Genomic DNA, 144,179 nt, shown 5'->3' with positions numbered 1-144,179 from the left:
GGAGGACACTGAGGCCCAGAGAGGTGAAGCAGTTTGCTCAAGACTGCACAGCTGGTAGGCGGCGGGGTGGGGGGGGTGGGGGGGCCTAAGGGAGGGCGGACCACGACAGGACTGGAACCCAAGCTCCTGACCTGCAGCCCCAGACTCCCTGTCACCACCTCCCTAATTACCCAGAATTTCAAAATCATTAGGGCACAGAATTAGTTCAGCACTAAGCTTTCTAAATCCCCGCAGGTCCTCCCACAATTCCTCCTGAGGACAAAATTACTCAGGGAGAAAACTGAATTAAGAAGCTGTTTGAAACAGCAGGGGAGGGTGTTCCCTGGGATGGGAGCGCCTAAGAGAACCAGAGTGTAGACACTGATTTGATCAGTGCATCATCGCGGCTCCACGTCCTGAACAATTTTTCTCTTTCTGGGCATTCAGGTGGTGAAGGGTCAGGTCGATGAGCCCACATGCTCTGATAAGCACGTTCCCACTGTCCCTGCAGGGATGATGCCAAAGGAGTGGCGGGCCCCATTCAGCCCTCAGCGGGCTTGGAGGAACAGGTTGCTCCAATCCCCAGTCAAGTTTATTAGGAGGTGCCCCGCCCGCCCCACCCATGAATTCCAAACAAGGGCTCTGCTCTCACTGTCCTCTGCATCTAGGTCATGGGCCCAGCTGGGGAACGGATTCTGGAACTCCAGGATAGCAGAGCTGGTGACAGCTCAGGAACGCTCTGGTGAAACTGCTTACCTCTCAGCTGGGGTTCCGAAGGTAGGCCCAGAGAGAAAAGGGGCTTGTCCAAGGTCACTGTGTGGGCTCAAAGTGGGAGTGTGGGCCATTTGGCCCACAATCTCCTTCTGTTTTTCACGGTGGCTCAAGCAGTTCAGACAACAAAGCATCTGCCAGAGAAGCCAGAGCTCTGGGGCAGCAGGGAACAGGCAGAAGCCCCCAGAAGACCGGCATGTGGCAGCCCAGGAGACCTGTCACCTGACGGGACCCGGCAGGTTATCCGGTGCTGCAGCCAGGGGCTTGCCTAACCTGGAGCCACGCCTCCTTCAGATGCTTACGCAGATGAGAAGTGAGCCTTTCTCCTTCAAGTCTGCCTGCGTCCCTGAAGCTGGATTTCCTGACCAAATATGTCGCCTGGAGAAGGGACCCGTTAGTCTGCAACAGGAGCTGTGAGAGTTCGTTGCAAAGAGAGAACCCTAAGTTTTGGAGCTGAGTGACATTGCTAAGGCATTTCCTCCCTGTGAGGCAATTTTATTAAAATGGCAGGCATGGTTCTCTGAGAACATATACTTCTGGAATTGAATAATCCATCTATAGATTATGTCTGGGAAGCTTACCTATACTGAGTCATTCGCTCTTTTTTTTTTTTTTTAAAGATTTTATTTACTTATTTTACAGAGAGAGACACAGCAAGAGAGGGAACACAAGCAAGGGAAGTGGGTGAGGGAGAAGCAGCCTTCCCACTGAGCGGGGAGCCCGACCCGGGGCTTGATCCCAGGACCTGGGATCATGACCTGAGCTGAAGGCAGACAGTTAATGTCTGAGCCACCCAGGCACACCCTGAGTCATTCGCTCTTGCTGGGATTTGAGTTAAGGATCGGGGGACTTGGCTGTTTCAGATTTGGTTGCCAGGGGTGGGGTCCCTTCCAAATATAGTCTTTGGAAAGACCCAGTTACCCACAAACAAACAACTCCCTAAACAAAGTAATACATGACCCCTGAAACAAATAATACATTATATGTTAATTTTAAAAATAATTTAAAAAATTAAAATTCAGAAAAAAAGTAATAACGTGGATGTGTGTAGGAACCACACACAGAATTGCAAAATAAATGCTGGTTCTTAAAGTCACCTTCAGAGCAGCCGATGGAGGAAAGATTTTTGTCTCAAAGGACACAGAGGTAACCCTATGAATCACTCTTGAAACTGTGTATTCCTTCATGCATCAAGGTACAAAACCTTCAGACATCCATGATAAAATGTTTTAAAACAAATTCTTGAAGTTTGAAAGGAAAAGAAGATGTATGTTTTCTAGAGCATCGAGGAATGTTCTCGACAGCAAAAAACAGGAAACTTTACCCTCCTGAGACGGCTAGCCTGGGCAAATGCTTATCCTCCCTATTGTCAACTTTCCCTATCGGGTGAGGTTCTGACCATAAAGGGGTCTGGTAAACAGAAGGCACTCAATGTATGTTTGTTCTATAAATAAGGATAAGAAAGATAATAATCTTTGTGGAAATTGGAAGAAAAAAGATTATCCTGGTCGAAGCTTTGGAGAGTGGTAAGGGAAATGGAAAAGGCTGGATCTGTGTCACTTTGAAAAAGGCCGAGAGAGGCTAACGATGAGACTAACACACACTGAGTGCCTTCTGTGTGCCAGGCACCGCGCTAACGGCCTCACATCACCCGCTTCATCCCCTCCTCCCCGTAACCTCACCCGCAGGAATGGTCAGTCATCCCACTTTACTAGTGGGCTAACGGAGCATTCTGCAAAATGAGAAAGCAGCCTAACAAATGGCAGAGCTGAGACCAAAACGTCTTATTTCGGAGCCTATTTCTTAAATCATTGTGTTCTAGCACCTGCCAGTCTAACGAGTTTTGGTCATTTGGTTAATGAGGCCCTCATTAACCTCATTAATGGGGGGCATTTTATTTTCTTGAATGAGCAGAAAACAGCCTTCCAGGTGACCGTGTATCCCTCAGTGCTGGAGTTTGGCTCTTGACCTGGTTCGAGGAGACCTGGGGTTCTTCATTCCGCCAACACAGGTTCCTTCATTCAAATCCGTACCAGTGGCTCTGACCCGGCAGCTTCCGTACTTAATACGGGTGATGCAGAAAGAAGGGACACGGGATCCGCCCTCAGGAAGTCCCCAGCCCAGGGACTGGAGCAGACTCGCGGCTGTATTACCACAACTCAACACGGTAGGTGCTATGGCAGATGCAGGTGCAGGGTCCTGTGGGCACCGGAGCCAAAGCGCCAGTGGAGTGTGGTGGTTAGGTGACTTTGGGGATTGTAGAGCAGGGGAGACCTGAGATCGAATCCTGCCTCCTCCACTTACCAGGTGGGTGACCTGGACAAATTCCTCAACGTTCTGAGCTTCCGTTTTTATCACTTTTAAATGTTGACAGCAGTGCTGTCACTGCTGGGACAACAGAATGCCTCCTCTGGCGCATGGCCTCACACATAGGAAGTGCTTCTATTAAGGAGGGCTGGTCTATGGCGGGGGGGTGGGAGGTTGGGGTACCAGGTGGTGGGTATTATAGAGGGCACAGCTTGCATGGAGCACTGGGTGTGGTGAAAAAATAATGAATACTGTTTTTCTGAAAATAAATAAAGTGGAAAAAAAAAAGGAGGGCTGGTCTGGGGAATCAGGGGTGCTTCTACGCAAGACTTGGCCAAGAAGGTTGAGTAGAACGTGGTGGTCATTTCAGGAGGAGATACTTTGGACAGAAGCAAGAAGAGGTAAACTCATTGTGTGCTCAGAAAAAAAAGAGGGGTTTCCAGAAGAGAGCCAAGACGGCAGCTGGAGATGACAAGAAGTATCAAAAAAGGCAGTGATTGGCAGTGTTCAGCACTCTGAGCACGTGTATGCAAAGATATAGAAAAGCAATTCATCACAGAATTGTTCATGACAAAAATCAGTGCGTGCATGAATGGATGAATATACAAACACATACATATACAGAAACAATCTCAGCATCCGTAAAAAGAAGACTGGTTAAATACATTATGATAGAGCCTTATAACGGAACACTGGACATTTTTTAATACCTTGTATCTATATGCACTTACAATGGAGAAGAGAAGAGAAGAAGAGAAGAAATGGGGCGGCGGGGGAGGGGGGTGGCGCAGAAGCCGTGAAGGAAGGTCCAGGGAAGAGTAAGATCAATCCAGGGAAAGGGAGACATTTAGGGAGAGGGAAGGAAGGAAGGAAGGAAGGAAATAAGGAAGGAAGGAAGGAAAAGGAAAGGAGGGAGGGAGGGTGGAGGGAGGGTGGGTGGAAAGGAAGAAGGGAGGGAGGGAGGGAGGGAGGAAAGACAAGGAAAGACAGGCAGGTGGCAAAGGGATAGAGGGAGGCAGGCAGGAGGGGACCAGCGAGAGAAGGAGATGGTGGTCGGCAGTCCTGAGTTCTGAGAAAATGTCAGTGGCTCAAATTATCAGCAAAGAGGGCAGGAGGTGGTTTCCTGATCAGAAGAGAGGGAGCAGGCGAGGCGTGAGCTCAGGTTGTGGGCTGGAAGTTAGGGGCCCTGATTTCTGACTACACCCACTACACCCGGGAGAGATGGGAGACAATGGCTCCTCATTGCCCCCAGCGAAGGCATCCCAGCTGCCAGAGCCGAGCCTCCCATTCCTGGACTCCGCATCCCAGGTTTCCAAGCTTCCTTGTGCCAACACCCTGCGCTCTCTGCAGTCACAACTCTTTGTTTTCTGTTGTGTCCCTGGGGGCCTGAAGGTGAGGAAGGGCAGAGGGTGGGTGGCCTGTGGCTACAGCTACTAACAATGCTGCTTCCGGGTATTTTGTCCCTGGTGGAATAGGAATTTTTTTTTTGCTAAGGGAAGGAGAAGGGCCATAGCTCTCTAGAGTGTACTAGTCAGAGCTGAAGGTTCTCAGAGCAAAGTCTGTCCTCACACCCTGGATCTACCGGGGTTTGTCAGAGTGTGGGTCTTAATTTTTCTGTCTGAAGCTCTAACCAGCAACTCATTAGTATTGATGATTTCATGATTGCTGAAATCAGCCACAGCAGGTGGTACATGGAATGAGGAAAGAGAGAAGAGAGAGAAAAAAGAGAAGGTAGTGGAGAAATGAGAACAGAGGGAAGGTGATTCTTTAAATATCAGAAGGTGAGGAAGGGTAGCTGATAAAGCGGGACCCGTACCTGCAGCCAGACAGGAAGGCCTAAGATGCTGGACAAAGACTTGGGGCTATTTCCTTTAGGCCACTGAGAAGCCCAAGGAGCTAGAGGTTTGCATGCAGGGACACATCCAAGTCCTCTCATTCTTGGAGGCTGGCTCAAGAGAGGGAATGCCAAGCACATGGTTTAAACTTCACTCTAGCCAAAAATCAGGAGGAGCACCCACTCTGCCACGCTAGGCTATGCCAAGGTCTATGCCGGACATGTAGTCAAGAAGAGATCAACAGACAGTCCCCTAGTTCCCAGTGACCGCCATGCTGGACCTTCTCTGCTGGCTGGAGATTCAGAAGGCCAACTATGACAAGAAGGCCAGACCCTAAAGGTGCAGTTACTAAAAATACCAGAGCTCAGAGGAGTCTTCAAGATCCTCCAAAAAGAATTTATGACTTCCTCCTCTCTGTCTCTGTAGCTCCTTTCACAGACATCATGCTGTGCTGTCATTTATGGTCACGCATCTATCAAAAACCTCTATTTTATCCACTGTTGCATGGCCAAAGTATGACGTCTCACTCAGGGTCCCTTCAGCGAATGCCTGTGTTTGCCGAGCCTATGTCTTTCCCCCCTCATTTTAACAATGAGAAAAAAGATGAATCCAAGCAACTGGAGAGACATTCCAAGCTTTTAGCTTGTTCAGGCTGTTGACATGCTGGATGAAGGCTTAGCTCCAGCCTCTAGCAATCAGGCCAAAACAATCAGCAATCAGGCTTTCCATAGTGTGTGATGAAATGGAGAGGAATCAGTCCCAGCACACGGCGTGTCTTGTCTAGGCACAGTCTGGCAGCTACATTTTGAAAACTGCCTTGTAAAGCAAAAGGGATTTACAAGAGTATCTGGCTAAGGAAGTCAATCCCCCAAAAGATGTTCTAACCCTAAAGCTAAAGAAAATGAGATCCATTTTTCATTAAGAAGGGGTTCCATCTCTTGCCCATTGAAACTTCTCAGATGTGTTGAGAAATCACCTTAAGTGGATGAGTTGTGTATTGGGGACCATGAAGAGTCAATCTTCGGATTCATTCTTTGTATACAGCCTTTGCCTATAGATAGAAAGAGAGAGAATGAGACGCTCCTGACATAGGACTGCTGAAGTATTTTGTCAGAACACTAGTCCCCATGTGTTCTTGGAAAGAAAAACTTGGCTTTGTGTGACCAAGAAAGATGGATAAGTGCTGCGTGTGTCTAAACCTGCCCTGGAGGAGTGATCACATACATTAGTGCATTAAAGGCACTGAGAAATCCTGCAATGAGGAATTAGGCTGAACTCTGTTCAACCCAGTATTGCACAAAATTATGTCACCAGGGAACACTTTCTCCAGGTGATCCTAGCTGGGAAGCTCAGTTGGTTGGGCGTCCCACTCTTAGTTTTAGCTCAGGTCATGATCTCAGGGTCATGAGACTGAGCCGGGTGTCAGGCTCCACACTGGGTGTGGAGTCAGCTTAGGATTTTCTCTCTCCCTCTCCCTCCACCTCTGCCCCCTTCCGACCCCCTTCTTTTTAAAAAATCTGTAATTTGGGGCATCATCCTTGAAATCACTAATATGGGCAATATGTCTGGGCACATCTAATGTTTAATAACAAGGTCTCTCTATGGGACAGTCACATTGCCTAGTTCACTCTGCCCCTCCATCCCGAGATGAAGGTTGAGTTGAACTTGGCTCTGCCCTGATCAAGCTTTCTTATAAATTCTCCAAACCAAGTTGCCACATCTTCCAGAAAAGTCTTCCTTGGAATGCCTTGGCATCACACCACACCTCTCCGCAGCCAGCTAACGCCACTCTGCAGATACCACATCATCCGCTTAGCTCAGAGTCCTCCCCAGCAGGCATCATTGCAATGGTGTGATGTGCAGCTGAAGCAAAATAAAATTTTACACACATCCAAGTTTGGCAGCACATTTGTAAATGCTTTAAACCACACAAGGCAAGAGCACTGGCCCTGAAACTGGTATTCCAAGAAGAAGGGGTGTGGAGAGGAGGCACTCACATGAGGTTATCTCAGGCCAGCTCTTGCCCCTCCAGAGGCCTGCAGGGGTGCATGGTGGAGAGGGGCAGGGCTGCTGGACTCCTAGAAGCCAGTGTCCAAAGTCCCTGAAAAACAGCGATGGGAAGTAGCATGTAAATCCCATTTTCCTGTTTCCAATGATTTAAACAACAAATTCATTGGAAAGGTTTCAGTGTTCATTTATTTAATTACACGCTTGTGATCTGTTATTTTTTAAAGCAACCTATAAGAAAAATATAGAAACCCTTAATTTATTTTTATTAGGAATATCATGATGTATAAAAGAGCATCAGACAAAAGCAAAAACGGCTGCATTCTCTTCCTGGTTCTGCTACTGGATGACCAAGTAGCTGCCCCTTTCCAAGGTTCAATGTCCTTAGCAGCCAAAAGATGGGTTAGATTTGGAAACTTCAAGAGCACTCTCCAGACTAACACTATTCTGATTTCTGATATGTGCAAAAATTCTATTCTGGTTTCTAAAAAGCACACAAATTGCTTTTAAAATTAACACATTAATGAAATTATTAACTTTAAATATTTTATTTATTTATTTGACAGACAGAGATAACAAGTAGGCAGAGAGGCAGGCAGAGAGAGAGGAGGAAGCAGGCTCCCCACGGAGCAGAAAGCCCAATGTGGGGCTCGATCCCAAGACCCTGGGATTATGACCCAAGCCGAAGGCAGAGGCCTTAACCCACTGAGCCACCCAGGCACCCCTGAAATTATTAACTTTAAATAATAAGTTTATTGCTAAATTGATAAAATTAGCTTAAGAAGAAATGAAGTGTCATGACCCAAATAACTATTTATTTACTATTGATATTTTACTATATTTTACTATTTACTATTTATACTATATTTTACTATAACTATTTATTTATTAATTATTATTTACCGTTACCATTTATTTAAAACAATATACCAGGCATTGTTCTAAGTTCTCTGCATGTTATTATCCATTTAGTCTTACAGCATTCCTCCCCATGAGCTGATGTTATTATCATCTTGCTTAACAAATATTAAAATATTAATCTGTTGTTAATATTAATCTGTTACAGAGATTAGGTGGCTTGGCCAGAACAACGCTGATAATAAGTAGAAGGGCTGGAGTTTGAATCCAGTAACCTGACTGTAATCAGTCACGATGTTGTTGATTTCTCAAAGCATCAGGCTTAGAAGTATGGTAATGGAAGCAGGTGTGTGTATCTTTTTATCAAATGAAATGTGTGTGAAATGTAAAGGTAGGAAAGGATGCACAGACTCCTAAAGGGGAAAGAATTCTAAAAGGGGCTGGGGTGGTAACAAAATGAACACTCTGGCCGGAGCACAGACTAGAATCTCTCTCACGCATGCCCAGAGACCTGACATGTGGACCCAGGATTGCTAAATTGCCGCAGCAAGATTCCGGAGCCGGGTTCAGGAGGGAGCGAGGCGTGCAGGGCGAGCCCCAGAGGGAGGAAGCTGGCAAGGGTCCAGGGGAAGGTGGTGGGAGCCTGACAGTGGAAACTTCGAATGCTTGTATCTTGCAGCTACTTGGAAGCCGAGAGGTCATCTCATCAAATCTCCCACCCCAAATAGGCATTCCGGTTCCAACCCTCTGTGAGTGTTTACCCAGCCTTGCCCTAGTCTTCCCAGAGAAGCCCGCTCTGCTCACCGGAAAGCCTTTTCTATTGCTGGACACACGAAGATATCAGAAAGCTCTGCTCCTTTTAATGAGACAGAGATGTCTCGTGGTGATTTCTACCCTAGGCCCTGGAGCTATTTGTGGGACACCCAAAAGTGACATGGGACCTCTCCTTTTCTATGATATGACTCAGAAATTAGAACACTTGCTGAGTCTTTGACCACCAAGCTAAAGAGCCGGGTTCCTGCAGACATGCCTCACAGGGCCAGCCTCGCCCATCACTCCCTCACCACCATCCTGTGGGCCTTGTTGGACTGACTACAGCTTCCTCACCTCTATGGTGCCCTCTGTGAACCCAGCCCAGGACCTGCCACACAGGAGTAGGCACAATGTGACGGGTTATTTGAGTTGAACTGAACAAGGAAGCCGCAAGAGGAAAATAGGGCAAAAAAAAAAAAAAAAAAAAGTGAGTCTGGGGCCTCAACAGCATCACATAGACAGCACCCAGGTCTGTCTCTAGATCTGGGGCCATTTTCCAGAGCCTCCCTGGGAGGAGCCATCTTCCCCTCCCACTGTGGCTGGGGTAGAAAGACACTGATCTCTGCCCAAGACTTGAAAGGGGCATTTTGGGGATCAGCGTTAGGACCCCAGTGCCTCAGCCCAGGGTCAGTGCCCTGGCCCGCAGTAGCGACTAGAAAAACACCAAATAAACCAACGAGCAACAGTAGCTTATTCTGCTCCTTCTGTCTGCCGAGTTCTTCTGTGCATGACACACATCATCTCGTTCACACCCTCCAGAGCTGTGATGATGTTATGAACATACCCATTTTACAGACAAGGGAACCACAAATCTGAGAGGTCGGGAAACATGCCCAGAGTAACTCAACCAGTAAGTGGAAGAGCCACAGTTCAAACCCAGATGTGCCGACCTCCAAAGCCCGCCTGTAACTGTACCCTACCGCCTCCTCCAGGTGAAAAGGAAAGAGAGCAAGGAGGCAGGTTGAAAGACCACAGCCAGGAAAAAGAAAGCATGGGGAACTGCTCCTTCCACCTCTCTGTAGAAGAAGCTTCAGGACCAACGTGAGAGAAGGGCCCTTCCAGACCAGTCACATTCAGGTTTTCTAACCTAGACATCAGGGCTGGAACATTCCAGATTCTGCTGTCCCTGCTTGGCACACAGACAGTTTTGGGGTTGAGTTTTCAGAGCTCCCTGCATTCCCAGGCACGTGAAGTCATGCATCTTTTTCTCTAACTACAGTTGGCAAGCACAGTTTGCCCCCAACCACGTAGAGAGACCTAGTCACAAACCGTGAGGCCAGGCCAGCCTCCAAAGAGCACCAGGATGTACCCTGGCCCCCTGGTATTTCCCTCTCTACCCCAGACATTCTTCCAGGCCCCGCCAGCTTCCACTGCATCCCTCAAACACAAACATAGTCTGGCTTTTGCCCCAATTCAGGCCACAAGGGTTTTACAAGGTGTGTGTGCCCAGCTTGGTGTTTGACACCTGCCCTAAAAGAAACCACGGCTGAAACCCCCTCTCCCAGCTGTGCATACACTGATGAATGACGCTGGACCATGCACAGACAAAGGCCACTTTGCTCAGAGCAAGGAGCCGAGACACCTGTGTTCCCCGGCCTGTCCCCTTCCATCCGTCCAGACAGATCTTATATATGCAGCAGGCCAAACCTCATCCCTTTCTTTATTCTTCTGCATGAAGCTTCCATGGCTCTCCACTGTGCTTAGAATATGGACACAAATCCCATGAAGCCCAAAAGATCTCCTACCTGTACCCTACCCCAGCTTCCCCTGCATCCCCGCTCTTACATGGGTGAAATTTTCAGAACCTCAGGGTACATGCTGCTCTGTCTGCCCAGCTCTCTCCTGCTTCTTCTGAATCTCATGCCCTCAAGGCAGGCATCACTCAATGCCAGCTTATGTCCCTCACAGAAGGCCTCAAAAGCACCTCTGTTCTCTCACTGCACGCCTTTAACTGTTTGTTTAAAGTCTATTCCCCTGATAGTGTCCAAACTCCATGAAGCCACAGCCCAGTCTACTGTGCCCACCAGAGCTCTAACAGTCATGGAGGCAACATCTGGTTGTACGCAGGCCTTCTCGCCCAGCTGCAGGCTCTCGTTGGCGTCCACCTCGGGCAACTCCCTCCGAGCACAAGGCCTCAGTTTCACCAGCTGAAAGGCAGACAGATGGCTGAGGTACCCCCGGGCCTTTCAGCACGCTATCCGGGTTCCATTTGACAGCATTTACTTGTAGCCTCAGTCCGAAGCACTATCCTTCTAGAGCACCAGGGAGGAAGACTCTGGGAATGTAACTGCCTCCTGTGGTGTGGGCTGTGTTTACAAAACAAACCCAAGAAATCATCATAAATCATTCCAAGTGGAGCTGCCTGGGTTGAAGCAACAAGACAAAAATACTTCTGGGCACCGGTCCTCCGGGCCCCCACCCAGCTGAAGAGAAGCAGGGCCAGATGGGCTGTGCCCGCTGAAGAGTCTGTGGCTGGCTTTGTCTCTCCACACCGGGCCCCTCCGTGGGGGCTTCTCTCCTGCCCTTCAGACTTTTAATCCCTGCCGCTACCTGCAGTGTCCTAGTGCCTTGTGAAGGGGCAATGACCCCAGAAGACCAGGGACTGGGTTCTAGGTCAGCCCCTCCTGAGATGTGGGTAACCCTCTGTAACTTTTTCTTTTCATTCTTACCTGTCAAAGAGGGGATATGACATCTGCTCTAAGGATCTTGGAAAAACATAGAGGAAGAATATGTTTGAAATCTTCAGGGGCCACACAAAGGCAGGCTTACTTTTGGCCACTGTTTCTGGCTGCCTCTCTGACTAAAACGTGGCTACCGAGAAGCCCAGCATTTTCTCTCTCACTGGGGAATGGAAGCCCTGGTCCTCAGGTCAAAGAAGCTCAGGCATCCTAGTAGCAGGTGGTTCGGTCTCCCTGGACCGGCACAGCTTGCCCTAAAGGTAAACCTAATTCAAGCCTTACACAGTGTCCCCGAGTTGGGGTCAGGGGCCTGAGCTCGACGCCAGATCTGGTCCCAGGAGGTCTTGCTAGATGCAAGAACACTCCGGGCCCTGTGGCCCCAGGGGCTTGGAAACCGTGACGTAGCTGAGGGGTTCGAGCGAGTGCCTTTCCAGACAGGCCTTGGTTGAGTTTCTCTCTCCTGCTTCTGGTTACCCACGCTTTAGTTCACTCTTCAAGGAGTTGGCTGACCGGCATATTGAAGGTCATGAGGCATGTAACGTATTTAGTTTTGTGAATGTGTCACAGGGTAGACATTTAAAAAAATATATTATTGTTATTGTTGTTGTTGTCATTTATATTCCAGGGCACGCACAAACACACACACATGCACACACTGGTCTTCTCTGAATTCCCTGAGTGCTTTTTCCACTTCCTGCCCTGTCTACCCTTGCCTTGTCCTTCCTGTTTTTCCCTAACAACACTGCTAGACAAAGATTTCTAAATTTACCTTATATTTTACCTAATTTTATTCAGTATTGCTCAGTAAATACCCCTGGAAACAAAAGTTCTGGACAAACAAGTCTCTTGGTCAACAAGAGTACCAACTTCAAGCGCCATTATTGAGCTCCCTGGGCATCGGGGCAAGATGGCGCAGGAAATAGAGTCTCAGACTGCTTGGAGTTGAGATTTCTAGACTTGGCTTGGCCATGGGTGAGAATTGCCAAAGGATTTAACATTCCTGACATCTTCGTCTTTCTACCAATAAAACTAAACCACCTGTTTTTTTGTTTGTTGATAAACCTTTTCTTCCAGTTAGATAAAACTCTGTTTCTGTAAGAAAACTTCTGCAGAAAGTCAACATATACAATATGTAACAGAATAACAGCTCCAGATATAGGAGGGGGCCAGATAGCCCTTCTTGCCTTCCCAGTCTTGCCCATGCCCTCTTCTCCCCCATCGGGCACCCAGAAATCTTCATAGAGTCCGGTTCCCATAACTCTGCTCCTCTGTCTCCTCAGCGGTTGAATGGAGATATTACCTACACACCCACCCCCCAACAAACACACAGGGGTGGTTTTAACAACTAAATGAGTTAACACAGATAAAGCCCTCAGCATAATGCCTGGACTAAAAGTACTCAGTAACTGCTACACATCACTATTATCACGACCACCACTTGATGGCTAAGGGGTCCCCTATGCAGAAGCATTAGGAATTTGTGATTGCACAGACAACATCATAAAAATGTGCCCATGTATACAAATTATAAATCACCCCCCCATTATGCCTCTCCATTATGCCCCTTCCACTGTCTTGATGGACATAGGAGGAGATACGATATTATTTCACAAGATAGGTAAATTCCGTTTCTGTGGAAAGCATGTTCTATAAAACAATACTTCAATATTTTTTTCACTCCTTGATTTTTCGGATGCACAGAGCACCCATTCTGTATGCCGGGGTTGGTGCTAGGAATAAAAATAGAAGGGATAAGTAAAGAAGAAGAGAACTCAAACTAACAACGCGGCCCGTCTGTGTTGAATGCCTAGTGGCCCATGCCGGCATTGGTCCAACAAATATTTATTTTGCGATTACTATGAGCCAGGCAGCGTGCTGAGGACATGGCGACAATGAGGAAAAGCTGGGACCCGGTCCTGCGGACCTGCATTCTAAGGGAATCAATAGGGATTTCGTGGAAAGGGGGATCCCCCCGAGGGGAGGGTGCGGGAGGTGGAGAGGGGGAGGAAGGGCCACCAGCGTGCAGAGAGGAAGAGAAGACTGACTTCGGCAGGGTTCGATTCCTGAGCAGAACAAGGGTGTAATCCCAGGTGAGGTGGAGCTAAGGGAACAACATGTACAGAATTATTTATCCAAGGGCTTTCCAAGAACACTACTGTTTGCTTCTATTAATTCGCTTCTAGGAGGACACACACTGCTTTTTTTGGGAACCAACTTCTTATGTTCTAAATAAGCCCTTTTATAAACAGTTGCTGAAGGGACATTTGACATAAGCAACATGATTTTAAATGATCCTAGCATTAATCTTTTCTTCCTGAGTAATAGGCCAGAGTCTTGTTTCACAGAACTTTTCATTCTGGGAAGTCAGCTTGAAAAAAATCTTAATTTCCTATAAGGGCCACTGAGCATGACTTTCAACGCAGTGCCCAGGAAAGAGCTGAAGATATGGGGAAGACCCGGGTTTGGACCCTAGAGTCTTACTGATAGAACTTCCTCCCTCTCCCCCCATTTCCTCTTTGGTAAAATATGGAGCCCGATACTCACCACAAAATGGGACAGTCAGGTGAGACAACAGATGGGAAACTGACCTGGAGACCTTAAAGCATATAGAAGCCATTTGTATTTATTTTAATAACTTCCTTTCTTTCTTTCTTTGTTTGCCTTGCTCCAGAGCGTAATGAAAGTGGATCATTTTTATGGCCCCTGTTTGTTTTGTTTAAGAAGGAAGGATCAATATCTAACAATGGCATTGCAGTTCTCTGGGGCTCACGTGTCACCAAAGAATCTCCAATCCAATCTGTCAGAGAATCCCGTTCAAGCAAAAAGAGCCTCCTTGGGCTGATCTTAACAGCCTAAGGTCCAAGGTGAGAAGGCCTTACCCCAGTCCCCACTTGCTTAAAGACAGCCACATTTCTTTGGAAAAAAAAAAAAGGAGGGGGGGAGGGTGCTTGGGTGGCTCAGTTGTTAAGTGTCTGCCTTTGGTTCAGGTCATAATCCCGGGGTCCTGGGATTGAGCCCCACTTTGGGCTCCCTGCTTGGTGGGAAGCCTGCTTCCTCCTCTCCCACTCCCAGGCTGGTGTTCCCTCTCTTGCTGTGTCTTTTTCTGTCAAATAAATAAAATCTTAAAAAAAAAAAAAAAAAAAGGACAGCTACGCTGAGCCAGAATCCACTTTCCAGGACCCTACTGTCTGCCCCAAATGTCTTGGAACTTTAAAGCCTAGAAAAGCCTCTGTCCTCCTTCTCATTGTCCTTTCCTCCATCCCACCGGAATCCATCCAAATCCATCTGAATCCAACACTTACCACCAGTGTGTCCTCAGATCGGTTAAGAGCTCTGTAACTCATGGGTTTTTTAATCCACAAAAAGGACACGACGAAACGATCTGCCCCATAGGACTCTTTTAGAGTGATTATGCTCCCTAGAGGCGTCACACAATTCAAGGCAATTCTCGACACTCAGAAAGGGTCCATTATGGTAGTTATTACTCATATTTCCTTTCTTCCCTCCTTCCTCCGTTTTTTCTCTCACCCTTCATCCCTCCTTCCCTCTCTTGCTTCCCTCTTCTCTGCTCTCTCACTAACCCTGATCCCCTCGCTCCTTCCACGGCCCCTTCCTACTGTCTTCCCCTCATTCCCTGCCCTTGCCCTCATGTGCCCCCAGCTCCCCTCACCCTGACGCTGTCCCAGCCATGAGTCATGGGAGTTCACTCCCGCACTGGCTGCCGAGAGCCTGCCGAGAGCTTCTGGCCAGCAGGCTGGCAGGCAGGGAGAGGCAGACCGACTCCAGAGCAGAAGGCGCCGCTGCCAGGGCCAGGGTGTGCCAGAGGGAACCGGCCTGGTTCTCGACTTCTGGCTACTTCTAGGACTTGAACATGCAATTATGGAGCCAGTGGTCATTATTTTGGGGGACCATAAGAGACCCAGTCTCTGAGGACGAGGAGAGGATAAATGTGATATGACCCATCTTTGCTTAAAAGGGAGAAAGTTTGATTCTGGTCATGTTAAGGTTTTTTTTTAATATCTAGGAAACTCTCCACCGATTCCTCACTCCATCTCGAGTGTGAGGGCCATGGGCTGAACCCTCAAGTTCTTCCTGTCTCCTCTTACCTCTTATTTCTTTCCCAGTTTGAATTTGGACTCCAACCCTGACCTGACACCCACTGTCCTTTTCTCTCTCCTCTGCTGGACTGCCAGGTCCTGGAGGACAGTCCTCTGTCCCATCACACCCAATTGTCTTGGCCCTTTGCCCTGGGGGTTAGGGCCATGCCATTTGGATTCAGACACACCTGGGACTCAATACCATCTTTGCCACTTCCTTCTTGCGACCTTGCACAGACTGGTCAATTTCTCTACGCTCATTTGCCCTGGTGCTCATCCAACAAATACTCATTGAGCCCCTGTGTCCCAGGCATGGTTGCCAGGTGTTGGATGTAGAGCAGGGAAAGAGGCAGGCAGCCTTTGCCCTCCCGTGGCTGTGAGGGGGGTAGGAAGAGAACAAGTGAAATCACAAAGGAACAGTAACAAAATAATACACTGCAATGAGGACCATAAACGAGACACTGAGGAACGGAGTTAAACAATGTTGGAGGGGTACCTGGGTGGCTCAGTGGGTTAAAGACTCTGCCTTCGGCTCAGGTCCTGATCCCAGGGTCCTGGGATCCAGCCCCGCATTGGGCTCTCTGCTTCCTCCTCTCTCTCTGCCTGCTTCTCTGCCTACATGTGATCTCTGTCTGTAAAATAAATAAATAAAATCTTTAAAAAAAAAAAAAAAGAAAGAAAGAATGTTGGAGGCGGGGAGCAGAGACTAGGTCTAGGGTACGATGGACACAACGGCCTGGAGCGGCATTTCTCAACCTCAGCGCCTTGACTTTTGAGGTTCAACACCTGGGTTGCGTGCGCACTGCGTAATGTTTAATAGCACTCCCCTCCTCTACCAAATGGATGCTAGCAGCCACCCCCTCCTGCACTGTGGCAAGCACGAACCCCTCCAAGACATGGCAGGTGTGCTCTGGAGAGGCCAGCGGGGCTCAAGACACCTTCAGTTGCATTGGGTTACACAGATTTGTGTTTGAGTCCCCTGCAGCCACTGACTTGCCCTGGTGACTCCAAATCGGTCATCACACCCTGGGAGCTTCTTCCCTCCTATGTGAGATGGGGGGAGTTCCTGGAAGGAATCCCATCCAGCAGCCTTGTCACAGGGATAAAGGAGATAACCACCACTAGTAAGCCTTCAGCAAGGCAGTGAGAACTGCTGAGGCCATCATCATTACACAGAGGTCTGCCCAACCGGCCTCTGGCTCCTTGGGGACAGAACTGGCTTTGGGATCTTGTCTAGGTCCCCAGCTCACAGCCCAGAAGCCAGGACTCCTCACCAACCTGGTGCTCTCCTGTGGCATAAATGGGAGCAGTTCCCGCCCCTGCACCCCAGACAGGACAGAGGAGACCCTCAGGGCCCAGTCAATGACTGTGGTTTTGATCCCAGGGAAGGCCAGTGCTCACCGACTTGCTATCTGCTCAGACTGAGGTTCTTTTCGTGAGGGAGGGACGCTCCTCCCTGCCCGACTCAGCAAAGTCTGTGCTCTCTGGAAAGCTCGTTCCCTCACGGGGAGGGGCCAATGAAAGATAATATTGCCTTTGGTCTTCCTCTTCTCCCTTAAACAATTGAAGGGGCCTTTCCTTTTCCCGTTTGGCTGGTTTGAAGCCCCTAATTTGCTTTTGCGTGTCAGCTCTCACCTCCGTGCTGGCTTTACGGCTCAGCCTGCGGAACAAGGCGCACTTGTTTTCAGCTTTCCCTGCCAATCTGGGGCGGGGGGGGGGTGCGGGGGGGGCGGGAGGGCATCTCACTGTCTCCCCAGCTCTTCCAGAGCACTTCATGGGACGAGGTTTGCATTCCCTCCCAGAACTGGATTTGAGGGAGTAAGAGCATCAGACTCCCTCCAGCTCCCTATTTGGTTTTCTCGGGGCAAGTGTGATCTTGGACACTGGGTGCAGATTCCACTCCTGTCCCCTTCTCTCCGCCCCAACACCATTTACAGATCTGTGAGTCTGGGATTCATTTATCTTTACGGAACCCCGAGTAATTCCTCCCCGGGACAGATGGAAAACAAATCAAGAAGGGCATCTGCCTAGCAGTTTCCGCTCCTTCGGGATTATGTCAAATACTGTCCAGAGATCTCGCTCATGCAGGTGGTGGGGGTGGTCTGGTAAACCCTGCTCAAGCCCCCCACTGCTTCTAGATCCTGCATTGAAGCCATTTTGGCAAGAGCAATAGGGTCTGATTTTTAAAATGATATTTCCCCCAACACTCCAATGTTCAAGATTCTCTGCTGGGGCCATGGCGGTTACAGGAACGAGGACGGTGCGCCCCTCCCTGAGTGCCGTGGAACATTGGCACAAAAATGCTCGGTGAATATTTGTTGAATGATGACATGGCCTTGATGGGGACATGAGAGGACAAACGTCTGTGGGACACCGATCATGTAACCGGAACGTACTGACCGTCCAGGTGCAAAAGTGAACATGACCCAATTCCTCAGACCAACCCAGTCTTGGTGGAGACAGGTCTGTCCGCAGGAAACGTGGAATCATTCGGGCAATGCGCAGAGAATTCTAGGGGCCCACAGAGGGGTGGTGCTTAGCCCAGCCTGGTGGTCTGGAGGCCTTCTGAAAAGAGATGAGGCCCATGCTGAACCTTGAGAAGCAAGACTAAGTTAGCAGAAAGGATATTCAAGACAAGGACCAGAGGCATGAAAGGCATGAGATCTGGGGGCACTTCAGCCCCAAGGCATGACTAGAATGTGAAGGAAAAGGCAGGAAGTGGCAGAGGATGAGACAATGGGGAGAGGGCCAGGAAAGGAACGGCCTTTGTGGCAGACACGCGGAGCAACGGCCCAGACCCTACTGCCAGCCGCCTAGGGTCTGCTTCAGCTGCCCAGCTGCCTGAACCCCAACCCCACCCAGCAGTGGTGTGGGGGGATCCCCAAGTCCTGGGCATTGGGCCCCCCTGTGGGGGAGACGCTGCAGGGCGATGCTCACTCCCAGCTCCCTATCACACTCTCTGGGATTTTGACTTCTGCCTCTGCCCAGCCCTGAGTCTGCCCTTTTCCTTACCTAGGTGTTGATCCCGTGTAAACATCTCACACCCCAAACTCCGTCCGCGTGTCTGCTTCCGGTGACCTCAGCTTGCTCCAAAAGAAGGAGTTTACCTGACTGGTCAATGCAGCAGACTTAGGGTTCTGGGCTCCCTCTCTTTTCTCGGGACGGGCTCCACCAGAGGACCACTGTCTAGTCTGAGCTGGAGGTCATGCAGGAAGCTCGGTGTGGCCAATTCTGGGCCTGCTAGGAAGACTTTGATGGCCCCGTCCTACAGGTATGGGAGAACAGCCACAAACACATTACTCCCCATGCAAGCAGCACGGCTTACCAGTTGTAATCAGTAATGCTAGTATTTTGATCTTTGTCTATTTGCCCCTCAGTTCTGAACTTGGGCTGGAAAGAAGGGTATTATTTTCCAAGGCCTCTCAAATACCCCAACACTCACAAGCCAACCCTTGGAATCGTCTTAATGTATCAATTTCTCAGAACTCAAAGAATACCAGTGATTGCTGTGGGAGAAATAAAGGTCAGAGAAACGTGTGTTGCTCTATCAGAAAGATACAATCTCACCATAGGAATTATGGCTGTATAATTCAGTGGGGGTTCTACCTGAGCTCAGCGGGGATGATGGACAGAAGCCTCAATTTAATTACGGCTTCAACATTCAATAATGTTGCCTTAGTGGTGAGCCACAGCATGTTTACCCAAGGGAGAAGCCGGTGCACTTAACCTTGGAGGATTTTGCACTAGGAATTCAGCGGAATATTTTGAGCCTGAAAACTACAGGACATTCCAATAAAAGATGAAAGCCTCTTTTCCTCTATTGTAAGAAAAAAAAATCAGATTAATATCTTTCTTGGATCACCTGCTAGAGGTTAAATAAAACGGTAAGGTGTCCACTTAATGAGCATGAGGTTAGAAGTCCATAAATCTTGTTCCTAACTCACTACAATTAGGGAATTGCTGAATGATCTGACTCCAGATATTTTAACTCTCTTGGCTCATTTCCATATCTACAAAATGGCTGTGATAGCTGACATGCAGTCCTCATGAGGGGCTTATGATTGAGTATGGTGTTTAATTATAAATCATACTAAGAGATATAATTTATTGGATGCTGTGTGCAAAAACAGCGCTAAGCACCTTTCATGGATTTTCACATGAAGTTGTTGCTGTTGTTCCCATTTAACAGATGAGGAAACTGAGGTCCAGAGAGCTGAAATAATTTTCCCAGGTACTCACAGCTCATAAAAACAGAGCTAGACCTTGCACCCAGATCACAGAACCCAGATCTGAGGCCAAAGCCCATGCTTTTACCACCCTGCTGTCTGCCTTCTGTGCTGAAAACAGCATGAGGGAATAGAAATATATTGAGTATCAGATCTGTCCCTAGCCCTGCCTCAGGTGAATCATTAATCCTCTCTGGGAAGATAGAATAATGGTCCCCAAAAACGTCCACATCCTAATTCCTGGAACTTGTGAATGCATTCTGATACATGACAAAGAGAAATTCAGGTGGCAGATGGAATTCAGGCTGCTGATCAGCTGAGTTTAACATGGGGAGAGTATCCTGGATTATCTAGCAGGGCCAAAGGTAATCACAAGGGTCCCTGAGAGCGGAAGGCACAGGTGCAGGAGGTCAGGTGCTGTGATGGGAGAAGAGTTCATCCCATGCTGCTGACTTTGAAGCTGGAAAGGGGCCACGAGCCAAGGAATGCAGGCAGCCCTTGGAAAGGAATGTAGCCCTGCTGGCATCTTGAGTGTCGTCCAGTGAGGCCCGTGTTGGACTTCTAACCTACAGAGCTGTAAGATAATAAATCTGTGTTGTTTCAAGCCAGTAAGTCTGTAGCAATGTGTTACCGCAGCAGCAGAAACCAATGCACCCTGCACCTGCTTGTAAATGGGAGGGCTAGACTTGAAGCTGCTGGCTCAGGCTTTTCTACCTCTGACATCCTTGAGTCTGGTTCTGTCCAGTTCTTTCTAAAGCATGGAGAGATGCATGGGAATAGGTGACAAGAAGTGATTTGCCTCTGGAACTTAACAGGCAACCAGCCCAGGGCCAAAGTCTCAGCTCATGCCCATCCTCCCCATTGTCCTCTGTCCCCCTCCCTTCTCTCTCCCCGCACCAGCAGAGGCCCTCCTCCAGGCTCCTCAGGCTGACAGGCAGCTCAGTGGGTCTGGAGCCAACAGTGGAATAGAACAGCAACCCTTCCATCCGCAGATCCTTTAGTTCCTGCAAAGCTGCCTCCTTCGTGCTGCCTAATGGACATAGGCCCAAAGTGGCTATTTATTTTAGAATATAATGGGTGGGGGACACCTGGGTAGCTCAGTCCTTAAGTGTCTGCCTTTGGCTCAGGTCATGATCCCAGGGTCCTGGGAATAAGCCCAGCATTGGGCTCCCTGCTCAGTGAGGAGACTGCTTCTCCCTCTCCTTCTGCCCCTCCACAAGCACTCATGTGCTCATTCTCTCTCTCTCTCAATAAATAAACTCTTTAAAAAATAAAATATAGGGAGTGGGAAGAAACATGAAGAGCAGAGCGTGAGCAGCCAGGATTTTCTCTCACCTCCCTTTCTGCCCCTGCAGCTGTTCCACGTTCTGGACACATTCCAAGGCTTCTTGAAACAGCACCCTGCCAAACAACATGTGAGCCTCTTGGTGGTCCCCTGTCACATTTTCAGGAGCCATTAAAGACTTAAGTGGGAAGGAGTCAGCCAGGTGCTGGGGCTGCTGGTGATAGGCGAGAGGCCATTACCTAGGGCCAAGGTCTCCAGGCATTTTGGGGAAGGAGGAGTCTTAAGATGGACAGCTGGAGGAGGACTGGGAGGGGCTAGGTAACCGAAGGCTCTGAGCGGAGAAGGGAGGTGGCTTGAGGCCCGTGTCCCTCCAGTCTGGGTCTCCTACAGAGAGCCTGCCTGGGGGCACCTGCAGGGTCTTGGATGTCTCTGCACGAAGAGACCTATGGCCTTTGTCACCAAATCTGACAATTCATAGGAGCGTAGAATGACAGATTTGCAGGCTGGAGAGTCTGCCTTAGACCACCTTCTCTATTTTTGTCAGAAGCATAGGCCCTCCATGCCACTCCTTACAGTCATGGTTTCTTTAAATGGCTCCACTTTTCCTTCAAGAAGTGGATTAAGCCTCTGCCTTCAGCTCAGGTCGTGATCTCAGGGTCCTGGGATCTAGCCCAGAGTCGGACTCTCTGCTCAGCGGGGAACCTGCTTCCTCCTCTCTCTCTGTCTGCCTCTCTGCCTACTTGTGATCTCTCTCTGTCAAATATATAAATAAAATCTTAAAAAAAAAAAGAAAGAAATTTATTTTTAAAGGACATTTTTTAAAATTGCCATCTATGGTAGAAACTGCTAGTGTCCACCCTGGTCTCCCTCCCTTTCCAGGCACCTGGGAAGAGGATAGTGCTGATGTCTCCTGTCCCCTCCATGCACAGCTCCTTCATTCAAACGGAGGAGCCTCGTGATGGTCTTAGCCAAGGATTTTGGAGGTAGTGGTGTGTGCTTATTAAAGAAACACAAAACCATTTGATTTCTTTTGTACAGTTTTGTATACTCTTTCGATGTATCCATAAATATATCGATTTTAGAAATATCTAGAACTATCTGGAAACATCTGTAGTATTACCTCTGGGGAGGCACCGTGGAGAGAGGGAAAAGAGGGGGCAGCAATTAAAAAAAAACTTTAAATTTACCTTTATTAAGTTTTTACAATGAAAACAAAATTGGGTATGACTTATGTAAGTAAAAGTTAATTTTAAGATGCAGCGAAATTTAAAAAGGAAATACAACAGGGAAGTTCTGTTGGAACTCCATCTCAAAGCATCTGAAATGCCAAGCTAAAGGTTTGTGATAGATGCTGCAGTCAACGAAAAGCTGAAGAAGGCGTGTGCATCATTGTGACCAGCGGATCTGGGCCACAGGGATGACTCCTCCTAGGGGGAAGTGGCGTAAAGACTGCATGACTGAGCCTACACAGAGTTTGCCCCCAAGAGCGCCTGACCCAGTGAGGGCTTTCAGCTCACTGATCCCTGCTGCAAGGTGGTAAATCAAGCTTCATGGGACAGGGAAGAAGGCAGAACTGCATACATAGGGCACGGTGGGCTGGCCGTGAAGTGGAAAGCACCCACCATGCCCCCCGGCTCCAGACCCCATTAGTTGGTACTTGGGAGAAGGATCCCAGCCAAGCCCTCCCTGCCAGTCAGATCCAGAGCTCTGGGAAGGGAGTTTGGGAGCAGGGGAAACCTGGCCGTCCCAAGGACGATGCCAAGGAAGTAAGAGAAAGTGGCCTCTGAGTTAGGGAGGAAGCTGTCCATTCTGTCCTTCCTGAAAGCCACCCCTTGTCGAGCCCCGTGAGGGCAATCCCAGTAGCAGTCAGCCGTGACTCCGTTGGCAGATGTCCAGAGGAAAGGTAAGTTCAGTAGAAGGCATGGCTAAGTTCACGCCTTGGCGGCACGTGCCAGGTGCCGTGGGAGGGGCTGGGCTTCGGAACCACTGTTCCCGTTCTTTCTCAAACCCCCGGAGGTTCCTGCCATGGTCATTTAGCCAAGAAATATTTATCAAGCTTCCGCTATGTTGATGAGTTAAGTACTATTCTGAATTCTGTTTGACAGATGAGAAAAAAGAGACTTGGAAAGATTAAGTAATTGGCCCAAGTTAGATACTGGAAACATTAGAACTTGAACTCAGGTCTGCCTGATGCCAAACCCTCCTTCTTTGCTTCTACTCTGAGCAGCATTTGAATCTGAAACTACCGTTTATTTCTAGCTATCAGGTACTATGCTGTCATCTTTATTGGGAATTAATGATGTAATGTTGGCTGGCCCATAGTAAATGGTCAGCAGATATTAGTGCATCATTTTCCCCAGTATCTTAGAATGGGGGAGAAGTGAAGTTCATTTTCTTACAACCAAACTCGTCACCCCCTCACTGTGTGCCACTGAGCAAGCCATTTAGCACCCGAGCCTCAGTTTTTCCCTTCCAGAGAGAAACAATGCGGAACAAAATCAGTCTGCCAAACTCCAGGGACTCCCGTGATCATGGTTTTTGCCAGACATAAGCACCACCGTGACTAGTTTTGACTCAATGTCGCTCTTTATACATTTAAAAAGGAAATTCTCTATCACTCCATAGATGTCAAAACAGAGCCTCTTGTGTTAAAATGCATAAGAAACGCAGAATTATTACAATTTTTATCATTCTCGCATGCCAGACCCCTGAAAGCACGCCCAGCCCAGCTTCAGGAATCACCGGCTTCCAGCTCTGGCATCCTGCCAGTGAAAGACCTTGATCCCTTGCAGCATTGCTAACGCCCAGGGAAACCTCCCTGATCCCCTACCTTAGGCTAGTTTGCTCTGCACAACCCCAGCGAGGCGTTTATTGTGCTTTCCCTGCTAACACACAGTGGCCGAGTTCTGCAGTGCCAGACAGCCTGGGACCCAGGGGCTGTGCCCGCAAACCTTACTTAGTGTTAGCGCCCTTCGCCAAGATCAGTTTCTTTAGCTACAAAATGAGGGTAATCTTTTCTTCAGTGAATGGAATCTGAAAAAAAAAATGATAAAAGTAATTTGGGTGAGAAAGGGAGAGGCGACTCCGGTGGTAGTCCGGAAGGGTGGAAATCAGGGGAAAGAATTTGTTAATCAGAGGAGATAGGAGCATGATTACATTATGCAATAATTCGCATTACTCAGTGTAAGTCACGTTATTCAGTATAATTATGATGGCCGTAGCTGAACCTTATTGAGCGGTTACTATTGTGTTAAGAGCTTTTGAAGCATGATTTCAATTCATCTTCACCAGCACTATTATTCCCACTCCACAGACGAAGAAATTAAGGTTCAGTGAGCTGAAGTGTCTGGTCCAAAGAACCAACGAGAACGTGACAGAGCAGGGACTGAGCTCAAGTCTGTCTGACTCCAGGGCCCCTGCTCTCAACCCCAATGGCAGGGGGTTTCTGAACTGGGCATTGTGGGCACGAGTCTTCCAGGCTTGGAGCTGACCACCCACTCCCTTCTACAGGCTCTCTTGCTCGTCCTACGACAATCGAATATGATTCCGGATAAGACATTGCAACCCGTGCCTTATCTCTTGCAACGGTCAACTTCCTTTTGAGCCAACCCCTTCCTGTCTTTTCCTTTCCGATTTTTCTGGGCATGTTTCACCAGGTTAAAGTGCCTATGCTCGGCCTTCATCATGGAAGCCAGCACCCTGCCCGCTGCCAAGGAGTGCCAGTGGCTCGGGGTGACCGATGGTGCAAAGCGCCAGTGAATGTGGTGACTTCTAAAGGGGGTTCCACTGTGGGGCCTCAGGAAGAGAGGGGAGGCACACAGCTTCTCCGAGGCAAATCAGCAGAGAAGAATCAGGAAGGGGCGATCGTCTCAGGGCATTTGGAATGAAGAGACCATTGGACTCAACGGGGACATAACACCAAGACGGCAGGTTTTTGCTGGTTAGTTTGAGAAGGGAGATATTAGAATATGTTCCAACCCAAATGAAGATAATCCAGGAGCTAGTGAACAGTGCACCTAATAATGCAGAAGGGGAAGGCCAGACACGGACAAACAACACTTTCAGTACAAGCATGTGTACATGCATGAAGGCAGCATCTGGCTTCTGCGTGGGGACCCTTCCTCCCCGTCACAGGACAGGCAGAGCAGGAGGTCTCCAGGCCCTGCATTAGGAGGCTGAGGGGGCTCTTGTTGGACTCAGGCCAGCAGTGGGAGTGGAGGTGCTGGGCTGCAGGACAGAGAAGTGTGCAGGTGTACGGTCATGAGAGAACACAACCACAGGCACAGACAACAGGCTCTCTACTGCCAAGAGGGCAGGCCCACTTTGTCTTTACGATACAAGTATTCCTTGCATAAATTGTCAAACTTGGGACACTTTCTGACAGAACATCTTTGGACACAGATTCTGAGACCCTGGCTTGCTCCTGGTCACGCCACTAAGTAGCATCTCCGGCCTCAGTCTCCCCATTGGGACTGAGGAAATGAGCAGCCTGTCTTATGGCACTGGTGGGGGATCTGAGCAGAGACAGCTGACAAGACTGGTGTACACAGGCAAAGGACACATAAAGTGTACATGTCAACAAACACGAAGAATTAAAATTAAAAGCATCACATCTCCCTAGCATTGAAACAATCTCTTTTCCCTTCTTTCCTTCCACACATCCTGGGTTCCATCAATGCTGATCCCCTGTTCATGTCTGCTTTGTCTTCCTTGCCCCTCTGGATGCCATCTTCTCCCTCCCCATCTATGCCAATTACAGATGGTTGGGTTCTAAATTGTCCTCTCGGATCCAACAGCCTGGCTGCTGATTCGGCATGACCCAGAGTAACCACCAGCATAGATGCACCTGCCACTTCTTGGCTTGTCTATGCGGTCAGGGTCCTCATCATCTCCCCATCTCTTCTCCAGAGATCTCTGGTCCTCCACAACAGACAAAAGAGGAATGGGTCAACATCTCCATTGCTAGACCTCTCTTCTCACAACCTGCCAGAGGCAGCCACGTGAGGGTGACTACAGCTCTGAGGATCGCTGTCCTGCCCTCGGCCAGCCTAGCTGCCCGCTGCCATGGTCTCATGAAAGAGAAAGGATAGATGGGCCAGCGACCGGAGGGACAGGTCAAGGGGATAAGGTTTCTCATGGAAATATTCCTTGTCAAAAGCCAAGACATTGGCATGATGGAGACCCCCCCCCTTTCTTTTAGTCCAGAATGAAGGGAACCAGACCATTCCCTAACTCCACAGATGGTTGTCCTGGGCAGGAACCATGGGCAACCTCAAGGGCATCAGGTTTTTAGCTTCATCCAGGGGACGCTGGGCCAGGGCTCACCTGTCCCAGCTGGTTACTGGTTATGAATAAATAAATACCTTAACCTGGAGGAGCTTAACTGTAGGCTTTGAGATTTAATTTCTTGTGCCTTCCGCCACGAATGATCCCCATCTCCCCTTGCTGGAAACTATGACTGCCAATCTTCCGCAAAGCTAAATTCTAGGTATTTAAAATTAATTAACTAATTAGTTCATGAAGCATAAAGCTAAATTCTAGGTATTTAAAATTAATTAATTAATTAGTTCATGAAGCATAAATAAATGTGATCCTCATTTAGGAAAATTAACACACATGAAAGAACAGTACTGGGGCGAAAATTCACATCACAAGTGGTTAACTCTTTACAGGGAGATCCCTATTCCTGTTGCAAATATAATTTGAGTGACAAAAATTCAGTTTAGCTACAGCTTTTCTGGAATACACATAATAGGACATAAACCAAGGGCAGCTGAAAGGCTGAGTGTCATAAACCCTCTCTACAGGAAGATGGCAGGCACGGTAGCAATCCCCAGACCTTTACGTGCATCCGAATCTCCCGGAGATTTCATTAGTGTGCAGGTTTGGGGGATTTCCTCTAGATCTAGATCTACCTGATCTTTATTTGGAGGGATGAGGCCCAAGAGTGTGCATACTTAGCCACATCCCCAGTGATGGGAAGCAGGCAATCCGAGCCACACAGTCAGAGACCTGGGCTAGGTCATAAGGGGGCTGTCCTCCTATGCCTGAACCAAGTTTCCCCAGAGCTTATAAGTTTGGAGGTTCAGCCCCTCATACACGCTCAGTCAGAGGCCATCAATTCTGATGCCCTTTATCACCCAAGAGTTGGACCCCAAGCTCCTGTGACTGAGAACCTCATACACGAGCAGCACAGGTATCTAAGGTACAAGTTCCTACAGGCAAAAGCTCAGGATTGAAATGCTCTGCAATTATACAAATGGGGGAGAAGAAGAGAAAAAGGGGAAAGAACTTGCTCAAAAGCACGGACAGCCCAGAAGGGCAGGTGGGCAGAGGCCCTGTCTTCTGATCCCTCCGCCAGGGACTGCTCAGTCTCTGGGTCTCCACTAAATGGCCCTCCTTTGAGAGGGAGCACAAGAAACAATCAGGGGCACGTGTTACCTCCTGACTTTAGGCTCCACCTTTCTTCTCTGAGTGAACCACAGTTGGTATCTATGCATCATTTCTCCACGTTCTCCACAACTAGACACTGGACTCCATGAGACAGGGACCTATTTTACACACTGGACTTCCTAGCGCCTTGCATAGTGCTTAGCACAGACTACAAAATCAATAAATATTAATTGGATAGATAGACAAAATGTACAATTGTCTCTCCTACATAGTGGAAAATAGCAATATTGAAAAGGAGAGGGGTTTACCCAGAGCTAGGAACCAGTCTATGCCATGGGGCCAATGAAGGCAGAGGAGACGCTCTCTCCCTCAGGCTTCAGTATCCAGGAATGGACCAAACAGGCTCTGGTGGGCCTTCCAAGTCCTAACAGCCTATATATTTTTAAATTTTATTTGATGAGTCTAGGGTATGGTCAGAAGAGAAAATGAGTGAATATCACCCTTCCCCTTCTCCAAAGGGGTCGGGGTCCCGGAGGCCACCCAGCTTTATGGTTTCACATCACCCTCTAGTGGCCAGGATATGTCCCCGTAGTGTGTGTGTGATGGTCCTCGAAAAACAGCTTAAATAAATTTATAGGTAGGCCTGGCCTGAGCATAGTTAATTATATATATATATATATATATATATATATATATATATATATATATATATATATATATATTTGCACACACACACACAAAATATATTAAATCCATGAGATCGTCATGGTTCCATTCAAGAACTAATCACCTTGCCTAATATGTGTCTGAGGCAGCGTCAGGTAAAAGGGAGCACGTGGGATGTATCCCCTGAACGCTTCTGTCTTAGGGGGATGGGGGCATTCAGTAATCTTTGGGCCCTCTTCGGGAAGGCTTCTCTGAAGCTTAGATGGGAAAAGGGGAGAAAGAATTAGCAAGGCAAAAGTGAAGAGCGGGTGGGAGGGGAGGAAAAGGCAAAGAATCCTAGGCAAGGAGTTCTGTGAACTTAAGGTGGAGGTCAGATGGTCTGGGGTAGAGAGGGCCACAGGATGAGGCTGAAGAAGTAGGTTGGCATTATTACTCCCACGACTGGGACATTCATGTGGGAACTGAGACCCAGAGATGTGACACGAGTTGCTTGTGGTGACACAGCTTCTGAGTAGTGACGGAGACAACGAGGGTGGCCAGGGCAGATGCCACAGGGTACTAGGAACTGTGAGGTCTGTAGTGAACTGAGAATGAGAGAGGGGAGCCCACAGCTTCTCCAGCCCGACAGGGACTTGGGCGACAGCTGCTGGAAGGTACTTTTATGGTCATCTAGGCCTCCTGTCCATCTGACAGGTGAGAAAACTCCCAGAGACTGGCGGCTCATGTAGAGGGAACTGCAAAGCACTGGCCCCCACATCCTGCATACTGAGGCCTGGAGAACTCACTGTTGTGGAGATGCTCCAGCCTGGAGGCCCAGCCTCGAACGAAACTCCGGTTCTTTGGAAGGACTCCACGTCTCCTCAGCAAACTCCCCTCTCAACCTCTGAGTATATCAGTGCTAGGACCTATCTGCTACCACCTTAGGGGCTGGGGGCTTCAGAGTCCACATGGACAAGCTACCATTGCCCACCCCTGCCCTCCAACTGCCCTGGCCCAGACCCACCAGCTGAGGCCACACTCATGTCCCTTGCCAGGCTGTACCCTCTGTTCCTTTGGGGCCTGCCTGCAGACCCCTCTCAGACCACTCTCCTTCCCTCTCACCACCTGGCTGACGGTTATGCATTCTCTGGGTCTTAGCCTGGACGCCATCTTCTCCAGGAGGCCCTCAGCCAGACTCCCCCATCAGAGCCCTGATCACACAGCACTCCCCGGCAGACCTGAGCACCCAGAGGTCAGGTACATCACCTTTTCTTCCGTGTCCCCAGCAGCTAGCTCAGTGCCTGGCACTTAAAAGGTGCCCAGAACCATTCCATAAATAAATAAAATATAAAGGCAGGTAGGTTACTCTAACCCGAGTCCCCTGTGGGTCACCGCCCAGTGTTGCCTTTCTCATTCCCATCAGTCCATCAGCCTCTGTGCTCTGATGTCTAAAGGCGCCTGCTTTCTGCTACCATCTGGTGTGAGAGAGAGAAAACCACTCCGTCCCAACCCAGGTAACAACTCATCAACATTATTACCAGTGGCAGCCGCTGGCGTCCCCTCGTCTCCCCGGGGAAAGCAGAGCCAGAAGCAGTAAGGAGCTGTGTGCGTGCCAGACTTCTCAGGCTTTCCATCTGCCACCAACACTTGTTATCCCGGGGAAGCACTTGCAAGTTGGATTTTCTTTCTTACCACTTCCAAGCATTCTGAGGTTTGCCCTCTCTCTGGGTGAACCTGTGAACCAGAACAGACTGCAGGGCCAAACAACCTGTCCAAGGTGGCCCCGCAACGCAGCCGCTTCTCCCCCCACTTGCATGCAAAAGGGATCCTGGTGGCTCTGTTCAGTCAAGGGCACCTGTCCATCAAAGGTCTCCTTCGATGTGGCACATGCTTCAGTGAAAAATAGGCTTCTGCAGAGCTACCACTTAAGCAGGAAGGGCAGAATTAAGCAGCTTATTACATTATTCCAGGACAGAGGAGAGTCAGACTAGGGAGGAAATGGGCAAAGTGCCAGAAGAACACAACCTGAGTGGTCCCGGCTCCCCTGGGAGGTCAGGCAGCCGCCCCGAGACTGGGACCTCCCGGATGAGAGCTAAAGGATGAGTAGCTATTCATTAGACAAAAAAAGGCGAGTGTGTGCATGTGTGATGTTTGCGCGTGCACAACCTACATGGGTGCACATAAACAAGTGTGAGCAATAGTCATCGGTGTAGTGTGTGCGTGTGCGTATGGGCACATGGACGTGAACACACACACCACATACGCTGTGCGCCCTTGGTGGTCGTTCCCATCATACTAGGTTGTCTTGATGAAGCAGATTTCAGGGCCGCTCTGCATGGGAACTGTGGGTCTTGGAGAGATTTGGCTGGCAGATCACGCCGGTAACAGTAACAACAGCTGGCCCACGTTAACGGCGTGGTGGCCTTTGTACCAGACACTTCCTGTGTGTTCTCTCATCTGCTCCAGCTACGCCAGGAGGCGGGCACGGCTGCTGTCCCATTTTGCAGAAGAGGAAACCGAGGCTCAGGAAGATGAAGGGTTTTTCCCAAGGTAACCAGCAAGTTAGTTCTGAAGCTGTGATCTGAACACAGGTCTGTCTGACTTCAAAGTGTGCACTCCAATTCACTGGACTCTCTTTCCTGTCACAAAGGCAAAGGCAACAGTGGAGGCCCCTACACAGGTCTCCCCGCCCTCCACTGCTGCGGCAATGACACCCTCCCAGCAGTGAATCGAAAAAGTTTTCTGTGAAGCCCTGCCTCAGTTCAATCGTAGAGTCACCTGTGACCTTGGTCAAGTCCTTCCACCCTCCTAGCTCCCGAGGGCTTCCCGAGCTCTGCCATTCCGTGGTGATGGCTTGGCTCCACCGCCCACATGAGGCAGGCAGGTTACATATGCTCTCAAAAGCTGTTTCCTTGTGGCACCTGGGTGGCTCAGTGGGTTAAAGCCTCTGCCTTCGACTCAGGTCATGATCCCAGGGTTCTGGGATCGAGCCCCGCATCGGGCTCTCTGTTCAGCTGGGAGCCTGCTTCCTCCTCTCTCTCTGCCTGCCTCTCTGCCTGGTTGTGGTCTCTCTCTGTCAAATAAATAAATAAAATAAAATCTTAAAAAAAAAAAAAAAAGCTGTTTCCTCATCTCTTAAGTGGAGCTTGCAGCGGTGCTGTCCAGACAGCACTGCCCTCGGAATGAACGGCTCACGCACACGGAATTGTCAACCCACTGACGGCCTCTTCATGCCTGCTCAGCAAACAGCCGCTGTGCCTGATGCCAAGAATCCAACGGACCAGGGTTCAAATGTCCGCTTCTGCCTTCTCATGGCCATGTGACCTTGGCAAGAGCTGCTTTACTGTCCAACTTTCCTTGCTTGTAAAACAGGAATAAAAATAGTACCTACTTCATAGGTTTGTTTGAGGAGTAAATGAGCTGATGCCCTGAGCACAAAGGGGTCGCCCTGCAATGCTAGCTCATCGTATTATCTGCCTATGTTGCGCAATATGAGAAATAAGGATTATTCAGGGTCTAATTACATTCCGGTTCAGTGTTTTAGAAGAAAATGCAAGACAGCATCTGGTTTGACCAGGTTGGCTAACAGTTGGTTTGTAAAAAAAAATTTTTTTCTAAAACCAGACCTGACTCATGGGTCAATGGAAAGTTCGTTTTCCTTTCCTTGGCCCTGAAGCCAAGAGGCTCAGTGAAGTATATTCTGGTGCTAGCTCACAGTGCTGTTAGGTTCAAGGCCATGAGCGTGACTAAGTAATTCACTCTTGCCAGAAACTGTAATCATGGTCATATTCTAAATATTGGTCCTGCAAGAAACCAAACCTGCCCAACGTTCCGGGGCCACAGGTGCCACTCACCAGCTCAATGGGGTTCATTCATTCATCCAGCTCAGAGCAGATGACCATGCACTCACAGCCTGTCACCGGGCGCTCGGCACGCTGGTGGCTGAGGGGACAGGAACCCGTGGGAGTCTTGGCTGATTGGAGAGAAGACCGAATCAGAGCCCTTGGGAAGGGTAGCTGTTCCTGGGCTGTGCCGAGTCTGGAGAGAAAGCCTGCGTGGGCCGGGTTGGCTTGTCTGAGCTGGAACAGGACCTGGGGGGCCATCTCAGACAACTCAGGCACTCACAGGTGGGGAGGCAGAAGGAAGGGGGAACGAAGCCACTGAGATCGCAAAGCTGCAATAGACCCCTGGTCTCTGGACGCCTAGCGCACCTCCTCCCCCTTCGTGCGGCTCCCTCATTCCCAAAGAAGCCGCATGCTGTCAGTTCCTCCTCACACAGAACGGTGAGAGTTCTTGAGACAATTTAGCCCAGAAAGCACCCCAAACATCGACAGTGAGAAGGAAAAAGCAATCTCACTAACAACAGTATGTACCATTTCCTGGGGGACCATTCAGTGCCGGACAGTTTGTAAAGAATTGAGGTGCCTGTCCTTTACTACTCAAAACCACCTCACTGGGATGGTCCTTATTATGCCACTTTATGGAGGAGAACACTGAGGCTCAGAGAGAATTTTCCTTGGTCACCCAGATAGAAGTCACAAAACCATAATTGAGTTTAACTCTGCCTGACTCCAAACCCAGGCCCTAGGACCGCCATGCCATGTCCCTCGGTAGGATACAGGGTGCAGGGGACAAGTCCTGTCCGATCCCCTTCTGAGCTCATCTAGGCTGTTGATGGTGTGGTGTCTGCTTCTGAGAGGGACGAAGGAAGAGGAGTGGGTGAGCAGTAGGGAGGCTTGAAATCTGGCCTGAGGACTGAGCACCCACTAAGATCCAGGACAAGCTCAGGGTGATAAAGATGGAGTGAGGGAGTGCTCACTGTCTGCTGAGGAGCTGGACGGACAGCCAGACTGTTCCGGCGCCTGTCCCAGGCTCAGTGCGGCGCCAGATGCTATGAGGTAACTTGTGTCGTGTGACATGGAGCAAACCATTTCCTATCCTCTACAAGGGGGACACCAGAGAGCAATTAGACTCTGGAGCCAGACTGCCCGGAGTTAAATCCTAGCTCTGCTCTGACTCCATGCATGATCCCTTTTGGGATTAGCATTTACTGGGTGTCACTTGCCTATTCTGTAAAATCGAGATAATAATACCTATTTTATAGTGTCATTATGAGGACGAAATGGGTCACTACTTGGAAAGCACCCAGATACCTGACACAGGGTAAGAACTATATACATTTTGCTAGACTTTTTAAAAAATTATTCAAACTTGAATTAATAGTACCTGATTGTTTAAATGAAGATACTTGCTATAAAATAATAGAATGCCTGACAAATGGCTTTAACAAGGCTTTATTAGTGACTTCTATAGTGAGAACCTTTTGAAGGGCAAGATGTCTCCAGGAACTCAAAATCTTCTCATCCTTCCTCCCAATATCCTCTGCATATCAATGATGCTTCCCCTCATGTCCCAAGATGGCTGCAGCAGCTCCAAGCATCACATCCTCACAAGCTCACACCCAGAAACAGAAAGGAAGGAACATGGGGATCTCTCTTGAACCTATTGCTTTCTTATGAAGAAAGGAAACATTTCTTAGAAACCTCCCAGAAGACTTCCCTTAGCTGACACTAGCCAGAATAAGATTATGTGATTGTCCTTGTCACTGTAGAAGGCTGGAAAAGCATGGTTCTACTATCTTCAGTCACTACCTACAACTGGGTTCCATGGCAGAGAGGATGGGAGGAAGAAGAGATCTGTTGGATGAGCAACCAACGTGCCTTGCAGAATATCTTGGGAAGGAAACTAAAGAAAAGGTACACAAATGGTACGAAACATACCTACGCACACTGAAGATACTGTTCTCATAAATAATAATAAGAGCAGTGCTAACCCCTGTGGCTTGGAGGCAGAGTCTCCAGAAAAGCAGGATGCCAATAATTCTAGGTAGTCCTGTTCCTTCCCTATGGACGTGGCAGGCAAGGGAAAAATGAAAGGAAGCCAACTGCCTCATGACCCTGACCACTAACACTGACATTATATGACCTCACCGTAACCCAGACCCAGGGAACAATCGGTCACCAACTTCCCCTCTTAGTTTGTAGGTTATAAATAAAGCCTGGAGGGGAAAAAAAATAATAAAGTTAGTTCAAGAAACAGTGGTAGAATCCCTCTGAGAGGAGAAAACTTTTGTTTAGAAAACACTTTGATGGGCCATTTTGTAATGAAAAGTCAGCCCTCCAGCCATGGTCTGGATCAGGGATCCAGCTAACTTTTTCTATAAATCTCCTGAAAGTAAATAGTTAGGCTTTGTAGGCAATATAATAACATTTTTGCCATGTTATACTCTGAGTAGTGTGAAGGCAGCCGTGGGCAATATGTCAACAAATATGTGCGACTGTGTTCCAATAAAACTTTATTTATACAAATAGGTGGAGGGCCAGATTTGGCCCACAGGTCACAGTTTGCCAACACCTGCGCTACATGGCAAGTTACATAAGACAACAACCTTGGCTAAAGGTCTTAAGCTCCAGTGCAGACGAATCTACACAAGTAGAGAAGTGAAGCAGGCTGGGTGGGGTCTGGGCCAGTGTGGACAACAGCTGACTCATTCCAAGGGGGCAGTTGCGAAAACCTATTGTCAGATCCTCCCACTTTTCAAGTGAAGCAGAAATGCAGCTATTTTTATCTTCTCATTTTTAAGTGTCAGCTATCAATTCAAATTTTAAATCTGACACAGACCAAACCCAACCCATCTGGAGACCAGCACAGCTTGGGGGCAAGGAGTTTGTGACCTCTGGCCTAGAAGAGCAACGTGCTCTGACAACCAAGTACACATGACACCTGTGAGTGACACAATCCAGGAAACTTAGCACAAAGCCAGTGTGACCTATCACAAATGGAATGCACCGCAGCTACCATCCTGCCTGGGTGGCCGGGCGTATGTCAGAGGCCTCACAGAGAAAAGACAGCAATCCGCGGGCCTGTGCTGTATTTCCCTTCCTACCTCGCTAATATTTTCCTTCCCATGCACAGAGAGGGCATCACCAGTGCTCTGTGTCATCAGGTGTTCTGGAACATTCTTTATCCAGACCTCTGTTAAGTTCCTCAGAGAAGCAACGAGGTCATGTGTAGAAAGGTACTGTGCAAACCATAAAACTACATATATGTCATCTTGACCGGTTTCTGGGCTCCATAGCCCCAAATACTAACTCAAAAGTTCTCATAAGGAGTGTGTTTTTTTAGAGAGACGTCAAGGTAGCCCTGCCCCAGGACAGACGCAAAGCAGAAGGGCTCAACAAGATTCCTTGCTGGGACGAAGGCCCTTTTAATCTTTGTCTGACCCGCCTCTGAGGAAGCCCAGGCACCACCCAAACGCCCCAGGCTGCAGACAATTCGCGTGTGACACCCTGTCCTTGGCCATTTCTGAGCTTCTGTCCTCACCTAGTCACTGACTTCTTTGTTCTTCCCACCAGTTCCTGTAAATCTGAGGCGCCTTGAGTTCCTCTCCTGCCCAGCTCACCTCTCCCATCATCTGGGCTTCCGCCCTTGGCCTCCCGGAGCCTCAGATTTAAAAGATACACTGACCTGCCTTTGCTGGCAAACCCTATCTAGGGGCAGAGAGGGGAGGGTGAGACAGAAATGCAAGAAAATAAGATGCAAACATCTTCGCTCAGGCATCATTCAGACCGATGACCACTGAATCCAATTCAGTTCAAATCAGGCACGTGCTGGGCCAGCAAGTGTCCAGGGCTTCCCTGTCCAATGCTTTCCCCACAGCTGTGACTCTTCGGAGACACCCCCGGGACCCAGAGAGGAGAATTAATTCTAGGAGATGCCGCAGGTCAGGAGTGACTTCAACAAAGCGACTCCGTCTGAGGTCTTTTGTATATTATAGTCCCTCACTCAACTATGATCCAAAAACTGATCCTGTTGCTAAAAAAAAAAAAAAAAAAAAGTTTGGAAACTTCTATGCCAGCCACTGTGCCTAAAACAGAAGGAAGAAGGCAAGTCCTTATGCCGAAGAAGCCAAGAGGCTAGCTTATGGTAAGCAACCTCTTCTGGCAAAGGGAAATTCAGGAAAACCTGGGCCAAATTTTTGTTCAGAGTAAAAATAGCTTTGTTGTATCTCATGTGGGAAAAAGGTTCACACAATTCAAACCATCTACTTCGTTGATAATGAAGAATAACAGTGAGGAAATGAGTATTACTTTGTGGCCACTTAGCTGTGAGGATCTGTTTATATTCGCCTAGTGGCCATGCGGGGGACCATTTCTCATGGTGCAGCTGCAAGTAGACTGTCGAGTGTTTCTTGAAGCCTCCACGAGGGCCAGCTCGTCCCTGCAGAGTGGCTGACCATCCTGGGGCCAGGCCGGGGACGGGCATGGGGCAAAAACTCTTGGTGTGTCCCAGCTCCTGGGATCTTCATCTTGGTTCTCAGGTTCAGATTTCTTCTGTGTAGTCTGCAGATTTCTCCCAGGGAACTGGAACAAGCCAGGGGCCTCCACTGGTGGGGCCGTGTGACGTGGAGCCCCGGGGTGAGGCTGGTATGAGTAAAGGGATGTGTTCTGTCTGCCGAGCTCAAGTCCACCAGCCTCCCCGCCTGGCTGCTGACTCAGTTGTCAGCTCAACTGAGTTGTCGATGGCTAATTTGGGAGGGGGTTTGCAGGTGTGCACAATGACCAGCTCTGAAAGAACAGAAAAAGGAATTAATCATCTATTAGAATCCTATATCCTCAGATTCTCAGGAGCTTCGAACCTCACGCCTAGGAGCAAACAAGAGAGGCAGCAATATTGTGTAATGCTTAGTTAGGTTCGTGGGTTCTGGGGGCAGACAAACCTGAACTCAGGATCCCTCCCAAGACTTTGGCTAAAAAGAAATCTGCTGGAGGGCATGGGGCAGCTCATAGAGGGAAGACAAGAGAAGGTTCAGGACAAACTCAGAGTGAGCCGCAGAAATTATCTGACAATCTGGTGAGAAAATGAGCTACAATCAACATGTCCTGAGGATTTCTTCTGCTCCCAGATGATAAACCCCGGATTCCAAGCCCTGGAAGAAATACCCATTGGTATCCCCAGTGTGACTTGAAGAAAACCCCAGGTGCAAGAGGGACAGGGGAAGACATCTGATTTACCCCCAGCAAGACCATAAACACTGAACAGGACAGAACTCCGAAAGGGAAACCGGGGGCTCTAGGCATGTGGGAAAGCTGCCTGGTACCATAAACAACGCCATCTACAACTGCGCACCTGCCACAGGGAGCTCAGAGGGCTGGCAGAGACATCTACATCTTGCCTGGCTCGGAGCAAGCCTTTTATTAACCCTTAGTGCCTTCCATTGTCACTTGTGCTCCTGTGTGGCACTAGAACCCCTCTATGGCATGCCTGACCGCTGAGACCCCCTCCCCTTGGGAATTGTGATTTGAGGTTCCTTGAGTGTACAGGCCATTTGGTTGGGGAACTTACAGAGATTTTAGGACCATGATTCATATAGCCCAGTCTGCTGAGTGCCCAGCAGTATCTGGGATGGGACAGACCATGGCTCAGAAAGAGCACTTGACTCAGACTTCTTTCTCTCTGTCTTTCGAGACTCTGGCTTCCGAAGACACAGTGGCCTCACCTGAAGACATATTCTGCCTTCAAAATCAATTTTTCAGAAAAGAGAGGGTACATGGAAAGTCCTTCTCCGATTATCTGGCCTGTAGAAGCCACCCTGCCCTGAAGGACATCAGCAGAGCTGACGGGCAACAGATCTCCAGTTTGTCTGGGAGCTCACTTCATTCCCGCTCTGCTGTTTGATGGGAGGACCAAGACCGTAACTCAGTGATACACATCTTGGGTTTGGACACCTCTGGCTTCCTCCCTCGAAGGCAACCAGCTCATCATTTTCTCACTCCACAATCGTATACTGAGACCCAGTGGGAGCCATTTACTACGTGAAGAGGGGAAAAAATCCCAGTTATTATTTATGGAGTGCCTCTGATGGGCACAAAGCTTTATCCACATTGTCTCAGTTCATCACCGTGACAGCCCTGGGGAGCACAGCACTCTATTCTTTTTGTAATAACGATCTGTGCTGCTTGAGCAGCTGGACCACTTTTCAGTGTGTTGCAATAATTCTGCTTCCATCCTCCATGCCCTTGATGTTCCTTTGCCCTCAGAAAAGGCTATTAAAGGAAACCGAATGGCTAGAGCTGGGCAGAGGGGGCAGGATGCTCCTATCTGAGATAGTCCAGTCTCTAGCTCTCGGTTCCACCAACTCTGGCTCCAGAGGCAGCCATTCCCAATGACGACCGGAAGTCAGAGTCGATGACGGCTCCAGGGGAAGAAGGAAAGGGAAAACAGAGGTGGGGAGGGGTCCGCAAGGCTCCCCTGAATCCAGTGTTCTCCATCGGAACTGAAGAGATCATCTGGCCCCTTAGATGTACCCTGCAGGGGCAGGGATGCCCAGGCCAGGACACTGTTTCTGGGGACTCCTCCCATCGATGACTGTCCCTGCTAGACCAGCTGTGTGGCTGTGTTTACGCTGTCACCCAGCCAAAGCAACTTGGTGACACGCCCAAACTCCAACTCAGCAAACACACCAGGTCTGTAGCCCGCGCCAAAACTTTCAAATGTAATTTGGACCAAACAGCCAGTCAGTTTAAAAGTGCTCCAAGCAGAGAACCAATGAAAACTTGAAAACAAAGAAAACTGAAAAGAAAGGTAAATGCATGTATTTATTTGTTCATTCATTCATTATTTAAACTTTGCCTTTTTCTGGAGAGGATCCTTAAGATGTCAAGAGACAAATTATATGTATTTTTTAAAAACAGGATTACATGTGTTCTACAAATTCTAATGATATCACAAAAATTCAACTTAGGTTGACGTCCAAAATGTAACGTGTTTTTGCACGTGTGGGCACAATTTCCCACCTGTGCCTATCACTGCTCAGCAGAGTGTGAAATGCATGCATCTCTTTCTCTTTTGTTCCCGACCATATTAAGATGTCACAACCCCATATTTGCCACCTGAATCATGCATTCATTCTTTCAAAATCACTTGTTGAAATACAACTACGTGCCACCTGCTGAACCCGGTGTTTCAGACACAGTCTCTGTGTCTCTGCACACACAAGGCTTACATTTAAGACAGTTGGAGCCCAGCAGTGTGTGCTCCATGCAGAAACTGGGGCGTTCACATCCACAGACCCTCAGAGCTGGAAAGGCACTGAGAGGTCATCTCAACGAGAGTTTTCCACGGGGCAGCCTTCTATCTACCAACCTCATGGGTTTTGCCATGATGCCAATACTGCTTTGATCTATTTCTCTAAATGCTCTCGTCTACGTCAACCCTTTTATTCTAAGGGAAAACTCCACATCACTGCCATAAATGGAAAACCCAGATCCCTTGTCATTAACAAAAAATAAGAAAATAAATAAAAGGTAACCATAAAAACAAATAAGAGGGAAACAACACAGTACGATTAAACTCTCATCCAGATAGTTCTGTGCAGTCCAAGGAAGACTCTAAGCCCGAAGTCTGCTCTCAGTTTATAAAAAAAAAACAAAATCAGGAGGTGTTGAAAGGTGTTAAAAACATATGAACACTCTTGAGACATTCTCCTTTCCCTAATCAGAAAGATGAAAGGATTAGATTATGCACAGGTTTCTACTATGTGACTTAATGGTTTATAATGTTGTGATAATTAGTCACAGTGTTTAGGGAATCGTGATCTAATTCAGGTTTCTCATTTTCCAAAGGAAGGTGGGGCCAGAGACAGGTGGCAACTTGACCAAGGGCAAACAGCAACTGAGTGGTAGAGTGGATACCCAACCCCAAGTCCCTGTCTTCTGTCCAGACCAGCATGCTCCACCAAAAGGGGCTGCAGACCACCAAACCAACATTAAACAAATCCCTCTGGTTGCAATTCGTGACCAGAAACCAGGCTTGATCCACCTTACTTTGCGACTGGAAGAAACCAGAGTTCATTCGTCTAAAACTGGCCACTGTGGCGATCCCTCTCATTAGCAAAACTGGAAAGTTTTCTTTTTTTTCTTTTTTTCTGTTTTGTGCCTCCCCTCATTTTCCATGTGTTCTGGAGGTCCTTGTAGTAGAAATATCCACTAAGATCCTAAGTAAAACCTAGAAAGTGTGTAGAGACTTCTGAACATACCAGTGTTCACACAGTGTCCCTAGTTAACCTGCTTTGAAAAAGAATTAAATGGGGAGAGAATAGTCAGCCCCACCCCCTATGGACTCTTTGTCTTGTACAACCCTCCACAGCCCATCCTGTCCTCAGGCCCTCAACCACATGTCGACTATAACATTTTAAATCAGGCATAGGAGATAAAGGGAGAAAAAATCCTCTCTGCCCCACCGAGAAGGCCACCTACAATTTGCCCGCCCTCGGTCCACCTCCAAGAACAGCTTTCGGCAACATTCCCCGGGAAATAATTGGACATCGAAGTACACAGAAGCCATCAGCCTCTCAAGGAGGGTGCATTCCAGCATCCTTGCTCATGTGGCTTCTCTGGGAAGGTGAACAGGGCTTCAAAGCTCCTCTTGCAGGGCAGGAGGGATGGAAAGGGAGAAATGACGGTTCATGAAATCTGGCCACTTTTTCCTCTTTCCTTTGAAGCAGGTGTAGGAACATGTTAAGCCTCCTTGGGTGAACTGAAATCCATGTTTTATGGTGATAGCTCTTAAGCTCAGCTTTTTCCTGCCTTCCCTGAGGGCAGGATTCCTGCTTTACCCCACCCCCACCCTCCCCAGGACAGGCTGGAGCCATCTATAGTGTCAGAGCAGCATAACCCTGGGGCCTCGGGGCTGGTGCCGGGAGAGCACCCAAAAGCAAAGAGAAGTGACCCTCATTCCTAATGTGGAAAGAGCTGAACTTCCTACGATGCAGCTGGCGTTTCCTGAAATAGAACAGGATTTGAGCAAACGGTTTTCACTAGGCGGGCAGGAAAAGCTGAGTGTGGTTCCATGTTTCATTAGTGGTGACTCAGACTCTCGCTCCTGGGCACGCACTCATCCTGCTTGGGTCTGACATTTTTCCAGTTGTCCTGCTCAGCCGTTGGATTCCCTCTTTGCCAATGCTCAACGTCCTGCCAGGGCATTTGATTTCGTGGGGAGGCCACGCCTCTGTCCTTACTCTTACGTCATTTACACTCCGCACTCAGTTCCGGTCTCTCTTTCGAAATTGATTAGGTCTTGATCAGTCACTAGTGTTCATTTCCAGAACCCCTCCCGTCTGGCTCTGCCTGCCTCTGGGAGAGACAGTGATTTATGTTTATCTCAACCAGAAGCGGGACTTCTTCTGGAACCGTTTTTTCAAATTTGGGGCCTATGCCCAGTGACTACCGGAATTAATTGGAGAAAAGTGGATGGAAGGTGCCGATTCAGCAAAGATGACCTCAGGCATGCTGCACCACCTAGAATCCATACCAGACTCTCCATCCCCATCTCTAATGACACCTCATTCAGGCAACATTTAATGAGTCCTGACTGCCAACCAGATGCTGTGCTGGGGCTCCAGGCTTGGGAGGGCCCAGTCCTCAGTGCCACGGTTGCACGCCAACATGGAAAGGACTTCACAGAGTTCTTATCAAAGCAAGCCAGGGGTGACAGAGAGAGGCCGCAGGATCTGGCAACCCCTGCTTCTCCAGTTCAGGTCACAGTGCTCTTGTCCTCACTCTGCATTGTCATCCCTGTCCCTCCTTCTGTGACGCTGTCCTTCTCTTGCCTTGCCTGGAATGATTTTTCCCCATCTCTTCACTTGGCCAGCTCCTTACCATCAATCAGCCTCGATTATACACCCTCCTCAAAGCCCTATCACATTACATTTTACCCCCGGGTGCGTTTTTCACCATCTGACATGACCTTGTTTATTGAACGGTACACTGCATATTGTCTGTTTCCCCCCAAATAAAATGCATTCTCCACCAGAGCACGAACTATAGCCTCAATGTCTAGAACAGACTTGGCAAGGGTTAGATATGCCAACAGTAAATGTTGGGTCACTGAATGAGTGAGTGTTCTACGCAGAGAAATCAGGAAAGGCTTTGGGAGGATGTGACTTTGGGAGGTCGCCAGGCAAACAGTTATGCAGGTGAACAGTTCCCACAGAGCTGGGATATGAACCCAGGAATCTGCCAAGCCCATGCCTGACCTTCCATGAAAGGATGGGCAAGACAGGGTGTTCCAGAGTCTTTGGTCTTCCCATTTTCAAGCATATCATCCATTCTGCTCTCTGTGGAGAAGGTTGGCTTTTGCCACCCGCATTCTGAGGTCTTCCCTGAGGATGCCATGCCTGGCCATGGCCTTGAGTGAGTCACCCCACTCCAGTGTAACCCCACTGGGTCTCATGCTGCTGAAGACCTGATCTCTATCTTCAAACATGTCTCAAGGAAGCAGGAGAATAAGCCAAGTTCGAAAAAGGTGCTGTAAGGTTGGTGCTAAGGAGTTTCTATGAAAAACACATGCCTGACCTATCACGGCTGCTCAGCCCCACCAGCAGCATCACAGGACTGTGGGGGTAAAGTCCCAGGTCCTTGTCAGTACCCACCGTCTGCTCATCTTCAAGCGTCAGCTCAGCAGCCACATCAGCCTTCTGTTTTATGTCAGATCTCCCTCTGTTAGGTGCTCACAGGGACATGTGTCTCTCCTTCACAGCTCATCACAGCTCGCTAGAATGTGAGCTCCACAAGGGCAAGGACCTGTCTATTTTTCTCCATATCGAAGTCTCATGTTCTAGCACGATCTGCACACCCTGACTGCTCAGCAAGTATCGGCTGAACTAATGAACTCGGCATCGGAAGGCAGATACCGCACGGGTGCGAGTGGGTGAATTATTTCTCTCTCATTTTCTTCTTACGGAATGGATTATATCAGTTCTATGTCCTTTTCAAAGCACTGAAATAAGACGAAGAGCTTTGTAAGTCACTGAGGGCCCTATCGACCATTTTTATTAAGGCTCTACTGACAGAGCACGTCCCCAGGATTTGGAACACTTCCAGAAATGTCAAGATCGAAAGCAGGAGCCCAGTCGCTTGTGAATGGAGCCGTGACCTTGTCTCAGAGGTGGCCTCCTTGTTGAAACAGAGGTGGCCACGGAGACATGCTTGAAGCCAGCCAGGAATCAGGGCATCTCTTCAAGATGCCATGTCCAGAACAAGACAGATCTCTGTGATTCAACTAAGGGCTTGGTTGTTAGAACAGACAAGCTGTGAGCATGTGGGTCAAAAGGGAAAAAAGAGAATAAAGAACATGTGGTCCGTGTATCTCCCATCTAGGCAGGGGAAGGGGAGGTCCTGATAGGCAACCAGCTCCAAGGACACAAATATCTCAAGTGGAAAAGGGAACTTGACCTACTTCCCTGGGAAAGGTACCCGACCAGCTCCAACCATCTTCAATTCTTGCTAAAGTTTTTCAGCCTTAACTTCATCTTCTAGCTGAGCCAAACCCAGTCTTCTAGTAACCTGGGGGAGAGGACCCCCAGTTTTAGACTCAGAAAACCCAGACTCAAGTCCCAGGAAACAAAAGCGCTGCCAAATATTGAAGTCTTGCTGTGTGTCAAGCCCTGAGCTAAACACACGGCTCTTTCATATACTCTTGCCAGAGACCCTCTTAAAGCAATAGTTTTACAGATCATTTTAATCAGCCTCATTTTACAGATGAGAAAAGCAAGCCTGCCTTCCTGTTCAAGGTCACGCAGCTTCATTTTAAGCTCTGTGAGGGTGTTTCCCAATCCACATCATGCGAACAAACATCACACAATAGGACAGGGTCTTGAAAATCAAGTGGGCTCATGCAAGGGTCCTGCAAGGTTCCCTTGGGCTTAAAACAAACACAGCCCCTTCAAGCTGGTTGGGAATGCAGAAGTTGGGGTCCCCTTCCAGACCTATGGAGTCAGAATCTGAGTCTTAAGATTCCAGGCGATATGTCCACACTTTAGAGTTTTGGGAAGCACTAATGTATAAGGTCACTAGCCACCGCTCTGAAGTGTTGAGCTCCCAGTAGACTCGTTACTGTCCTCTCAGCGTGGTTAGTGAGAGGTTATTCCTCCATGCTGAGATGACTTCTAGGTCAGTCCTTCTCGATCTTGAGAGCTAAACACAAATCAAAGGGGGATGTGGATTCTGAGTCCAACCATCTGGGGTGGGCCCCAGAGTCTGCATTTCTCGCATGCTCTCAGGTGAGACAGCAGGGCTCAGGGACCACACTCCCAATAACACGGAACCTGACAAATCAAACATCTGAATCAGCCAAGCAGAAAGCCACACGTTGCCAGGTCCTGTCCACCTCCCCAAACCCTTCTTCCTTCTCCCCAACTCATTTCCACAACACTAGCCTTTTCTTGTTTCTCACACACACCAAGCCTTTTCCTGCCTCAGGGTCTTGGCACCTGCTCTCCCCTTTACCTGGAATGCCCTTCCTCCAGCTCTTTCCCTGGCTGGCTGCTTCTCCTCATTCATACCTCACCTCAAATTTCACCTCCTCAGCAAGGCCATCCCTGACTGACCTGTCTAACCTGGTATACATACTCCACCCCAAAACTATCTATCATAATTTTTTTTTTCTTAGCCCTTATCAACAGAAAATATTTTCTTTTTTTAATTTGCTTTTTTCCCCCCTGAATCTCCTATCAAAAAGGAAATTTTATGAAAGCTGGGACATTGTTGACAACCCCCAGCCAATAATAGGTACTTGATACATGGCTCTGGAATGAATAGATGAATGATCTAACACACCCCAAGGACCCCATAATTTGCCCCTGTGGCTGCAACAGGAAAAGGAGAGATTAAGCCCTGTGTGAGGCCAGAAGAAGAACAATCACATCCCTCTACATGGAGTAATCAGGGCAGCCTTCCTGTAGGAGGTGGTGTTTAACTTCACCTCGAAGCACGGGAAGAACTTTTTCAGGTGATGAGAAGTGGAGCGGCCTCACCAGGCGGAAAGAACAACTGGGCAGAGGCTGACCGAGTGGGAGGCCTTAGGGAACACAACACAGAGCTGCGGGTGGAGACTCAGTCCCTGCCCTGTCCCTGCCCAGCCCAGGGCTTCAGGCAGAGGCAGCCCTCACTGTAGGTGTGACAGAGTCTGGCAGGGCTCCCACATCTGAATAGCTGAGGTCACCGCCTTCTCCCAAGCCAGTCTAGCCACACCCTTGGCCAAGATGACTCGACCCAGCTCTCCAAAGCAAGACAAAGTTTTAGTAATGGGCGGGTGGATCTGAGGGTCAGGCTTCACCCCCCCTACTGCCCTCTCCTCCTTTCTGCACCCCGTGGGCACCCAGAGGCCTGCCTGGCTCCGAGAGTCAGAGTTAGAGAGTTGTGATTATTGCACGAACCTCTGTGGTAATCTGTTTCAGGTCCAAGTTCTGGTTTATCCCTAAACTCGGTACAAGAAGGAGCCACAGTTTTATTGGTCAGCCTCATCCATGGTTCTGGCCCCAGAGCCAAGGGCAGGGAGCCTGGCCCATGAAAGCTCCTCAACAAGACTTGTTCTTCATTCACCACGACTGATCAAGTTTCTACAGGAAGCCAGGTGTTGCAGGGTACATCGAGGCCGCAGGAGTGACACGTGGCAGTGAAGGACTCTACGCTCCCAGAGGCGGGATTTTATTTGAAAGTAACGTATCCTAGAGACTGGATCTGGCCAGTCTCACTGTGTGATCTGGGTGAGGGCCTTAAATTTCGGGGCAGCCTACAAAGTAGAAAGGAATAGACTAGATCACCTGGTTCAGAGTTTTAAACTGAATTTCGAGGGTTCTAAGGGTCTGTGGTGACTCTTAGCTCAGTAAAATCATGATGTGTTTCTCTTAAGGAAGATTTAGTTAGCCTAAGTTTTTTTCCTTCCTTTTTTATTGTCTTCTGTTTGGGGTTCCATTTAAAAGTTCATGTGTGAAGGATAAAGATGGTTGGAAGACACTGCCCTTGGCCACGGTGTGGGCCAGAGTGGAAGAAGGCAGAAACTAGACATGCCTCTGAGTTGGGGACAGAAGAAGCTGGCCAGCTATAGGCAGTGGAAAGCCCCTCTGGGAAAGAGAAGCCATGTCTGAGGAAGGACAGTTCGGGCGCTAGCCAGAGAGAGGGGGCAGCCTAATGGAGATCCAGCAAAATGAGGCAGAGACAGGCACTCTCAGGGTCCCAGGCACACAGAACTGTCTGCCTGGGAGCTGGCGGTGACCAGCAAATTTTCCGGCAGTTCTGAGAGACCAGACTTAGACCAGAACTGAAGTCCAAGGTAGAGATCCGGCTGGTTTCTGAAAAGGGAACCACGACCCACGCAAAAGCCAAAGTCAAACTGCAACTGACTTTTCAAGCTCCGTGTCCAGAAGTCTTCAAGTCTCCCACAAAGGCTTGTCCATGGTCACGTGGGCAGCAAGGGTGGCCTCAGAAACACAGGCCCCATTTCCAGATTCTCTGTGCAATGCTCTTAGCACCTCCTAATCCGTATGTGGCAAAATGAACCAGATTCCAAATCCAGACAGGATTTTCTAAACCTACAAGAAGAGACAATGCGTTGTTTCTGGAGTGCTTGGTGAAAGGGAGGAAGCAATTTTTTTTTCTTGTTTCTCACTCGTGATCTCTGTCTGGAATTAGCACCAGCCCGCTTGGAGGGACCAGAATGGCTTTTTCTTTCGCTCACTCAGTGCCCCCGGGGCAGCCTTAATGGCAATCTGAAAGTTCTGTTTATGTAACACCAAAGCAACAGGTCAGTTCAGGCCAAAACTAATAAATAAAAAAATTACTATTATTAACAGTAGGCTTGTGAGAGCACTTTAATCACTTTACATACTCACCATTTTGATCCTAATGATATCCGGGGAGGGGGGGCACGTGGTTCTGCCCCCACCTCCACTCCCTCTACCACATGTCCCGGTGTTCTTCTTCGGAGCACTTGACTTTCTCCTGGATGACAGTCTTGTTGTTCATCCATTCTGTAATGTCTTCACTACTAGAGTATAAGCTCCACAAGACAGGGAATGTGTCTTATTTGGGGTTTTATCTCCAGGATCTAAAACCGGATAGTTGCTCCGGAAACAGCTATCAGATGACTGATGGAAGCAGATCTGTATGTCCTGGGTAATGACAATGATGTCTTTTGAGTTGGAAAAAAAAAAAAAAAAGCTGCAGACACCTGAGAGCCCTATCACCAGCGTGATAATAGAAATTTATCTCAGAGGGCGCCTGGGTGGCTCAGTGGGTTAAGCCACTGCCTTCGGCTCAGGTCATGATCTCAGGGTCCTGGGATGGAGTCCCGCATTGGCCTCTCTGCTCAGCAGGGAGCCTGCTTCCCTTCCTCTCTCTCTGCCTGCCTCTCTGCCTACTTGTGATCTCTCTCTGTCAAATAAATAAATAAAATCTTTAAAAAAAAAAAAAAGAAATTTATCTCAGAAATGGGATCCGGAAGAAATGGGAAATGGGCATTCAGTGATTGCTTATATTTCTATAGTTTGAATTGAGAAGCAGTGAGGTAACATCTCACCATGATAAATATACAAAGATAGGGGCTTCTGGATGGCTCAGTCATTAAGTGCCTGCCTTTGGCTCAGGTCATGATCCCAAGGTCCTGGGGTCTAGCCCTGTATCCGGCTCCCTGTTCAGCAGGAAGCCTGCTTCTCCCTCTCCTATTTTCACTGCTTGTGTTCCCTCTCACTGTCTTTCTCTGTAAATAAATAAATAAAATCTTTAAAAATATATATATATATATACACAAAGATATAAAATTTGGTAACAAATTGTTACCTGAAGAAAGAGGCAGAACTATCATGGAGGGCAAGTTCAACCACATCTGCAAAAACAACAAATGGATGTACCCTTAGGATGTTGCTATTTTGTTTTGGGAGAAATTATCTTACAAGTGCAATCACAGACAGGTGAAATGATGTGTTTATAAAGTTATTTGTAGCAGCATTGTTGAGAATAGCAAAATGTTGAATGTCATCAAAATTGCCACCATTACAGGACCAGTTTCATAAACTATGACCCCCATCTCACGATGGAAAACTTGGCAGCTGTAAAATTGAATGAGGTTGTGCTTCAGATACTCATATGGAAAGTTTTCTAAGATAAGCACCTGAGTGGAAAAAGCAAAATACAAAGGAGAGCATATAGTGTGTTACAACATTTTTTTAAATAGGGAGTAAGTATGTCATGGGATGGTTCACAGATGCACAAAATATTCCTAGAAGAATACACAAGAAGCAATAAAATGCATTGCCTGTGGGTAAGGGAAACGGAGGCAGGGAGGGAGAGAAGTTTATATGCCTATCATTCCCTATTAATTTTTGATTTGGGAACCATGACAATGCATTATCTGTTCATATAAGTTGCCAAAAGATATTTTTTAAATAAAAATGAGCTCTTTCCACATGTGTGGACCCTATGGAAGATCATTTCAGGTGGAAGGAGCAGCAGAAGTGTTGTGTCTGAAAAAAGAACTGTGCCAGGAAAAGATGTTGGTCCTAGGTCAACCTGACACTCACATTGACATCGACATTGATGCTGATGTGAGCTTTAGGGAAGTCACTCCTTCCCAGAACCTCAGTACCCCCATTTGTAGGATAATGAGAGTGGACTAGGGGAATTTTTCTTTTCATATTTTTTTAAAAAGATTTTATTTATCCATTTGAGAGAGAAAGAGTGGGTGAGAGAGAGCACAAGTTGTGGAGGGGCTAGGGATTGACAAAGGGAGAGGGAGCAACAGTCTCCCCACTGAACAGGGAGCCCATGTCCCAGGACCCTGAGATCATGACCTGAGCTGAAGGCAGATGCTTAACTGACTGAGCCTAGGTGCCATTCAGGTGCCCCTGCTAGGGGACTTTTTAAAGGTCTCTGACTGTTCTGGTGTTCTGACATCTAATCTATGATGACACTTAATTTGAATTAAACCACATGTTCTGTAAAATAGATCCTATTAAGGCATTGTGAACTCTGCATTTTATTTTACTCTGCTTCACTTGTTTCCTTTGTTTTAAAATTGCCACTCACCTATTTAGTAAGGGCTTCTTTTGAAAAACACTCACCTTGTCTCTGCTGAAGGTCACCTGGGCCATGAAGTTGACTATGACCCAGGATTTGGTGGAGAAAATACGCAAATCCTGAGTGTATGATGACCCAAAAAGAGACAGACAGCAAGGAGCACCAAGAAACAAATGCCCTAGGATGGGAGCAGCATCTTAAGTGCATGCTAAACACCTGGCCTCCGTTTTCCCAGTGGATGTTCAAGAAACCCAAACTCAGCTCCATTCTTCCCACTTCCGCATACCTGGGGGCTGACCTGTTCTGAGTCATCAGATCTGAGATGAGGTCAGACACATGGGTTTCATCTTTCTGAAGTGAACCTTTCCACTTCCAGTAACAACATCCTAGTTTTCTATTGGGGAGGTTTCCTGCCCACCCCCACTGTCCCCAGGCCACGTATTCCTTCCTTGGATCTGGGTGTCCCAGGCTGGCTCAACTCCAGAATCCTCCTTCCCCGCCACAGTGATGATCAGACCCAGAGCTTTTGTGCAAAGCATTGGGAACAAGATGCTCTCTTTGCTGTTGCAATCAAACCTGGGGGAGGGGAAGTGCAAAGTGGAGCTACCGATCACCATGCTCACACTGCATGAAGTCAGGGAATGGAGGGAAGCAGAGACAAGAGATGATGACATCATGGATACCGTTAACCTGCTTCTGGAACTGACTTGGTTTTTAAGTCATGTAAATCTGTTCCATCATTCCTTCTCCCCTTCCTTCCTTCCTTCTTTCCTTCCTTCCATTGTAATTATATAGGTTTCACTTTCAGTCTCTTGCAGTCAGAAGGATCCACAGACCAATGCCATCTCCAGCAGCCTGAGAGTGATGTCATGAAGGACAATATTGAGAAAAACTTCTTGAGGCTCCCAACTCATGAGGAAGGAATGCCAGGAGACAGAAAAGAAGATGTGTAACATGGTGCATCCCTTTGATGAAGATGAAACCCTGACTCAGTCCTCTGCCTCACTCTGGACTGGGCAGTGTTTCATATTTTTCCAAGGCGTGGTCCTTCAGGTGGGGATACGGGAAAGCACTCATCAGTATGCACCCCGGAGCGATGTACGTCCACATTTGCTTAGGGGTTTAGCGGGCATTCTTGCCTTCACAGATCTGTGCTTGTTCCCCTAAGTAAATCAGTTTCTAGGAGCTGTCCTCACAGAATTTATACTGTGAAGAGAAAATCTGCCTCAGCCGCATGCTTTGTGCGCCACTCACGTCCCTGACCTCAAAAAATTTGCCAACTATATCTGGTTAGAATGAGTGACAGTGCTCAAAACATAATGGATTATAGAAGTCACATTTTATAAGTTTACAAAACAGTGGATAAGATGTGAGTCCTAGGGACCAAGGCAATAAAGATTCCTGGCTGATTATGCCTAACCTAGTATTCATGGTTCCTCCAACTTGGGCAAACTGATCTTATAATTCAGATTCTTTCTGACAGTAATTTTATTAATTCTGAGCCCATCTGACATCCTCAGAAAATAGACATGATGTAAAAATGGGGTGACTTGCTGACTTTAACGATTGACTAGTAATTCAAAACATTTTAAAATCAAAACGCACACAAGTATATATTATTACATTTTTGCTCGCACTCTCTCTCCCTAAAAGGAAAAAAAATTTTAAATTAAAAAAAAAAAAAAACCCAGTCCCATCACTTCAAACGATTCCCTGGGTTCCCTGATCATCCACTCCTCCCCCAACTCCCAATGTCTGGTAGGCATCATATATCTGTTTTCCAAACTGTCACATCAATGGAATCATACAGTAGACAGCCTTATGCACCTGACTTCCTTCAATTATCATAATTAGCTGGAGGTTCATCCAAGTTATTGCCTGTGTTGGCAAGCCATCCCTTTTTATTACTGAGCAGTATCCCATTGCCATGACACACCACACTTTATCCATTCTAGCTGAAGGACATCGGGGGCTCCTGTTTGGGACAACGATGAATAAAGTCACCATAAACATTTGTGTACAGGTTTTTGTGTACACAAATTTTCATTTCTCTCCTACAAATACTTAGGAGTGGAACTGTTGGGTCATTTGGTAAGTGTATATTTATTTATAAGAAACCAGTCAAGCTGGGTGATGAGCATTAGGGAGGGCACGTGCTGTGATGAGCGCTGGGTGTTATACACAACAATGAGTAGTTGAACACTATGTCAAAAACTAATGATGTATTATATGTAGGCTAATTGAATTTAAATTAAAAAAAAAAAAGAAACTGGCAAAGCATTTTCCAAAGCAGCTGTCCCATTTTACCTTCCCGGCAGCAATGTGCGCACCTTCATTTTCCAGTGGGTGAATCTCGTTTTATGTTTTGCTACATTGTCACATTGGCTTCAAGGCTTACAGAACTTCCTGGCTGCCTTAGCAGCAAAGCAGCCTATAGATACCACTCAATTACTCCATCGTATCTGTGGCATCCTAGTTCTACAATGTTGTTTTTTTATTTTTTTAGAAGACACAAAAGTAGAACTTTGGGTTTGGAAGGGTATCAGATGTCACTGGTTTAACATTTTTGGGTAGGGCTGAGTGGAGGGGAGGGGTTCCCGCTTTATTGAGGTATAATTGACCAATTAAAATTCTATATATTTAATGTGTACAAGGTGATGGTTTGACATATGTATGCATTGTGTAATGTTTACCACAATTAAGTTAATTAATATACCATCGCCTCCAACATAATGAACTTTTTTTTTTTTTTGGTAACCGCAATTCAAATATAGTCTCTTAGCAAATTTCAAGTATACAATGTAGTACTGACAGTACAGTAACCAAGCTGTGCATTAGATCTCCTGAACTTACTCATCCTGAAAATCTGGAACTTTCCACCCATTTGGCCAATGTTTGCCCACTCCCCACACTTGTACGCTGCTAACCACCATTCTCTTTGCTCCTAAGAGTTCAAGTTCTTCTAGATTCCACATGGACGTGGCATCATGCAGTACTTGGGTTTTTTGTGTGTTTGGCTTATTTTACATGACCTGATGTCCTCCAGGTTTGTCCACGTTGTTGTAAACGGCAGGTGTCTTTATGTTTGCTGCAACATTATTCACATCGGCTAAGATATGGAAACAGCGGGAATGTCTGTCAACACGGGAGTGGATAAAGAAAATGTGACATATATATAATTGGATACACACATATACTCCACCTTAAAAAAGAAGGAAATACTGTGAGTTGAGTGGGGTTATTTTGATCTGATCATAATCAACTGTCACTCAGTAAGACCCTGTCCCACAGACCCTATGTTCACTGCCCATGTGAAACCAGCCACATTACTTTGTGCTTTAAACCTCAGGCTCTTCAGCATTCTTGTGAGGATCAAGAGAAAAATATGTAGGAAAGAGGTCTGGAATCAGAAAGTAATTAAGCATCCAATATTAGAAAAACCAGTCCTTGCTAGTGAGTCTAGCACTCTATGGGAAAACTTACCAAACCCAAATGTCCTTAAAACCTAAAGTACAGACCACATGATTTTTAAATATTAGAATTAAAAGAACGTTTGACATTGTCCACTAAGTCATAGCTGTTAATGACAGTCTTAGAGAGGAAGCAGAGGCTGTGCAAGGCCAAAGTCACACCAAGTCACCATTGCAAGGCTAGCTAGAGAATCTAAACTTCTGTTCCTATGACATGGCTCTCATTATTCTGCACAACCTTCTTCTAAAGACTTGTCTGACCAGCACTCACTCAGAGGCAGTTTTTAGGCCAGTCTCCACCGTGATGAAATTACCACCCAACTTAAAATAACCCCCAGCCACTCCCTACCACAGCTCCCTGTGCACCTGCATGGCCCTCATTCCCACCTTCACTTATTTGTTCTACTGTCTTCGCCTATCGGATTGGAAGTTAAGCTCTGCCAGGTTAGGCACCTCTAGTAGCTGTATTGCCTAGTACATAATAGGTCCTCAATAAATGTGTCTTTAGTGATGATTAGGAATATTGACTTCAATTAAATTATTCATTTGATTAAATGAGTTTGGCTCCATAACATGTATCTTCTTTGACAACATTTTGAAGCCATTTGTTTGGGTGCCCTGTGGGTGTCACTGACCAAATCAAAGCATAGGAACTGCTCAGCCAGCCAGGTGCGAGGGACCCAAATCCCATTCCCATGCCGTAATCACCCAGTCCTGCTCCGTCTTGCTCCTTTGAGGGACACGTTGTCTAAACAGCATCAAGTGTTAACTTGTTAAATCAGTTACACCCAAAAGGATTGAGATTATTTAACAATGCAATAATATGAGGTCATATCAAGAACTCTGAGGAGAGGCAGAGTTTCCAAACAGCCCCATTCCATGCCAGGGAACTATTGTTTAGGAAATGATTTTTGGAAAACGAAGAATTAACTCAGTCAACTAATCTCCTTCATGGGAATTCATTGTTCTTAATTCTCTAACTTGAACTTCTTTATTTTAGATCCATTCCATAACTGTTTTATGAGTCTCCTTTTTTAAAAAAGTAGGCTCCAAGCTGGGCGTGGAGGGCTCAAATTCACAAACCTGAGATCAAGATCTGGGCCAAGATCAAGAGTCAGATACTTAACCAACTGAGCCGTCTGGGTGCTCCAGTCTCAATTTTTAGGGAAAAAAATAATATGTGAAGGAAATGCTTCTAAATTTAATTTAAACTTTGGCCATTGTAACCCATCAGTATGGAGAAGAAACCCCAAATTGCCAACCATCTTTGTTCTGAACAAAGGTCAGTACCATTTGCCATCACTGAGTCTATGCTCCAGGAGGTCAAGGGCTTGATAGACCTTGTTCATGGGTTTATTTTCAGAGCCTGGACAGTGCTAGGCTCATGGGAGAAATCTATAACTATTGGCTGAGTGCATAAATAAAGTTGGGGTTATTTACTCACATTGAAACCCTCCCGTGGGAGGGAGGGAGAGAACAGACTGGGCCTCCAGCCTTCAGACCTGTCCCAGAGGAGACCTGTGTGGCCTTTACATCAATGATCTCAGGCATATTCCATGGGTGCACCAGTGTTCAGCTGGGCTTTCGGCTCAGGCTAATTTACGGTCCTTTTCTGAGAGCCTTACTACATACAAGCCCTGAAATAACTAAGTGCCGGGAACCACTACAGAAACAAAGGGAGACCTTACAGGGAGGGAGCTAGAGTGACTCGGTGAGGGCCATCAGATTAAGACTCATAAGAACACAGTTCTGGTCACTCGCACATCACTTAACTAGTGTGCGAAGCTCACCATGTCACGTCCTGACCGGAGACTTCGTTCAAAAACTGAGGGGGTTCTTTAAACCTTAGGTTTTCTCACCCCCAAATCTCCACTCTGTGGCCTGGAGTAAGTTGATATACCCTGCACCCAAAGCTGAGCCCATCTACATTTCTGCTACTCCTCCAGAGGCCCATAAGAAAAATCTGAGAATTCTGTTGCACCAGCCTTTGGGGAGAGAGTCATGCCTGCCCACTTGGGGACAGAGAAGATACCTGGGCTACTACACTATCTGCAGCTCTTTGGGACAAGGCTGGCTTCTTTTGGCCTCACTAGGTAATAAACACTTGTGCATGCATGCTAGGAGCTGCATGATGGAAGGTTCAAGATAACCAGCAGAACTTTACGAAAAACAGGCAGTGAAGCATCTTTACTACTTTTCCATGGAAACAAAAATAATTTTCAAAAATACTACCTAGATAACAGTGCTATCTGATCTCAAAAAGCCTTTTGATATCTAGTCTTCAAAGGTGACCCCAAGGAACCACCCCTCCCAGGTCTCATGTCCTCCCACATCAAATCGGGGCCGGGCCCATACAACCAACAGAAGGCAGCAGCAGTGACATTGTATGACTTCTGAACCTAGATCATAAGACGTCTTGCAGCTCCCATTTTAGTCTCTTGGAATGTCAGTTCCTGGAATGCTCACTCTTGGATCCCAGTCACATGCTGCAAAAAGCTCAAGCTAAGTGGAGAGGCCATGTCTCAGCACTGCAGTTGACCAAGATCCCAGCTGGGCTCCCAGTAAACAGCTAGTATTGACCACCAGCCCCCCAAGGGAGTCACCTTGGAGGTCTGGCCCTTTTTGGTCTTTGGATGACCCAGCCCCAGCCACCATCTGAGAGAGACCCAGGTGAGTACTGCCCAGATAAGTCCAGCTAACCCACCAGACAAAGCGAGATAGTAAGGTATTGTGGTGTTTTGGAGTGGCTTGCTATCCAGCAATAAATAACTGGAACACTGCCTCAAATCCCTTCACAAGTTTCTGGGACCCTGAGCTGCCCTCACAAGTCACTCACACGCACGATCTAAGACTCTGCCCTTTCTTAGCAGAGGTTCACAAACAGCTGATTTTGTTGTAAATGCCTCAAATTAAATTTTGAAGTTAGGGTTTCTTTCCTATTAAATTTGGAAAGGTTTGCACTAGATATGGAACAATGAAGTTAAATTTTAAAAAATATAACGTAAGACCAACTTTATAAACTTGGCTACAATGCATGTCTGTGACTATGGCTCTATAGCTCTTATAATTGTGTTTTTCCAAATTATCATGATTTCAAATAATCTTGTCCATAATTCACAGGAATTTTCTGGAAGTTAGAGTTCTGCATCCAATCTGCATCTTGCAAGATGCCTCTCACACCAAAGAATTGTACAGAAATCCTAGGTCAGCTCAAGTATTTCCTTTTATAGTTCAAAGAATATAAGCCCTGTAACTCTAATTTCCCAAGTTTGACACTTTGCTTTCTTCTTTGGATTTGGGGTGCTGATTTATCTGGTCTAGTTGGGCCCTAGTGGGCCCAAGGAGGAGGGAAGTAAAAAGAACCCCCAACTGCACATTACGATAAACACACAAAACACACATTAAACAGTGCCTTGGGTCATGGAAGACCTTGGAGGTCAAGGTTGTTTTGTAACTTACTTTCTTCATGGTTCTCTGGGTTCCTTTTGGAATTATTGAATGCCCTTTGTGAGTCTTTTTTTCCCCAGATAAATATATAGGCTTAAACAGAGCCATAAGGTAATATCTCCTATATTCCAGGCACCACACTAAGTGCTTTAGATATACTTATTACCCCACTTTACAGTTGGAAGAATCATGGCTGGGGACAGGGATATAATTTGTTAACACTTCACGGATACTAGGTACCCTGAGCTGGAATCTGAACCTAGGTCCACCTCTTAAGCAGAACAAAACATATCTGAAATCCCACACATCCAGAAATCAATCCTGAGTTATGGAATCTCTGGGCAGGAGCCATAGCTTGGCCAACAGAACTGCGCAACCTTGGGAATCACCCCGAGGGAAGCACTTAAATCTGAGTTTGGGAGATTGCAAAGTGTTAACGATTGTTAACGTTTTCCAACTGCTTGCTTATATTAGAACCACCGTTGGCACAATTCTCTATTGCCCAGGGTGTCCTGGTGGTTTCTCTGACTGATAAGTGCTTGTGCCATCTTTCAAGTACACAGATGTTGGGGATTACCGATTCAGGGGACTTTGGACAGGGGTACGATAGTCACAGAGACCCACAAGATTCAACCCTCTGGAACTCAGAAGCAGCTGGAATGGGCTACAGCAGAAGAGCTAAGTAGCAAGCAGAATACTTAGAACTATCACTAGGAAGTGACCCATGACCACTGGGGAAAGAATAGGATAAAAAACAGAAAAGAATGGGTTCTTGGAGTGGGTGTGTGGGTACACATGTGTGCATGTGTGCATGTGTGTGTGTGTGTGTGTGTGTGTCTGTTTCTGTGTGTCTGTGTGTGTGTCTGTGTCCGTGTGTGTGTTGGATGGGGGCTGCTTTCTTCCCTGAGTCATTGCAAGCTGTCTTCCCTTCAAGCCAGTTTGCTCTGCTTTCTCTCATAGACCAGCTGGGGGAATCAGACAGCCTGATAGCCTTGAAGTGAGAGTTGATGCAGGAACAGAGGGTGGGTGGGTTGCTCTGTTTGGTTTTTTGGTTTTTGGTTTTTGGTTTTTTTTTTTTTTTCTGACTTATTCCTGTGTCTAGCCATACCTGCAGTTCATCTTTCCTTCTGGAACATCGGCCATTTAAAATGTACTCACATGAAGATACTCAACAGTCCTTCTTTGGCAATGCAAGTGTGTGACTCTCAGAGCCTCAGTTTCCTTGTCTGTAAATGTTCATACACCCTCTCACAAGTGGGGTGGCCTTTGTCAACACAGACACACACACACGTCATTCTACAGGGTCGATAATCCACAGTTCCCTCAAAAGCAAAGTTAACCTCGTCTTTATGGGATCATCGTGTATGTCCCAGTGCCTTGGTTGAATCCAGAAATTTCTCAAGCAGCTTTCTACCTTGGTTTTTGCCTTGAGTCAGAGAATAAGGTGATTGGGTCAGAAGGGTTTCCCCTGGAGGCTCCAGTCCTTTCAGGAGTGGCGACATTAAGCAGCCCCCAGATATGGCAGTTGGGTGGTTTGAATGCCTATTCTGGAAGGGGCAGCCAGTTATGGAAGCCAAGGTCATCGAAGCCTTGTAATTAGAATTAGTGTGACTAATTTCCATGGAATGTGAGAGGCTCCTACAAATTGCTTTTGCAGAAGTCATACCCACTGGTGTTCAATTGCCCTGAATCATCCTGTGCTCACACTCAGAAACAGCTGGTAATTGGAAAAGTCTATACATACAGCAGATATTCACATGGGGCTTGGTCTGAGGCATAGGCCTCCTCTTGCACGGAGAAGTGGTATGCTGATGACGTCATGTTAGTTGCCAAATTTTTCTGGTCTCTAAGGGGATTGTCAGAGAGCAACCTTGAACTGACATTGGCGAATACGGTGAGGCTCCTCCCTTTTCTGATCCTTCCTAAAATGAAAGAGTTGGATTTGATGGTTTCCTAAGCCCCACAGGCTTTGGCAGTTCACCACTTGTATGACATAAAATTCTTTGAGGATTTGTTCATCTAAGATGTGATAAGAGGTGATTTAATCAAACATCTAGCTGGCTCACACAAAAGCCCCTTGAAGTTGATACTCTAATAGTCGTGTTTTACAGATGCAGAAATTAAGGTCCAGAATGGTTAAGTGTCTTGCCTGATATCATGCCCAGAATGGGGATTTTAACGTAAACCTTATAATCCCAGGGTCTAAGCTCTCAACCATATATAGAATTAATGAAAGTATTAATGAACCAGCTATGCAAAGTATTCCAGATCCTTCTTTTCTGGATTTCTCCATTTTTATCTATAAACAGTGTGTGTGTCAGCTCTGAGGAATCACCTGGCTGATGCGGATATATCCCTTACCTTGGTCCTGGCATGTCAACCCTGGACAGGTCCTAGCAGATCACCTGGGCCGGGTGTTCCTAACTCATCCTCCTGGAGCATGCGCTAAAGGGTCCTGGGGCTCTCTGAAGATATGTACAAAATGTGAGTGTGTGTGTACAGTTCTGAGGCAGATCTCATAGATTTCCTTAGATTTTTCCAAAGGGCATATGGGCTTTTAGGACCAACCCATCCTTTGGCAGTTGGTAAAACTGAGACCTCGAGAGGAAACTGGACTTGCCTGAGGACCAGAGCAAAGAGTGACAGAGCTGGGTTCAGACCCCAGAGCACCTAACCTGGAGCTCAAGGCTGTCAGCTGTATCACACTGACCTCACTTTATTCCCTCTGAACACCCAAACCCTGCCAGAGTCTAGCTGCCTTGGTAGGGATCCCATGTGCCACTCACAGGCTTTGGGGATCGTTTGGAAGGTCACTGTGCTTCATTTATATCTTTGAGTTTAGGCTTGGGCCTCTGCATCTCACTGTTGCTCCTAAGTTCTTGTTGTTGATATTTACTCGCTGATCCACCTGTCCGCTCTGGATGAAAACTTAGGTGATGGCACGTCCCTAAGACATGATCAGTCGGACTGTGCCTGGTTGCATCCCTGCATAAAAGCTAAAGGCATCTGGGCTTTTGTGTTTCAGTGTTTTGCTTGAAGCAATCAATCCAAAATAAGACGGGCAACAGTTAAACCATAAAAAGTAACATGTATTAAAGACTAAACACTGGTGAAAGACTCAAATTTTCCTGACACAGTTCAGACCAACTGAATGTGAACTAGGGAAATGGGACTTACCAGAGTAAAGCCACAATGCAAAATTCACTTGGGCAGAAGCTAAAACGTGGTACAATTAAATCTGATACAGATACATCACACTCAGTAAATTAAGATGTTCTTAGAAAAATTCACATGCAATAGAATTAATCTCTATAAAATGATTTTGATCAGAGAAAAAGGAAAATGGCAAAAAGTAGAAATGGTTTCACTGCACTATATTGAACATTGATTTGAAATTAAAATGGCTTAATGAGAGCTAATTAAGAACGCTCTTGACAAAAATTCAGCCCTGGGGTGCCTGGGTGGCTTAGTGGGTTAAAGCCTTTGCCTTCGGCTCAGGTTATGATTTCAGGGTCCTAGGATAGAGCCCCATATCGGGCTCTCTGCTCAGCAGGGAGCCTGCTTCCTCCTCTCTCTCTCTCTCTCTCTCTCTCTGCCTGCCTCTCTGCCTACTGGTGATTTCTGTCTGTAAATAAATAAATAAAATCTTAAAAAAATATATTGGTCCTTTAAATGATGGTAATTACAAGTATGGAATCAAAGCAACCTCAGTGCCAAATCACAGAGGCCACAATGTCTGCCAAGTTAGGGGCACCTGGGTGGTTCAGTCAGTTAAGTGTCCAAATCTTGATTTTGGCACAAGTCATAATGTCAGTCAGGGTTGTGAGATGGAACCCTGTGTCAGTCTCTGTCCGGGGTGTAGAGTGGGCTTAAGATTCTCTCTCTCTCTCTCCCTCTCCCTCTGCCAACCACCTCTTGCTCTCTCTCTCTAAAAAACAAAAAATTAAAATTAAAGTTTCTACCACATTAAACAAAGGGCTCAAATGGAAACTCCAAGGTAAGGAGGACGAAGCTTCCCATAGCTGTGTTTGGTAAGTAAGGAGGCAGTCACCTGTAGGTGAGGCTTTGAGGAGGGGCAAACTGAGCTAATCACTGCCTTTGCAAAGCTCGCTTGAAGAGCCAAGCATCTGGCATGGACTACATTCCTCTCACACATGCTTTAACCCTACAAGGTAAAGGACAAAGTGAAACACCGAAGAATATATGCTATGAGTGAGTGAGTGAAGGACGTTCCAAGCCTTCTGGAGGGTTCCTGGAGAATTTACTTTACTTTCTGACCAAGAGGGGTCTCTTCCTTCTTTGCATTTTGGAAGGCCCCATCAGTTTACTTATCCCGTGTCATCTCCAGTACTAGGCACTGGCTCATCCACCAGACCGCTGGCCCACTCACTCTCATAACCTCATCTTCTTTGGTGGAGCTGGGGTCAGTGGTAGGCTAGAGCTGGCTTGAACCTACTCCCAAGAGCCAGTTGTTAGATTTCAGGAATTTTGTGAGCTGGTTGTTAAACATAGTCACTATTTACAGTTAAATTACACAAAGAATACAAACTTACAATTTCATGTACCACATTAAAAAGAGGTCATAAATACTCAATATTCCTCACTTCCTAGTTAGCTTAGTAGTCTCTGCTGTTAGATGTGCTCTGGAATTTGCTCACACCCATCATATCTGTGGTACAAATCCTATATGGCCATGTGCACATCTTCCCCAGGCTAGACTCAGCAACATCACATTAGTAGCTTGAAATCAGCCAAGGTGGGAGTATTTACACCACAGAAATTTGCAAATCCTAAAAATTGGGACTTAACTGATGGCTTCATTGATTGTCTAGATTTAAGAAAGTGATGCTAATAATGCAGATTATACTTAAAATGGTCGCTTCTGTAGCCATTCCATTTGATGAGCACAAAAAAAAATGGAGGCATTATTCTTTCAAATTCAAATACAACATTATATGTTTATTAAAAATTTTAAAAATCATAAAAAGTAATAAACTCAAATACCAAAAAGTTACTCACGCTATTGACAAGTGATTTCAGACCTCCTTTATCTTACTTCTAAAGGAAATACCAGTCAACATTCATACCAAAACTATGCTTGTTATCTAATTGCAACCATAGCTGACTCTAGGTACAAGAGTTCCAAGTAAATCAATGAATCCATTCATTGTCTGAGAATCGATTGGCTATATGAAAATTTACAATGAAAATACTCATATTTATTGTTATTTGCAAATTGTTGTTGTATATCCTTTAGAAAAGGAAATTTTATGATAAACTTGAGTATGCATAAATACACACACATATTTTTTTTCAGAGAATCAGCTGTTAGACACTTACCTCTGATTTCCCTCAGGAGCCCCTCCAGCTCTTCCCACAAGACCACCAGAATCTGCTGTGACCACCAGGCCTTTAGGCCAAGTGAGGTCGTGGTGGGCCCAAGGAAGTGCCTGGAAGCTTCAGGCCAAAGAAAAGGAAGGCCAGTGTTTACAGTGAGGTCTGGCTTCAGAATGGCCTTTGTCTACCCAGGGACTTTATTTATTTTCCAACCAGCCTAATGCCTTTGACCCCAGCTTGAAGTCAAAGGACAGGAAGAAAGGTTCTTTTCTTTGGGATGGGGATTGGCCTCATGGCTTGGCGGGGAGAGAACTTTGGGATGCTGTGAAGGTCTGGCCCAGGACCTCCCAGAGCCCTGGAATGACAGCTCATATTAGAACTGGAAAGAGAATGACCTTGCTTCTTCCTGGAGGCCCCACGTCGTACAGAGGCTCTGCAGGAAGCCCATACTTACTCGCTCACGTACATCTCTAATTCAAGTCTGCTGATGTCCTACCAAGGGCATATTTCTTTATTTCATTATGTTATCTAGGTATAATCTATACCACAAATAATGTCCATGGTCCATTCATTTATTCATTCAATCATTTGTCTAATCAATCAATATTGAGCACCTTCGATGGATCAGGCACAGTTCTCATACTGTGGCTGCATCAGTGACCCAGAAGATCTCTGACCTCAGGTATATGAGGTCAAGGGGACAATATGGGCATTAAACTGGTTTGCATCCAGTGGGATGCAAGTTCCACAGTCTCCAAGTTGAATTTGTGATCTTCACCCAAACCCATACTCTTCTGAAATGTCTATCAGTAGAACAACAGCCATCATAGCCACCACATACATGACACGGGCCCAGCACTAGTCTAAGCGCTTCACATACATTAACTGATTTAACCCTCACAAGAACCCCCATGGGATAAGTACTATTAGTACCCTCACTTTACCAATGAAGAGAGTGAGGCACCAAGACCTAAAAATTTGTCTGAAGCCACACATTTGATAAGCTATAGAGTTGTGCATTGGTACCACCATTCATCCTGGGAAGAATGTGTAGGTGAACAAGATCAATCTAGCTGAAGTCCCAGGAAAGTCAGCAAAAGTCTAACTTCAGTTTTGACAATAACAATATGGGCAAGGCTTAGACTCCTTTCCTGACTTTGCTACTTTCTACCTATAGGACTTTGAGTAAAAGTTCATTTCTTATTTAACCTCTCTGAACTTGTTTTCTTTTATGTACTGTATGAACAGTTATCACATGCAATTACTTCTTAGGTGGGGAGAGACCATTAAGAGGAGTCCATGATACAGTGGGAGCACACATTTAATGCAGTGTCTGGAGTGAGTGTTCAAATCTCAGCTGTGGGGGTGCCTGGGTGGCTCAGTGGATTAAGCCGCTGCCTTCGGCTCAGGTCATGATCTCAGTGTCCTGGGATCGAGCCCCGCATCGGGCTCTTTGCTTGGCGGGAGCCTGCTTCTCTCTCTCTCTCTCTCTCTGCCTGACTCACCGCCTGCTTGTGATCTCTCTCTCTCTGTCAAATAAATAAATAAAATCTTTATAAAAAAAAAAAAATCTCAGCTGTGAAGACAAGAATGTTGGAGAAGTTCATAAGAGGACCCTGGTCACCCAGGCGCCCCTAGGTTCCAATGGGTCATGGACTGTGATTACCTTGCTTACTGGAGTATAACGCCTACTACATGAGAGGTGTTGAACATTGGTTGTTTGGATGATTGGGTGATTGGTTAGTGGTTAGCTGGTTGGACGGAGGGAGAGAGAGTAAAGCATGGTTTGCTGTCCCCTCTGTCCCACAGGAGCTATCCTATGACCCTCCCTCCTAAAGCTTTTCACACGTGTATCCAGTCTCCTCCAAGCAGACTAATAATGGATATTCCAAATCTGGGACTGGGTTTTTTGTCATTCATCTCACCATATCCCCAAATTCTGATTTCCCAAGGAAGGAGCCTGGGGGTTCTGAAACATTATTCTACGCACTTAGGCCAGAAAATACCTTAAGGATGTCACCTCTCACCTGGCACTCTTTACTCCATAAGCCTTCAGCACTGAAACACCTGTGGCCACAGGTGATGGCACAATGTTTATATAAACGAACGGTCCTGCCCCCCAGGTTTTCTGGTCACTGCTCCTCCTTAAGACAAAGAGAAACCAGCACATGCTCACAAGAGAAATACTTCTCTGGGAGATCCTATTTTTTTTGTTTTTTTTTTTTTTTAAACATTTTATTTATTTATTTGACACAGAGAGAGAGAGAGAGTTCGCAAGCAGGCAGACAGGCAAGCAGAGAGAGAGAGGGGGAAGCAGGCTCCCCACTGAGCAGAGAGCCCAATGCGGGGCTGGATAACAGGAACCTGAGATCATGACCTGGGCCAAAGGCAGAGGCTTAACCCACTGAGCCACCCAGGTGCCCGAGATCCTAAGTTCTAAACAAGAAAATGTGAAGCCAAAATTGCATAGTTATTAAAAGCACTGATGTTCAGGTCAGAAAATGTCTGCGAGTATCTTAATGACTTTGAGCCTTGATTCCTTCACCTGAAAAGTGGAGACAACAACAACACCTTCTCTGTGAAGCCATTTGGGGGAAGAGGTCCTATACTGTAGGTGAATCACTTAACACAAGGCCCACCACAGGACAGGTGCTCAGTAACAGATTAAGACTATCCCCGGTCATGACTGCCTCCTCCTTCAAAATTGGGAAGACACCAGCTCGTATTTTGCAACTCATCCTAAACAAATGAAAATTATGCTGACTATTCTCAATAAACACCAACTAAGCATCTGCTCTGAATGTAAGCAGCCCTATCACCCAAGTCCTGAGTCACATGAATCTACCTGCAATAAGCAGGTAGATTATTGTTTTAATAATCTCTCCCTCTCGTAAGTGATAAGAAGTGTCCCAATCTGTATCCAAATTCTCATTCATTCATTTTTCTATGAACCCATTCACCAAACCTTTACTGAGATGCTACAATGTGTCAACACCGGGCACATCTCTGAAACCACAGAGCTGAATGACCCAGACCAGGTCCCTACTCTCATGGAGCTTCCAGCGAGGTGTGGTTATTTTTTTAAAGCCCCACAGATACTATAATGATAAACTGTGGTAAGTTCTCTGAAGGAAAAGCACAGGGATCCTTGAATGCTTGCAAAAGAGAGTACTTAATCTAAGAATACTAGAAGAAAGAAAGAGACACAGACTCTCCCTAACTGGAAAGAAGAGTAAGGAAAGCCACATAACTTGAAAGAGTGTCAGGATTTCTGTCTACATAATCCCTTAGAACTATAAAACAATCCAAAGTGCAAATCCTCCAGGTCATCTGTCTGTTTGGCTCTCTTTCCCTCCACCACTAGAGTCTCCAAGCTACGTGTTCTAGGACAGACAAAAGTCCATTTTGTTTGTTTCATGAATAAGTGGCTGTTTGGTCCCCAGGATTACCATGCAGCTGTTACTTAGCCTGTCCCACGGCAGGTCCCCCGGGAGGAAAGCAGATGTAGCAGGTGTCACTGCCGTCTGGTATGATGGGCAGAGAAGTGAGGGGCATTCCTGTGAGCATCTCTACAAAGCAAATGTCTGATCTATCTCCAGACAAACAAACAGCAAAAGTCCTTAATTTACAAGAAAGTTCAAAAACAAAGGTTTCACCTTTGCACACAGTAGTTGGCCCAGGCAGGAACGGTAAAGTAGTTGAGAGTCACCCGCATCGTGTTTATTAATATGATACTCAAGATCTGAAAGGTTAGAATCGAAGGCAGAAGAGATCGCCTACTTTAAAAAATTCTTTCCATAGATAAATAATTTGTAATTGGTGAAATTTCATAATCCCAAATAAAATAGAAGTTTAAGAGCATAGATAAACATTTCTAAATACTTTCAGTTCATGAAAAACTGTTTCTAGCACTCTCTATCCATAAGAATTGAAGCATCTCCACTCAAGCATGGCTTTCCCCAGCATGTTTGTTTCGTGAGATGGGTCTGGAGGTTGATGGTATTCCCAAGAGCTCCTTCATGATATCAAAAGTAGGCAATCCTCGTTGGAACTGGAGGGTATTATGTTAAGTGAAATAAGTCAGAGAAAGAGAAATGCCATATGGTTTCACTCAATCTGTGGAATTTAGAAAACAAAACAGATGAACACAGGGGAAAGGAAGGAAAAATAAAATAAGATAAAAACAGAGAGGGAGACAGACCATAAGAGTCTCTTAACTAAAGGAAACAAATTGAGGGTTGCTGGAGGGGAGGTGGGTGGGGAAATGAGGTAACTGGGTGATGGGGACTAAGGAGGGCACGTGATATCATGAGCACTGGGTGTCGTATGCAACTGACGAATCACTAAATTCTACCCCTGAAACTAGTAATACACTATATGTTAACTAAATTGAATTTAAATAAATTTTTTGTAAAAACACATGTCTATATTTCATTTCTGCCACTCAAGCTGCTGGTACCATGATGAGTGAAGCCCTCAAGGCTCCACCTGGCAGCCTCCGTTGCTCGGGTGTCCACACGCTTCCACTGCTGGCTCTGAGCTATCCTGCAAATTCCTTTCACTTACCCCATGCCTCACCTGAAATCTCCAAAATCTAATTTGTAATTTGTTTTGACCGATCGCCAACATGCCATTGTAAACTTTGTGTTCCTCCTTTCATTTTCCTTTTGGGAAAGGCAGTTTATCCTCTCTTCTAAGCTGCTACTTGACTGGTCAATGACAACCTCCATGTTTTTCTTAAGACCTCCTAGAAAATCAGTTCCCTCCAGTCCTGTTCTGGAGCAATTAATTTTCTGACCCACCAGACTCACTGTGTTGATTTCAGCCCCAGATTCCAGGCCAATGAAACAACTCTTCATCTCGCTTCTGTGGGTGATCTCATTAGTGATGGTGTCTGTCCCAGACACGCGTCACCTGATACGGACCCATAATACAGTGTAATCAGTTAACGCTCTTGGTTCAGTATCAGGGAGACACGAGTTCAAATCCCACCTCCACCACTTACTAGCTATAGACTAAGCCACTTCCATTCTTTCGATCTCAATGGAGATGAAAAGCAATTGTATCCTCCTCCAAGTGTTGTCAGATTACATGAGAAAATAGGTCCTCCTGCATAATATTTATTCAAAAATATCAACCCTTCTTTTTATTTTGATATGTGCTCATTCCCTGGTCTCAATAAAGTTGTCCATCAAATGATACGTAAGAAGAAACAAAGGCCAGCGCTCTCCTGTGCTCTTTGCGACGTCCCCCCAGGCCAGCACTTCTCAAACTGCAAATTAGTGAGTCTGTGAGAAACCAATTTAGCAGGTCATAAGCTGAATATTTTTCAATTAGAAAAGAAGAGTTTTGGGGGTGCCTGGGTGGCTGAGTGGGTTAAAGCCTCTGCCTTCAGCTGAGGTCATGATCTCAGGGTCCTGGGAGCCTGCTTCCCCTTCTCTCTCTGCCTGCCTCTCTGCCTACTTGTGATCTCTGTCTGTCAAATAAATAAATAGAATCTTAAAAAAAAAAAAAAAGAGTTTTAAAGTGGTTAGAGTAGGTCAGTGCACCTCACGTTATAAGAACTAAATGATGTTCTGTCAAAACTTGTATTATACGTATGTTTGTGCATATGCATACTGAGATACAAAGTAAAATGCAGTTCTCACTGTGTGTCACAGTGCAGGGGAGGAAATGTCTGAAAGCCTCTGCTGGAGGCCCGTCCAGGACTACTACATACATTCTTTGGTAATGTTGTACTATTTAAGAAGACATTGCTGCCCCCTACTGGAACTCTTGATTTCTCACAAAAAGAAGCCTTGCTTCTCTTTGCCCTTTGTGACCTGGTCACCCTCCCTGTACCCTCTCCCAAGGCTCACCCAGAGGGAATTCTTCCCGGGAGCTATCCAGATGCCCTGAGCACTGAGTCAAAGGCACCTGCAGAAGTGGGAGCTGGAGTTCTCACCTCTAAAATCATTTGGAAAGCGCTGTGTCCTTCCCTCCCACCCACCTTCCACAAGCCAAGCAGCCGGATGACTGAGTCTCCCCCACCCATGTTCTCCCTGCCTCACCCCTACCCCAGACCCTTCTGGGCATCACGGAGCCTCCCCAGCCCCCGAGCGGCCAGCTGTCTCTGCTTTCTCTGGGGAGACTTCAAGGCGTGCATCAAGAAACACATGATTGGATTACAAAGCAGCAAATAAGAAAGTTTAAATCTTGGCTTTACAATAAAACTGATGGATGGAGTCAGGCATTTTTTATAACGTAAGCCATTTGTATTAACCCCTTTAAATACAGTCTCGTTTGTTTTGCGTCTTGAATCAAACTTGTTTCTTCCTTGGGTAAAGGCCTGCCCCCAAAGAGAGATGTGCTTCAGCCATTTCCTTGTCTACGAGATGGAAGCAGGTCAACAAACCTGTCCTGTCACTCTGTGTTATACCAGGTGCCAGCCACTGTGTGTTCGGGACTTTTCTGTGTCATCTCGTCTCATTCTGGTGATGCAGGGCTCAGAGAACTTAATTATCCTGCTGAAGGTCTCACAGCTAGCAAGAACCAGATTCTTCTGACTCAATGCCTCCCTCGCCGCCTTCGCGCACTGCTGTCTGCTTGATTGAGGGCCGGGCCCGCTTGCTGGGATTTCTCCTTCCTCCCCTCCCGTTGTCTACACATCTCAATGGGAGCAGTTATCAAACAGGAAGGAGGTCACAAGGGCCAACCAAGTCAGGAAGAACAGGGAAAGACTGAGAAGCTAACACAGACCAGAGGTGACTAGGGGTACATGACAGTGAAATGCAGCGTGGTACCCTGGGATTCTGGATCACAAAAAAACGACTTTTGTGGGGAAACCGATGAAATCTATATAAAGACTGTAGTGTGGTGTTGTCATAGCCAGGTCCTAGTGGTCTTACCAGCTGCCTTCCCTGTTAGGGTCTGTTATCAAAAGAATGAGACTGAGACAGAGTGAAGGTTATGTAAAGCCTTATTTTATGCCATGTATTAGAAGTTAGACTGATCGGACAGGGGAATGAGACTGAGACAAGGTGAAAGTTATGCAAAGCTCTATTCTATGTCAAGCATTAGACGTCAGACTGACTGGCCAGGCCTGTCCCGGAAGAGAGCGACCACTCCCAGTTTATAGGCTCAAGAATTGACTGACTGACTGACCAGTCAGGGCCGCCTCCGAAGAGAGCGACCCCTCCTATTCTTACAGGCTACCTTTTATTGGGTAAAACTGCAACCCATATCTTGGTATCTCAACCCACTGGGTTTGTGTGTCTCTTGCTGATTGGCTCGTTTCATCGGGTCTGGTGACGTGTTATTCAAGATTACTCTATACTAGGAACTGTTACAAACAGTATTTTCTGGGAAGGCTTTAGTCAGCTAACATATTCAGTGGGAATAGTAAGATCATCGTCCTTCCCAAGATAGAGTCATTTTGGTTTGGGCAAGACCTTCTCACGGTTACAGTTAGTACTTCATACTGATTAGATGTCTCTATCTGGCCTGACTCGTCCTTGTATTCTGGGCTCTGTTAACAGGAACTAGCTGATTACATTTTACTGGTTTCTCGGACTTGTTTCTAAGTAAGTTTCTCTGGGGGAGAGGGTCAATTTAAGTTTACTGTACAAACAACAAAATGGCTATTTAACCAAGATGGAGTCGCTCTGATTAAATAGGTCCTTACATTCCCGCGGCCTTGTCAGCCATTCCTTACAGCTTCCAGAATCATCTTTCTAATGCACAAATCTGACCATGTCTTGCTCTCCTGCTTATAACTTGTCCATGGTTCCCACTCACTCTCGGCTCCCCCTCTAGCAGCTTCTCCCACTTCCGCTTCCCTACCTCCCTAACTCTGCTCCAGCTTTACTAAACTCAGTGCTATTTTCAGAAAACAACAGGTCCTCTCCACCTTCTGGAATTTTGCTTGACACATGCCTGTCAACTCCATACCCCACAACTTGCAACTGGAATTAAGTAGATCTCTGTCTATCTCTCTTTCTGACTCAGTTCAGTTGTTACTTCCTCCAGGAAGTCCTCCCTGATGCCCTGGGTCCCATGCTGGGTGAGGTGGCCTCACCTGAGTTCCCATAACACCCTATAATTTGCTTCCACCACAGAACTTCCCATCCTGGATCACATTTGTATTTTCCCCTTCCATCTCTCAACACTGAACCCCCACTTCCCTGAAGTGGGAAGTAGGTATCAGGCATGGCACTGAATAACATTGTCATTGTGAGGATTTTAGTCCTTTGCGCTGCTGCCTGCATTTCTTTGATTGCTCCAAGACAAGCGTGTTAGTCGTTTGCAATGTTCCCTGCCTCTTGTTCATCTTTTTATTGTCAAATAATAATGCCAGATCAAGCCGAGGCCAGGCTCTTGCCGTGGGCAACAGGACCTAGCTTGAATGTCATGCACTGTTTTGTTTTCACTGTATTTGTTTTCATTTATGAAATTCTATTTCTGGAAAGCACAACTTGTGTTTTCCTTCTACACAGATCAGTCATCCTTTATAAAATTAATTTATATGAGTAAAGAAAACAAATCAATTTAGAAGAAGTTTGAGAAATGGTTGCTTGGATGGCACATAATAGTGAGAACTGCCGAAGTACTTACACACATGCGCACACACACATGCACACACACACGCAGGCACGCATGCGCACACACGCGCGTGTGCATGCACACACACATACGCATGTGCATCCCTGCAGGAAGGTCGCCCTGAGCAAGAGAAGCACTATTAGTGCCGCAAAATCCTTGGGTCATGAGATCCAGGGTACTGCTGTCTTTGCCACTAAACATCCTCTGTAACAGGGAAAAAAATTACTTTTTTATTTCTCAGTTTACTCACCGACAAAAGAAGAGAATAAAATAAGGTCATAAAAAATACATATGATTTCATCTCCCAGATACAAATCTCATTTCCTGCTTTCATATGATATGGAAACAACATTGCTGAGAAGGAACCTAGAGGTGATTATCCTTTTTTTTTTTTTTCGAAAATTTTATTTTATTTATTTATTTGACAGAGAGAGATCACAAGTAGGCAGAGAGGCAGGCGGGAGGGTGGGAAGCAAGCTCCCTGCTGAGCAGAGAGCCCGATGCAGGGCTTGATCCCAGGACCCTGAGATCATGACCTGAGCCGAAGGCAGAGGATTTACCCACTGAGCCACCCAGGTGCCCCTGATTATCCTTTTTATATCACATATCAGAGATCTGACAGGTATAGAGTCTCAGGGACTTACCCAAGGTCACAGTGCAATTTAATGTCAAATTTAAGACCAAAATACAGGTCTTAGCTAACCTAGTGACCTGTTTCTCCCCCTAATTCTGACACTTTCCACCCCTATACACTCCCTCCCCAGGTAAACTTCTGTCAGAAGAGTTACATAATACTTACAAAGCACAAGCAAACACACACATACACACACACACATGCACATGTACACAGAGAAACAATTTGAAGAAATCTTAAAATAACCAAGAAGCAAATAAGAAAAGGGTGAAAGCATATCGGATTTCAGAGTGGTAACACTGTTGGGTAGGGAAAAAAATGCACCTGAAAGCTGAGAAAATACATTACGGGTTTTTCCACATTGGTGCAATTCCCTTCTTAATCTTTATTCAGGTTAGGTACAGGCAGCCAGGAGCTGGGTGGCTCTCACAACTTTTAGGGGAGGATTAGGATAAAGAGCATAATGAATTCATTCCCCTTCTCTACTGTAAGAGAACCTGCTTAAATATGGACCAGATCAAATCACCACTCCATGCTCTGTGGATTGGGGGCAGGGAGAGCATCAACGTGATTTCATATTTTTTTAAGTGGGATTCTTAAACACTTTTAAAGACTATGTTAGCAGAGCGATTTCATACAGGATGTAGTAATGGCAATGATACCATGCAATGTTTTTCTCATTTAAAGATTAATCCTACCCTCATCTTTGGAATTATGTTGAACATTCTTTTAAAAGATTTTATTTATTTATTTGACAGAGAGAGATCACAAGTAGGCAGAGAGGCAGGCAGAGGACAGAGAGAGGGGGGGAAGCAGGCTCCCCGCTGAGCTGAGAGCTGGACATGGGGCTCATCCCAGGATCCCGGGATCATGACCTGAGCAGAAGGCAGAGGCATTAACCCACTGAGCCACCCAGGCACCCCTATGTAGAAAAAATTTTTTTTAATATTTTATTTATTTATTTGACAGAGAGAGAGATCACAAGTAGACAGAGAGGCAGGCAGAGAGAGGGGGAAGCAGGCTCCCTGCTGAGCAGAGAGCCCGACACGGGGCTCGATCCCAGGACCCTGAGATCATGACCTGAGCTGAAGGCAGAGGCTTAAACCACTGAGCCACCGATCTGGGTAGAGGCAAATGTACCAGGTTTACAGATGAACCAAAGTGTGTAGAACCAGAAAATTGTAGCCAAAATTCCCAATGAAATATAAAATGGGTGGATTAATGCCCTTCCCATAAAAATACATAAATAAATAGAGGAGATATGTATATATCTACAAAGGTAGATATATATCTGTCATACACAGATTTGCAGCAATTGAGAAAGATCTAGAGAAACAGAAGCTCACATGGAAGGAGGTTTCGACTAATCGTAAGCTGAATGTGAACCAGAGGAAAGATGTGACTGCTGGAGAGAAGAAATATCTTATCGCAACCTTAGACTACAACACTAAATTGCATTAAGTACAGTAACCTCCCTCTGTACTCTCCCCACAAGCCTGTTCTGAAGACTGGTGGGTTGTGGGAAGCACAGCTCCACAGCAGAGGAGCTGAAACTGGCATCCGGCCAGAGGAGAGTAATAGGTCAGGGAAGAAGGGAGAGGGACTGTAACCTGAAGCAAATGGGGAACGGTTCATGGCATGGGTTGCAGGGCCAAACAAGCTCTCTTCAAAATAATATGTGTAACTGTTCTGGAACGCATGTGCCCCTGTCTGTCTCCCAGGAATGTTGTGGGAAGGACGCTGCGTGGGAGGTCAGACCCATCCACAACATCCCTCCCCGCTCAGGGATTTTACGGTTTGTGATGGGAACAAAATCACATCTATTTTACATGGTCGTGGATTAGGTCACTTCATTTCCTTCTTGGAGAAGAATATTCTAGAACAGAGAGCGTTTGACAACCAACTGAGATCCAAAGGAAAATAAGACGTACTGATGCGTAGATGACCTTAATGACTAGAAGATGCCATGTGGACTCAACTCCTCGCCCCAATCCCAACCCACCACACTACCAACCGTCTGGTGGGCCCAAGAAGCTAGAAATTAAGGGCAGTGATTCCGACAATAAAATCTAAGCTGCTGGGCATCTGTGGCCAGCACTATGGCTAGATCGTCTAGTACGTTCCCACATTTCAGAACAGGGGTGAACCCCCTGCATCAGGATCACCTGAGTTGCTCATTTTAAAACGCATGTACCCTGGGGCATCTCCCAGACCTACCGAATCAGAATTCTTGGAGTCAAAACCAAAAAGTTCATTTCCAGCAAGTTCTGTGAACAATTCTTTTGCACATTATCTGAGAGCCGTGGCTCCAAAGCAGTGTTTCTAATGCTTTCGTGTGCATTAGAATCATCTAGAAAGAAAGGCAAAAGCTAGGGCTCCAGAGATTCTGATTCAGAGGTCCTAGGGGGGCCCCAGAATCTGCATTTCTTTTTTTTTTTTTTTTAAGATTTTATTTATTTATTTGACAGAGAGAGATCACAAGTAGGCAGAGAGGCAGGCAGAGAGAGGAGGAAGCAGGATCCCCGCTGAGCAGAGAGCCCGATGCGGGACTCGATCCCAGGACCCTGAGATCATGACCTGAGCCGAAGGCAGCGGCTTAACCCACTGAGCCACCCAGGCGCCCCAGAATCTGCATTTCAAACAATCACGCAGGTGAGGCTGTTGCCGCTGGTCTAGTCAGAGGACTGTAGTTGGAGCTCGCTGCCTTAGGGAATTCCTGATTCTATTCTCAAAACACTCAGATACGGAGGTAGGCAGCTTCTGAAAAGCCCCCCAGTGATTCCCTGCTTCCTGATGTTTACACCCTTGGTAAATACCTTTCCCTCCTCCTGTGGGCTGGACCTAGCGACTCCCTTATAATGAACAGAATAGGCAAAACTAATGGGATGGCCCTTCTGAGATGAGGTTCTGCCAAGACTCTGTTCTCTCACTCGGCTCTGTCTCACTCACTGGCTCTCGGACGAAGCTGGCGGCCATGTTGTGAGCTGCCCTGTGGAGAGGCCCACATGATGGGGATCAGGGGGCAGCCTCCGGCCAACAGCAAGCAAGGAACTGACTCCTGCCAACAGCCATGGGTGTGAGTTTAGAAGCAGAGACTTCCGCTAGCTAAGCTTGAGAAGACTGCAGCTGACAAGCCTTGACTGTAGCCTTGTGAGCCGCCCTGAGCCAGAAGACCAGCAAAGCCAAGCTTGGGTTCCGGCCTTCCAACAGAAACTGTGAGATAAAGGGTGTTTCAAACCACCACACATGTTATGCAGTGACAGAAAACTAATAGAGATGATTTTTTGAGGAGCAGCCCTGAAATCCATATGGCACCTTGGTACTTAACCCAACTTTCAGGCCTCCTCCTCCTCACCTCTCCCCATTAGAAAGGACACAAATATGCATAAATGTAGATGAGCAATATTTAATAATATACACTATTTACATGTAATGTAATTTTCTTAGTGTTCGCTGTTTCAGCCTTGGCCCTTGGGGAGCCTCCCAGACTTTCCAGAAGGTATGGGGGAGCAGACCCTCAGGCAGGATGGAGAGGTGAATCTGTATGAGACGCCCCAGGACCTTTGCACCGACCTGGCCATTCTAAGGCCGTCTTTTGAGCTGAGAGCATGGTGAGTTCCCAGCCACCAGCCCCAGGAGCAGGAGGAGGAGCACCTCCTGTGGCTGAAGAAAGAGAAGCAAGAAACTACCAGTTTCTCTGGGGCAAGGGGAGGGGGCTTTCCCTGAGAGAAGTCAGTGAGGGGAACAAAGTCTGGCTTCCAGACTCTCCAGGGCAGTGCCTGATTTCCTCACTGTGGTCAGGAGAGAGGCTCCCCACGGGGCAAGCTTTCCCCATTTCTTTAGAACTGTGTGTTGACAAAGTACGTTTCAGCGGATGTACCTGCAGACTAGAGTCCACTGGAAACACTCTAGACACAAAGCTAGGACTTCCAATCCCCGCTCTATCATCCATTCCTTTCGTGACCCTCCTGGAAGGAGCCCCTGTCCCTCTGAGCTGTGCTCATCCCCTGGAAGGACGCTCCAGGTCAGGTGCAGGACCCCGGGAAGGGAGGCAGCTCCGGCCATGGACCCCGGTCAGATCTGGGCCATCAGTCCTCAGAGGGCCAGCCCCCCACTGCTCAGCCACCGTGCCCTCTCTGAGGAGCGCCCGGAGGGGCTGCTTTGCCACAGAGGGCTCTGGCAGATGTGGTCCAGCCTGCTCCTGATGCTGTCCTGCAGCTCCTCGTCACCCAGCAGCACTGCTGCTGCCAGGGCCAGCTGGAAGTACTCGGTGGCATCGTGGGCATCCTAACCCCATGGCAGGGGCGCAGAGAAGAGACAGTGGTCAGCAAACGTTTCCGGGAGAGGATAAGAGGCAGTGCTGGGGACTCGAACTCAAGCTTTGTTCCGCCCTACACACTTTCCACCCCCCTTCCCCTGGTTCCTGGGAGAGCTCCCACCTCACTCTACTATGGACTGGACAGGTGACAGTGCTCCCTGCAGTGGCCCTCTGCCATGGCCACAGGGGTGGTATCTTACCCAGGCACCTTACCTCAGCCAATCGTGAAGCGGCATGGTCCTGGGCCGGGGACCTCAGGGATCCCTAAATAACCCAGGCCACCTAGCCCAGTCACTTCCTGGGACCTCTCAGTGTAACCTCACAGAGCTAATGGTCCCTCCCCCTTTTAGCCACAGGCTAATAGCTGGACCCAAAGGACCCCCAGGAAACAGATAAGTAGAAACATACAGAGCAAAGAGAAACAGGAAAAGGTGAGGAAATCCAGGATGATGTTTGAGTACCAGCATCCAGAACTCCCTAAAACTCCTGAATTTATACTCAAACTTGCCAGTCACTTGAACCAATAAATTGCCTTTTTTGTTTAAGCTAATTTGAGTTGCGTTCTTCCGCCTGGCAATCCCTAGATTCCCTGGTTGGGAACCTGATCAGATGCACTTTGTCCCTGAACCATTTCTCCGGAGCTATGGGACAGAAGCAAGATGGCTGCGAGTCCTTCACTACCCCGTGGTCCCTCCCCACATGGCAGGAATGAGGAACAGATGCTTCTTTGGGTGAGATTCAAAAAGGGATGTCTGGTTCCCATTAACCCTCACAAGTCAATAATTAATTCAGGCCAGAAACAACGTCTGGCAAATAAGAAAAGGACAGCAGAGTTGCCCTGAGGTTCCCCTGGGGGCCAAACACAGGCGTGACTCAGAAGGATATTAAGAGATTAAGGGCCCTACTGGTGCAGACAGGGACCTCTGGTAAGGGGAAGCCAATGCCAGAGACAAAGTTTGAGGGCCAGAATGGTAACAGAAACTTCCAGACCACCAACACAGTTCTAGAAGTGGCTGGAAAAATAAGAAGCTCTAAATTCAACTCCTGTTGAACAAACAGGAGGGTCAGGGCTGAGGCCTGGTTAGGACAGAGGCACGCCTGCTTTTGTAGACCGCACCTCGCGATCTCAAACGTGGTAGCGTGTACCCAGATTTCTCCTAGAGTTTCATTTAACTTTATAAGAAGTACACGATGACTGACTAGTTAGCCTATAATATTTTGAAGACACACCGTTAAGTATTAATTTTTTATTTTAATGTTGGAGCTTATAGTTCCTTTGTTTCGTGTGTTGTGTATTTCCATAGGCCCCTCAGGAACTCCCAGGCACGCGGCAAGGTCCCCATGGTCCCTGCCAGATAAAGTGGCTCCGGAAGTCATAGCAGGGCAGGGAGAAAGAGGAGCTAGGATCTCTCTCCTCATCGGACGGGAGCATCTTTGAGATCTCCCATGGGGCTAAGTGAAAATAGCCATCATGTCTCCAGAGGAGTCATTCCCCACCCTATGAGATGTGACTTCCCATCTTGGGCCACTCGACTGTACCCTGAAGGCATCCAGGGAAGAATAGGGTGGGAATGCAGCTCTCTCCAGGACCTCGTCTTAAGCTGGGCTCTTACCTTCAGCTGGTAAAAGGTGAGTCGCCCCAGGCGATAATACACCTTCACATAGTACAGGGCCTCCTTGGGGCTCTGCAGCCAGGGGGAACAAAGGGACAGAGTCTTCAGGTAGCAGTCCTCAGCCATCTCGTACATGTGCAGGGAATAGTAGACTGTAGCCAGACGGTGAAAGGCCACCAGCTCCTGCTTCTGATCTCCTAGGAATCGGAAGACCAAGGGAGAGATCTCGCAGCCAACACTTGCCGACATCCAATTACTCACCCAGGCGCTGCTATTTTTTGAAGGTCTTTTGGGATCAGGGACTTTGCTTGGGATGCACGGAACAAAGCAGAAGAGATCGTCTCCTGGGACATAGAAGTTCCTCAAATAATCTCACACTTCCTCACACACAAAGGCAAAATTTCACCTGTGGTAAGGGATGCGTAAGAAAACGCCAGGCTCTGGGAGTGACTGCTCAGAGCACGTGTGCTCTTCAAGACTCGAGGACAATGCCCTGAAAAAAACTTTCTCTTTATTACAGAAATCTCTGTAACTCAAGGTTCTGGGAAATAATTATCCCCAAGTCCCTGTAATGAGACAAGACTAGCTTAATGGGGTAGCTAAGGATTCTTTGTAATGAATGATTCTGTAGTACAAACGCCTTCACCACATGGAAGTTTCCCCCTTCAGAGAGCTTCCTGGGGCTAGCCCCAGAAGCAATCACCCTCTGGCTCCTTCACCAGCCCAAGGTCTCAGATGACTACAGAGAACCCACCCCCTTCTCCCTGCCACTTTTAACTCATGTTTAGAACCTTGTTTCTAATGGGTCTATGATTTGTTACTTTGGTTTCTGGCGGCTCTGTTGTTTTAATAACCAACTCCTTTAATACACAGTGGCCTTTCAGAGAGAACAAAGGCTTCCCATTGTGTTTCTGGAATATTCGCAAGGTGGCTGTTTGATGCAATTTGAAAAACATCACTTTTAAGCTTCAAAGAGACAAAAGCCAAAAATAAAAGAAAAAATCCAGGGGAGAGAAAATTTTCTGATATGGAAAAATCCAGTCACAGGGAAGTACATAAAAGGGTGGATATACCCTCCTTTCAGCTAGTGTCCAGGGAGGGACAAAGAGTGTTCAGAGCGGGAGCTGCCTGGGGCTCCCACCACCTTTCCTGAGATAGCAGACTGGCACTCAGATAAGATTTTCTGCAGTAAAGAAAAAGGTAGGAAAAACAGACAGAGAGCTCTGAAGTGCAATTAGACACAATAAAGTCCAGTGCCATCCACATCTCAAGCCCTTGAGAATGCCCAGAAGTCCCTTCTAGAATCCTCTCAGAAGACTCCATTTGCCCCTACATCGAATCAAACCTTCTCTAATCAAACCTGCTTTTCCTCAAGACCAACATTCAAGAGGACAGGGTTTTTTTAATTTTTTTTTTTAATTCTGCCTTTTTCCTATTCTAATGGCACACATTGTTTCCTACCAGTGTCTGTGGTCATTGCAAGCTTTTTCAGCTACACAGTGAGTTAGGTTCACGGGAGTCTGATCTTCATTTACTTTTCAATTCCACGTGGAAAATGTGCTTTCGACTAACCATCAACCCATTAAAAATTTAGGGCAGAGGCCTCTAGTAACAGGGGCACTGCCTGTACACAGGATAAAATACCATTTACCCTGAACTGGGAATAAACCCAACAGAGGAACCATCCCCATTTGCAAATGACACACTTGCTTACAACAGAGATTGCAGTCGGACCAGGGATTCGAACCCACATGGTCTGACTCCAGAGCCTCTGTTGTTACTGCTTCGTCATTCCCCTATTGGATAAGCCTTTAGCCCTCTCACTCAATATGGCCGACCATCAGGACAACCTACCTATGACCATGCTGAGTCTGGCCGCCAGGGTAGCAAACTCCAAAGCCTTCTCATAGCCTTCTAGGCTGATCTGCAGCTCTGTCAATTTGTTGAAAACCCGGAGCTCTGTTCTCATGGCCTTCATCCTCCTCGCTAAAGGAATGGCCCCAGCCTGAGAACAGAAGCACATGGAAGCTTAGTCCAGCTAAGAATCCTCGGTATAGACCATACTCTAGGAGGCTTACATTCTGCTGATAAGGGTTGGGGGGATGGCTGTGTTTCCATGCATGGCTCTTCACAGCTCACTCTCCTGGTCCTTGCTCTTGGTTGCTCTGCCCAGATTTTAGAAGTAGGAAATTGAAGGTCATGAGACCTCCCAAGACATTTCCTAAGATGACATTTCTTGAGGTCACGAGGGAATGTAGTCATCTCCCAACCAGGTGATCCATTAGCACCCACAGTGCCATCTGTGGGGTATGCCTATGGTGTCAGAGAGTGCCCAACAAATGGTCATTTCTATTATTTTTATTATGGTAGAATTGTAGGCAGGTCACTTCATCTCTCTAGATTTAATTCTCTCATCTATAAAGTGCATATGAAAATGACTAGCTCAATAGTCAGGGACATGCTTCTTGTTCTCCCCACCCCTACATCAGTGCCTGGCATGTACTGGGTGCTTGATAAATGTTTGATGACTGAATAAAGATCTGAACAAGCAAATGAATGCATAAATGAAATTTTAGGGTCAAATAAGATCATGAGGTTTCCAACCTTCAGTCAGTGATGAACAATTACAATTTTGACATATCTGCTTAACATATGCACAATTATTTAATTACTATTATTTTTAAGTCGACTCTCTTTTACTACTTTACCTCATCCTTGACAATAATATCTGTGAAGTCATGGGTTTGATGTGCTGGTGTTACATACTTTTAATTTTTAAAACATATGTGAATGCACACTTGATAAAAACATAATAAAACAAAAGTATTCATCTGGGGAACCGTCATCTCCCACCATGCCACCAGTGGTACACAGGAACATTCTGGTAAACACAGAACTATGCCAGAAATGGTGAAGTACAGCATACCGAAGAGGTGTAATTATTTTGGTGCGTTTTCCCAGAAAGGACAATTTGTCAAATCTAGGAATGACAGAGTTTATCGACCCCTTCTTTGAGAGCCTATTGATTGGAAATAGGAAGAGCGCATGGGCACTGGATGAGGAAGGAAAGGAAAGAAAAAGGAATCCCAGCACGAGAAGGAACAGGGACCCCAGGCCACATGACCCTGCCCACATTTGTTTCAGGGTCCAGTTGGGTGCATGGAGCAGCCCAGGACTTACTCGGTAATACTCCACGGCACAGTGTCTGTGGCGTGTCCCATTGAAGAACACATCACCTGCTTCTTCATAGAGTTTGAGAGCCAGAGAAGGCTCCTCAGACTTCAAGGCCTTCTGGATGGCTGCCTGGATGGGACAGAGACAGGTGTCAAAGGCAGAGGCCTTCCAAATATGCACAGGAGTGGCCAGAGTGACATCCTAACCACCTGGTTTAATGCTCTGCTCACACCCTCCAAATGCTGAATTATCCTCCACGCTCACAGGACTAGTAGGAAGCCTTTGCGACCTCCTAGTCCAGCATTTCCCCATCATGGTATGATGGTATTAGGAGACCTAGAGAAAGTTTTGAGCAGTACATAGACAAACATCTTATGTTTTAATAGTTCAGTATTTATTTTGATGTGTTTTAGAGGAAAAGCTGAATAATACACCCACACCTGTGACTTCAGATAGTGTTACTTAATGTAAAAAACTAAGTTGACTTGAAGTTGAGTCAAAGAAAATAGTAACAATACAGAAAATACATGAACATGGCCAAGCCATGAACTTCGCCTACAAATGACTGCAGTTTGGAAAACAGTGATCTCATCCGACACCTGCACTTCACAGATGGAGAAACTGAGGCTCGGAAAGGCAAAGGAAACTGTGTTTACATAATAGTTAGTGGTAAAGACATCCTGGTGCCCTCCAGCCCCATACCCTTCTCTTGGGCACCCAGGAGCTCTTTCTCTCTCAGGCACTTCCAGATTGCATCTAAACAGAATTTGGAGATGAAGTTCAAGTGGGGGATGGACCCCAGAACATCTGTAGCACCGCTACGGGACCTCAGAGAGCCTGAGGTCAAGAATGGCCCTACAGAACAGCAGGCAGCAATCTGGGGTTGTGGAGGCCTGGGACCGGGCCTGGGCAGGGAGTCAATAGGGCAAGACCCCCCTGTAAATGTTACTGCATGGCTACACAGTGGAACAGGCGAGGAGATGGGATCCTGCCATCTGAAGGTGCTGCCGCCGAGCAACGCACGACCCCATGGCTCCCTCTGGGCCTCTCCTCCTGGAGAGGGAAAGGTGAGACCTAATTATCTGCTCTCTGAAAGCCCTTCCAGCTCTAACATCCCATGGCAGAAGAATGTAGAGACTGAGAGCAAAGGCATTATGTCACAATGTCCGTGTGCAGTTCTCACGACTTACCAGCCGTATCACCTTGAGTACGTTACTCAGGCTCACTGAGCCACATCCATAAAATGGGAGGTTGAGTAGAAACTCCTGCTGCATTTGGAATGAGGGTTCAACTACAGCAGGTATGTGACATGCTTGCAAAGCCCCTGTGCACAGTGAGCTCACACTCAATGTCACACAGCCATAGTTAATACTCTGTGGACGTGCGTTTGTGTGAGCTTAGTAATAAGGGCAATAATAAGGGAGTAAATAAGAAATGGAAAGGAAGAAAACTGGCGTATTTTCAATGGAACAAATAATATATAACATCATAATGTCAGCATTATGCAGATAACAGAAATGATTATTAAAAAGAAAAAATCCAAGGGATTTTTAACAATATATTTTTAATAATAATGTTAAAATACCATTTATTAGCAAGACAGGAAACAACGTGTGTTGGAGAGAATGTGGAGAAAGGGGAACCCTCTTACACTGTGGGTGGGAATGCAAGTTGGTGCAGCCACTTTGGAGAACAGTGTGGAGATTCCTTAAGAAACTAAAAATAGAGCTTCCCTATGACCCTGCAATTGCACTGCTGGGTATCTACCCCAAAGATACAGATGTAGTGAAAACTAGGGCCAATGTTTATAGCAGCAATGGCCACGGTCGCCAAACTGTGAAAAGAACCAAGATGCCCTTCAACGGACAAATGGATAAGGAAGATGTGGTCCATATACACTATGGAGTATTATGCCTCCATCAGAAAGGATGAATACCCACCCAACTTTTGTAACAACATGGATGGGACTGGAAGAGATTATGTGAAATAAGTCAAGCAGAGTCAATTATCATATGGTTTCACTTATTTGTGGAGCATAACAAATAACATGGAGGACATGGGGAGATGGAAAGGAGAAGGGAGTTGAGGGAAATTGGAAGGGGAGATGAACCATGAGAGACTATGGACTCTGAAAAACAATCTGAGGGTTTTGAAGGGGTGGGGGGTGGGAGATTGGGGGAGCCAAGTGGTGGGTATTATGGAGGGCACGTATTGCATGGAGAACTGGGTGTGGTGCATAAACAATGAATTCTGTTATGCTGAAAAGAAATTTAAAAAAAAAAGAAAAAATCAAGTAATTGTGAAACATTCACTATGCATACATCTAATAAAGGGGTTTCATGAATGACATATAAAGAACTTTTAAAAATCAATAATAAAAAAGCATCAATAAAAGAATGGGAAAAAATCTTGAGCAGATAAAAGAAAGTATAAAAATGGTCAATAGGACACAAAAAGGCACATAACATGATTTGTCATTGGGGAATTATTAAATAAAGCACAATGAGAAAATAAAAAAAAAAAAAAAGAATTTACTAAGTCCCAAGCATTTAGTAAATGCTTGCTTCGCATAGGCATTTATGCAAGTGACGCACCTAAACCTTACCCTAAGAGACTGGGTTTGCTTTGCCCATGAAGACACTGAGGTCCCATGACAGCTGATATAGCAAACCCAAGGTCACACAGTCCAGAATCAATGGCCCTGTTATTGGATTCCAGGCCTGTCCCTCCCCAAAGCCCAGAATTTTAATCACTGCACTCTGCTGTATCTCAGGTATTAAAGGAACACAAGAAAAAAAGACTGGAAGAGGACGATAATGTTAATGCCTTGCACACATCAACCTTGCCTTGTATTGCAGCAAAACCCCAAAGTCAAGTTGTGTATTGAGCTCAGCAAAAATAGATCTACTTGACATGACAGATGACTGAGTCTCCTACCACATTCTTAGAGAACTCATGCAGGTATCTGGGACTCAGGGACTGCCAGTCACCAGACCATCCTGGTCTCTATCTTCTGCCCATGGAACATCCCAGGGTCGACCCTCCAAGGCCTTAGCATGGATATCACTACTCTCTAGCTATATCTGGTCACTTTGGAGGGTAGATCTATCTACCCTGGCCCAGGTGGGCAGGTAAGGTCTGCAGGAGTCCTACCTGCAGGTACAACTCCACCAGCTCGTCCTCCTGCATGAGGTAGTGGAGTCGCCCAGCTCCAAGCCAGGCCTCAGCAGCCTTGTCTTTCTCCCCAAGGTCAATGAAGATACGCAGGCTCTCCTTGATGCAGGTGAGAGACTTCCTGAGAGACCTGGGGGGACAGACACAGACCCATTAGCTGTGAGTCAAGGAACCCCTCCAAGGGGCCTTGGAGTCATTAAGCACCATAGGAAATCCTGGCTCTGCCTCAAACATCTGTGCAACCTTGAGAACATATTTAAAAACAAAACAAAACAAAATTAAAAAAAAAAAAACAGAAAACCTCTCTGTGCCTTAGTTTCCCCATATGTAGGATGAGGGTATCATTGTACCTGACTCAGAGGATTGGTGGAAGAATTAAATGGGATGGAGAAACTGGAGTGCCAAGAACAGTGCCTCCCACAGAGTAAGTAACAGTAATGAATGCTCATGTTAGTTGTCACTTTCATTAGTAAGGCCCGTGGTCCATCCATCTTTCAACTGCACTATGGGAAAAACTATGATTTTCCCATAAGCACCTATAACATATAGGGGATGCCAAATGCATATTTACTGAACAAATGCATGAACAAATGACTATTGTGGTAACTTTAAATGCTCAAAAAGATGCTGATGTTTTGTTTAAGAAGAAAAAATCAAAGAAGGGCAAGAGTTTCAAAAGGTTGATGCTTAATGGAGGACTCTAATCATCTGGAAAATTGTCTTAGGCAGAAAACTCTTCTCCCATGACAGGCATTAATGACAATATGAGGCACAGGTAATGTAGTGTGGCACATATTCAGAATTCTAGAACAAGAAGGAACATTGAACATCATCTCGTAGTTCTCTGCTCCAGCAGCAATTAGAATCACCCAGATCTTTGAACATACAAACATAGACAAAGTGACCCCAGTGCATTGACACGCCATGGTAGCTAGGAGACTCTGGGAGCATTTTGTCAAAGCTCAATAACAACTTGACTGAAAGATCCAACCCAATCCCTTATGTTATAGGGAAACAGGCCCAAGGGTAGGAAGTAATTTGTACAAGGTTGCACAACACTTCAGGGGAAGATCCAGGGGTAGAATTCCCTTCTCTTCAGTCCCAGCCCAGACCTCATCCCACAGTGCCTACCCTCCTCTGAGACTCATGGCGCTCCAGCAGAAGCATTATCTGGGAGTTTATTAAAAACACAGACCCCTGGGGTGCCTGGGTGGCTCAGTGGGTTAAAGCCTCTGCCTTCAGCTCAGGTTATGATCCCAGGGTCCTGGGATTGAGCCCTGCATATGGCTCTCTGCTTGGCAGGAAGCTTGCTTCCCTCTCTCTCTCTCCCTACTTATGATCTCTGTCTGTCAAATAAATAAATAAAATCTTAAAAAAACAAACAAACAAACACACAGACCCCTAGAGCTATCTCAGACTCACTAAGTCCTAATAATTACAGATGCAAGCCCTGAATCTGATTTGTAATGCACTGAGGTTATCTGTTATCGTTAAAGTCTGAGAACCACTACTCCAAACCATACAGATCCTTCTAGAAAAACTGGTCCTCATCAACTGACTGTATAAACACTCGAAGTTAGGAGGTCCTCACCAAACCTCATGATGGACAGTTCAACCCCAGCCCCTTCGTGCACACTGATGGAAACAAGCATCACCTTCAACTGATGCAGTCCTGATTTATCTTGGTGAAGAGGCAGCTATTGGCCTTCTAGAGAAAGTGCCAGCTGTTTGGCCCTTGGGAGTCTTGAGAAGAAAGAAATCAGGTTTTCCCCACTGCCCAGCTCCCAGTATGACATCCAGGATGGACACAGGCTACCCTCTCTCAAGTGTTAGAATGTCAGACTTGCTGCTGAGACCATGCCAGGAGCTGAAAGCTGCAGGCAATGCTGGGCTGTTCGCCGGCCTCTCCGGTTGAGCTAGGACAAACATGGGCCTCTTTTATCACTGAAGCCCTGTTCTTCTCTTGCCTGCTTCGTACCGCCCCCTCCCAGACCTCAAGCACAGTTTCTAAGCACTGCTCTTCCCACTCCCACTGGTACAGTTGACAAAGACAGAACACATATATCTCATCCTCCTATTTCCTGCTCTGCTTTCCTTTATTACCATTTGCTGTCCTGGGAGACCCTTAGGCTATGGTTGTTTTCTCCAGACCCCCAGGGAGCAAGATTTGGGTTATAGCAAAGAAGCCAATTACAGAGGAAGAGAGGAACTTTGCTTCTTAGACCTTTTCTCTCCGAGCTCACTATGACTGCGGATGAGAGATCAGTATTTCCAAGAAACCCCCAATAAAGGCAGGCAGGACTTACAGAAGCCTAGCTACTCACACAGCACCATCAAGACTCCTTGTGCATGCAAGGTGCCTCCCACCAGCATGTATCCCTGACCCATGATGTCCAATAAAAACACACATTAAGTTCTGGACGTGGGAGGTGGTTTCCTGTCTCCTTGGTCTTATCATGCCAGCCATCGCCAGCCTTTGTTACCCCATTCATTTGCATATGCCAGTAGCCCATGGCATGTCACCCACCAGCTTGGCCTGGAATGGCTCAACGTCCCAGTTCCTTCAGCCCTGCCTGCCGCAGGCTCTAGGTGTGGTTTAGTTCCCAAATCAGAAGAAGTAAGGAGCCTGCTGGGGCGGGTAAGGGGGCGGCGGGGGTGGGGGGTGACAGCCTTCATCCCAAATGTGCACTCCTGGGCCACCTATGCCTAGGCCCTGTCAGGGTGTCTCTCCTCTTCTCCAATTCTGAGTCCTCTGTTTGCCATTTCTCCTTTCCCTAAGTTTTGGTCTAGTATTACAGCTAGGTCCTATTCCTTCCTTCCCACTTGGCCCTCAGCCATGAACTTGTGGCCAAGTGACTCTGATGTACCTGCATTCCCAGACTTCCTCTTTCCCTCCCCTACCGGGGCTTTCCAGATCCCTGCCCCACCCAAAGGAGCGCCCGTCTGACCTCTGGGCCCAGCCCTCACTCACTGGTCCTGCCCCATTGCCATAATAAGAACGGCTCCTCGCCAAGGGCTGACCCTGTGCCAGGGGTTGACATACGAATTTTCAGTATACATTCTGAAAACCTGTACACATTCTCCCATGTAAACCTCAGAAACACTAAACCATGAGGGACTTTAGCCCATTATACAAATAAGGAAACCCAGTGGGGACTTTTTATCTTGTCCAAGTTTGCACTGTTCATTTCTAAAGCTTCACGCTGAGCCCTCCGCGGTTTTGTCTCGTAATACGTGACAGTAATTGTTCCCTGATACTTACTGACCACTCAGCATGCATTATTGCATGTAATCATCACAGCAACACTAGGCGAGCTGTAACATTATTACATCCATTCTTCTCATGGGAAAAATAAGGCTCAGAAAGGGTAAGTGACAAGGACTGGGTAATAAATGCTGTTTAAACCAGAGTGTGACCCTGAGAATCTCACTCCAGAACCCCACACACTCCTTCAAGCAGGGCTCCATCGTGGGCTCCGAAACCAGCCTATGGTAAGGTTTCTGCTTCTTTTTTTTTTTTTTTAATTTTTTAAAAAATTTATTTGACACAGAGAGAGAGAGATCACAAGTAAGCAGAGGGGTAGGCAGAGGGAGAGGAGGAAGCAGGCTCCCTACTAAGCAGAGAGCCCGATTCGGGGCTTGATCCCAGGACCCCAAGATCATGATATGAGCCACCCAGGCGCCCCAGGTTTCTTCTTCTTTTACCAGTCCAATAACCTGGAAGTTTTGAAGAACATAAGCTACTTCAAACCCTAAACAAAGTTTCCTCACCTACAGAAGTGGGGTGGTGAAGTGCGTCCTAGCCTCGTGAGCAAACGAGGACACATCAGTGAAAGCAGTTCTTTCCTTGCCTGGGATTACAGAAATGTCCGTGATTGGTTGCGTTCATTACACTGAAAACCAAATGGTGAGGCGTTTCTTTTTTTTTGTTCCAAGGGAATAAGGAGCGTAAGAATGAGAATAAACGCCAGGATTAATGACTTCTGGGCTACGGTTATATTCATGTGCAAAGAACTATTACTTTGTGAGGTGTTAGTGCATGCCAGGCATGTCTTCTTTCTAAAGATAACATGCATGTCCTCCATGGCACCTACCACCATTTATAGGATACCTTTGGTGAATATGGACATAAATATTGTCAATTTCTTGAACTAGTCTGTAAGCGTTGTGAGCTTAGGGACCATATCTCTCTGTCAGGTGTCCGGGCTATAGTAAATGCTCAGTAAATTCTTATAGCATTTATTCAATAGCACCTCAGAATTCCCATGGATCCCACCTGGTTCAGCTCTAAAACAAGGTACAGTCTGCATTATGTCACCTGAACACAAAAAGGAAGATCCCCAAGGACTGTGTTTTGAGAAATCAAAAACACCAGCTCCTACAGTTGTCACCCTGGAGGCAGAGAGAGCCAGACTCTAAAGGTACTGGACGAAGGGACAGCAAAGTGTTCCAAGGCAAAACCCCAAAGGCTGGGCCACATCATCTTCTTTCATTCTGTTCCTACAGTTCCCTGTGCCCCATACAGTTATCCTGAGAGTACATGTTGCTTGGCAAACGCCATGTGCTCACTGAACGCATCAGTCACCATTACGACCGCCATTTTCGCTATGGCTGCTCGCTGTCCCAGTCCGGAGGCCCACTGCTCCCCACCCCAGCCCACCCCCACACTCCCTCCTCGGGCATGGGGTGGAGGCCTCTCTCTCCTCCACTACCCATATCCACTTGAACACCCTCCTTCCTCAAACCTACAGAATGCCTTCCAAATATGTCCCCACCTTTCCACAGCTATTGCTGGTCGCTCCACCCAAAATGCTTGTTCTCTTACCCTCCTCCACTTCCCAAAATCTTACTCGTCCCTCATGGCCCTCCTCAAACATCACCGCCTTCATGAAGCCTTCTGTGACCGATCCCCAACCCTCAGCTGAAAGTGTCCTCTTCTTTCCCTCCACATCCGCCCCCGCAGATGCCTGCCGCCTCACCCAGGAGTGTTTGCTGCTTTTGAGATTCATGAGGATGGAAACCTCACTGGGAGAATTTAGTTGAAGAAATCTGTCTGTATATCAAGACCCACTTTATGCACATCCCCTAGAAATCAGGGCCAGAAAAACATTTGCTCCAACAAATACATTTGTTTCTGTTGGGGTTTTGTTTGTTTGTTTGTTTTTGTTTTTTTAATCAGATAGCGAGAACCTCTTGTGGCTTTCCCCTTTCTACCTCAGCTACCAGGAAGCTTACAGCGAAATTACAGTAACCCCTCCAGGTGTGTGCAAATACTGTTTACCTGTGTCTGCCGGGCACCCTGTAGGAGGAGATGATTTATACATGCTAAGTAAGTGTAGACTCATAGCACGTTCTCCCTGATGGACCAAGCTTCTCGTAAAGGAATAATGACCTTTTCTTTGCAGGGTTTCCTCTGACACCCAAGGCACTTCTCCATCTACTTCTTCGGGTCACTCACACTGGGGGTAAAGCAGGAGCAGGGGAGATTTACGTCCTCCCAATTACACAAGCAAAACCTCAGAGATTAGATTTCTAGATTAGGGTTAAAGATCCCCATTTGAATCAACTTCTAGAACAATGGAATGAGGATAGCCAAAAACCCATTCCCCCATAAAAGGACATTCAAAAGGTGTCCTAGAATGAAAGCAGTGTCACGCTGGGGCCACACATCCTGTTCCCTCCCATGCTGTAAGGATCTGCAACTCCCTTCCCAGAACAAAAGGCAGAGACACTTGGAGATCTGGAGGACACCTGATTCTTGCAAGAGAGGGAAAGGGTGAGGGAGACAGAGTGAGGGGAACAGAGAGAGAGAGAGAAAATTTGTTATCTGATTATTAGCGGTCTGGTTGTCCGGGGGCCCATGGTTGCCACATTGCCTAGAAAAGCAACACTTGTCATTCAATTAGCTTCTTCTCAACCACCTCTCTGGTAGCAATGATCCCGGCTCTGTTTTAGATGTCCTTCATAATTATGAATACAATGCCACGATACTAATCTGTTGCCAAATGAAGTCGGACATCTTGTAAACCATGCAGAGTGTAATGGAATCAATTAAAGACCTGTTGGGAAGCAGAACTGAACGAGGGGGAAGCAGATCCCAGCCCGCAAGGAGATGAGAGAAGAGAAAGGCAGCAGGACATGGCGGGATACTTCACATGGGAACAATTTAAAGATCAAGAGGTTGAAAGAAGCTGCCCAGTGGAACAGATACGTTTTGGTATATTTTGCACAAAGGAGCCTTTTGAAGAGAGGGCTGAAAAGTCCGTCACAAAGGATCGTTCACGGAGCTGTTAGGCAATTCTGCCCAACCCAAGCTAAAAGTCAGCGCTCCTTTGGGAGTTGAATTTGTGACTTAACCACAGGGCTGCCATTCTTACCTAAGTCTCTTCACGAAACGGTGGAAATAAACTCAGTTCTGTCATTTCTGGCTTCACTTTAGAGGGAGGGTTCCAAATCAAACTTCGTTACAATGAAGTTGTCCCCACCTGCCCATGCATCAATTTACTTTGGGCTGTTCCTCTAATACCCACCCGTCCTCAGGTAACCAAGGCCTCCTGAAGGTGCCAGCCTGGGTGTAACTGGCACCTCTCCGAGTTAGGGACCCTCAGCCAGAGTCACATGATACTGGTTACGGACACACCCAAGCAGCTGTAACCCAGCCAATGTCACCAAGCCACCTCTACGGATCGGGCCCTGTCCCAAGTGTTCCATGGGAGTTGACTCATTTATTCCCCACGTGACTACTAGAGCGTAGACGCCACCATTATTGTCTTTGATGAGGAAGCTGAGGTAGGGCGAAACGAAGTAGCTTGCTCAGAGGCACACAGCTAATCAGTGAGAGAGGACACCGTGCAGTGGCCACAGGGCCCACGCTCTTTTCCCTGATGCCATAAACACACCATGAGCCTGCGAACTTTACTTCCAGAGGAAGAGAATGCTATTTCTCTTGAAGGAAGATGAGCTGTGTCTAGGCCGGTCCCCAAGCCCCACTCACCTGGCTGTGTTCAAGTTCCGATAGAGCTGCCCGAGAGACTCAAGCAGCCTTCCCTCCATCTCTCGGTCCCTGAGTTGCTGAGCCAGGGTCAGCCAGTGCTCGTGGTAGGTGATGCAGGCCTTGGGGTTTGGGCATACAGAGCTGTAGAAATGGCAGAGGGATTTGGTGACCTGAAGCTGACCTGAACATAAAGCGGGGACATGAATGAGATCGCTTGAAATAGGATGAGGGCAAAGCGTGCTCTCACACTTTTCTCTAAAGCTCCCAGTAGCACAGGACATACTCACTCTTTAGGTGTCGATGCCTTAAGCCAAACAGCAATGCCATTTCATAACAAAGGCGGCCATTGGCCAGCTGGCGTCCATGCACCAGGACTTGGGCCAACCAGAGAAGGACCTGTACTAATTCCATGTCTGTCTCCATGCTGGTCTGGAGTTCAGAATAGAGTCGGATGGCCTGCAGGAAATAGTCCTTGGCTGGCTGCTCAGCCCAGGACTTAAGGGTCAGATGGCCAAGATTGGCCAAAGTCACCGCCTGGTTACGCACATTCCCCATTTCCTGAGCTCTGTTCAAGGCCCGGAGATAGCTCTTGGCTGCCCTGTTCACCCGGCCTTCACCTTGAAGGGCAAGTCCCAGGAGGTTATGGACCACCCCCTTTTGGGTGATACTGTCTGTCTCCTTCTGGGAGTATAGGAGTGGCTCGAGGATGTCCAAAGCCTTTTTTGCCTGGCTGGCTAAGAGATACGCCCATGCCAGGCAGAGGGAAGACTCGAAGGCTTCCTGCTCACTCAGCCGCTGCCCTAGCACCAAGGCCTGCCTCAGGTAGTGGATGGCCCCATCGGGAGACCTATGTTGGAGGAACACTTTGGACAGGATGAGACACAGGGCCCTATGGGTGCTCCAACTGGCCAGCCCCTCACAGGCAGCCAGTGCCTGCCTGAGTGCTGGGCAGGCCAGGGCAGAAATTTCACCCCAGCTTGAAGAGGGAACTCCAAGGAGCTTGGTGGTGTTCTGGAGAACCAGGTAGACCTGCCAAATTGGAAGGGACATCCCTTGGCCGCTCTGGGTGCCACGTTCCTGGACAGAGGCCACTGTGAGGTGCGGGAGATACTTCTTATCATACAGAAAACTCAAGACGGTTGCTGTAGCCTCCAAGTCAGGAGGGTGTCCGGAAAGGAGCTGCAGGCGCTCAGCGAAGGGCAGGACCTCCTCATGGCGGCCCAGGCTCAGGAGCAATCGGATGGCCAGGAAGCAGGCCCTGGCCTCCAAGGGACAGCTGCCTGTCACAATACCCTGGCGTAGTACGTAGGCCACCACATCGAGCTCATTTTTGGTACTAGACTCCCGGTCAGGCAGGCAGGCCAACAGGGCCCCTGCTTTTTCCAGCAGAGCCGAGCCTCTATGCCTCAGCCTCTGCCTCAGATAGATGGCAGCCAGATTGGTGTACAGAGCAGCCACCAGGGATAGGTCTTCAAATGTCCCATCGAGGATGTACATAGCCTCCTCAAAGTACACCCGGGCCTGAGAGAGTTTGACCTTCCTGACACTCAGCCGGCCGAGGAGGAAGCAGAGCCGGGCGTGGGCCCAGGTCCTGCGGCCCCGCTTGGCCCACTTCCTTGAGGCCTCCAGGTAGGCCACAAGTTCGTCCTCCTCAGAGAAGCTGTAGAAGGAAGACGTGAGGAAAGAGAAGGAGAAATCATAGAGGCTCTTGAAGTGGTCAGCATAACCCTCGTGATCCAGAAAAGCCAACATAGGGGCGAAGTTCTCTGCCTCCTCCTCTTCCTGACCAGTGTTTAGGTCCACGAGCAGTTCCGGGTCATCGAGGTCATTGGGCTCAGGCAAGTGATAGCTGTCCGAGGCAGCTGAGAGGAGCTCCTCCTCCGGGCTGGAGTCCTCAGAGCTGCTGGACTGTCTGGAGCCCACGGCCTGATGCTCCTCCCAGGCTCTGCCAGGCCTGGCCTCCTTGAAGCCTTCCGGCTGGGATGCTGTAAGGGACAGGCAGAGTTGAGCAACATGAGCACATGCAACTGTGGCGGCCAGCTCCTGGCAAGAGGACAGGATGCTGTTCTGAAGGACGGGAGGTCAGGTTCAGCATGATCTCTACTCACCACTTGGATCGTTTGGAAGATTCTGGATGGATTCAAACCCACCTGGATAGAGATGCAAGACAGAGCTGGTGTTAGGTCAGAATGGGCCACCATGCCCATGCCTGCTGATGCACCCCAGACCTGTGGTTCCTGGGGACACTTTGTGTTTAAATTTCTCTGAGAAAGTGGGCAGAATTCTCTCCATCATCAGTTTAACAGCTCTAGGGACCTGCGGAGCTTCTTGGTTAAGCCGCTCATTTTACAGTTGGGAACTGAGGGAGAAATAAGACTCAGAGCCAGAAAAGAAAAACAGAGAAGCTGGAAACATGAACTCTTTTCCGGGAGGTGGGAGTATGAGGAGGATGACGGACTCTGAAGGCCCAAATCTCCCAGCTAGCGGACAGCAGAGCCATGAACAAAACCTGTGGCATCGCCTCCCATTGCCATGTGTACATGCCTCCTTCCTCCCACCCCCATTCACGCCTCATCCATCCTCCCAGCGGCCAGGGACTCCAATATGACACAGGACTAGGTGAGCAAAAGTGACTAATGAACAAGAGAGTGAAGGGGCATCTAAGGGTCCCAGTTTCGTCCCCTGAAGTGACTTCGCGGGATGAGGTGGAAGAAGGGACAGTCTGGAGCAGAGTTTCAGACGTTCTGCGTCTGAGGGACTCACAGGAGCTCTAGGCCGAGAAGGAAGTCGATCTGTAGCCAGAGGGAAAAGGCTGAGACTTGCAAACACAGATTTAGGAACCCCAGTGTGTCCCGAGGAATGGGTCCAAGTCGTAGGACTTGCCTTTGGGCAAGAAGGCAAAGCAGCTGGGGGAGGGGAGTTTGTGAAGGAGTCAGAGAATCACCAGCATTTCCCAGCAGGTGGGAGGCAGCAAAGGCACACTCTGAGAGGAAAGAAAAGACACAGAGATCAAGGTGGCTCTGGGACAGCCACCCAACGTTACAAAAGCAGAAGGCTAGGTGAGAACCAAGAAGACACCTTGGGTTTGGCAGCAAAGAACAGAACCCTCATGAGTGTAACTGTGGAGGCGAAGCCTAACCGTGGAGGGGAAGGCCAGATTCAGGCTCCCCATTCTTCCCTCCCCCGCCCCCGCCCCCGCGCCAGCTCCCAGGACAGGGGCTGCTGGAAATGAGATTCTACCTCTCCCCGGTCAAGAAGCAACAGCCGCCTATGCCCTCACTCTGGGCTCTCTGGTGGGCTTTGCGGACAGCGGGCCCCGCACCAGGTCAAGCCTCGGCCTACTGCTCTAAGAGTCGTTGTAGCTACTTGAGATCTGTAACCTGCAAAGGTAGAGGGCTCGCCGCCAAACATGGCAGAGCTAGGGAGCTGGCTTTGTGCCCTGGTCCTCGTTGACATTGAGAACACGTGCCAATCTCACTCCAAGCCAGGGTCACCAAGGACGCAATGGGCATGAGTTACAAAAGATGCTCCCTCTGGGAGGAAGAATTACAAAGGGCACGCCTTCCCCGGGGCGGAGCGAAGCTGGAGTTTACCAATAGGACGCCCCTCTGCTGGTTGCCATGGTGCCGGGAGACCCCTGCGTCATCGTAAGTCCCCGCCCTGCATCCATCAGAGCGGCGCTCCGGGTCTTTACATAGGAGGCAATGGGCTGCCTGGAACCTGCCCCTACCATTGGATCAGCAGTTGGTGGACCCCTTAGATCCAAGCCTGTGGCCTGCCCGTGCCCGAGGCACAACCAAATTCCTCCTGGTTTTCAGACCCAGCTCCCCCTCCCAGGAGGTGCCCGTAGCTTCAGCTTCCTGGTTCAGCCTGGTGGCTAGTGTGGTCTATTTGTGGCAAGAAAGTTCGCGGCTAGGTGCTCCTCGCAAATGCCCCGTGAGCATGATGACCCTGACGCCCACCTCTGCCCCAGGGAGCGGACCTGACGCTGCTTCTGCAGATTCTTTCTTCTGTGCCCATGTACTGTGCCCCATCTAATCTGCGCCCAAGGCGTGGGGACACAGTACCGCCATTGCTGAAGAGATGGAGAAAGACGAATCCTTCCTCCAGCCACTGTCACAAGATGAATGCACTTCCTGACACAGTGGAGTGGGCCCTCCCAAAGTAAGGGAAGGGAGTGGCATTCATTCGCTCAATCATTCAGACCCTGATGAGAAATGGTGGCACTGAGGTCCCAGCCCCCACAAAGTCAACACACCCCGACAGTCCAGCGTCAGTTTGTGTTGGGCGCAGTGTGGTAGACTAGGGATTGTCTTGACTACAAAATGAGCAAGGCACTAATTCACCAGGGCCTCAGTTTCCCAATCTGTAAAATGGGAGGAGAAATCGCCTCTTAGTAGCTGTAACATTCTATGGTCCTGCTTTTGTCATTGGGGACCAAGGCCTCCCTCAGCCCTAGAAGAGGTGACCTCAGCCACAACTCAGGAGGTTTTCTTCTCCAAGGTTAGAACAGAAGGCTCAGTAGGGCTGGCCTCTCATGCTAGCACTGGGCTGAGCTTTCAGAGGGGTCCAAGGAGCAAACACTCACTAAGCCGATAGACGGATGCTATATCAGTATGAGCAAGCTTGTGGAGGAAGCTGGCACACTCAGCTTTCCTGTCACTTCCCAGGACCCACAGAGAACATCTTTCCTCGTCACTGAAAAAGGCAGAGCTCTTGTTCCTGTGTTGAGACAAAAGACATGGATACAGATCAGTGCAAGGCTCTAGACACACCCATTCTCTCTCCAGCCCAGGACACAGTGAAGAACAGAGAAGCCATGGACCTGCTTGCCAAAGTGACAGCCAAACTCCTCATCTCTCTGTTGTATAATGTATTTATCTCTGCTGCTGCCCAGGAAGAAGAGCTGAGCACCCCATCAAGAAGAAACAAGCTATTTGGCTGCCAAACAGATCAAAAAGGGGATGAAAACACCCCTCCTTGTTAAAACTCTATCTCTTGAGAAAAACAAAGTCCCTTCTCTTGATCCATACCCTTTCTTTGAGACCAGCTGGTGCCCATTTCTAATAGAGAAATACGAATTCGCTACCCCAAGGTAAGGATTGAAAAGAGGCCATTAAAAGATGTTTCTTTGTCGGGTTATTTCAAGAAAACACTAGGACAGGTGACAGAGTCTAGAGAAGCAATGGAGAGAGTTTGACTCTGGTCCGAAGAACCTTTCACAACTGTTGACCTCTGATTCCATGGCACAAAACAAAAACATTATGTGACATTCAGAGGGGAGATGGGAAGTGGGTAGAAGGAAGGTCAAGGGGTAGGAGAAATGACTACAAATAATAGAGATCTTTATACTCATTGTATTGAATAAACTCATTGTTAAAACTAATTTGCTTACTTGTCATTTGTCATTGAATCAAAGAATGCGAAAACTAGAAGTGCCTCAGAAAACGTTCAATCCAGAATGTCCACCTGAACAAGTTCTAAGATCTAGTTCAGGCCTAAATAAAGTTTGAGGGGTGGAGGATTAACCTCAGAAACCATTTTTTTAGCAAAAATAACTTGGAAGCCCAAGAGGTAACAACAGCTAGTCCTTAGAAGGGTGAGGGGAGCCTATTACGAATCAGACACCCTTATCTCATTTAATCTGATGAGGCTGGTACTATTCTTACTCCTTTTTACAGAGGACAAAACGGAGGCACAGAAAAATAAAGTTGGTAGCTAGGAAGTGGTAAAAAAAAAAAAAAAACAAAAACAAAAAAAACAACAACAACAAACAAACAAACTTCTCTAGTTCAAGCAGAATTAAGGGAGTGGCAGGGATGGGAGTGCCATGTTCTGCCACCTACGTTTGTCCTCAGATCTCCAGACTCTCCCAATACCGTGAGAGCAGCCATCCCCAGAACAACATCTGGTTGAAATCTACAGCTAAGCTCATCTGAGATCGAAAGAAATCATTAGAGGATTTCAAATCATCATTATATAATTATATAAAATCATTATATGATTTCGAATTTTTGTAGAACACTTAAAATTTGCAAAGCATTCCTGAATTTGCTATTTCATTTAGTAGCGTGCTAAGAATGACACAACAAGCAAGCAGTCAAGCTGAGACAGAAACTGTGATCTTCAGCCTCTGTGGCCCATTGCCTCACAGCTGATCTGCTCATGTCCTGAGTCCCAGGTATTTAGAAAGAGTCCAAGCCTGACAAATTACATTAGGGTATTCCGAATATAAAGAGGTTAGAAGAATAAGACTTCTAGAAATATACAGGTTTTCCACAGGGGGCTATTCTCACCGACAAACACAGACAAATAGTAGATAAAATGTGGCAAGGATAAATATATTCATACGTTCTTTAACTTGAAAGAAAGAAAGGGAAATGCTTGAAAGCCAGAAACAAAAGATGAAACCCAAGTCAAGTTTGTAAACACCAGCAGATGGCCCAGAGGCTCCCAGGAGTTCTCAGCTGGGACACTGGCCCTCAGAGCTGGGGCTCACCCTGTAATGCTACCCAGGGACAGAACATGGGACTTTGGGTCCAGGCAAAGCAGGGAAGCTGAACTGAGCTCCTTACATAGCTATGAGCTCGCTATTGCCTGACCGCGGCAAGAACTGCTAGCTTCTATGAAGAAGAGATGGGAAAACTCACTGGCCAATGACACACTTACCGTTTGTCTGAGACCCCAGGAAAAAAATCAAACACCTGGACTTACACCATTAGAAAGTATGGGCTCTGGGGCGCCTGGATGGCTCAGTGGGCTAAAGCCTCTACCTTCAGCTCAGGTCATGACCCCAGGGTCCTGGGATCAAGCCCCGCATCAGGCTCTCCTCTCAGCGGGGAGCCTGCTTTCCTTTCTCTCTCTCTGCCTGCCTCTCTGCCTACTTGTGATCTCTGTTTGTCAAATAAATAAATAAAATCTTAAAAAAGAAGAAGGAGGAGGAGGAGGAGAAGGAGAGGGAGAAGAAGAAGAAGAAGGTGTGGGCTCTGAATTATACTGGACAGTATAAGTACAATCAAAGAACTTGACATTAAAAATCCAGCCCTGGACCACTGAGTTCCTAAATTTCCTGGGAAAGCAAATGCCAAAACTGCTCTACCGGGGTATTTTCTTCAGTCCGGTCTTCCTGCAAAGACCATCTTTTAAAAAGTTGAAAATTCAGGGTGCCTGGGTGGCTCAGTCGGTTAAGTGTCCGACTTGTGATTTCGGGTCAGGTCATGATCTCATCACGGATCATGGAATGGAGCCCTGCATCCGGCTCATGCCCATGGGGAATCTGTTTGAGTTTCTCTCCCCCGTCCCTCCCACCATGTGCATGCATATTTGAACGTGAGCTCGCTCTCTCTCTCTCTCTCTCTCAATAGATAAATAAATCTTTTTAAAAAATTAAAATAAAAGTAAAATGTTGAAAATTCGTTCACATAACCAAAACTACAAACACACAAAAAGGGAACTACTGACAGTGAAGGCCAGCGGGTGCACAAATAGGTAAATCAACACTATGAAAACTAGAAGTAACAATTTAAAGATTAATTTATAATATGCATGGCTAAAATTATGAAATGAAAGACTGGCTAGAAACTACAGGGAAAATACAGAACCTGGTGAGCAGAAATAAGTATATGTGGAAAATAGCAAAATACAAATTCTAGAAAGGAAGATAAAGGCATGGACACTTAGAACTACATGAGTTAGGTCAGCAGCGCGTTTAGTCCCAGCAGAGGAAAGAATTAGTGAAACTAAAGACTGGAGGAAATCACCCAGAATGCACCTAGAGGGACAAAAAGATGAACAATACAAAAGAACTGATAAAGCAAGACTGAGGCTAGAATGGCAAGTCCAACATACCTCTGTTAGGAATTCCAGAAGAGAGACTAAAAAGAATGAGAGACAGGCAAATATTCAAAGGGAGAATGACTGAGAATTTTCCAGAATTGAAGAAAGACATGAGTCTTCAGACTGAAGAAGTACACCACATCCTAAGCAAAATAAATAAAAATAATATCATTTCAACATGACTCCATTCCTTTAGATTTAACCTTTCTTTTCATGTTTTCTATTTCTCCTGGTCCTTCTTTCAGGATTCAGTGATCTATCACTTGACAGCTCAATTTACACGGTGAAAGAGTTAAACAGAAAGGATAAAGGCATAAATCAATGAAATAAAAACAAAGCAGAAGAAAATAATTAAGATAAATAAGAAATTAGTGAAACAGAAAACAAAGGAACAATAGACGGTCAATGCAAGAAAAATTGTTTTTCTCTAAGGATTAATGAAAAGGACAAAACCCTGGCAAAACAGATTTGAAATTTTATACTAATAGTTATTTTCCCCTCCACTTCAAAGGTCATTCAACACTTAGCTGAATGATCATTCACAAGTATATTTTAAGTATATTTAAGACAAACAAGCACGAAAGACCAAGAGTAGTGGCAACTCACAGATCTCCACCAAAATAACTACTAAACGATACACAGGAGACACCTTACAATAAATATGTAACAGAATATATCACATCTAGATGTATCAGAGTGCAAAACATCAGTAAGAAACCCCCACCCCCAAAAAAGAGAGAGACAGAGAGAGAGAGAAAAGCTGCCTACCTGCCAAGAAATGGCTATGAGACTAACAGCAAACTTCTCATCAGCAAAAATAGATGCCACAAGAAATGGAATCATTAAGAAGACAGAGATAAACAACAGGAAGAATTAAAGAGGGGATATAAGAAACATAGACTTTTTCAAACTTTTAATACTATAAATTACAGGCTAATCTCCTGTGTTCTTTTTTCTGGTATTGAGTGCATTAATTTTTCAAATCTTATTTTTTAATTTACAAGTTTAAGTACATATATTTCCTTTAAATAACACTTTATTTAAAGGGACCATATCTACTACAATGTGAGTAAGTCGTAAATTTACTGTAACTGAAAAAATGGTGCCAGTTACAGGAAAAAAAAAAGACATGTATATATATTTTGAAATACACAATACTCGTGTGTGTGTGTGTTGTTTTGGTTTGTGTTTTGTTTTTTTTTTACAAATGTCCGTTTCTAAAATGTCTCAGAATGATGACTGGGAAGTTACTTATCAGCTTCAACCAGTCTTCCCTGGAGTAAGAATCAGGGTCACAGGATGAAAATAGGAAGGAGTAACAGGGGGTCTTCAGTTATATCTGAAGACATTTTCCCCTCAACACACACACACACACACACACATCAAATACTTTTTAAAAGCCTAAAACCAAAGGGAAGGAAAGGTGTGGCATTCTGTCACCATCAGTAACTCTTAAATCTCTAAAGTCACTCTGGCCAAAACAAATACCCTGTCTAGTCAGACAGAATGCCTGCCCCCTTTTAGCAACTGGTTTTCCAGCTGCTGTTCCTGTGAAACCAGGTAGCTGGTGTTGAAATATGGGCTGTAAATAAAAGGAAACCCACAACTTTGCTGCCACGGAAAAACAGGATCCCGTTCCCATGTGTCAGAGGCACAGACTAAATCTGACTCACAAAACAGCTTCTGAGAAATTTTACTCTCAGAAGACTGCCTATTTGGTTAAATAAATACAGACAGAAGGATGGATGGATGGATGGATGGACGGACGGATGGACGGATGGATGGATGGACGGACGGATGGACGGATGAGGGAGTGAGTGAGTGAGTGTGTGAATGAATGGGTACACTTTAAGGAATAATATACTAACTAGCACAGGGAGGGAGCCGTGGGAAGAGGATGGAGACCAGCAAATGCTGGACCTTCTTAGAAACCCTGTACCCAGTGAACACAGACTAAGAGCGACACCCAGTGGCCAGACCACCTGCATAGCACACAGGATGATTCCCAGGACTCCACACCCTGGCCGCTGCCAGCAACCAGGTTGTTCGTAGGCTTTTTCTCTTAACTGCTGTGTTTTGGGGAGGTGTGTGATCTAAAGAGTACTGGGAGGACGGGGTGGGGGTGGCGATGAGCCAGCTTTCCTCTCCCCTCCTTCTTCCTTCTTCCACCTCTCCCCATCTCCCGGCTCACCCTCCCCTTCCCTAGGAAATGTGTGGTCTCTGGTGACCGGGTGCCACAGGTGACCAGGTAGAGAAGCCAACAGAAGACACTGTAGAAATAAGAAGTTCTCATACCACAGCTACAATACAGGGCACAATGTTCTTCATGGCGAGAGTAGATCCCCTACAACTAAGCTTCTTAAAATACGATAATCAAATTAATTTAGTGGTATAAATTATTGCGAGTTGGGACAAGGTAGGAGGTACAGAAGTCCGAATATAGTTTATGAAATCTGACGCTTATTAAAACTGCCTCTCAAAGAAGACCCCCCCAAGGCAGGAACGGCCATAGGAAGAGTTAGAACATATTGGTCGCATACACACAAACGGTGCCAGACACCATTCTAAGTGTTTCACATGTGTTAGCTCATGTCAACTCCTGACAATCCTATGGGCAAATACCAATATCATAAGCATTTTACATATGAGAACCCTGAGGTATAAAGAGACCAATTAACATGTCCGAAGTCGCCAAGTTGGTAAGCCCATGGAGACACACAATGTGCTTACGTGGCCATGAATGTCTTTCAGGCAGTCTGGCTCTGGAAGTCTGATTATTAAGCTGTTCTGCCCCCTGATGACCAGGTTCCCTCCAATGGCCACTGACCTCTCAATGACCAGTGACCTTCCAGGGGCCAGTCCTAAGGCCTTCCAGCAGGCAGCCCTGTTCTACCTCTTGCAGTCTGCAACAGTGTTAACTGCCCTCCCAACCCCCGTCCTTCCACTCACGCAGTTCCTTTGTTCTTTTGTCTCCTTGGCTACATTCTTTCTTCCTCTGCTCTGTAAATTGTTCTTCCTCACCAAATCTCTGTGTTTATTCTATCTCTCTCTTACCAGGACCTCAGCTGCAGAACTGGCCAAAAAAGAAACCTAAATTTCATGTCAGGATTCTGGAGTTCCAGACCCAAGGCCTTGGGTTCAGCCCTTTCGATCCTGGGGTCCTCCCTTGCCCTTGTGGTAAATGAGGGGGTACTTTGAGCAGAGGTTCCCACCTTGGCTGCCCATTAGCCCCACCTGGGGAGCTCCCATAACCCTGGCTGCCAGGCCCCACCCACAGCAATGAGATAGAACTTCTGGGGACAGAACACCAACATCCATATTTGTGAACCTCTTGGAATCTCTAGATTCCTATCGATTGGTCCTTAGCCATGCCCTCTCCTTCCCAAGTGCAAGCCTTCATCTTCTCCTTGGTCTCCTACCTCCAGGTTCTCCCCTGCTTTTGCACGCCTTACTCAAAGCCAAGGTTCCACTCAGTGGCTCCTCATTCTCTGCCAGGCCCTGAACAGGAATTCTCTGTCTGCCACGTCTCGTCTCGGCCCCACCGACCTTTGTCACACCAATGGCCTCCTGGTAACCTGCCTCTCAACCAACACCAGTCATACATCACACAGCCCCTCGCTTTCCTACCTGTAACCACTTTTCCGCATTTCCATCTGTTGAAATGCATCCTACAAAGTTGAACTCAAATATTGTCTATTTCATGAAAGTTCTCCTGACGCCCTTTTCCTGTTTATAATCCCCCATTCACTCCATAATCCTCTAGGGGCTCAGTGAGCGCTCTTCCTTGCTTAAGGTCACTTGAGTTCCCACATTTCTGTGTAGGGAAAATGACCTGTCTCCTCCCTCTACAAAAGACAAGGCTTCGAGGGAGCTTCTGCCCTTGGTCCACTCTCTTCGGTGGCTCTTTTGTACAAGGGAAGACATTCTAATCTGGGTGTGCAAGGCCTTAGACAATCCTGGGGCCACATTTTCCCAGCGTCTCCATGCTAGCAGCCAAGTCTGTGTTCCGTCTGGTACTTACACGGCACAGGTTTCTTCTTAATTTCCTATCCTCATGCAGGAAGTCCACCCCAGAGACACCGTCAATATTCCTGAGCTCTGCTCCTCCACGAGGGGTGGGCAGCCCAAGCTGGCCACCCGCTCCTCACCGGTCCCATGGATGGGTCTGCTCCTCAGAACTAGCCCTTCCAGACCCCAGGCAGAAAAGAGGAAAGGATGCCCTCTATCATCCTGGCCCACACTGGCGCCATACATTAAACGTTCCTCAGACCTCCATGGGAGGGTGTCTCCTCTCTCTAAGCTGTAATCTCTAGGTGCCTGTGTGTGCCCTTCCCTTAATGGAGCCCCTTGATTGGCTGGGGTGAGAGGCAGAATACAAGTACTGATACCACGCCTGCAGGGATAACAGCAGGCCCTATGGCTTGGGGTTGTGCCCCTCTCCTCACATACAAGAAGGTCTCATGGACCATCTGCTGGACAGAACTGAACTGACTCATGCTGGGATCGCTCATCCTCTCCTTCCCAGCACCCCTTGCGGCAGCCTTGGCGGTCAGGACGCGCTCCTCTGACTCCCATCTTGCTGGGAAACCCTGAAGCACATCTGCAGCCCCGTTCAGCATGGGGCGGGGCCCCTGGGGAAGGCGCCCCACCCCAGGGCATCCCAGAGGACCCCTCCGCCATACTCACATCGGGGAATACGACTCAGGATCTATGTTCCTGGTGGGAACAAAGCCCACTTCTCCTGAGCGTGTCGACTTCCCAATGAACCACTGAAGCCCGGGTATGACAAAGCCGATGATCTCGATGCTTTCTCCCCGGTGAAAACTCAGCTCATCCTTTTCTTCCCTCTCGTATTCCTTCCAGGCCTTACATTTTCCTCTGCCTGTGGAGAAATAACATCGTCAACCAAATAAGGCAGAAACTGCTCCTGGTGTAATGGGAAATGAAGGATTCCCAGAATTCAGAATTTTGAGAGTCAGTATCATCACCCCCTCCCACAAAATAGGAGAAATCGGCATAGGGTAACTGGCTTTTAATTTTGCCAAACTGGGACATTCAAAGAAAGGAACTACCATCCACGTTCCCCAACACTTTACAAAAGAAAAGATGTGTTAACAAATGGAGGAAAGCTCACCTCAGAATACCTAAAACTGAATAAAGTTCACTCCTGGAGACCTGGAAAGCTTACTATATTGCCTTACTGTGTCTGATTTGCCATTATCATGTAAATACTTCATCATGGTTAGCACAAATCCACAGACCAGAGGGAGAAACAGTGTGAGATCTCTTCATTTCCTTCCGGTCCTTTGGCAACTATGACCCTCAGTCTCCCCAACTGTAAAATGGGAACAGTAAGAATACTCATCTCATAGATATTAGGAAAAGTCCAAGAGATTAAGTGCACCATGCCTGGTACCTAACCAACCTTCAGTAAATGTTAGCCTCCTATTACTGGTAAACGGAAAACTTCTCAGGTCCCAGAAGGATTTGGAAGACTCGCCCTCTGACTATGGTCATGACTCAACTTGGTGAGCTGTCCAACTAAGATCTAATAATGACATATTTACAAGCTCTGTGCTGTCCAGCCTACAAAGTACTTGTAAGCCCATTTTCTTAAATCTTTCCAAGGTCCTAAAGAGTAGGTAGAGCTGTCATCACACTCTCCTTCTTATAGGTTAAAAGGTGGAAGAACAGAGATCTATGATTTGTCCAAGGAGCTGGGTTAACCAACTGCCGGTTAACCCTTCTTTGCACTAATGTTGCTTTCCTGGAGATAATGGCTCTTATGTGTCTTGGTTTCCATGTTTCCTTTAACTTCTCTGCTATAGCTACTGGCTTTGTTCCCCGCCCCCCCGCCCCGCTGACATTTTTGACCAAGCTTCTATGGATCGTGTCCTCAAGAGCAGAAATTTCTACACTATGTGGGCAAATAGCATTGAACACTTGCAGTGTGAGAAAACTGTACTGAGTGATTTTCAAATGTCACTCAATCGATTTTTCACAGCATTCAAAGCCAGTTTTATGGTAATGTTTTACTCATGAGAAACTTGTAGCATAGTGAGAGCTCACGTGGCAGAGGACACACTGGTTTTCAGGTGTGGAGCCAGAATTCGAACCGAGAACAAATTTCACAGCCCTGTATTCATAATTCCAAGGAATGCTTATCTTACCGCAGATAGCCAAAAATCTTGTTTACGGTGAGTGTACTGATTAGCCCTATCTGGGTTCCATTAATCCCTCCATTTCTTTTTTTTTTTTTTTTAAGATTTATTTATTTATTTTAGAGAGACAGAGAGAAAGACAGACAGAGAGTACATGAGCAGGGGGAGGGACTGAGGGAGAGGGAGAGAAGGAATCTGAAGCAACTCCTGGCTGAACATGGAGCCCAACACAGGCCTCAATCTTGGGACCCTGAGATCATGACCTGAGCCAAAATCCAAGTGTCAGACACCCAACAGACTGAGCCGCCCAAGTGCCCCCCCTCTATTTCTTTTTTTTAAAAGTGTTATTTGGGCTCACAGCTTACAAAATCGCACTTGAGCTAGGCTGGTTGGTGGTGGGAGGGGCTCTAAGGATGAAGATGAAAGGAATATATGTTCCAGATACTAGAGAACATTGAAGTTCATCTCCATAGATACATATGTCCTTATAGAAGCACATGCATATGTATGTATGTGCCTCTGTACACATAAACATATACATTCCCATGGAGATTACCCAAAATACATGCATGTTTATATAATGCATACCTTTATACATCTCTTTCATTTATTTATTCAACAAATATTTTTTTTAAAGATTTTATTTATTTATTTGTCAGAGACAGAGGGAGAGAGAGCGAGTGAGCACAGGCAGACAGAGAGGCAGGCAGAGTCAGAGGGAGAAGCAGGCTCCCTGCCGAGCAAGGAGCCTGATGTGGGACTCGATCCCAGGACCCTGGGATCATGACCTGAGCCGAAGGCAGCTGCTTAACCAACTGAGCCACCCAGGCGTCCCTATTTATTCAACAAATATTAACTGAGTCTATCCATCACATGCCAGGCATTCTTACTCTTCCGAAATTCAAGACCAATTTCACAAAATTTTAAGGAAATTGAAAACATTTTGACCCGAGATCGAAAATAGGCAGCCTGCAGCCACATTTGGCTCACACTGGACTTTTTATTCACCTGACCTATCATTAAATCCCCACAGTCCCCGCCATTCGCTAACATCTCCCACCCAGGCTCTCACGCATGTGTGCGTTCTGTCTGCCACGCATGTCTGTCTGTGAACCTTAGTACCAGCAGCCCCGGATTGAGACCTCTCATGTCACAGGCAAGGAAACCTGTGTTAGAAGCAGCAACTGGCTTCTCCACGTCCAGCCAGCAGCACAAGCTAGGCAGGAATTCACACCAAATGACTCCAAACGTGCAGATAAAATTAGGAAGCCAAGCGGTATTATCTTCCTGACGATACTGTCTTCAACTCAGCCATACCGATCTGATAGGAGCCTGTCCAATCCCTCTTCCTGGAAAGGCCGCAGCTTCCTGGATAATTTTTTAGGAACCATCTGCCAATGGAAACACGGGGTTTGCAAAGATGGATTTCAAAAAATGACACCAGCAAGCAGAATAGTTCATTAGATAACAACAATGGCCATGATCGTAAGTATCATGGTTAGTATTCCTATTAAAACGATGACAAACATTTATTGAGAACTTCCTTTGTATCAGGTGCTGTGAAAAGGAGAGTCCAGCAGGCCTACGATGTTTTCTGGCTCTAAATTAGTTTGCCAGTTAAATGACTAACAGAGGATCTCTTTCCATTCTCACTGTCAGATTCTCTGCCAAGGCCAAGCACAGGGTCCACAGCCTGGGATCATGTGTATGGCCCCTCTGGATGTTTGAGGTTACAAAGACTTCAGGTCCAGATTCTCAAACTTAAGTGTGGAATACATCCCCTTAGATTCAAGGGGAGCTTATAGAAAAGGCAAATTCCTGAATCTGATCCCAAAAGAGCCTGATGATGGCCAGGCAGGCTGAACTTGTAGTCAATCCCCAAGTGATTCTGATACAAATGGTCCCCAGTCCCCATACTGAGAAACAATGCATTTGAAGACCAGGCAGTAGGTACAATGTCCATCTGAAATTTTGAGTTGTCTCATATTTCACCAAATTGTACAAATTTTGACTGTTAAAAAAATAAAGGAATGACAAAAGGAAAAAAAAAAAAACACCCAGATTTTGTTCCCTTCGTAGGACAGTAGATGCCCGTATCTACAAACCTATCTCCCATGCACTGGGCAGATCTCAGTCTGCTCTGGGACCCACTCCCAAGATGTAGTTGGTTACTCACTGGTGGAAAGGCAGGGGCAGAGGTTCCAAAGCTGACAGGGGCACCAGACCACGCTGACCGGTCACCAAAGATACGCCTTCCCACTCGGATTCGCTGTCAGTGATCTTCACGGAGATTAACTCCTTCTTGCACAGCGTCAAATACTCTCCTTCCTTCTCAGCTGGTGGAGCCACGGAGCACATGGCTCTGCAGAAGAAGTGGCCTGTACATAATGAGAAAAGCCCCTCCAAGGAGTAGCACTAGGTGAAAAGGGATTATCACACAACATAACATTTCTAACCAGAAGTCCAGCTACTTTTCTTCCTAGGAGTAAAGGACATGGCCAAGGGAGAAGCACCACAGGAAATCTTTGTGATCCCAGAAAAACTGGACCAGGGGTGCGGGGGGACAAAAAAGCCACTGGGAGGGAATTCTCTTAAATTAGACACCATAAGCTCAGAGTGGTTTGTGAGAGTAAGGTTGAATTGGAACTTTACCTTGAACCAAAAAAAAAAAGGTGGGGGGAGAAACAAAAATTAACAGAAACTTAGTCACAACTATAACCTTCTGCTTAGTCTTAGGGCCAAAAAAAAAAAAAAAGAATAAATTTGGTTGATGTTTCTCTAACCAGATTTTATAGTAGCACAGTATGACATTCTTTCCTTCGATTGTGATTGAAGAGATTCAACATGATCACAAACAGAATCTAGGATGCAAATCTAGATTGCACTGCAAATCTAGAATCTAGAATGCAAAACATTCTAAGCAAATCTGACTCTTTCATTGTGCCTGCGATGTCATGGGTCATGGGTTGTAGCCCCAGTCGGATCCTTCCTTGTAAAGAGATTGGCCTATGCTCCAAGAAGTTCTCCAACACTGTTTTCCTCCATCTCAGGAAATCTTGCAGGTTTTGCAAGATTTGCAATTTTATTTCACAATCATATTCTATTATAAAAAGAGATTCTTACTCCTGGATGCACGTTAGAATTATCTAGGCAACTAGAAAATACGAGAGCCTAGGTCCCGATCTCTGGAGATCTAATTGGCCCGGGTGGAAACTTGGCATGGGGCATCTTCTCCAAACTCCACAAGGGGGTCTCACATCAGACAATCAGAGAGCCTCACCCACACCTGTTCATGTAATATCAGTGTCCAACAGACAGAGATGTTTGGGGTAATATTGTAACAGGTCGGTCCATTTATGAATATTCTCACCTTGGAAACATTTTTTTTTGCCTCCTTTTGTATCCTAATTATTTCAGGGGCTCTGATAATAAATACCCAGATAAAACCCCACCCCACCTGTCCCCCATGCTCACCTTCCTGTATCAGGAGGCCCAGGTATATTGTTTCCAGATGTTTCTCATCCACTGACACTTGGATCTCTGTATCTTCCACCAATCTGCAGCTGAGCCAGTACTTATGGTCAAAGAGGAGATGTTCCAGACATGCAGACACATAGCCTAAGAGGTCAAGTCAACATGATTCCTGAACAGCATGATTTCTGCCACAAGCTGAGCACAGAAAAGGGTGAGGAAGCTCCTTTCTGAAGGTCCCTCCCAGACCTTCGTCCCCAACCTGATCCCATTTAATTGAAATTAGAAGAGCATAGAGAGGTAGCTAGAAAATTTCTAGAGTAAATTGATTCTTCTCAGCATCTGTTGGGAAACACAAGTCATTTTTAAATGACATTTACTCCTTTCAACACAGTATGGGTCTCCATAATGGATAATAAGATGACCAAACCTAATTACCTTCTTCTAATACATCCATAGAGGAATTTCGAGATTCTAGTTTGAGCTCTGGGGGGTCCTGGTTCCCTGTCCTTAAAGTTTTCCTGACTGAGGTTCAAATTCCTGTACCTTTCCTCCTACACTGTTGGTGGGAATGCAAGCTCGTGCAGCCACTCTGGAAAACAGTATGGAGGTTCCTCAAACAGTTGAAAATAGAGCTACCCTATGACCCAGGAATTGCACTACTGGATATTTATCCTGACGATACAAATGTAGTGATCCAAAGGGACACATGCACCCCAATGTTTATAGCAGCAATGTCCACAATAGCCAAACTATGGAAAGAGCCCAAATGTTCATCAGCAGATGAAAGGATAAAGAAGATGCGGTGTGTATATATATACAATGGAATACTATGCAGCCATCAAAAGAAATGAAATATTGCCATTTGCAATCATGTGGTTAGAACTAGAGTATATTATTCTAAGTTAATAAGTGTATTATTCTAAGTTAAATAAGTGAGTCAGAGAAAGACAATTATCATATGATCTCACTGATATGAGGAATTTGAGAAACAAGACAGAGGATCATAGGGGAAGGGAGGGAAAAATAAAACAAGATGAAACCAGAAAGGGAGACAAAGGGAGATTCTTAATCTCAGGAAACAAATCAAGGGTTGCTGGAGGGGAGGAAGGTGGGAGAGATGGGGTGCTTGGATGATGGACATTGGGGAGGGTATGTGCTTTGGTAAGTGCTGTGAATTGTTTAATACTGATGAGTCACAGATCTGTATCCCTGAAACAAATAATACATTATATGTTGATTTAAAAAAAAAATTCCTGAACCCCTAACGATGCAGTGGCTAGAGGGTTGTCCATGACCCACAAAGGAATCAGGATTGGCTTTATCATCCCTTCTGTGATTCTTTCCATCATTCATGCCCAGCGTGTGCTCCCTTGTTAAAACCAAACTAGATACTAAGCAAATTGCAATTACAGATAGTATTTTAAGCATTCTTACGAATGCGAGTTATTTGTGTTAACATTTTGCTTCCTTTGAGACATCCTCTTTCTTAAGATGCAAAAACCTGTTTCTTTCCATTCTGACTGTTGTGATTAGGCCTTGTGTGTTTTCTATCATTGTGCACACAAATCTCCTGGGGATCTTATTAAAATACAGATGCTGGTTCAGTAGGTCTGGGGTGGGGCCTGGGATTCTACTTTTCTAACAAACTCCATGCAATGTCAAAAGTGCAGGTCCATGGAGCACACTTTGAATTAAAGACAGGTCTCTAAATGATCATGGAAGGAGACACACAGTGTGGTGGGCAGGAAATCAATATGACTATGAGAGAAGTTCTACCTTCTAGCCAAGAGCCATCTTGACCCTCCACCCCATGTAGTCATTTTCTAGAATATCCTGCAATCTGAGTCCCCTTTAGCAGGTAACTCGCCCATCCCTTTCTTTAACTCTTGTCCAAAAACATAGGCTAAAGTATCCACAACTTTACTATTTTGAGCAGCTACTTTGATCTGACTCAAGACTGGTTCTTTTTTTTTTAAACCATCAATCTGCCTTTCAGTTCATCCTTCAAATTTAGTGATCACCAAGAACAGTTTACCAATGGATTGACTGTTGAAGAAAGTAGTCTGTCCCTGAAAACAAAGTAATTTGAGAGTAATTTGAAAGTATCTAGCATTACTCTCAAATGCTAGCAAATCTAACAGAATCTAGATTTGCTAGCATTTGAGAGTAATAGTTAATATTTGCTTTAGATTTAGTTCCAGGAAGTTTGTGATATTTCAGAATTTAACCATCCGTGTCAGGGCTTTACCTCTTTTAATTATCAGATCCAGACCTATTGTCAGTCCCTAATGTCAATCCCTCCTGATGGGTGGAACCAAGATGTAGTTTCTCTTCCACCTGCCTGCTCCATGTCATACCTAAGTTCAAGTAGGTGGAAAACTTCCAGATTTCCTCCAGGGTCTTGAAGGTGATGAGGAATTGAGCCCTCTGGGACTGGATGCCCACCAGCCTGGCTGAGAGGTCCTGGGTAAAGAGAAGAGTGAATCAGCCTGGGATGACCGTCTCCTGTTAACAAACTCAGACAAATGCAAAATGCTTCGTATAAATGTCTTGATTGTAGCGCTGGAGTTTTCTTACACCACACACACACATGCACGCACAAAAAAAAAAAAAATAGAAAAAGAAAAAAGGAAATAACCTAAAAGTACATCAATAGGAGACTGAATAAAATGAATTCTGATTCACCCATGCAATAGAATATTATGATACTACGCAGCCATAAGAGAGAGTGAGGAAATTCTTTGTGCTCTGGGGCAGCCTCCAAAAATACCCAGCTACACAGAACAATAGCAGCAACAGAAGGAACCAGGATGCAGAACTATGTGCAAAGAATTCTACCTTCATGTTTAAAAAAAAAGTAGGATGGGGGGAGGTGAAGGATAAATAAGAGAAGGCACCTTGGAAGCAAGTTTGACCGTGAATCTATGTCTAATGATTATTTTTATAAAGTTGACAAATGGAAAAGGCAAATTACACAAAAAAAAACAAAAATCATCCATAGTCCCTCCTCCGGGAGCTCATCTTGGTTAACACGTCAGTGTATTAACTTTGAATCCTTTTTCCTATGCATGATTCTATTTATATAAATAGAATCACGTTCCATAAATTGTTTTGTAATCTTTGGAAACGAACTATCTCCCACATCATTAAACAATTTACAGTATTTGTAACAGTTACTCATGCCCTTATTACATTAACAAAGTTCTTAGCATTTCCTTAGGGTGAGACGATTGAGATGTTTTCATTTTTTTTACCATCCTGAACAGTACGGTGAGAAACATCCTATAGCTAAATGTTTGTACACATCTTTGAGGTTTTGACACAAGTAATTCTGAGATGTGCAGTTGGGAATGTAGATATTCATGTTTTCCATCCTAAAATGCCCTCTAGAAAGGCTGGACTGTGCCAATTTGCATGCTTCCCCCTCTTCTTTTTTTTTTTTTTTTTTTTTAAGTACCTGAGAAAATAGGCCTGACCTACTGTACAGACTTGGTTTTCCCCTAAAATCTTTCTCTGTTGCTTGTCCAAGCTTCTAGAGTTGACTATCATGAGTGATGGTCAGAACATCCTTCCTCCCCCAGGCCAGGTCCTGCCATCAAAGATCAACCCCTGGAACACTGTTGTGGGGGAACCCTGTGGAAAGAAGAAGAGGATAGAAAGAGAGGAAGGAAGAGAACCCATACCAGGCCCCAGGAGTCCCCAGATCCTGTTGATAAGGGAAGGGATTCTGGATAAATACTCATTTCCTGGCGATCCATCCATTGTTATGCACTTCACTCCTCTACCAACAATGCCTCATTTAACTCACAATAACCCTACGAAGCAAAGAGTACAATTACACTACTTAATCCATTCAAGATGCACTTTTACCACACTTAATCGTTTCTGAAATTAAAGATAAAGAAGTGTGACATCATACTTAATTGGCAGCATTTATTTCCCCTTCTTCAAGGTATAGAAAATATTGCTGCATTTTATAATCAAGCAGCATCTCAGATTTAATAGAAAATGGCATTATCCGTGTGTTATATTCAAGGAAGCCCAGGCACGGACAGGTTAAGCAGTTGTCCCAGGTCACCTGTGCTTAGGTTGTGGCCCCTGACGGGAGCCTAGATCCAGCTGACTCCAGGTCTCTGCTCCCTTGCACAAGCTGGCCCAGCTCAACTTTCAGCCCAACAGATCACCGACTCAATCAAACTCAGCACTGGCCCACACCAAAAGTGACTCAAATTTTTTAAAGAACTATGGTGCCAGTTAGCAGCTCATGCCTCCAACTCTCTGAATTCTGGAAATTTAAAAAAAAAAAAAAACCTACTATTTATAATTTCTCTGCTATTTAGGGAGAACATGCCACCACCCAAGCAAAGTGCCAAGCTCTCTCCAGATACTGACTCACTGGCTCCTCCCAACAAACCAGTCTTTTTTTTTTTTTTAACGTGACAGATTAATAGAACGTGTTTCCCTTTTTAATTTGTATCAAATTAATTCAGAGACTATAAAAATAACTAGAACATATTAGTTTATTACATGAAGTAATGTTCTTTTTCTCCCACCTCTAGTTGCAACAACTGTTAACCATTTCTGACTTTGGTTTTCTTTGTAAGTCCCTCCTAGGGGACACCTGGGTGGCTCAGTCAGTTAAGTGTCTGCTTTCAGCTTAGGTCTTGATCCCAGGGTCCTGGGATCCAGCCCCGTGTTGGGCTCCTTACTCAGCAGAAAGTCTGATTCTCTCTCTCTCCCTCTTTCTGCTGCTCCTCCTGCTTGTGCTCTCCCTGTCAGATAAATGAATAAGTTCTTAAATTAAAAAAAAAAAAAGTTCCTCCTAAACTGTAAATAATTTGGTCATACCCTTCTTCCTTGGTTTAACAACTGAAGGTACTAGCTACCCACTATGAAAGAGGACGGACTGGTTTATTTACTTTATTGCCTTTTTCTCCTCTCATTCTAAAATATATAGTTATTAATTTTTGATTGGCAATTTTGGTACCGCAGGGAAAAAAAGTATACTTAGTGGTTACCCGTGGTGAGGAAAGGGAATGGAAGGGGTTACTATTTGGTAGATAGAGAGTTTCAGTTTGGGACGATGAAAAAGTTCTGGAATGAATAGTGGTGACGGGTACTTAACAATGTGAGTGCATTGATGCCATTGAAATGTACACAGAAAATAACTAACATTGAAAATTTGCATTACGTCTGTTTTATCACAATGAAAAAAAACAACAAAATTCAAATTTATCACATTTTTTAAGAGGTATACTTCATGAGATAAATATCCTAACAATTCTTGTCCTAGGCAGGTGAGTCACTTGTAGAAAGTCAAAGAGTCATGAGTGGCAGATTTTAAACCGTTTTTTTCTCTGACTCTGCAACCCCAGAAATTGCCCCCTTCTGAGTAGTGCCTATTCTTGCCGAGCAGCAAATGTGTAGATTTCATTCATTCTTTCCTTCCTTTAGCTGTTTCTTGAGAGCGGTACTCTGTTCCCGGCGCTGTCCTAGGTGCTGGCGAGCCTTGCCGCAGCCAGACACAAGGCAGGGTCAGCGCCGCATGGGGCCACCCCAGCTCACCTGAAACAGGGCACGCACCTCCTGGTCCTCATTCTCCAGCGCCCAGAGCCGCCTCCTGGCCGCTTCCTGCAGGAGGCCATTTACACACCGCTGGGAGCGGCTCTTCACACTGAAGGAGAGCGTCAGATCTTAAAGAGAAAAGACAGAGAATGCCAATCAGGGCAGGCTGGAAGTGCAACAAAAGGGAAAAAAGAATTAGGTGAACCCCAATGTTTCCCATACCTAAATCTTAAATTGGTGCCCTCATTATTTAGAGATTATAAGTAATCTTCACGCTCTCCTGAGCACCTCCTTTAAAATGACCTCCAAGGGGAAAAAAAGAAAGAAAGAAGAGGCTGAAGCCTGAGAATGTTCTGGAATCCCAGGAGTTGCTGTTGTTATTTCTGCTTTGAACAAGGTATATTTCTAGGCTGCCTGGCACCAAGGTGACAGTGCCAACAAAAAGAGCTAGACATATACATCTTCCAGTGGATGATTTATGAAATCATAATCATAATCATTAGTATTTTGAAAAAATACTAATTTATTTATATATGTGGAAATCATTTATATGTCAAATCTATGATATGTAATAGGTGGTCTATACTTTGTGCATTATGTATACACCATACATTTTCTCCGTTAATGTTTTCTAGGATAGTTGCTTAATGTACTAAAGTCTATGTTTAATTTCTTTGAAATGCACATTTATTCAACCAATACTATGAGCAAAAGCTGTCTCAGGTTCTGGGTTACAGCAGGAAACAAAATTGACATGGTCCCTGTTTTCATGGAGCTCATATTCTTTGCAAGTAACTGATTCTATGAACACAATACATTCAGATAGAGAAAAGTTCTAGGAAAGCAATGTAATCAGGTGAACAGCGTGATGCAGTGGTTGCAAGGGGCAGGGGTGTGCCTCAGACGGTGCTGTTGGAAAAGGCCACCCTGAGGAGGTTAATCTTATAACTGCACTTTGCCACGTCTTCTTTAGACAATAAGTAGCAATCTTGTTAATTATCAAACACAATGAACCAAAAAGTCATTGGACTGGATAATGGAGGTCTCTCTTCAAGCCTTACCTTGCCAGGGACTTTGCCAATCTTTGAGCCCATTAAAGACAGTCCTTTTCATGCTGCCCTGGGTAACACAAAGCAGCCTGGACTCCTATGTTTAAAAAGCCCATTTTTAACCTAGAAGTCCTAAAAATGCTGTGGCTGCCATCCAACTCCAATAGGACATCCGTAACTGACCTGGCATGGGTACAAACTGCGGGCAGAAGTCTTCCACTCTGCTCCTCCCTGGCCTGTATTCTAACCTTAGCCAAGCCCTCCATCTTCAGCCGTCCCACCCAGCCCTCTGTCTGATAGCCTCACAGATCAGCACACTGACCTCTAAGAGAAGGCGAAGCCAGGGAGGTAGAGTCACACAGACCTGGGCTCAAGGCTTGGCTCTGCCCTCGCTCACTGTGCCGTGCTAAACAGTTAATTATCTCTCTACACTTGACTTTTCCCATTAGCAAAATGACTTGCCGAGTATCTATTTCACAGGGCTTTTAAGAGGCTTACAAAGGAGATTATGCATATAAAGCTTTTTGTTCAGTGCCTCCTACATAATAAATTTTCAGTTAACACATTAAGAGTTAGCTGTTGACTCTCACAAACTCCCCCACCCCAGCGCTGCAGGGATCACGGTCCCTCTGCCCTCATCTTGTCACACCTGTAATCAACCCTGACTCTGTCAGTGACTTCTTTTCACCATATCCATCTCTCCTGTCCTTCTGAAGCCTGATCCAAACTCCCTTCTAGAATTTCTCACAATAGTCCCCAGTGAATGATAGCCTTCAATGTGGATCTCCTTGCCCCGATTATGAATCCACGGATATGTCACTCAAAAGACCTGAATTTAAATAAGCAAACTGCCTTTGAGATCTCGACATGTAAGAGTTGCCACTCAGAGCCTCCCGTCTGGGCCCACTGTGGGATCCAGTGGTCCCCTCAGCATGACCAGACAGGGAAATAAATCAAGCTCACTCCAGTGTTAGTATGAAATACACTTTGCCATTTTTTTTTAAGTCCTTCTGAATACCGGTGGTTTAATCATGCTAATGTATCTGATTGATTTTGTCCGTGACTCTTCCGCATGAAGGAGAGGTTGGAGGCTGGGGTAGAATGTCCCTTCTCACTCAGTGACTTTCCTGGAAACAGCATCACGGTGGAAAATGCTAAGAGACAGAAAAGTTCAGCCTCTCATTTGTTCATTGGGCTTTATGCACTGATAAGGCAAAATGCTGACTGTACTGCTTTCTGGAAACAAAAGGTAGCAAGTCACCTTTTGTCAAGGACAGCCCAAGCTAACAGGCAAAGAAGCAGATTGATACAAGAACAAGAAAGGGCAAGGTTTTTCTCATGGCCAGCCCAGCAGTTTGACTGAATTTGCAACTGGGGAAGGAAGGAACCTGGTATGACATGTACACACCATCTATTTACCTGGTCTCTGTCCTTTGAACCATTCTTAATGTAAATCTTTTTCACAAATCAATGGTTTGTCTGCCCGAGAGAAGTACGTGTTTGGAGGGACAATGAAGCATGGTGGCTATGAACAAGGACGGGGGCTTGAACCCGTGTCTCATCACAGACTAGCCGTGTTTATGGCAATGGGGAGGTTGCCTTTCTCTCTGAGACTCTGGCACCTTTGACATGGGGTATTTGGGGGCACCTCTTAGACGTGTGCACGTGACCATGAGAGGCAGCATTTAGCACCTCCTTGGCACACGACTTGCCCCCCAAAATGGCACCTGTTACTGTAGGACAGATGCTGGGTTTTCCACAGGTTGATCCCCAGAGCTTCCGGCACAAAGTTCAACCCAGGCATAGAGCCCTCTGCTGCCAACTTCCCGCCAGTTCTGCTGAGGTCTCTAACCCAGAACCTTGTGAAAGACATGTCTTGAGAATAAGATTTCCTTCACATTAATTTCAAAACCTTGTACTGCTTCTGAAAGATTTATACAGGGGCTCTTCTGCCGGTCGCCTCTCACCCCGCATATTCAACCCTTTATTCACTTACGCATTTATTCAACAAGGGATTATTGAGAACCTGCTATGTATAAGGTACTATATATAGACTACAAACATGACCTGCAAATATTTACTCAATCCTTTTGTGTATTTATTTACCAAACATTTTCTGAAAAACCAGCCATGTATAAATAACTCTTTAGGATACCATGTAGAATAAATATAGAAGTATCCCAAAAAATTAACGCTGCCCTCTGGCACCTTAAAATTTAATTGCTGATATACTTTTTTTGTAGAGCAAATATGTATGGAGCTCCTAATATGGCCCAGATTGTGAAGGTCTTTGAGTGTTCACCCGAAAAGCTTTCATCTTGCAGGCAATGGAGAACATTGGAAAGTTTGAAAGCAAGTGGATATCATGGTCAAGGTCGTGCCTACAAAGATGCATTTGGTGCTGGTGCCTAGAAAGGATAAAAGGGAGGGAGCCTGCAAATGAGAGAGATAAGGAGGGTACTGTGGTATTCTATATGGAAAATATGAAAAAAAAAATCGGGCTTCTCTTCAGGAGCTTAGATACCTGGATTCATGTTCTGTGGCAGGCAACATCTTTCCTTATCTTCAGATGAGGCTATAAACTCACTTGATACGGTTGGATCTTTGGAAGGAGTTTCTTTACCTGGAGGAGAGTAAATCAAAAAGCATTCGTGTGAGTGTAAGCAAGTTATAAGCATGGACTGCAAATCATTGTCAAGTGACCATTTTTTCTCCAGGGCAGGTGGCCTGGAAGAATTCTCCTTGCTAGCACCCTTGCCTAATAATTATTCAGTACTCAACAGTCATGCCTCTCATCTCAATTCTTCAGTAGCCTGAGTATCCCTGTTTTATTTAAGGTAAATAAATAAAACAGATCCCTACCCACAGGTCAGACTGAGTATCATGGCTGAGGACTGAGGACACTGAAATGCTCAATATATGCTGAAGCTACAAGGTCATTAAAGATTTGACTGCAGCAAGGTTTAAGGTAATGGGTGGATAACACAAGTGCTGGAGGAGAGCCAGGGAAGGTGGCATCATGAAGGAGATGGCAGAACATGCTTGTAATGGACTTGAAATGTATTGATGGCCCCCAGACTGTTTGCCCACTGGAGTCCTGTATGGGACCTCTCCTCAGATCTCCAAAATTTTCCTGTCTTTGCTGCTGTCGAATTGGAGCAGAAAGGGGAAGAAAGAAGAGGCTTAGGGAGGAGGCACTTCAGACAGCAGAGAGTTGAAAAGAGAAGTGAGTATAGCTGTAAAGCATGAGGCAGTGGATATAAACGAATAAAGGGAAATTTCATAAGCACCACTATGAAATGTGGGCCTCCCTCGTGGTATCCCCAAGATACAAGAAAACTCAAGTCTGTAACACATTACTTTTATTTACTCTTTTCCTTTGACCATGAGACTGTCCAAGGACTATACCAGGGTTGCGGGGATGGGGAGGTGGTCAGAATACTATAAGCACTGCCTGGGCCTCGAAAGAGGGATTAGGAATCTTGACTCTACCACTGTTTGCAAGCCCCTCACTTCTCCCAGTTTCTTTGATTGTAAAATTGTGCTGGATCGGAGTCCAGCAGACCTACCCGTGTTGCACTGTGGACCTGTTCTTCTACTGATGCAGCCCAAGACGGATAAGGGACCAGCCTACCCACTCCATCCACTCACTGCTGATGAATGCTGACCCCAGATCCTCACACGGCTGCCAGGAGTCTGGGCCTCCGCTCCCTGCTCCAGGCCTACACAGCGAGATTTTTGACACCAAGTGTCACCCGTTTTGACACCCAAGTGGAGGACCTTCCATTTCTTCACAGTGAGAGTGGTTAGCACTTTTTGGGGTGATGTATAGGGAGAATGAAATGGACTTGGGCTTGAATAGGCAGAAGGAAGGACCTGTCAGCTCACAGCTTCTCATCTTGTTAGGGGTTCAGTGTTGAAAGCAGCTTAGCAGGAAAGCTGAGAGTAATGAGCTATCATTGAACTAGATCATTTTGTACTTCTGCCCCCCAGGAACCAAAGGTAACTGTAGCAAAAAAGGCACTGGCTTGGGAATCATGAGATAAGAGGTTGAGCACAAATCAGATTCTCCCATACATTAGTTAATGACCTTGGGCAAGACATTTCATCCATCCGTTTTCTGAGGTTTCACTTTTCCCACTCGCAAATGACAGATGGATCTGAGTTAGCGGTTCTCAACTCTGACTGCCTGTTCGAATCACTCAGATTGCTTTTTAAAAATAACAGCGCCTGAGACACATGTCCAGGAAGGCTGATTGACGTGGTCCATAGTGCAGCCCAGCCATAGAAATTCTTTTAAGTTCCCCAAACGATTCTAATTTGAGCCAATGTTTGGAACGATACATCTAGACTGCTGCTTCTCAAACTTTCATGTGTGTGTGAAAGGCCTGATAGTATTGGTACAATTTAGATTCTGCCTCAATAGGTTGAAAGCCTAAGGTTCTGCATGTCTAATGTGCTCCTGGAGTTGGGGGGGTGATGGGGTTGTCTACTGCTGGTCCCAGGATCACACTTGGAGTGGCCACCTGCTTCTCTACTCTATGACAATTTGAAAAGTTAGATAGACAAGGGGCCAGAGGCCATCACAAACAACATTTTTCTTTTCTTTTCTTTTCTTTTCTTTTGTTCTTTTTTGTTATTCTTTCTTTCTTTTCCCCACCCAGTGAATTTTCAAAGCTTGAATTTGAATTTCTCAACATCACTCAGAAATTGGGATATTTTACATAACCCAGATGCTTGGCTTGGCTTTGAAAGCAGGAAGATCTGTAGTTTGGGACCCTCGGTCTCATGTGGCCCCAGTCGGCTGGAGCCAAGCATTTGCTGTCCCTCTGCAGTCATTCGTTCTTCTCTGACCACCACAGTCTGCACACCGTCAAATTTACCCATTCCCATCTGGCCCCCTTGAGCTTTGAGAGATCGTCCTTATCGCAAGTCTGCATGGAAAGAAACAACGGCTTAAGGATGGTGAATGCCCACCCTGTATGCCCACCTTGAAGAAGGATGTTCATGGCACCCTGCTTTGAGGGAGAGGGAAGGGCAGAAAGCTCTGAAAAGATGTGTGAGGTTTAGAGCAGAAAATGGCAGGTTTCACAAGCCATAATTTATAGACTGCATCAGAATTACCTAGGTGCTGGTTTTTAAAGAGTTGTCTGTCCAAGCCAACTGGTAGAAGAATAGAGAAGAGGGATGCCTGGATGGCTTAGTCAGTGAAGCATCTGCTTTGGGCTAAAGTCATGATCGCAAGGTCCTGGGATGGAGCCCCACATCGGGTTCCCTGCTCAGCAGGGAGCCTGCTTCTTCCTCTCCCTCTGCCCTTCCTCCTGCTCATGCGCACGCTCTCTAGCTAACAAATAAATAAATACAATCTTAAAAAGAAAAAAAGAAAAAGAAAAAGAAAGAAGAATATCTGCATGACTTGAAGTAACCAGCTCTTTCCTAAACTGGATGGGAAAGCATTACCCACCCCCTCCACACGCACATACAAATAATAAATAAATAATACATACAAATACACATAATAAAAAATATACATACAAATGTACATACAAATACAAACAAAACATACAAATAATAAATAAAATGAAGAACTTTTGTTAATAAAAAGATGCAAATAATAGGGTGAAAGATAAGTGAGGGGAGTCGAAGAAAATAGAACAGAATGTATAGAATGTAAAGAACTCAAATCCAGAATATATGAAGAATTCTAAGCAGCTTTCAGAAACAGATGGGCAACCCGCTAGAAAAATGGACTAAAGGTGGGGCGCCTGGGTGGTTCAGTGGGTTAAGCCTCTGCCTTCGGCTCAGGTCATGATCTCAGTGTCCTGGGATCGAGTCCCGCATCGAGCCCCGCATCAAGCCACACATCAGGCTCTCTGCTCAGCAGGGAGCCTGCTTCTGCCACCTTCACCTGCCTCTCTGCCTACTTGTGATCTCTCTCTCTGTCAAATAAATAAATAAGACCTTTGAAAAAAATGGACTAAAGGCACAAATAAACACTTACCAAAGGCAATATCCAAATGGCCAATAAATTTATGAAAATTTTCTCAAACTCATGAGGGACATGAAAATTAAAACTACGATGGAACACCTCCACACAGACTGGCTAAAATAAAAAAGACATCCCATATACAGCAAGTGTGAGACTAAGGCTTGAAGATTTTTTGCTTGGGAGAAACTGACTTATCAGTTCAAGTTGGATATATGCATGCGGTAAGATCCAGAAATTCCATTCCTAGGCGTATACTCAAAAGAATACGTATATGTGTTCACCAAAATGCATCTACTAAAATATTCAGCAGCAATATGGATAATACGCAGAACCTGGCAACAGCCCAAATGTCCCTCTACACGAGAATGGGTAAGTAAGTGCCAGTCTATACCATTAAGTACAATAAATGAACGGCAACCCCAGGAAGCAGCAGAGATGGATATATTCATCTTGTGAAAATTCACTGAGAGGTACACATGTAATTTTTGAGGATAGTTCTGTATAAACGGTAAAATTTAATAGAAGAAAATTTTAGAAATATTCCTTGAGCTCTTCTCTACCTACTTCACCTCCGAATATCTAGGGGTAGATCTGGAGATGCGCATTTTCAATGAGCATTTTGAGGATTTCTCTTGTCCTTTAAAGTGTGAGAATCTCTAGAGTAGAGAGAGCCTGTGTGCCAGCTGCCTGGGGACCCATGAGCCAGAGGGTGGCCACTTGAGAGACAAGAAGGAATCTGGAAAATTTGGGTGAGCCACATAATAGGAAGAACAGCTAATGGCTGCACAGGGATTCACAGTTTATGGAGCTTTTTGGCACATGGACTGTATTTCAACATGAAAGAATATGAAGACTTAGTTGGGTCTTAAAAAGGGACTAGAGACAAATCAAGGCAAAAAGCTATCATATAGAATACAGTATGTTTAAAAAGATGTATGATTTTTTTTTAATTTTTTTTAAACAGATTTTATTTATTTATTTGACAGAGAGATCACAAGTAGGCAGAGAGAGAGAGAGGAAGCAGGCTCCCCACGGAGCAGAGAGCCCGATGTGGGGCTCGATCCCAGGACCCCGAGACCATGACCCGAGCCGAAGGCAGAGGCTTAACCCACTGAGCCACCCAGGACTGTGTCATTGCCGTCTTAGCTCTTAGTCACTTCTCCACCTGCCTCCAGTGTTAGAAAACAAATGTGCGTCTATTACAGAATATTTGGAAAGTAGACAAAAAGATAATGAAAAATGACCCAGCATTAGCTTCTATGGACCTAAACATCATACATACCAAAAGATGTATGATTTTTTTAATGACTGAAAGGAAAGAGACCAGAAGGTCCATAGAAGCTAATGCTGGGTCATTTTTCATTATCTTTTTGTTTACTTTCCAAATATTCTGTAATAGATGCACATTTGTTTTCTAACACTGGAGGCAGGTGGAGTAGTGACTAAGAGCTAAGACGGCAATGACACAGTCCCAGACTCAACCTTGAGCTTTCTCATTAGCCAGATGAGCCCCGTAAACCCAGTCCATGGGGTTCAGGCAGGGCTGACTCCATTCTCAGCTCCAAATGCGTGCACCGGACTCAAGCATAAGCCAATCACATTATGTTATCCCATGGCCAAGGTGGAGCCGATGAGAACTAGTCCTCAGACCTGCATCAGCACTCTGCAGGAAGAGATTTCTTTCCATTGCACCCGGAGCTGTGGCTATGCCAGCTCTGTGGGGCCTACCCCCCAGGGAAGGTGTGCCTGAGGTTGAGGCCAAACCCAGTTAAACTTTAGGAGTTTAGGAAAGCTAACTTTCTAATAATATAATTTGGCTATCATGATCTGACCATACCTAAAGCCAACAACCCCTGGACTTTTCATTTATGAATCAACAAATTACTTTTGGTATAAGCTAATTTCATTTTTGTTCTTATTATTATTATGGGTGAGAAAAAAATACTAATTTTTTAAAAATTGACACTTAGTTAAAAACTGCCAAACTCCTTTCCAAAACAGATATACTATTTTGCATTCCCATCAGCAATATAAGAGAGTTCTGGTTTCTGGTTACTCCATATCCCCCACCAACCTCTGAAAGTATCGGGCCTTTTAATTTTAGCCATTCTGTGGGTGTGTAGCTTTATCTCACTGTTTCAGTTGACATTTCCTTAATAACTAATGATATTGAGCATTTCTTTCATGTGCTTATTTACCATACATACATTTTTCTGAATGAAAGTGTCTTTACAAACATTTTGCTCCATTGCATTAGGTTATTTACCTTCTCATTATTGAGTTATAAGGGTGGGTTTTTTAGATCTTATTTATTTGCCAGAGAGAGAGAGAGCAGAAGGCCGAGCAGGCGGAGGGAGAAGGAGACTCCCCACTGAGCGAGGAGCCCTATGTGGGACTCAATCCAAAGACCCTGGGATCATGACCCAAGCCGAAGGCAGCTGCTTAACTGACTAAAACACCCAGGTGCCCCAGGGTGGTTTTTATTTGTTTATTTTTTAGTGTTCTGGATACACGTATCAAATGTGTGGTTTTCATGTATTATACCTGAGTCTGTGGCTTCCTTTTCATTTTCTTGGTAGATTTATATGGGGAGGGGGAGCAAAATTACTGGCACAGAGATCAGCAAGATAAGGAGGAATGAACTTTGCATACACAGAGACAGCAGAAGCCAGCCTGTATGTACCAGAGAGGTCAGGGATCATAGGGCTAAAATTGATAAATAAGGCAGAGTCAGGATAAGGACGGCATTTCAAAGCAAGCAGAGGAATTTAGAATAGATACAGCCAGCAATAGGGAGGCATGAAGCATTCTTGAGCATGGGAATACCATAATAACAGTGGAAATTCTACCTGGGGTGGCACGAGAAGGACAGGGGAGAAGGAAAGACGAGAGGGAGGAAGGCCAGCTAAAATCTGTACGGCAATCCAGGAGTGTATGTGTGAGACTGTGTGCTGCGATTTTGGCAAATGAGAGGGGAGGGGATATCGTGAATGACGTGGTATTTTAAAGATAGAAAAGAGAAAGCATCTTGACATATCGAGAATGAGGGATAAAAATAAGGAAGAGGCAATACTTACAGAAAATGAAGAGATAAAAGGGATTTAAGAGATCATTTCATTCTACTCCTCATTTTACTGCAAAGAAACAAAGGAGTAGTGATTCTACCAAGGTCACATAGCAAGTTTGTGTCAGAGTCAGAGGCCCTCCAGATCCCTGGGGGTCAGACCGTGCTGCCATCACAACATTAACCCGACCTCCGATCTCTGAAGTCTGAAGTCGCTAATGTGGAAACATCTCACTCTCAGCAACTTGCTGGATGTGAGCCCCCACCTTCCACCCCAACTTTAAGAAGAAAACTTGAAGAGGGGTTTCCCTGCATGCATATTTTTTTTCCTTCTTTGTCCTGATGGTCACACCATCGGCAGGTTTTAATATGTAAACCTACACTGTCCTTGTTAGGACAGATGCTAATCACAGCCATGGCTCCATCTCCCTACATGGATGTCTCTCCGATCACCATGTGGAGGGAGGGGGGAAAAGCAAGATGCGTAACTGTATCATTTTGTTTCACTATCAAAATCTTCAGAAAAAAATTATTTGCAATGATTATGGGCACAAGGACATGTACTAGAAGAACAAAATCACTGAATTCATAAAAGTGATTAACGCTAGGAAGGAAGGGAGGGGGGAACTGAGACTGGGGAGAACTACCAGAAGACCCTCCTTGCCCCTGCAAAGATGTTTTTTAAGATTTATTTATTTATTTGACAGAGAGAGAGAGAGAGTGCACAAGCAGACAGAGAGGAAGGCAGAGAGAAAGGGAAGAAGCAGGCTCCTTGCTAAGTAGAGAGCCCAATACAGAGCTCGATCCCAGGACCCTGAGACCATGATCTGAGCAGAAGGCAGAGGCTTAACCCACTGAGCCACCTAGGCACCCCTGATTTTTTTTTTAAGTAAGAGAATGAAATAAAAATACTCTGAAGTGGATATGGTGTAATGTAGAAAGGTGTTAGAGTTAGATGGTGGGTTTATTGTTCTGAAATTCTCTATTATCAGTAAGTTCAAAATGCCTCACAAGCTTTCTAAAGTTCAAATATGAGGCATTATTCACTATTACCAGCATTCTCCCTCAATTTCCTATTATTATACTCATGATTCACATTTACCAAAAGTGTTGAAAGTTAAAAACACCAGTGATCAATATAGGCAAATGTTCTCTCTCACATCCCCTGTTTAGGAGTATAAGTCTGCCAAATTTCTTTAAGAAATTGTTGACGATTATGGGGCAGTGCTAGAAGCTTTTAGGTCAATGAACTTTGACATGACTTATTCTGAGATCCTCTATGAGCAACTATACTTTATTAAACAGCAGCCAGACTCTCCAAGGTTCCAGAAAGACAGACATGACGGCAATTGACCAGAACCAGCACCTCTCACCGTGTGCACTGGGGAGATTTATGTGAGCCAATGAGAAGCATTACCGGGAACAGATGCCACAGGCAGAGCCCACGTGTGGGAATGCAGGTAACCTGGGGTGGCCAGAGCCAACATTCATCATCGTGTGACACCGCAGCAAACCAGCTAGGCATCTGTCCAGGGCTCAGTGTTACCAAGGGCCTCCTCCTTTCCTGCATCCCTTCCCCTGAGGACTGCTGGTTCTCAGGACGGCTGGTTCAGGACTGCTGTTGACTCCCCCTTAAATGTAATGTAATGTAATGTAATGGCAGAAGCAGCCAGAAACAGGAGCACAGTGGAGCCAGGAATAGGGAGAAGGGTTGTAGGAATAGTCTTTACTAGGGAACAATAAAACAGCCCACAAGTACTGAGGGGTAATCAGAAGCCAAACCGTTCACCAAATCCAGGAGATGAATTATCTGATGTAATCCTCACCCAAAACTCCATGTGACAGATAGTACCATTCAATCCAGTTTACAGACAGGAAAACTGAGGTATGAAGAATGTAAGAGATTTGCCCAAAGTCACAGAACTACGGAGTCACTCCAGGATATGTCTCATACTTTGTTCCATTTCTCTAGGATAAATAGGGGAGCGTAACAGGGGGTGTTTATATCAATGGTCCTCAGACCTACAAGACCCCTATCATCCTCCCTAGGGAAAGGCCCCGACAAGTGCAGAAAACAGTTTGGGGACATGGCATGAGAAGCCTCGATAAAGGAAATGGCAAGTTGACTCAGAGAAATAGTGGATTCGGGATGCCAACCATCTATTGATGCCCCAAACCAGGTGAAACCATGAAGTCACTGGATGATAATGTCATAAGAACTCTGAGGATGCTTTCTTTGGTGTTGGTTGGTTGGCTGGTTGGTTTTGAGCCACAGAATTCTTGTACATGAAATCTTGGGCTGAGGACAGGATGTCAGACAGAAGCAGATCTGCACCTGGGGCTCAGAGAGCAGGAGCAGAGCTCCAGAGGGCACCTCTGCAGGCCATGCCTACAATCCCTCCTCTTATAGATGAGCAAACAAAGGCTTAAGAGAGAGTTTAATGTGCTGGGGTCATAGAAGTATAAATACGGTTGACATTTCTTGTGCTTAATTCACTGTGTGTCAGGTCATTTTAAGTGTTTCACACATAGACTTAATCCCTACCACAACTCTATGAAGAATGCATAATGATATCACAAATCCACAGACAGGGGAACTAAAACAGAGAGGGTAAGTAAATTGCTCAAGTCAAGTCTAAGAACCACGATCAAGCCAGACACTGTGGCCTCAAAGACCCGGTGATTCACCATGATGATGCCTGCCCATGTGTGGATAGACTGAGTCAGATCTAGAACTCAGGTCCCTGGCTGGCAGACCAGGGATCCCTCATGTTCCCCCACACTCCATTCAGCATCTGCTCCTGTGAGGTACAATGGCAATAGGATTTAGCGAAAGGATCTTAAAAGTTTCTAAATCTTAGAAATCTGGAGAAGCAAAATGTTTTCATAGGTAGAGATTGTTCCTTTTTGCCAAGGGCATCATTTGCGAATCTGTTTGCCTTGGCTAGGGGTTCTCCTGGGTTCCCTGACCAAGGAACCACATGGTACTCTAGGAAGACATGGAATCCTAACAAGGGTTAGCAATGATTCCTTGGCGTGACGCTCTCCTATCTTCCAAGAAGTCCTCCCTGACTGCCACCTTCCCGCAAAGCTGCCATGCATCCTGATAAATTCCCTACTCAAGATGGCAGGACCCCACCTTGGTCCTACTCCTAAAAGAAGCAAGGAGCTTCCATTAGGGTGACTAACCACCCCGGTTGCTGGGGACTCTTCTGGTTTTAGCAGTAACTACACCCTGAGAAAGTCTTTGGGTCCAGGTGAACTGGAATGGCGGATCACCTGATGTCAAGTCCCAGATGACTCGACAATTTCTTAAGGCGACAGGTCTCCATGGCTTCAAGTTGACGTACAAAAAAAAAAAAAAAAAAAAAAAAAAAATCACACTTTAATAGGTAGGAGGTAGGAAATTGCCCGTTTCTCTCTAGTGACAGCAACTCTGATGAAAATAGGTTTGAGTGACAGAGGCCAAATTTATGACCACCCATGGGCCCCAGAGGCACTCCCTGCCCGAGGTTCCTTCCTGACCTAGGGAATTCTGGGAAGAAAAGACGGAAGGGTTAGTCACACCCTGCGAGCGGCAGCCAAGAGCAGCACCAGCTCCTCACAGAGTGAGCTCAAAGTCTCTCTTCAGGAAAAGTAGAAGTTTCCCAGGGTCTACTCCCTTTTTACAAAGCCAGAATGACAAATACTGAATGAGGGAAGGAGGAGAGGGAGTCAGAAAGCAGAGGCATCTCCCCGTCTTTAGAAAAGTCACTTGCCTTACCCAGCAGATCCCTGAGTCTTCACTGAACCAACCACCTCAAGCGAAGCCACAGGCCAAACCCAACCCACCCCTTCCCCCCAGGAAACTCACCTGGGCCCCAGGACAGACTCAGCTCCCCGGGAATGCAGAAGCAGCCACCCATGTGTGTATCATTCTCCCCAGGCCAAGGCCCCTGGGAACACCAGCCAGAAGAGCACTGGGAGGGGACAGCCTCCCGACAGTGTCCCTCCTCCCGCCTCCTTCCTGGCACACTAGGGACCAAAATCCAGCTCAATGCACAATGGAGCCTTTGAGATCCGGCTGCTGCAGGAGGCCCAAGGAGGAGGGGAGGGGCAGCCCAGCCCTCAGAACGCAGAGTCCTTACCATCTCAGGCCTCTGACTGAGGAGCCGCGCTCCTCCCTGCCTCTCTGCAGATTGCTTCAGGCCTATCAGGCTCTGGCACATTCCTCACATTCTAGGATTGAGATACACAGTTAGGTTCCTGCGGGGGAGGCCAGGATAGGGGAGGAGGGCAGAGACTATCCCAGACATCCAGGCTGCTGTTCTTGTTCTCCCCGGACTGACTGGGTCCACACTGACCCGCCTGCCAATGAGAAAGCCAAGCCCACCCAGCGTCTCTCTGGGCACACCTCCCTGGGCTCTCTGGGTGAAGGTGGGGCTGTGAACCCCAGCAGCACCCGGGAGCAACTCCTCGCCAGTGAGTGTGTGGGGCCCTAGCCCCTGCTCCCAAAGCTTTGGTCAGAAGGGATCTGGGAAACGGCCCGGTGGAGCCCAGCATCTTTCCAGATGAGAAGATGCCTTACCCCGTCTGGTAAGGCTCTGAGTATGCACAAAAACCTGGCCACCCCAGACCAGCCTCTTTCCCATTGTGGCCAAGGAGCTGAGCCAGAGAATACAGCGGACACAGTACAGAAAACCTCCCGTGACATCTTTCAAAGGAGGTAGAGAAAATATGGCTGAAAGTCCACAAGACTGAGAGCAGAGACACGACTGATTTAGTGACCAAGCTCATGGGTCACTAATTACCTATTTTCTTAATGCCTAGAGCAAAGTTCGGTGGTGAGTGAACCAAGGAGGGAGGAGGGGCGGCCAAAAGGATGCAGGGTCTTAAGGGCTGGCATGCAGGCTCCGTGCAGGCTGGACTGGAGGTCAGTGTCACACACATTTTAAAGAGGGGGGTGGCCTGGCCATGTTTATATTCTCGGAGGAGCACTGGGGTGATGGTGTAAAGGATGGCCCAGGGGTCAGTCTCCCTGGAGCAGTCACGAGTGTCCACCACACACAGCAGCTCAACCTCAGGTGACAGAGTCCGTCTTCAGTTTCAGTGCTGACTCATCTTGACTCCCCGGCACTGAACGCTTGCCACGGGCCAGGCACTCACTATACACGACTGCATTTAAATCCCGTAACAGCCCCATAATGAAGGCCCTAGCAGCTCTATCCTAAGTGAGGAAACTCACAAAGAGAGGCGTATAACTTGTCCAGAGCCCCACTATCTAGGTTGTCACATTTGGGGCTGGAGCCCCGTTTAATTGATTCCACAGATCAGGAGCTTTACTCTTCCGACATACGAGCTCTTTCTGTGACCATGATGAAAACAAGTAGATGATCTGAAGTGAACCCTCAGAGCGTTCCAACCGCGATGGAAGACCCAGGAGAGGTGGGCTGGGGCGGGGGGTTGGGGGTAGGACGGACAGGTTCTCTCCGATCACATGGGGATCATGTGGAGGATGTTTGCTCTGCGCACATCTGCCTAAAACATCTACTTCCCAAAATGTCTCATGCCTTTTCCCTCACAAAGCAGTGTTTTAGGATGTTTTCTCAGACTTAAGATAAAAGAGCAAGAGTTTCTTGAGAAAACAGTCACTCAAAATTTTGGGAGGTACATGACAATCAGACAATGAAGAAAAAGCATGGTTTAATGTGCACATGATGACCAATACTCACATCATTTCTCCTTGAGTAGCCTATATACCATTCTTACACAGGTGCAGCAACATAGGCCAAATTGCACGTGACCAAGACCAACGAAAAGAAGCCCATCTGTCCGGGATGACGCCCTGAGGCAGTTGGCTGAGACACACATTTGTGGTAAGTTCATTCTGGTTAAAGTCATTGCTTCTCTTGAGATGCAAGAAACTAGTGCTGTCTTACATGTGGGTAACTCAGATGGATTAGCCTGCACAAAGGGCTTTCCTTGCAGAGAGAGCAGCAGGTTCCAAGGCCCTGAGGCTGGACCATGGGTGGCAAGTGGAAGGAAAAGCATGTGTGGTTGGAGGCTATGAGGCAGGGCAGGGTATAGAGATGTGGTTGGAGAAAACAACTGTAGGCCGGATTGCACAACACCTTGAAGGCTATCTAAGGACTTCAGCTTCTCCTGTGAGTGGGATGGGAGACAGGGGAGGTTACTAAGTAAAGTTGTATCATAAATAGAATTATGGCTTTAAAGGGTCACCCTGGCTGCTACTTGGAAAATAGTTTGGAGGTGCCTGGGAGGGTAGGTCAGTTGAGAGATAATGATGGCCTGCACCAGAGTGACAGCAATGGACGTCGTAAAAGGGGCTTAGATATTAGACATATTTCTGAGTGAAGAGTGTGTAAACTGAGACTCTCCAGAGAAGCAGAATCAGTTGGGTTTAAATATATCTGTGGTACAAGAAGGTCACTGCCCCAACTAAGAAGCCCCTGCTAGGCTTCAGGCACTGAAGACTATGGTGCCATGTTCCTCTGATAAGTAGCCAGACATTCTGGTTTGTCATAGAAACCTAACATCAAGATTTGCATGTGAAGCTCCCAAACTTTTTAATGGTCATAGACTAGTCTCTCTTCAGCAGCACATACACTAAAATTGGAACAATACAGAGACCAACATGGCTTCTACGCAAGGAAGACATGCACATTCATGAAGCATCCACCATTTTGAGCATTGTATAGAACTGTGGAATCAGTATGTTATTCACTGGAAACTAATATTTCACTGTATGTTAATTATACTTCAGTAAGAACAATAAGAATTAAAAAATGAATGCTCACAGACTAATTCAGAAAATCTCCCACAGCACTGTGTAGGTCAATATTTCAGAGCAGACAAACATGCCTATAGTCCAGATCCAGCCCAAGAGCAGCCAGCTGGACTCTTTGGATATAAAATTGGATTTTCTTCCCTGGGAAGTTCACAATCTAGTTGTGATAATAAAATATGCACTGTAGAACTATAACTCAAGGGGAAAGCTGGAAGACAATGTCATGGATGGAATTCTGTCCCCTCCAAAAATGATATGTGGAGGACTTAACCCCCAGAATGTGACTTTATTTGAAAATAGGATTGTTGAGGATATAATTATTTAAGTTGGGGTCATACTGGAGTGGGGAGGGCCCCTAATCCAAAATAACTGGTGTCCTTATAAAAAGAAAGCTCTCTAAGGACACAGACACAGAAGCAGAAGCCCTAGAAACAAAGAGGGGAGTAGAGTTACACATCCACAAGCCAAGGAGTGCTGGGATTGCCAGCAAACCACCGGAAGTCAGGAAGAAGCAAGGGAGGTGTCTCCCTGATGCTTTCAAAGGGAGCAGAGTCATGCAGACACCTTGATTTGGGATCCAGCCCCCAATAGACATGAGACAATATATTTCTGTTGTTTGAAGCCCCCCCCCCAATTTCGGGCAGTTTCTTAGGATAGCCCCAGGAAACTCCACACTCCTGTGTTGTTACCACTCAGAGGTCAGTTTGGGCATTAAATTTGTGGCCAGAAGACTGAAGTTCAAATCCTGGCTCTGCCATTTCCAAATTGTATGCTGTTTGGTATGGAGTCTCCTTTGCAAATAACAATGATGATAGTCAGGGCGAGATCACAAAAAAAGTTCTGCCTCACAAAACAATTGTAAGGGTTTAAAAAGTGTTTATAGGAGTTGGTTTTTCACTTGTGCAAATCTTGCGTGTGTGTGTGTGTGTGTGTGTGTGTGTGATGACTGTTATATCAGTCTTTGGAATGTTGTCCATGCGTCTGGACTCTGAGGAAGAAGGGACATCATTGGTGAGTAGAATGTACCTATCAGCCACAACAGAGACAAAATCTCAGTTCCTATCAGAAAGCCTACAAGGAAATGCATCCAAGTAAAACCAGGTCTTCCTGTCCTCAGATAATCAGGAAGATTCCTTTCACTACCTCAGGCAAAGGCAACCAGCCTAGCCCCCCTAGCTGCATTTCTTTCCTTACTTCTTGACTGGCCATTGTTTTTGACAGACACAAGTTCTGCAAGCAGTTTAGTTAGGAAAGAAAAATGAATCCGCATACCCAACTGTTTTCATCACTATGGTATTGGGTTTTTGTGATTTAGTAAATCAATTTCAAGCAAAAGGAAATATATGTCTCTTTTGCAGGTGTTTTCATTGATAAATTTCACTGGGTGACCTTGGGAAAGTGAACCATTTGCCCTTCTGGGCTTTCCTTACGTAAAGTCATTTTGTGTCCCCACCCATTCAGGTCTTGTTCCAGTGATGACTTTGTTCAAGTTCCTCTGGCAGTGGGGTCCCCAGATCTCCATCCTACTGTGCAGCAAAACTGTGTGTTCTGTACACAGCTCCGAGGCACTATCCCCTCCTTTGTTTCATGTATTGTTCTTCTGCTAATGGATCCCAAGCTTACATTAGCCTACGGGAGTCAGGAGATAGAGATCACATTCTATCCACTTGGAGAGATTTATCAAGATTCAGGTTCCAAGATCTTACCGATCCCCAGTGAAACAGAAACACCGATTAGACCCATTCCATGTAATTCTAATGTGCATCCAGATTTCAGCAAATAATGCCCCAGGGGTTTCTTTTACAGGGATGAAGGACAGGCCCAGGTGTAGACTTCAGGGGTCTTAATGTCCATCTAGCTCTCCTTTTCTTAATCTTCTGATCTAAGCCAAACTTTTTTTTTTCTTTAAAAATTTTTATTTATTTATTTATCAGAGAGAGAGAGAGAGAGAGCAATGATGCACAAGCAGGGGGAGTGGCAGGCAGAGGGAGAAGCAGGCTCCCCATTGAGCAAGGAACCCAATGTGGGACTTGATGCCAGGACCCTAGAATCATGACCTGAGCCGAAGGCAGACACTTAGCCAACTGAGCCACCCAGGAACCCCCGATCTATGGCAAAGTTAGTTAAAAGCCTTAACCATAAGGGGGGACCACATGCAGGGACTCTGGCTCTCTCAAAGAAAAAAATGTGAGGGGGCAACTGGGTGGCCCAGTCACTTGGGCCATGGACTCTTGGTTTCAGCTCAGGTCATGATCTCAGGGTCATGGGACTGAGCCCCAAGTTGGACTCCATGCTTGAGATTCTGCTTGAGATTCTCTCTCTCTCCCTCCCCCTCTTTCCCTCCCCACTATGTTCTCTCTCTCCCTCAGATGAATAAGTAGATCTTTAAAAAACAGATTAAAAAAGAAAGAAAGAAAGAAAGGAAAGAATGTGAGGTGAGAGAGTCCCTCTCATTGTCAAGGTTCAGCATCCACAAATAAACCAAAAAAAAAAAAAAATGACAGAATCATTCAAGAGTTCCTTGTTGATGCAATCTTCCATCTTACTATATCCTCACACTTGTATCAGTAACATGAGTTGGACCCGCCATTTTGTAAGTGGTGAAAGAGTTGTGTGAGAGCAGTCATGTGACCTCTCCAAGGTCTTACTGCTAGTAATTGACAGAAATAGAACATTTCAGCCAGCATCAATATACACAGTGGCTTCACCACTTAAGACAGCCAGGAGTAAATAACCAGACACATATACACAGCATCCCAGCCCCCAACCCCTCCCTCCAGCAACATGTGTCTAGCAATAAAGATCAGAATTGTCTTAACCTCCACAGAACCATATATGTACAGAGGTCAAACAAATGAGAAAAACAGGTTTATCATACATGCTCTTAATTTAAAAAGGTTTCAACAATATGTGAACATGCAGGGAAAGTAGGAAAGGAAAACCATTCAAATACAATGGGCCAGTGCTTCTCAAACTTTAATATGGACATTAATTATCTGGCATGACAGGCAGAATAATGCCCCCCAAAGATGTCTGTACCCCCAGACCCTGTGAATATGTTACCTTACCCGGCTCAAGGGACTTTGATGATAGGATTAAGTGAAGGAACTTGAGAAAGGAACATTGTTTGGATCATCTAGATGTGACCACAAGGACAGTGGGAAGGTCAGAGTCAGAAGAAGGCAGGACAAGAAAACTAGAAGCTGGAGGTCAGAATCAGAGAAAGCAATCTGAAGATGTTGCTACAATGTTGGTTTTAGACTGAACATGGGGCCACAACGCAAGGAGTGTGGGAAGCCTCTAAAAGCCAGAAAAGGTGCAGAATGGATTCTCCTCTAGAACTTCCAAGAGAAACACAGCCCTGCCTACACATTGATTTTAGCCCAGTGAGACCCACTTCAGACTTCTGACATTTGGAACTACGAGATTAATTAAGCTCCTTGGATCAGTGTAAACTTTTGGATTGGTAGCTTAAAAAAAAAAACTCAGTTGTACAAATACAGGTTGTGAGAGATATGGCCAGGCATCTACTTGAAAAAAGAACTAATAGTTCTAAGTCCGGGTGTTCATTTATCATCTCCCCCTCACATTTCTGCTGCCCTATTTCCACCATGCTGCGACACAGTGCCTGACATAGAATAGGCCCTCTTATGTGAAGGAAGGAACGAATGAATGAACAAAATAAAAAAAATTAAGAAAGCTCTTAGTTCTTTTTTCTTAATTTTCTGAGACTGGCCTCTATGTTCCAAGCAGATGAAATCAGTCTGAATACTGATCTTTCCCACCCCTGTTCAAGATCACTCCGCCAATCCTGAAAAGCCTTGTGGTCTGTTCCCAAGAAGCAGACCCTTCCTGAGGGAAAGACTGGCAGGTAGGAAGCTTCTGGAACTGTGCTCACAGGATCCCTAGGGGTGGCGGTGTGGATAACAGAAGACTCAAGAGAGTCCCCAGCTGGTTCCCACAGGGAGCTCAGGGGTCGGTGGGTCCTGCAGAGTCATCCTGGGCCAAGGGCTCTTGATTAACAACCAGTCACTGAACTGGCTACACCCTCGTAATGGCCAGTCATTGAGGGCAGCGGCCCCCTGGGGGAGCATGGACTGGAGATGGTGCTCTTCTGTTCGAGGTGAGCCCCAGAGAGGGATCGGCTGAGAGCTGTCAACCTTGAAAGCTTCCAGCAACGGAGGAAGGAGTGGGCCAGTCGTGATAGGTGGCGCTCCAGACTCCACAAACTTCACCACGCATGCCTTCTGTTTCCTCAGGCACTGGGGTAAAGAGACTATTAAATCAAGCAAAGCCCGGAATAGAGCTCTGTGTCACACCAGTATGAACTAGAGAGGAATAGAGATGCAGAGAGAAGAACACTGATGTGGAAGAGTCCAGAAGGAGGGAAATTGGGACGGCCTTGAGGGTGGGCACAGAGCCTGTCTTGGAGGTAGGGTTCCTCTGAGGTGGGACGTGTGGTGAGGCGTCGAGAGTATGGAGGAGTGAGGTGTGTGTTCAGAGCAGGTCACGGCGAAGGCCACAATGTAACCAGGGAGAAGGAGAAAAAGGGGGCCCACGGGGGGTAAGCATAATAAGAAGCTGATCAGAAAAGAATGGGTGGGTTGCTGGGACCCCAGTCATGGGGTTTTATGTCTCTTCCAGGAGCCTCAAAATGGAGCAGGGACAGCACACAACAGTTCAGAGCTGGCAAAGCAAGGGTGTCAGGGGGCACTAACATGCGAGAATCTGGGGCACCAGTGAGATGGTGACTGAAACAGGCCACCTTGGAGTCAGGCTCAATGAGGAGGCCCAGGGGGACGGACAGAGATAGGAGATCAGACAGACCAAGTCACAAAGTCCTAAGGAGACCGTCCAGCAGCTTGGACGATTCGGGGGAGCGGGTGAACCAAAAGGTGGGAGCTGCCAAGGGGAATTTCAGAGATCATGTCTGTAGTGGTGGAGGAGGAAGAGGAGCCCATGCAGGGCGTGGCAAGGAGTGATGTCCTGCGGGAAGGCCAGGTACTCTGTTTAAAATGGTGTCATCACAGGCACGGTCATGTATGTGTGCAAAAGTTCAGACTGCATATTGAATAAAAAAAATGAGTCCACTTTCAAACCACTTGGCTCCTAACCAAAACCCGGTCCTCTCCCCGAAGGCAACCACAGGCAATTTGCAGTATCCTTCCGAAGTCTGGTTCTGCATTCTAGACAACATATGTCTGATCCCATCTCTGCAGGTAAAATTATATATACGTGGATTCAATACACATGGTTTATATATATAATACATTTATTCCCCTAGAGGATCATCTTATATATATTATCATATATCTTAATGGACTCCTGCTTGACTCTTGGCCTGAACTTAGCCCCCATTGTGAAAATGACAATTCTGACCTGGCCTGTTTCACTTGACTCGTGGCTGGAGCCACAAGTTAGAAAGATGGGAACTCCTGTGGGAAAGAGAGGCTTCAGGAGGGCAGCCCCAGCAACAGGCATGGGCAAAGCTGTCCCAGAAAGGGCTCCTCTTTCCCCTGCACAAAGTCAGAACAAGTGAGCCCCAATGGATTAGCCATGTGGATGGTTAACATTTTCCTATTTCTGGATGAGAGTTGTTAGCCTTGCTTCCTGGAATCTAAACAAGGTTCAAAACAAAATTCTAAACAAAGGGATCCTCTGCTTCCCCAGATCTCGAGTCCATTCCCTGAGAAGAGAGAGCCAAGATACTCCTCCTCTGATGATTTTCCCAGCAGAGCCCCAGGCCTTCCTCCTGCACCTTCCTGGTCCAATTGTTGTGAACATCCTCATGGGGGTAGATTTTTATTCCTATTAACCCCTTTCTTCACATCCTCATAGTGATGCAAGGAAAAGATTGTTTTCTTAATAGCAATTATTCGGGGCTTTTAGATGGCCCACAGTTCAATGGTCTCCCCAAAAACCTGATCTATCAGCATCCAGCTGAGCAAGGTGAAAAAGAGTCTAGACCAAGGTGAGGGGCCCCACATCCAAGCCTGATGCTGTGCCTGCCTCAGCTGGAGGCTGAGAGGCTTCGTGGTGGATTGAGGGTGGGGTTCGTCAGCTGTCAAATGGGAAAGGAACTCCTGACATAAGGGTTTTCCATAGCGGCTGTGAAGAGAAAAGTAGAAAGATCCCTGAAACCATTTTGTTAATTTGAAGCACTGGGAAGCATGGCGTGTGTTTCTTTAAACTGAGTTCACACAACTGGGGGAAACATTTGGTCAAAGAGATGGAAATTCATCTCATCCTGGAATAAAGGAAAAGAATTCAAGACCAGGTTGCCTTCCTCTATGAAGTTAGGCTGCTTTGAAATCCCTTTCATTCAGATCCTCATAAGCCTGTGAAAGGAAGAGGCAGGGTGAAATGCTTATTGCATTTGCAAGAGAAGGGATGGAGACTGAGAAGGAGGCCAGACCTGCTCTCCTCAGCCAGGTCCCTGTATGAGTGCTTCTCCGCAAGGAGAGGGAAACCAGGGACAAAGACCAGCTTCATATAGCATCCTTGTAATTGGCCGAGAGGAAGGACCACGCCCTGCAATCCACAAGACAACAGAGCTCCCTGAACATTCCCAGGCAGGGAAAGGCTGACAGAAACAAACTGTGGGAAGGTCCAGCAGGCCTGCATGAAAAGAGAGATGACAGGCTTGTCACATGGGTAGGTATACGTGAATAATGATAATGCAAGTTAACATACATGGACAACTTCATACAGTTGCACCACATGAGTATTTTAAAGGATTTACTCATTTAACACACACAGCCACACAGAGCGGCAGGTTTTATCATTATTTCCATCTAAAGTTGAAGAACTTGAGGGTCTAGGTAGCCAAGTAGATTTCCAAAGGTTGCATAGTTGGCAAGTGGTAGAGTCAGGATTCAGAACTCAGTGGACTGAATCCAGAGCTGGGCTCTTGACTGGTACACCACTGAGTATTCCTAATCTTTCATCTGGCAAACAATAATACAATCTACATTTGTAGAGACCCGGAGTAGGAAGAGTGGAAGAAATCCTGAAGATGACCTGAGGATTTCATTCAAAAGAGTTTGATTAAGCACAAGCTATGGGCAGGCACTAGGTTGGGATCTAGGTTGGGGTGGGGAGAGTAGCCCAGTGGTAGAGTCAACAGACAGGGTAACTTCTTTCATGGAGCTAACATTTCATTGGAGGAGAAAGATAACAAATAAGCAACAAATTAATTAGCAACAGAAGTGGAAGGGGGACAGGTAAAGTGCAGAAAATGCCAGGATATAACATCACAGGCTTGGGAAACCCCTGATTTCTCCATCCACTTGTCCAGCCACCACCTTTTACATTTGAAGAAAACTCAAGTACAAAACTTATACTCTGGAAGCTACAAAACATCATTGAAAGAAATTAAAGATCTCAGTGAAGGAAAAACATCTATGTTCATGAATCTGGAAGACTTAATTTTGTTAAGATGGCAGGACTCCCCAAATTAATCTATAGAGTCAACATAATCTCTATCAAAATCCCAGCAGCTTCTTCACTGGAAATTGACAAGCTGACACTAAAATTCATATAGAGACTTAGGAACCCAGAATGGCAAAAACAGTCTTGAAAACAAAAGGCAAAGTTCTCAATTTTATACTTCTTGATCTCAAAAGTTACTGTAAAGCAATGGTAATCCAGACAGTGAAGTACTAATATAAGGATAGATCATTGTAATAGAACTGAGCCCACATCAACTGATTTTCCACAAGGGTACCAAATCAATGGAGGAAAAAAATAGTCTTTCAACAAATGGTGCTGGGAGAATTGCAAAAGAATGAAGTTGGATCCGTACCTCACACTGTATATATAAAGTAACTCACAGTAATGGAAACAGAGCATTGCCTTTAACTAATGAAATTGGTTCATTTTGATAATGAGGCAGTTTTTGGCCTTCTGAAGAAAATGTCAAATTTTGGCCCTCAAAAGGCCTGGGAAAAAAGAGCCCACACTTTCCTTGTGACCCTCCAGGGTAAGCTAAGGTGGTCACCAACCCCTCTAACCAAGCTAAAGTAATCCGAGTCTTCCATTTCTGAGGGACCCCTCAACCACATTATATCCTCAAACCTCAGTAGAGTTAAGAGGTTGGTCAGGCCTGGCTTCCTATTCACCCTGCTTCCACTAAGTATAAAACAACATGCTCTATGTAACCCTGTTTTTTTTATACCAATTATACCAAACAACTATTATCCACGTTATCAACTAAATTGTGACCATATCTCCAAATTCATGGATAAGACTAGAACAACCCTACTTACAGTTAAAAAGATCCTATTGATCTTGAGGAGCTTGGCCTTCAGAAGATACTAGAAACATACAATCAGCTGGTAGCAGATGTTATATCAATATGGGCAACCTACAGAGAAGCAGGCCCACTCCAATTTTCTGTCATTTTCTAAAACCTGAAGAGAACATCTCACATCATCACTGAAAATGCTAGCATTTCTTGCACCTGAATTAAGGCTCAAGGAGGGTGGGGAGAAAAGGGGGAGTCACTGCAAGGCCTCAGACCTGCGACTTCTTGCCCTTCACAATGGGAGGTGGTAGAAGACCATCAACCCTCACTCTTCATGGCTGAATCCTGACTCATCATCTCATTGATTCATAATATGATTATGCACACAAGTAAGTAGCACTGTCACTAGCTCATCGGAACATTTGCCGAGTAGGTTGAAGTCAGAATGAAAATGTCCCTCCCACTAGCACTTTCTCTTAGAAAACAGAACAAAGCCCTTTCCCTAACCCTATCCTTTTGAGACTACACGGCCCCCACTTTCATAAGAAATAGAGAAAAGGTTACCATATATGCAAAGGTTAGAAAAGGTCCATTAGATGCAATTTCTTTATCCTTCGGCAATTTCAGCAAAAAATCAAGGGACGGGTGACACAACATTGACAAACCATGAAGCAAGGCTGACTCAAGTCAGAAGGAAGCTTGTACAGCTGTTACAACAAGTTCATTGTGCAGCATTAAGGAAAGAAAGAATTACTATGGGATGGGAAGTGGGGTTGAAGGAATGTCAGGGGGCTGGAAGAAAATTATCATAAACAATAGAGATCTTTATGCCCGCCCTGCTAGGCACAAGCCAAGCTTGGCTAAAACTAACTTTGCTAGCCAAGCTGGGCTCAAATTAGCTTTCCTGCTGGTAGAGTTAGCATAGAAATAAAGAATTTTTGAACTAGAAGTTCTTTTAGGAAAGACCCAGTCTAGAACATATCTATCTAGCTTTTAAAGCCCCATCTATCTGAAAAGACTTTTCTTTTAGCTCCGAATCATTTTTTTTTAGAAGAGATATAACTTGGAGCTCAATAATTAACAATAAAGTTCACTTACTGCATGCTTGTTTTGAACCAGGCATGGAGTGCTTTGTGTATATCTCATTTGTCCCCACAACTGTCCAGCGAGTCAGCACTGTAATTGTTCCTTTTTTACAGATAAAGAAACAGAGGTACACAAGGATGAAGTACTTGCCAGGGTCACACAGCTTGGTTGCTTTAGAGTAGGACACAAGAAGAGCTTCCCTGTTGGAAGCAGGGTAGAGGACAGGGTTCAGAGTGAGGAAATCCCCGCAGCTCATCCTGCTCGCCCCACAGCTCACACGACCCTGTTTGAAGACCTCTGATAAGAAAACTGGGAGATAGAAGTAGAAAATTGCAGCAGCAGCTGGGTCCCAACTTTCTGGGCTGCTAGGTTGGTCCAGGGCACAGCTGGGGCTGCCTGTGTCTCATGGTAGTCATGGCGAGGAGGGGTCAGCTCACAGGGGAAGGCCCTCACCTACACTGTGACGCTCCCCAGCATGGGGGTGAGCCTGCTGAACGTCTTCCTGAAGTCACATCACGGAGAGCAGGAAAGACCCCAGTGCGTCACTTACCCTGTCTCCACAGGAGAGCCAAGCTCTTTCCCTGGGGAGATGGTAATCAGACTCTATCCTTAACCCTCATGAGAATCCACTTCTGACTGGCTATGAGGAGATGAATAAGGAGAACCCAGACTACTACCCAGTGGGGACTACAGCACTGGTTTGGACCATTACTCTGCCCACGGACCAGTAAAGTATATGGGACCTTAAGCTCACTTCCTCACTTGTATCAAGTTATGACCCATACACTGAGCTTCCATCCCATTGCTTATGGCAGGAGATGGCTTAAATAAGTAACCTAGATTGTTCTACTGGGGAAAAAAAAATAAAAGAAGAAGGAAAGAAAACCAGAAGATAATCTGAGTTACTAAAGGTCAAGGAAGGATAAAAATGTGACAAAGATAAATATTTTAATACATACTTTTAAGGAAAGTCAGTACTTTTTTTTTTTAAATATATACTTACTTTTAAGGAAAGAAAGGGAAATCCTTAGGATCCAGAAACAAGCATAGAAATTGAAGGCCTATGAATAAATGGGAGCAGATTCCATGGGAACCCTGGGGGTTCTCAGTCAGATGAGTCGGAGCTAGGGCTGGAATTCTAATTCCCCATCCTCCTTCGTAGAGATGGCTTTGGGCTTAGGTCAAGCAGCGGAGCTGGAAGGTTGCTCCCTGCATACAGCCTGAAGTCTGGAAGTGTTGCTATTCCATCAAAAAGGGATTTGAAAACTTCCTTCCACCTTCCAAGGACACCCCAGAGGAGCTATGCATCTGCCTGAGGACTTGTGTGGAAAAATCAAAACCCAGTTCTGCTCCTTGAGAAGGTATGAGATCTGAATTTACCCTAAATGCTCTAGGTATGCCAGTCAAGGGCAAAAACTAGCCCCTGGATGTTAATTCTCTAGAGAGACAACAGACACAATCACAAAAACTACTCTTCCACAGTGTAGGGTTCATGAGAAACCCAATTTTTTTTTAATGTTAAAGAGTAGCTAAGAGTATGGTTGACCCTTGAATAACACAAGTTTGAACTGCATGGGTACACTTAAGTGTATTTTTGATAAATAGAGTACTGTAAATGTATTTTCTCTTCCTTATGATTTTCTCTTTTTTAAAGATTATTTATTTATTTATTCATGAGAGACAGAGACAGAGAGGCAGAGGGAGAAGCAGACTCCCCACTGAGCAAGGAGTCCAATGTGGGACTCAATCCCAGGATGCCGGGATTATGACCTAAGCCAGAGGCAGATGCTTAACCATCTGAGCCTCCCAGGAACCCTTCTCTTTCTTTCTTCTTTTTAAAGATTTTATTTATTTATTTGAAAGAGATCACAAGTAGTCAGAGAGGAAGGCAGGGGGACGGGGGAAAGAGAGCAGGCTCCCTGCAGAGCAGAGAGCCCGATGTGGGGCTCGATCCCAGGACCCTGAGATCACGACCTGAGCCAAAGGCAGAGGCTTAACCCAGGTGCCCCCTTCTCTCTTTTTTTTTTTTTAACTCAAAACATTTAATTGGTTGATTTTCACAAGCTGTACATGAAATTTCTAACCATCACAATTCAGTGAAGTACAAAATGATACATTTTAGGCTGCAGGAAGGGAAGGCAAGCAATCGTGGTGGCTGGTCCAAGGGTAGGAGTGTGGGAAAGTTTTTTTTTAAAACCGAACCCCTCATTTCAGTGTGCAAAGAACTTACTCTGATCTCTATTAAATTGTATTGAAAACAAGTGGACTAATTAAAAAGCAAATACTACTCTATGTTGGGGTGGAAATAGGAAGAAAGCACAAGTCCTTCAAAGCAGGAGGGAGACAGTTGGGGGAAGGTTCTGTGGTTCACGCTGCTTCATTTCTACTTTCGGTGGTCTCAGGAAGGGTCTCAGGAAGGGTCAGTTCTTCTCTTTCTACGCCTTTGGATATGCTTGGAAGGTTCACCAGCTGCCCACACGTCATCTCGACTTTCCCCCAAAGTTTTTCTGCCACTCCCTTTCTCATTTGGCTTTTTCTCCAGTTTCTATCTCTTTTTCCCTTTGTTGCTTCCTTTCATGCATCTCTTTGACTTCTCTTTCCTTTTAATTTCCAGGTCAGCAAAGAGTTTTATGGTCTGTTCTTCTTCTTTTTTTTTTTTAAGATTTTATTCATTTATGTGAGTGCTGTGAAGTGTGTAAACCTGGCGATTCACAGACCTGTACCCCTGGGGATAAAAATATGTTTATAAAAAATTAAAAAATTTTAAAAAAAGATTTTATTCATTTATTTGAGACACAGAGAGAGTGCACACGTGTGCGTGCACATACGGAGGGGAGGGGCAGAGGGAGAGGGAGAAGCAGACTCCCTACTGAGCAGGGAGCCTGTTAGAGGTTCAATCCCAGGTCCTTGGAATTGTGACCTGAGCCAAAAGGCAGGCGCCCCTGGTCTGTTCTTATATACTGCTTGTTTGAACAACTCAGAATAATCCTACCCCACATTTGTGGGGTTTCCTTCATCCTTTATTGCTTCTTTCACTCTCACTGTGTGATCTGTGTATTCTTTTACTGCTTGAATGAGATCCACAGCCCTTTTCTTTGGTTCCTGACCCAGGAGCAACTTGTAAGCTTTGTCCACAGCCTCAAAAGACTTTTGTGCTGTCAACATCATCTTGATTCCAGTCAAGATACACTAATATGGAACTCTGTCGAAACTTCTTTTTTATTCCTTCATCTGTCACTTCAGGATCCATCTGAAGAACCTCAAATGGGTTCAAAGTGAAGTTAGAGGAGCCAGAACAGGTCAGTCTTTCAAGCTGATTTTTGGATGTTAGAACTAAGTCTCTCTTCTCTATTCGTTTTACTTCATTGTAGAAGGTCATAAATGCTTCCTCGGGGCTCCTTCTCCCAGGAGGAGACCCGCTCTTTCCTAGGGTCACCATTTCTCTTTCCTGATTTCCTGATGATTGTCTTAACCACGTTTTTTCTCAAGCTTACTTTATTGTAAGAATACAGTATATAATACATAGAACATACAAAATATGGGTTAATCAACTGTTTATGTTATCAGTAAGGGTTCTGGTCAATAGCAGGAATTAATAGTTAAGTTTGGGGAATATAAAAGTTACACACAGATTTTCAACTGTGCAATGGGTCAGCATTCTTAATTCCTGCATTGTTCAAGGGTCAACCATAGATCACAGAGAGATACAAATCACACAAGGAAATTAACTGCTGAGACAGAAAACCAGCAAATGCAGCCAGCCTATATATCATCATTGCAAGAATGGGAAATAATAGAGTTGGAAATGAAAGAATAAGCAGGTCAAAGCAATTTAAAAGATTTTTAAACTGGGGCACACAGATGGCTCAGTTGGTTAAATGTCTGACTCTTGATCTTGGCTCAGATCTCAGTCTCAGGGTTATGAGTTCAAGCCCTATGTTGGACTCCACACTGGGCATGACCTACTTAAATATTATATATAATATATAAATATATATATATGTATGTATATATATATGTTTAAACTTAGGAACCATAATGAAAGAATAGACTATTATGAAAGGGAAAGAGACAGATTAGATAAATAGCAAAATTCAACTCCCGGAAACAAAAAACAAAGGCCCTTCAATTAAGGACTCACTGGATAAGTCAAACAAAAGATTCAGCATAGCAGAGGAAAAAATTCATGAACCCGAGCACAGATCTGCAGAAACCACTCAGAATGTAGCATGGGGAAACAAGTAAATGGAAGAATTAACCAAGAAAGATGGAAGATAGAATGAGATGTCCAGCATAATCTACTAAAACTTCCACAGGAGGGACTCATGAGTCAGTATTCACAAGGAAAATGATTCCAGAATTGAAGACATGAATCTTCAGATTGAAAATGCACACCAAGTTCTAAAGAGGGTAAGTAAAAATAACAGGTCTTGTTAAATATGATTTCTATTTCTTTAAAGGCTTTATGTGTTCAGGTCTTTCGTCCCAATCCTTCTTTCTGGGTTTAATTTCTACTTGAGCTAAATGTTCGATTTTATTGAATGAAAGAACTAAAAAAAGTATAAGAACGTAGATTAATAAGATAAAAAACAAATACTATATAAAGGAGGAAAGAATAGCAATAAATGATAAAATCAATGAGATAGTTCTGTGTTTTTAGAGTTCACTTCCTAGGTGCTCTTGTTGTAGAACTAGTTACTGCTTGCTTCTGTGACTGACTAGTTTCCCATGTGCAGATCAGAAATCCACTTCTGGGTCATTTCACTCTCAGTGAACTGTCTAGTTGCAGTCAGTAGAGTTGCCCAGGGAGATAGACCAGCACAGGGAGGGAGCCTGTGGGAAGTGGAAGGAGACCAGCAAATGCCAGAAACCTGATACCAAATCAAAAAAACGCAGACTAACAGTGACACCCAGTGGTCAGATCACCTGCATAGCCCACAGGATGATTCCCAGAACCTCTACACCCTGGCTGCGTCTTTGTGGCCATGGGGTTTGTGGGCTTTTTTCTCTTATTTTTCTCTTATTTTCTCTTATTTTTTTCTCTTATTGCTGTGTTTTGGGGAGGTCTGTGATCTAGAGCATGTTTGGGTGGGGGGATGAGCCAGTTTCCCTCTCCCCTCCTTCTTCCACCTCTCCCCATCTCCTGGCTCACCCTCCCTTTCCCTAGACAATGTGCAGTCTCTGGGGATGGGATGCCGCAGGTGACCAGGTGGAGAAGCCAACAGAAGACACTGTAGAAATAGAAGTTCTCACGCCACCACTGCAGTACAGGGGGCAATGTTCATGGCGAGAGTGGAGCCTCTACAACTAAGCCGGCTAAAATGTAATAAATTAATTGAGTGGTACTAACTTACTGAAGTTCAGGGAGGGGTATAA

The 144,179-nt window shown here is 46.1% G+C and overlaps 1 protein-coding gene, 1 non-coding gene and 1 pseudogene across 6 annotated transcripts; 1 reads left to right on the top strand and 2 right to left on the bottom strand.

The window, feature by feature from the left end:
* Window positions 1-73,664: 73,664 nt before the first annotated feature.
* Window positions 73,665-126,893, bottom strand: SH3TC2 (SH3 domain and tetratricopeptide repeats 2). 5 transcript variants are annotated; one of them, XM_044231829.1, is made up of 17 exons: window positions 126,539-126,893; window positions 116,157-116,255; window positions 112,584-112,711; window positions 109,376-109,481; window positions 107,019-107,162; window positions 105,721-105,922; window positions 104,862-104,935; window positions 102,070-102,265; window positions 94,136-94,269; window positions 91,656-91,697; window positions 89,835-91,532; window positions 89,548-89,728; window positions 82,533-82,683; window positions 79,386-79,508; window positions 78,060-78,210; window positions 76,206-76,402; window positions 73,665-74,561 (listed from the first exon to the last, which is right to left on the bottom strand). In XM_044231829.1, the coding sequence occupies exons 1-17, from the start codon at window positions 126,891-126,893 to the stop codon at window positions 74,370-74,372; spliced, it is 4,173 nt and encodes a 1,390-aa protein (XP_044087764.1). In that variant the 3' UTR covers window positions 73,665-74,369. The 5 variants fall into 5 exon arrangements, with proteins under 5 accessions (XP_044087764.1, XP_044087783.1, XP_044087774.1 ...); XM_044231848.1 differs by having other exon boundaries at window positions 126,813-126,842; XM_044231839.1 differs by having other exon boundaries at window positions 112,602-112,711; window positions 126,539-126,679.
* A 2,375-nt stretch (window positions 126,894-129,268) lies between these two features.
* Window positions 129,269-129,371, top strand: LOC122898243. The gene has a single exon (XR_006382929.1). It is a non-coding gene; the product is annotated as a U6 spliceosomal RNA (small nuclear RNA).
* Window positions 129,372-141,130: 11,759 nt separating this feature from the next.
* LOC122893117 lies at window positions 141,131-142,242 on the bottom strand (annotated as a pseudogene).
* Window positions 142,243-144,179: the final 1,937 nt, after the last annotated feature.

The sequence above is a fragment of the Neovison vison genome, chromosome 1 (genome assembly GCF_020171115.1).
Source record: "Neovison vison isolate M4711 chromosome 1, ASM_NN_V1, whole genome shotgun sequence".
In the NCBI taxonomy this organism is placed as follows: Eukaryota; Metazoa; Chordata; class Mammalia; order Carnivora; family Mustelidae; genus Neogale; species Neogale vison.
Note: the sequence above shows the minus strand (reverse complement) of the source record. Positions and strands in the feature narration are given on the sequence as shown.

Excerpts from the sequence above, each read along its gene's own strand:
- SH3TC2 (XM_044231829.1), bottom strand. The coding sequence starts at position 126,893 with ATGTGCCAGAGCCTGATAGGCCTGAAGCAATCTGCAGAGAGGCAGGGA. Across the intron at positions 116,256-126,538 it reads GAGTCTGTCCTGGGGCCCAG|GTAAAGAAACTCCTTCCAAA; the intron begins GTGAGTTTCCTG and ends ACTCTCCTCCAG. Across the intron at positions 82,684-89,547 it reads CGGAACTTGAACACAGCCAG|GTCTCTCAGGAAGTCTCTCA; the intron begins GTGAGTGGGGCT and ends CTGTCCCCCCAG.